Source organism: Dipodomys spectabilis, unplaced genomic scaffold (genome assembly GCF_019054845.1).
Source record: "Dipodomys spectabilis isolate Male_0828 unplaced genomic scaffold, ASM1905484v1 ptg000019l, whole genome shotgun sequence".
Classification (NCBI taxonomy): Eukaryota; Metazoa; Chordata; class Mammalia; order Rodentia; family Heteromyidae; genus Dipodomys; species Dipodomys spectabilis.
In genome coordinates this window covers 19,197,161-19,339,810 of record NW_024870696.1, presented here as the reverse complement: position 1 = coordinate 19,339,810, position 142,650 = coordinate 19,197,161, and the positions used below count along the sequence as shown (strand labels likewise).

At 43.0% G+C, this 142,650-nt stretch overlaps 4 protein-coding genes and 2 non-coding genes across 13 annotated transcripts; 2 read left to right on the top strand and 4 right to left on the bottom strand.

The window, feature by feature from the left end:
* Positions 1 to 3,708: 3,708 nt before the first annotated feature.
* Positions 3,709 to 3,780, bottom strand: Trnae-cuc. Its single transcript has one exon. It is a non-coding gene; the product is annotated as a tRNA-Glu (tRNA).
* A 306-nt stretch (positions 3,781 to 4,086) lies between these two features.
* On the bottom strand, positions 4,087 to 4,192 carry Trnal-caa. Its single transcript has 2 exons — positions 4,155 to 4,192; positions 4,087 to 4,132 (listed from the first exon to the last, which is right to left on the bottom strand). It is a non-coding gene; the product is annotated as a tRNA-Leu (tRNA).
* Positions 4,193 to 32,072: 27,880 nt separating this feature from the next.
* Positions 32,073 to 43,670, top strand: Prdx6 (peroxiredoxin 6). Its single transcript, XM_042674467.1, has 5 exons — positions 32,073 to 32,263; positions 36,759 to 36,915; positions 40,456 to 40,602; positions 41,277 to 41,423; positions 42,732 to 43,670. The coding sequence occupies exons 1-5, from the start codon at positions 32,169 to 32,171 to the stop codon at positions 42,858 to 42,860; spliced, it is 675 nt and encodes a 224-aa protein (XP_042530401.1). The 5' UTR covers positions 32,073 to 32,168; the 3' UTR covers positions 42,861 to 43,670.
* Positions 43,671 to 51,078: 7,408 nt separating this feature from the next.
* On the bottom strand, positions 51,079 to 103,217 carry Slc9c2 (solute carrier family 9 member C2 (putative)). Its single transcript, XM_042674290.1, has 26 exons — positions 103,079 to 103,217; positions 99,934 to 100,034; positions 97,567 to 97,695; positions 93,700 to 93,865; positions 92,021 to 92,137; positions 90,683 to 90,844; positions 87,341 to 87,440; positions 83,805 to 83,948; positions 82,894 to 83,062; positions 80,457 to 80,538; positions 79,259 to 79,422; positions 78,086 to 78,178; positions 74,363 to 74,460; positions 73,348 to 73,467; positions 69,641 to 69,839; positions 68,842 to 69,030; positions 66,874 to 67,023; positions 62,941 to 62,992; positions 61,112 to 61,260; positions 60,570 to 60,695; positions 57,051 to 57,149; positions 54,737 to 54,904; positions 53,324 to 53,455; positions 52,838 to 53,023; positions 51,252 to 51,336; positions 51,079 to 51,092 (listed from the first exon to the last, which is right to left on the bottom strand). The coding sequence occupies exons 1-26, from the start codon at positions 103,215 to 103,217 to the stop codon at positions 51,079 to 51,081; spliced, it is 3,333 nt and encodes a 1,110-aa protein (XP_042530224.1).
* Positions 103,218 to 110,209: 6,992 nt separating this feature from the next.
* Positions 110,210 to 134,994, bottom strand: Ankrd45 (ankyrin repeat domain 45). 8 transcript variants are annotated; one of them, XM_042674426.1, is made up of 7 exons: positions 134,824 to 134,993; positions 133,119 to 133,219; positions 127,586 to 127,928; positions 123,158 to 123,325; positions 115,394 to 115,488; positions 114,224 to 114,362; positions 110,210 to 110,784 (listed from the first exon to the last, which is right to left on the bottom strand). In XM_042674426.1, the coding sequence occupies exons 3-7, from the start codon at positions 127,911 to 127,913 to the stop codon at positions 110,753 to 110,755; spliced, it is 762 nt and encodes a 253-aa protein (XP_042530360.1). In that variant the 5' UTR covers positions 127,914 to 127,928; positions 133,119 to 133,219; positions 134,824 to 134,993; the 3' UTR covers positions 110,210 to 110,752. The 8 variants fall into 8 exon arrangements, with proteins under 8 accessions (XP_042530360.1, XP_042530357.1, XP_042530358.1 ...); XM_042674423.1 differs by lacking the exon at positions 134,824 to 134,993 and adding an exon at positions 134,641 to 134,709; XM_042674424.1 differs by lacking the exon at positions 134,824 to 134,993 and adding an exon at positions 134,575 to 134,665.
* On the top strand, positions 119,497 to 121,162 carry Tex50 (testis expressed 50). Its single transcript, XM_042674557.1, has 2 exons — positions 119,497 to 119,820; positions 120,944 to 121,162. The coding sequence occupies exons 1-2, from the start codon at positions 119,497 to 119,499 to the stop codon at positions 121,160 to 121,162; spliced, it is 543 nt and encodes a 180-aa protein (XP_042530491.1).
* Positions 134,995 to 142,650: the final 7,656 nt, after the last annotated feature.

Below are 142,650 nucleotides of genomic sequence, written 5' to 3'. Positions count from 1 at the left end.
GTAATCCTAGCTACTCAGGAGGCTGAGATCTGAGGATCGAGGTTCAAAGCCAGCCCAGGCAGGAGAGACCATGAGACTCCTATCTCCAATAAACCACCAGAAAACCGGAAGTGGCGCTGTAGCTCAAGTGGTAGGGGGCTCGCCTTGAGCTGAAGAGCTGAGGGACAGCGCCCAGGCCCAGAGTTCAAGCCCCACGACCGACCAAAAAAAAAGAGGCCAGGGGATTATGAAATGTGAGGACAGTTCAACACCAAGGACAAAGACATCAGAACCAGCTGAGATATCCCAGTTCTCCTTAGAGCCCAAGGCTGGGTTGGGACAACATGCTACCCAGTCTGACTCTTTACCCAGTCTGTCTCTTTAACAGACTTCTGGGTTTTATCCTATGCACTATCTAACACATGAGCCTTGGAAGTTTCCTAGATGTTGGCATAAAGCACAATACTGATGGATCAGAGGAAAAGAACTTACTACCCAGGGCACAATCAGAAGCAGGAATATTCCATGCCCTCCAAGCCTGACAGGATCCTGGGGAGGGGTGCAGCCAAGCGCTGTGCTGCCGTGGCTGAGAGCACTGAGTTCAAAGAATGGATTCATTTGAGAGGAAGCAGTGTGCTCTTTGTTTGGGACTCAGGTTGCTCATGAGAAACAGCCTTAGCAAAGAGCACTTGGGAGGCCTTTCCATTCAGAACATTCCAGAAAGGGGGTGAGGTGCTCAGATTACCTGGCAAGTGGTTTCTCCCAGCACAGAGCCACCTGAGGGGGTGTGACTGTGTTCCTACAGAGTGCCTCAAAAAGCACCTGCAGTCCCAGCTCACCAGGTCCCCAGCAGGCCCCTGACACCCCCAAACACAGTCCCTGCTCTGCCTCCTACCGTGCACGATGTCCACATGCACTAAATAACCTTTCCAATGGCAGCTCTGAAATCTTGGGCTGAAACCTAAATCCTTCCCTCAGACAACTTGGAGATAAGCTGAGGAATCATGCTATAGCACTGACTGAGCATGAGAAGAGACAGCGGACAGCGTGTGTCTGCAATGAAACAGGAAGAACATGAAATCCGGGAAGTGGATGTCTTCCTTGGATGATATCTGTAAGCCGTTAATGGCACCTAAGATGCAGGGCAAGGTGACTTACAGAGTAATAATAGCTACGGATTCACTGGAAGTTGCAAAGAGGCCCCATGTACCCCCCATTCCATTTCCCCCAGTTTGTACATTTTGCCTAATTAAAACTGGTACTTAGAAATTGTTATTACTTAAAAACACTGACTTCTACTCAGCAGGATAAAAGCCGGGCATCTCTTTAACTTGTAGCCACCCAGGACTCCAACAACACAGGAGCCTACAGACAGACTACCCCGTGATAATATCCTTGAAGCAGAAGGAATCATTTCAAGGCAACTGGATTCTTTTTTCCTCGGCAATAAGAACTTGTGGGGACAACTTCAGAGCTAGAAGTGAGATAATGTTCAACCTGACCACACTTGGACCAAGACTGCTTAACAAAGCATGCCACTCACCTCCTGCCCCAATTCTTCTATTTAACCCCAAGATAGGCTGAGATGTTGAGTTTCTATCTTTCCAAAATGGCCATTTTGATGAAAATCCTGCCATTACCATTATTTCATTCACTTTTTCTGTGGGTAAATGGATTCCCCTACCTTGTGGGAACACTCAGTTTGACCTCTGGCCTAGGACACAGTTACATACTTATAGGATAAAACTAAACCTGGAAGTTTGACATTAGTACAATGTTTTGGGGTATAATTCTTTGTTATTTTATCACATGCATAGATTCCATTCTTGTTACCCACATTCCAGTCAAGGTACAATTTATCAACCCAACATATCTTTCACACACACATACACACACACACACACACACACACCCTGAGCATTCTCAACCCCTGGCAACCACTACTCTGTTTACCGTTACCATATTTTTGTCATTTCTAGAATGTTCTGTAGGTGGAATTGTAATGACCTTTTCAAATTAGCATTTTTACTCAATATAATGCCCTGAAGTCAATAGTTTTGCTTTCATTTATTACTGAGTAGCATTCTGTGATATGATAGTGTGATGTGACTGTTTGCTTTTACACTGTTGGCTTTTTTTTTTTTTTTTTCAGTTGTGGGGCTTGAACTCTGGGCCTGGGCGCTCTACTGTTTGAGCCACAGTGCCACTTCCGGTTTTCTAGTGGTTTATTGGAGATAAGAGTCTCACAGACTCTCCTGCCCTGGTTGGCTTTGAACCTCGACCCTCAGATCTCAGCCTCCTGAGTAGCTAGGATTACAGTACACTGTTGGCTTTTGAGAGTTCTCCATACATCCTAATAGGAAGGAGTCTTTTGTCAGATACGTGATTTGCAAATATTTTTTCTCTTTGAGATTTATTTTTTTTCATGCTGTTAATAAGATCTTTCACAAAACACATTTAAAATTTTGATGCACTCCAATTTTAAAGTATTTTAATGGATTATGTCTTTTGTGACTTGTCTAAGATCTTTGCTAAGCCTAAGATCCTGAAGGTTTTCTCTAAAGTGTTTATATCTTATATGCTACACTTAAAACTATGATTAATTTTGAATTAATTTTTTTGTATAAGATGGAACCAGTCTTCCTACAACTAGAGCCCCATAACAAGTGGGAACAACTTGGAAAAGAACTGTGCCTTATTTCAACAGTTTTTTGCTAACTTGTAGGCCAACCAAAAGGTGGCGGATGCCTAGCGTTTACTTTACTCTGTCTATTTAAAATCAGTATTTCAGATGGAATCAGGTTTTCAAATACAGTATGTTATTTTTTGCAATAAATTTTATCTACTCATAGAAGAAAATTCAACAAACATGTAAATTACAACGAAGAAAAATATAAAATTTTACCATTCTGCCACTAGGGGAAATCACAGTTATATACATGTGTTTGTCCTTACAGCTTTTTCTTTTAACCATTTCTTCTTACCCATTTGTAGATCCCTTTCCATTCCATTTTGAAATGAAATGAAACTTAAAATCTAGCTAGAATTTCAAATTATTTTTCATCTTAATCCTTAGGCTTACCGATGCTAAAGCTAAGACTTATTAAAAAACAAAACAAAACAAAACAAAACAGCCTGCTTTCATCTAGAGAAACCTTAAGTAGGATTTGAACTCATCTCTCCCTGATCAATAAACTTGTCACTCACGGTGCTGCGCTCCCTGGACTGGTTGTTCTGGGAAGCCTGGCTGTAGCCATCAGAGAGAAGCAATTCTTATGGATCTCAGGGTGGGGGGAAAGGAAGAGAGAATGAGGGATGACAAAATATTAACCAATATTGAATCTCGATCAAGAGAACATTCGATTCGGTGTAGTATTATTTTAATTACTTCTATTGATTTTCAAAACAAGTAAGTTCTGGAATGGGAGCGAGTACCTACCTGACTGTGCCTGGGGTGGCAGGTGCCCTGTTAATTAACATCCTTGGGATGGTTTTAAACTCCGGCGCAAAGTTATTGGAGCAAACCCTGCGGCAATATCTTGCATCATTTTGAGCTGTCAGAATTGTTCTTTCCTCTTTAAGACTCTATATTAGAGGTAAGTGGCAGGCACGCCGTTAGTAGCAGTTAATTATTTCTTCCAAAAGAGAACAACCCTTTTCTTTCTTCGTGTTGCATTTTAGTGAAACAACCGAGTCCTACGCCAGGGCTTTCCAAGCAAAAAGGCCAGCTTCCCTGACCGGGAATCGAACCCGGGCCGCGGCGGTGAGAGCGCCGAATCCTAACCACTAGACCACCAGGGAAGAGATAGTAGAAAACTCTGTAATCTGCTAGACTAATGTTTATTTTGTGATGCCCACAATATCCTGCAAAGGGATTGGCTGGAGCGACTTCGTGGGCGGCCCCTGGCTCGGGCGGCCCCGCCCCTCCGCTCCGGCCCAGTCTGTTAGCCGCCGAGTGACCGTGCCGAGCGGTTCAGAACGGCACCGCTCTGCCGCGGCCGCCCGGTGTCGGGACAGGAGAAAAGGCCGCTCTCCCGCAGCACTGTGCTATGCGGTGGGAGTGTGTTTTGGAGGAGGAAAAAAAATAAACGACGGCAAAAAGCCTTGTGTCAGAAGTGGGATTCGAACCCACGCCTCCATGCGGAGACCAGAACGCCCGCAGGGAAGGAGAGAACCTTGAGTCTGGCGCCTTAGACCACTCGGCCATCCTGACACCCGGCGGCGGCCGCTCCGCGCGGCTCCTTGTGGTGACGGCCCAGGCCTGCGCGGACGACCGCGCAGGCGCCGCGGGGCCCGGGGCGGAGGCCGCCGAGGCGGGGAGGGGGCGCGGGCGGCGCGGGCGGCGGAGGCGGGGGCCGCGGGCCGGGCTGGATGCTGGTCCGCCTCCGTCCGTCCGTCCATGCGTCCCCCTCCCCGTCCCCCCCCCCCCACCCCGGAGAAGGGAGTCCTTGGTGAAAATCAAGGAGGACGGCTGCGGCCCAGGCCGTGCCCGGATCGCTTTTTGCCAGAACCTTGTCCCCGCTCGCTCGGAGCGGGCTGCGGGCCGAGCCCAGCCGCTGGGCCCGAGCCCCGCGCCACTCAGGACGCTGAGATCGAGGCCCGCGGTTCGAAGCCAGCCCGGGCAGGGACCGCTGGGAGACTCTTATCTCCAACGAACCACCAAAAAGCTGGAAGTGGCGCCGTGGCTCCGGCGGCAGAGCGCCCGCCTGGAGCTGAAGAGCTGAGGGACAGCGCCCCGGCCCCACCACCGGCAAAAACAACCCAAAACCCTCTGCAGCGGGGCGCCGGGGCCTCGGGCCTCCAAGCCTAGCTACTTAGAAGGCTGAAATCTGAGAGCCAAGGTTCAAAGTCATCGCCAGCAGAAAAGCCCTGAAGACGCATCTCCAATTAACAAGCAAAAAGCCAGACGAGAGGGCGTGGCTCAAGTGGTTAAGCTCCAGCTGAGAGTAAATAATTAAATTAAAAAAAAAAAAAAGCTGAGCCAGAGATCAAGGCTCTGAGTTCCAGGTCCCAGTACCAACACCCCCAAAACACACAAAACAAGTTTGGTAAAGAATGCGATGTTATTTGTCCAAGCTTTGATTTGTTGTGTTTCTGGGTCTCTATTAAGAAAATTTCGGCCTGTGCCAAGGAGACCTAGGGTTTCTCCTATTCCATCCTGTAATGTTTTCAGGGTCTGCTTTGATCCATTTGGAGTTGATCCTGGTGCAGGGTGATATATAAGTATCGACTTTTAGTTTTCTACAAGTGATTATCCAATTTTGCCAGCACCATTTACTGAAGAGGCTGTCTTTCTTCCATTCTATTTTTTTAGCTCCCTTATGGAAAATTAGATGGCTATAGGCCTGTGGGTTCATTTCTGGGTTTTCCATTGGTCCTGAGGTCCCACAGCCTCCATCAGAAAGAATGACATTGCCCCATTTGTTAGGAAATGTAAAGACTTGGAAAAAATTCTTATAAGTGAAATAAGCCAGGCCCAAAGAAACATAGGTCCCATGGTTTCCCTTATTTGCAGTAACTAGTATATGTCTGAGACAAGCAGAAACGGTCAGATAAGATGGTGTTAGATGAAATGAACCCCAAGATAAGGACTCAAATGGTTTTTCTTTCTTGCTATTGTTTCTAACATATTTATAAAATGATTTTTTTTGTTGTTTGTATGTCCCTCCCGCATGGTATAACCCCTGTTTTCACTGTATTTGATGTTGGTATAATTTGGGGAGGGGAAGGGAAAAAATTGTTTAAATAGGGATACAGGTGGACCCATGGCAATAATGAAAGGTACAAGATGGTATGTCAAAAAACACACTTTACAACTTGGGGAGGGGGAGAGAGGGGAAGGCAGGGATGGTAAGGAAACAAAGGAGGAGGCAACAATGCTTGATAAGAAATGTACTCATTACCTTGCTCATGTAACTGTAACCCCTTTGTATGGCATTTTCACAATAAAAAACTTATTAATAAAAAATGCAATATTAAAATAGTCTTAATGTGCCTCCTACAAAGTAATTATGAAGGGAAAATGATTCTACAATTTAAAAAAATCCTAGAAACATCTCAAAGGCCCCAAGTAAAGCCAGTGGCAGGTCCTCTAGCTCTGGGCTGACCCGTTGACAAGGGCTCCACCCACAGGATACCAGGAGAAAACCACAGCATTGATTTTTTTATGGCTCCTAATTCTTGCCCCACCCTCTCAAAACAAAATTTAAAAACTGTGGTCTCCAGGCCACCATCTGATTATGAGAAACCCTCTGGCAAACACAAAGAACACGCCTCCACAATCGTGGGCAAGGTGAAGGTCATGAAAGTCAAGCACCTCTTTCACTTTGAAAAAGACAAGAAGAGGCCACAGCTCCATTCAAGCAATGTTGAGTCCTGACTTTGGGTCCTAACAAGCACACTCACCTGGATGTTTGGTGAAGCCAAAGAGGAATGCAGATGCATGTCATGAATGTCCACATGCTCCCTCCCCTGTGTTTCTGCTTCTCTACTGCTTTGTCAAAGGATTCAGGGAGAAGCAGGGGACCGGGCCTCATGCCACAGCCCTTCTGAAATGGTTCATGGGGAAAGAAGTTTATTACCCAATTCTTGCCATTTTTATGTTTAAAATTAGTTCAAGAAAAAAATTAAATTGAAAATCTTCAAGTATTATAGGCAAATCCAAAGAGGACAGATTTTGAACCCAAATGATGCTCTGTTCTCTGATGGATGCGTCTCCTCAGTGATTTGAGCCACCTTTCCTTTGTTTCTGGTAGTACAGCTGGAATTCAAGGCCTTAAGTTTGCTCAGCTAGTGCTCGCTCTCCTGTTTGAGCCAGGCCTCTGGCCTATCTTTTTTATTGGTGAATTGGAGTCGTGCAGACTTTTTCTGCTCGGTCTAGTTTTCAATCACAATCCTTCAGATCTCAGACCCCTGAGTAGCTGGAATTACAGGTGTGAACCCCCAGTCCCTCACTGCTTGGGATCTTTTTAAGTGAAGTATTGTTTTCTGACATAAGCAATGTAGCTCCTGCATGTGGAACTCCATGCACAGGGTCAAACTGAGGACTTGGGTTGTGCTGGTGGAGGAGGAGGGAAGCAGTCGTGGCAGGTCGGCCTTGAGCTTCTTGGGTTCGGGCTATATCCGCTTCCAGACCTGGTGTGGGCTGCTAGGGTGAGTCTCCTGTACCCACTCATATGTCCTTGAGCTGGATATTTTTGATCTGTTTTTTTTTTTTCCTTTGTACATGTTATACTCAATAAAGTTTAAACTTAGGATGGAAATAAGGCATGGCATTTGGCCTTTAAAAATCCATCATCTGCCAGGCTCCAGTGGCTCACGCCTGTAATCCTCGCTACTCAGGAGACTGAGATCTGAGGATCACGGTTGAAGCTAGCTCTGGCAGAAAAGTCCGCAAGACTCTTATCTCCAATTAGCTATTTAGAAAAAGCCAGATGTGGTGCTGTGGCTCAAGTGGTAGCGTGCTAGCCTTGAGCACAAAGAGGTTCAGGAATAGTGCCCGGGCCCCTTAGTTCAAGCCCCAGGACACACACACACACACACACACACACACACACACACACAAATCCACAATCTACCATAAACACAGGATGATGGTAATTTTGTCATAGCTTCATATCTAGCATCCACGAATCAACAGCGAGTCATCAACCTAACCTATAATGACACTCTGATAAGTCTGTGGTTCAACAGGAATTCAAGGGAGGGGGGTCAGATCAGTCAAAGGTACCTTTCAATGATGTCCATTAAAAGTGCCAACATTCATAACATGAATGGATGTTCATAGCATACCAAAGATATTTGGGGTTTTTTTTTAACTGTATTTTGTTTGTCTTTTCTTTTTTGGTACTGGGGATCGAACCCAGGACGTTGCACTTGCTAGGCAAGCGCTTTGCCACTGAGCTACACCCCAGCCCTCCAAAGATATTTGTAATAAAGGGTCCTGGTTGACATATATACCTCACCTATAGAAACCCCTGTGTTTAACTCTGAAGGCCTGGTAGCTAAACAATGCTGCTCATCAGTATTCCAAAGGATATGAATTCAAGTAGGGCACCGAACACGTATTCCTGCCTGGTGGAGTAGCAGGTGCACTCTTCCTGTGGAAAGCTTGGGCTAAGTCTCACTCGCATGTTTAGGTGGAGAGATAAACCCAGCTTCGGTCCATTCTTCTCCCATCCCCCTTTTGTGGGGAAGAGCTGACTTGCTAAAACTTTGGACCAAGGAATTCACTGAGACTCTTTACAACTATCTAAGCGCTTTACAATTGTTTGCTTCTCTACAATCATGCAATTCATTTTATTATTTGATGCAATTGGCTGACTTCTTTACAATCCTGCAAGCAATAAGAGCCGGAAGAGACAGTGTCTCCTCTAAGGCCTCCCTCACCTCTGCCTGCTGCCCCCCACCCCCCTCCTCCCCCGGAGGGAGAACCCCACCATCCCACCATTAGACTTTGGCTCCACCATTTTCAAGCTATGTCATTTGGGGCCAAATTAGTTAACTTCTTTATCCCTTTTTTTTTCCATCTGTAGGGTCAAAATAATAAATCTACTTTATTCTGTTTGTATAACATACAGTGTCGCCTGGGCTCAGTTTTATGTAACTGAGCAAAGCTTGAATACAGTGAGGGAATTTTATAGGGCTAGAACAATGGCAAAGGGCAGAGAAAGAGGTGGGCAGTCATCATATATGACAATGAAGATGAGAAGCACTCAATCTTATGATCTACCAAGTGAAGGCCTTTTTTGTTTTGGCTTCACAAGCTGAAGTTTCATGGTTTTCTTCTCACTCTGTGTCCTCCACCATGAAGGAGATATTATACTACTATTCCCAATTTCACAGACAAGAAAATTGGGTTCAAAAGGCTATTGCGTGCTAGAAAAAAATGAATTGTTCAATGGTAAATCAAAGCCAGAACCCTGAACCCTGAGTCTATCAAACCCAGGCTTTATATGTCAAACTGAGTTTCAGGATCACCTGTCAGCAACAGTCACCTAGAAGCTTAAACTCGCTGATTCCAGCCCCACGCAAAAACCTACAAAGCTTTGTCCTGGCATCGGACCATCCATCTAGATTTTGGAATCAAGGCCTTCCTTGGATAAGAGAACCTTTGAAAGGGGTGGGTGGCAAAGGGCCTTGCTCTGAGTAAACCTCCGTGAGCCTGGCGTGGGGCCAGCTCAAGTAGTTGGAGTGGTTTAAGAGTTGGGTAAATAAATCATGATGGTGGCTCATAGCTATAATCCCAGCTTCTCAGGAGGCAGAGATTAAAAGGATCTCAGTTTGCGGCCAGTGCAGAGTACATTTCCCCCACCAAAAGCAAATACCAAGGCCCTATATTAAAAAAAAAAAAAAAAAGTATATGCCCGTAATTGTAGCTGCACAAGAGACAGGTACGAAGATCACAGGCTGAAGCTGTTAAGAACTAAATACCAGATACTACCCGAAAAACATCTGAGGTGCAAAGAACTGGACCCCAGCTAGTACAAAGCCCTGAGTGCAAACCTCAGTATGGAAAAATAAAGGGTTCAAAGACAGAACACAAACCACAGGAAAAACACTGACCATGGTGAATATTAACACATTGTACATGTGGTCACAAACTGCATTATTAAGACAGCCAAACTACAAACTAGGAACTAGGAGAATGTGTTGGCAACTTGCAGATCTCCCAGAGGACTCAAAAAGAACTTCTTCAAGTTATGAAGAAAATGACCTTTTCGGGCTGGGAAGGTTGGCTCAGTGGTAGAGCGCTTGCCTTGCATGCCTGAGGCCCTGGGTTCGATTCCTCAGCACCACATAAGCAAAAAGAAAAAAGCCGGAAGTGGCGCTGTGGCTCAAGTGGTAGAGCGCTAGCCTTGAGCTGAAAAGCTGAGGGACAGCGTCCAGGCCGAGTTCAGGCCAAGTTCAGGCCCCACGACCAGACCCCCCCCCCCAAAAAAGAAAGAAAATGACCTTTTATTTCTTTCTTTCTACCTAAAATGTAGAATCCTTGCTTGACAAAATCAGATGTCCAAATGGCCAATGAGCATATTTAAGGTGTTCGGCACCACTTGTCATCAGAAAAATACAAAATAAAACCACAACTTGACACCATGATACTTGATGAAAATAGCTAAAACCAAAAAGGCTTACAATAACAGATATAAGAAAAGATAGAGAGTAAATATAGGTCTCATAGAAATAATTACAAGTCCCATGATTGTAGGTGTATACATTGGTACCATCAATTAGAAAGACTTCTTAGAAGTACCTACTAAAGTTATATAGGTTTTTTTTTCTCATAGGACCCCCAAAATTCTAGGATGTACCTAAAAAAATGAGTGCTTGTATCCACCAAAATGCATACCACATGATGGTACATAAATGGTACATAAAACACAAAACAGTTGGGCTGGGGAGGTGGCTCAGTGGTAGAGCGCTTGCCTTGCATGCCTGAGGCCCTGGGTTCAATTCCTCAGCACCATATAAGCAAAAAGAAAAAAAACAGAAGTGATGCTGTGGCTCAAGTAATAGAGCGCTAACCTTGAGCTGAAGAGCTGAGGGACAGCGCCCAGGCCCAGAGTTCAGGCCCCATGACTGGATCCAAAAAAAACCAGTAACAGATTATATACTATGCAATTGCACTTACATTAAATTCAAAAAAGTATAAAATTCATGTGTATGTTAATAAAACTCAGACCAGTAACTGCCTTGGGGCGGGGTTTTATAGAGAAGGGTTGTCGGGGGAGTATACAATGATGCTTATGTAGAATGTATTGAATTGTGCACCTCAATTTTATACGATTGCAACATCTAACTTGTACTTCAATAAAAGAAAGAACAAATCACCAAATGTCTGGGGTTCTTGCTCACGCCTGCAACCAAAGGAATACAAGGTACTGATCAGCCTGGGTGGGAACTTTATGGTCCCTCACTAACGAGAGCGGAGAGCCACCCAAACTAAGAATGCCCAGAGCAGAAGCCCTCAGAGGGAATTGAGAGATGTCTCTGGAAGAAGGGCAAATCATTGTTCTAAGGCAGATAAATAACTAACTTCCTTCAAAATTCAAGAAAGAGAAGGCCCTTACTTTAGCAAGCAGAAACCCAGGACAGTGAGAAAAAGAGCAAGACAGACACACAGTGGTACAAGAGACGCAGTTCTAGTCAGTTGCTGGCTTTCTGATTTCTGATTCTCAAGTTCCACTTCCCCTGTCAAAGGTTCCCCTGTATCTGTCCGGGAGTTTGTCCTTCTTGATCACCTAGCAACCTCCTGTCAATCTTTTGGGGAAGTTTCCCCCCCACCCCAAGAATCGTGGTGAGAGGCTGAGTCACCTACCACCCTCGATGCTGAAAGTACCAATACCGGTGTTCTGTTTCCTTGGGGCAGGACGCAGGTGCGTGATGTAGGCCCCTCCAAGAGGCTAAGGATGCTCTAGCTGCAGGGACCTCAGTCAGGCTCATTTGGCGTGGGACACAAATACAGGAAGATACCGTGTAGCAGCATAGCCCGCTAGGACGCACACCCCACCCCCACCATATTGGGCCCTTTTGCCCAGTTTTGAGTCTCCAAGGCTGACTCCTGTGCCTTCTTATTCTGTGTTCCCAACAGTTCTTTTTTTTTTTTTTTTTTTTTTAATTCTAATCTAAATCAGCCAGGGTTCATTTCTACTGCTTGAAACCAGGAGCCCTCATGGATAAATAGCACTGATATTGTCAGGAAAATGAATTTTGTGCAAAGGCTCAGAAGAAAAAAAGCTTATGTCAGCATGGAGCCACGTGGGAGATGGTAAAAAGTTGAAGACCTGGGGACTGAGATGTCCGGGAGTCCAGGAGTGTGCCCGCGAAGGGGACAAGGGGGTCCTCCTCTCCCACTCCCTCTCCCGCTCTTCCCTCCCTCTCCCCTCTCCCCCTCTCCTCTCTCCTCTCTCTCTTCCTCCCTCTTCTTGATCTTTCCTCTTTTCTCCTCTCCCCTTTCCTCTGTCTGCCTCCTCCTCCTCCTCCTCCTCTTCTTCTCTTCTTCCTCCTTCTCCTCCTCTTTCTTCCTCCTCCTCCTCCTCCTCCTCCTCCTCCTCCTCCTCCTCCTCCTCTTCCTCCTCCTCCTCCTCCTCCTCCTCTCCTTCTTCTTCTTCTTCTTCTTCTTCTTCTTCTTCTTCTTCTTCTTCTTCTTCTTCTTCTTCTTCTTCTTCTCCTTCTTCTCCTTCTTCTCCTTCTTCTCCTTCTTCTTCTTCTTCTTCTTCTCCTTCTCCTTCTCCTCCTTCTCCTTCTCCTTCCTCTTCCTCTCCTTCTTTTCCTTCTCCTTCTCCTCCTCCTCCTCCTCCTCCCCCTCCCCCTCCCCCTCCTCCTCCTCCTCTTCCTCCCCCTCCTCCTCCTCCCCTTCCCCCTCCTCCTCTTCCTCCTCCTCCTCCTCCTCCTTCTTCTTTTTCTCCTTCTCCTTCTCCTTCCTCTTCCTCTCCTTCTTTTCTTCCTTCTCCTTCTCCTTCTCCTCCTCCCTCCTCCTCCTCCCCCTCCCCTTCCCTTCCTCCTCCTCCTCCTCTTCCCCCTCCCCCTCCTCCTCCTCCTCCTCCTCCTCCTCCTCCTCCTCCTCCTCCTCCTCCTCCTCCTCCTTCTTCTTCTCCTTCTCCTTCTCCTTCCTCTTCCTTTCCTTCTTTTCCTTCTCCTTCTCCTTCTCCTCCTCCTCCTCCTCCTCCCCCTCCTCCTCCTCACCTTCCCCCTCTCCTCCCCTTCCCCCTCCCCCTCCCCCTCCCCCTCCTCCTCCTCCTCCTCCTTCTTCCCTGGTCTCCATGAGGTCCACAGCTTCCCCCACCATGCTCTCTCCACCCCCGAGTGCTGCCTTGCCAAGGCCTAGAAGCAATGGGTCTTCCCAACCATGGACATAAGCCTGTGGGCAAAATGAACCTTTTAGCTTGCTAAATTGATTGTCTCAAGTGTTTGGTACAGTGACAGAATGCAGACTAACTGAAGCATAGTTCCGCTTTTGTTTTATCCTACTTGGTGAAGAATCTATTGCTTGTAACATGGAGAAATCAAGCCTACCCCAAAGGAATGACTACTGTATGAATTTCCTGCATCATCACAGAGTCACAGGAAGACAGCGGGTGGCAAAAGGCCCCATATCACCTCACAGGAGGACAGGAAAGGAGCTAAGTGGTATGTGTGAATTACTATGAAGTCCTCAACAAATGGTCCCTTCTATATTGTAAGAGTATACTCTTAAAACCTTCCAACGGGTGCCTGAAATGGTAGTTAATACCTGCCCTAGGTATACTATGGGGGTTTTCTCCCCTGTGCGTGCAGGCCAAGGTAAGAGTGAAAATTCGTTCTTACCATAGATCTAAGCAACTTCCTCATGTCATTTTTTTTTCCTTTCCTAGTAAAGATGAGAACTTTCACTTGAAGAAGGTCTTTGACGGCCAGCAAACAGTGGTTCATGCCTGTAATCTTAGCTGCTCAGAAGGTCGAGAGCCAGAGGATCAAGGTTTGAAGCCAGGTTGAGCAGAAAAGTCCTCATGACTCTATCTCCAAATTTAACAAGCAAAAAGCCAGACTGAAAGCATGGCTCAAGTGGTGGAGTATGAGGCCAACCAAGCAAGCTGAGCAAGCCGAACTCACCTAGCTCAGAGTTCAAGCAACAACAACAGCAAAAGCAGCTCTTTATGACTCTTTGTCATATTCAAATTGCCAACATCACTGTTCCTGTGTTTTGGAACATTAAGTAAAATAAGGGTTACTTCAACTCAAACATGGCGTTACAATCAGATAACAACACTGAGCGACAGGGTGGACAGAGAATGTACTGTTCTGGACGGATAGTGCTGGCCTTTGTGAGAGTTCATCACGCTTCTCAGAACAGCACACAAGGTAACACTTAATACTGATTTATTTCTCGAATCTTCTGTTTAATATTTTCAGACTACAGCCCAGAGATAACTGAGACCACAAACATTGAAACCACGAATAAGGAGGGTACTAGTGTAACACTGCATTTAATTCTCATGAAAAACTCATGAGTATTGTATTAGTCAGCTGAGACTGCCATGAAAAAGTACCACACCAGGCAGGTGCTGGTGAATCACACCTGTAATCCTAGCTACTCAGGAGGCTAAGGTCTGAAGATGGCTGCTCAAAGCCAGCCCAAGGAGGAACGTCCATAAAGACTCTTATCTCCACTTAACTACCAGAAAGCCGGAAGTGGTGCTGTGGCTCAAACTGGTAGAGCACTAACCTTGAGCACAGAGGTTCAAGGACAATGCGTAGGCCCTGAGTTCAAGCCCACAACGGACTAAATAAAAAAAAAAAAGTATCATACATTGAAGGGATTAAACAACAGCCATGTGTTTTCTTGTATTTGTAGAGGCAAGGCCAGAGGATTCTATGACTGGAAGAACCACCTTCCTCACTTACAAATGGCTGCCTTTCCCTTGTGTCTTTACATGATGGCTCTGATGTCTTTTCCTCTCACAAGGACACTAGCCCTAGAGGAGTGTGACTTGCCCTTATGACCTCATTTTACATCGAATGCCTTCTGTAGAATCCCTGTCTCCAAATACAGTTAGGACTAGTATACGTACGCATGGTGAGCACAACGCAATCCCTAACAGGTCTGGTCTCAATACTGAACAAGAGAAACTTGAAGTCAAAATCCTTGTTCAAGGTCTAAATGAAGGCTATCCATCACCATGGAAAATCAAACATCCCTAAAAGTTCAAACTTGAAAAATAGTAGAAGAGAAATATTGAATGTCACGATTTATAAGAACGGTATGAACATTTAACGAAGCTAATGGACTGCCCCAAAGCCGGACCTGAGCCGGAGACAGAAACTGCTGCCTGCTCCCTAAACTCTGATTGTGTCTACAGCGTCCCTCAATGCCTCTTTATCACGCTGGGTCTTGTGTTCAAGTCTTGACTCTATTGATTCCATAGTGCTGAGGAAGACTTCATTCTTGACCAGACGAGTCCATCTCCTTTAAAGCCTTTTCTTAATGAAGCCTTGCCCTTGGTCTGCTGAATCCAGCTCAACAATGAAACCTGCTGAAGCAGGTTATTGTAATTCCTCACCCATGACATCGATCAAGGTCCTTTTCTTCCACCTGATAGTGGAGCATGTTCCTCTTAGTAATTTTCCATCTACCTCTCACCCTGACAAGGGGCTATAAATCCTCATCCTTCCTGTTGAGCTCAGTCTCTTTTACCTATCACAATAATCTTGGCCCTACTGAGGTTTTCGACGTTGGAGGGGGAGGTAATTGTTGTTTGTTTTTTGGGTTTTTATTGGTCAGGAGGCTTGAACTCAGGGCTTGGGCACTGTCCCTGAGCTTTTTTTTGCTCAAGGCTACTGCTCTACCACTTTGAGCCACAGTTCCACTTCTCAGCTCTGAGGTAGTTTTGAACAAAATGCTGCTTGCCATTTTTAACGAGAGTCAGAATACCTTTTCTTTCACAGTTTTTAAGGGACAAGGCCACACCTCACGTTTTTATCTTTATGTATTTCTACAACGTTTAACATATGGCTCAATTGGAACTCTGTCAAGAAGCAAGTGGGCCAGGCACTGGTGGCTCACTCCTGTAATCCTAGCTATTCAGGAGTGCAGAGCATATCTAGACTTGCACACACTCAAGTGATGCTTTACCGCTGAGCTACAGCCTCATCCACTCTCCCTGACTCACCTGAGCTCGTTCACACATAAGCAAAAAAGCCGGGATTCAATTTCCATTCTAGCTGACTGTTCTTAGTGCCTTTGTTCTCTATTCCCACTGCCCCGACTTTTGTCTTTTGATACATGGATGTGTTTATTTACTTTTTGTTGTTGTTGTTTGTTTGTTTTTGGTCGGTTGTGGGGTTTGAACTCTGGGTCTGGGTGCTGTCCGTGAGCTCTTCAGCTCAAGGCAAGCACTCTACCACTACTTGAACCACAGCGTCACTTTTGGCTTTCTGGTGGTAAATTGGAGATTAGAGTCTATGGACTTTCTTGACCGGGCTGGCTTTGAACCACAATGCTCAGATCTCAGCCTCCTGAGTAGCTAGGATTACAGGCATGTGCCACTGGTGCCCAGCCTAAAACATGTTTAGTTTTAAAGCATGCACCATGATGCAAATAAGAACTTACCCCTTTTTCTTTTTTTCTTTATCCTTTCAAGTGCACTCTAGATTTTCCCAGTCCATGGCATAAAAGGTAAATAACACCATGGCTTTTCTACCTGCTCTTAGCCATTAAGCAAAGACATCCTTTGAGTTGGTTTTTAACAGACATCCCCCCATAAAGCGTAATACTCTTCCCTCCCTGAACCTCCCCTACTCCAAACTCTCTCCTTCAGAGTTAGAAATCCGTAGTACAGAAGAAGGACATGGACTTCACCATTTCCCCAACTCCACCTCCTTTAGCCAGCTGCAAATGTTCCGGCCTCAAGATTGAAGGAAGAATTGGCAGGAGAGACATCTGCGCTCTTTCCTCTAGAGACCAGCAGAGGCACACTGCAGTTATAGCTCATAGACACTAGGGGGCAGTAAGGCCCTTCCCCTTGCTAGAAGGCACTAACGTCTGGTTTAGAAATTGTTAAATATGTTCTCCTTCAGTTTCAAAACAACACTTGTAACTACAATCAGGTCGATTAAGTAACATAAATTAAATATAATTCAAAGATAATATCCTAGGGAACAAACTCTTAGAGGGAAACGCCCCAAGAAGTGAGATAATTATATAATTAATTTACTAATTAGCATCCTTTCTCAAATTATCCCTGTGTAATTCTCAATCTCATTCCGAGATTTTGATTATAATTCTTCTTCTGTTTAGAATCAAAAACTTCTCCTCCAAGGGATTCTTGTGTGGCAAATTACCAGTGAAAGATCTTTATGACTATTGAGTGGTATAGCTTCCACTGGTTTTAGACGATGCACCAGTGTAACACTTTAGCACTCGTAAGACGAGTTTGGTATTAATGTATCTTCACAATACTTTATGTCTCTGTCTCTGTCTCTTTCTCTGTGTTCTTACACACACACACACACACACACACACACACACACACACACACACACCAAACATCTATGCTAGAACACAGGAGGCAAAATGTTACATTTGGATTTCAGATACACAGTGAATCTGAGTGTTTACCACACAGAATGGATGCTTAGTAAAGATCCATGTAACATTCAGAACATACTCACTGCACGAGACATAAATATTTCAGAGAGCACATTTATGCAGAAAATAATTGTCTGAAGCTTGACTTTAACTGGCATCCTGTCATGTGGTTTCTTGTTTGTTTGGGGTTGGACACGGGGCCTCACACTCTGGCTCAGCTTTTTTGGCTCACAGCTAACACTCCACGACTTGAGCCATACCTCCAGTTCTAACACCTGTATTTTTATTTGCGAGATCTAACAACTTCACTTCCACCTATTTTATGGATCAGGAAAGTAAGAGCCTCCAGGAAAGCACGTAACCTGACCAAAGTCTGCAACAGGAAAACAGGATCCCTGAGCCCTGAGCCACAGAACCTAGGAAAGCCATTCCCTCCACCGTGTCCAGCCGACTCCGACTCCGTACTGCCCAAGCACACGCCCTCAGCGGCTCCCGTCTCAGGTAAAGAAGCACTTGTCACACCTAGAAGAAAAGCTAATCTTCCTGGACCCGGGTTCAATGAAAGGTGGATTCCCATGACTCATTTTCTCCTTGCTGGTCTATCTTATTTTAGAAAAGAAAAACCAGTGAAACTTCCCTCTAAGAATTCTTTTAAGACTTCCTGAAATTTAAATACAAAAGTCCATCCCAACTTGTTTATCTGGCTTAAATTTATCTGAAGCATAGTCACTTAAACCTTGCATAAGGAGAAAACAAAACCAAAGTGTCACTAAACTATAAAGCGATCAAACATTTAATATTCTTTATGTAGCCATTTCTCCACCTTGCATTTCACTGCAGGATTTCTTAAGGCGGGACCGTAACAGAATAGTCTCTCCTGCCCTGCAACAACCCTCCAGCCCCACAGTCAAAGCTTGTCCTAGAAGAAAAACTAGCAACAAAGCAATGTTCAAAGCATTTATATAATAAGTAAAGTGCTTTTCCATTCCCATAAAACAGTTTAAGTGCTCAGGAAATGTGAGTACTGCTGTTATTTTGGGCTCCTGGGATACTGTTGATGGTCAATCAGGTCTGGAGATGTATAATTAACAAGCCATAAATGAATCAGAGCAAAAGAGAAGAAATGGTGGTGACTGGAGAAGAAGAGAAAATAAGAGAATGTTCACTCTTCATTAACAACCTCATAATGAGAGATGCTGTGTGTCAGTCTTGAAGGACTGAGCAGAGCAGAATGGTACAGCGGGATAATCATGCAGTAGGGAAGCAATCCCAAATGCAGACAAGTTGAACCTGTCTACGAGGCCAAAAGGGGCCAGAAAACCTCCTACAGTGAATATCAGTGACTCTTACTGGCCTCAGCAGGCTAAGAAAATGGCCCTTTCTCGACAGAAGAGCCACGGACAAAGATACAGACTTCAACAAAGTTCGTGCAGAGGAGAAGAAACAATTCAGTTCTGCCCTCTCTTAGCAAACCAGCCAATTGCCGAGCAGTCTACAGTTTCTAGAATAATGAACTGAATGTATCTGCAGAAGGAAATCAAACAGATTTGAAATTGAATGGATTTCCCTTCTTCAGTGAGCAACATGGCGGACACCACAAGATGAGAGAATTAGTGATAGGGAGAAGGGAAGTTGGCCAGCTTTGTCTTCTGACCACTGAACATATTGTATGTTGTAACATAATTAACTTTACTAATATCACTGGCCACCAAATGAGTTCTAATTAATACATGGGGTTTTCCCATTGATCTTCATAACCTCTCTATAATAGAGATCTATTTCTGTGTTACATAGACGGAAACTGATTTCCAAGGCAATTGTTCTTCTCAAGACTATGTAAACAGCCAGGTGCCAATGGCTCATGATTGTAATCCTAGCTACACGGGAGGCTGAGATGTGATGATTGTAGTTTGAAATCAGCCTGGACAGAAAAGTTTGTGAGACTTATCTCCAATTATCCTCCCCCACCCTCCCAAAAAAGCCAGAAATGGAACTCAAGTGGTAGAGCACTAGCCTGAGCTAAAAAGCCCAGGGACAGTGCCTAGCCCCTGAGTTCAAGCCCCAGAACCAGCAGCAAAGGGGGGATAAAAAGACTACATAGCCAATAACAAGAAGAGTAGGAATGGATCTTCTTCATTGTCCTATATGATGCGATACCCGCTCTCCACTCTTTTGTTCAAAAGCCTGACTATCACCTGGGCACAGCCTTCTCTGGCCACCCCCACAGCACTCAGCACAGAGCTTTCCATACAGCAGGTGTTCAAAAGCAATTTGATGACAGTGATGATGACAGTAGAGCAGTTGTCAGCCCAGGAGGTTACGACTTGTGACTCTGGGTCAAGAAACAACCACAGGGCTCTGGACTCCCGAAAGAAGTCTTCATGGAAGCTGTAGGCTTTGAGCCAGGGCTTGAAGGAATTGGCAGCTATGAATTGGTGGAAGCAGGTGGGGTGGGGAGGAGAATATCCCAGGGGTGATGGAGAAGAAACAATTTGTAGGAAGGCACAAGAGCAAAGAAAACAAAACTGCATGTGACGTCCACGTCTTCTGTTTGAATAGGGTCATCTGCAACTTAATAACAACACAGGCTCAGAGAGGCTTGTTGCAAAGCAGTTCTGTTGCTGTATAAATGTTATATAATGCATGTGTGAACCTAGATGGTAAGAGTCACTCCATTCGGCTTCTTATGCAATCGAGAGATGTGGTAAACATGAGGTGAATGCAGTCACTGCCACTGTAACGCAGCGTGTTTTACAGTAAACTTTGCTTTGAAACAGAATGGGTGCACACTAAGGTAAGAAAAGCATAATGCACACCTAAAACAGCAATGTGTGTCTATGCGCCAGATCTGAGTCCTCTCCCTGAGCTTTTTGTTCAATGCTAGTACTCTACCACTTCAGCCACAGCTTTACTTTCTGCTTTTTGCTGGTTAATTGGAGGTAAGAGTCTCATAGAAGCTGGGCATGGGTGGCTCATGTCTGTAATCCAAGCTACTCATGAGGCTCTGATCTGAGAATCATGCTTTGAAGCCAGCCCAGGCAGCAAAGTCCATGAGACTCTTATCTCCAATTAGCCACCGAAACGTCAAAAGTAGATCTGTAGTTCTAGCAGTAGAGCACTAGCCTTGAGTGAAAAAGCTAAAGGACAGTGCACAGACCCTGAGTTCAAGCCCTGGGACCAGGAGACACGCACACACGTGCACACATACACACACACACACACACACACACACACACACACACAATGACCTTTGGTAGAGAAGTGGAGTCATAGGTAGGAGATACTTAGGAAGATCATTCCATAATTTAAGTAAAGAGAATAAAGTTCTTTAAAAGAGAATGGCTCTGGGAATAAGGAAGAAATAACAGGGTTTTTAAATATATATAACTTTATCGTTGTTATTAAAGAATTGTACAGAGGCGTTAAATCCCCTGAGTCAGGCAATGAGTACAAGCCTTCTGTGACAATGTCGCCCCTTCTTTTCTTTCCCCCAGTTTTTTTCTCCAGTCTCTGTCCACACGTTGCAGCGTTCATTTTCCACATGGTATACATTGCGTACTCTCACTGCATTTATTCGCCCTTCCTCCCTCCATTCCTGTGCCCTTTCTGCCTGAACCCCCTTAAAAAGACAACAAAAACAGACAACAAAAGGTGTTTCGCATTTAAGTTTAATTCTCTTTCCACGTAAGATTTCTCTCCATTTAGGCTGTGAAACCAAAGACTGGGCTTGGCTCTGCCTGTCGCCTGCGGTTGATACACCTTTCAAACTGCGACCTCATTTCTGGAGCTTATTCTAAGCTCGAACCATTTGAGTCACTTAGCAACTTCAATAATGATGGAACTCCTTGGCACACTCTCTCGGGCAGAGCGAGGAACTGTTCTCATCGTGAAAGGAATGGAAGCAATGGCAGCTGAAGACCTCTTGCTCCTCGCAGTGGTTCCGAGCTGAAATGTCCCTGTGGGGCCGGTGTGTGACTGGCTTGCTCCTCATACCATCTTGCTTTGGGAAGGTGCCAGAACCTTTAAGGAGGAGGGTATAGTAGGAGGCTTTAGGTGGCCAAGCCAGGCCCTTGAAAGGGATTATGGGATGCTTGTCACTTTCACACCTAGTCACAAAGTGAATGGCTTCGCCCTGCCACACAGGCCTGCCTACCTCCACCCAGGCTCAAAGCTAAAGGGCCAACAACAACAACAACAAAAATCAACATTTTTTTCTTTATAAGTGGATTTAGCTCCACTGTTTGTTATAGTAACTGAACATTGAGTCACGCACTGGTATATCTGGCAAAGCACAAAGAATGACAAACGCTTCAGCCAGAGGATGAATCCTTGTGAATCCTCTCACAGGAATGGAAGAGTTCAATGGGTTATTTTACCCAGCCCCATTTGGGGAAAAAAAAAAAAATTGGGATGCTACAATTCACCAGGAAGAATCAAAAGTCCATATCCTACATTCATTCACCATAGCAACATTAGCCTGAGAAACTTCCCACACCCTGTCTTCTATCCAGAATGTTCTGATCTCATACCCTGTTTTCTATCCAGAATGTTCTGATCTTGGCTCTGCATGGCTGGCTTGTTCCCCCCCCCCCCCCCCACCCCGACACACACACACCAGGTTCTTGCTAATCAAGGACTAGCCACCATCTCCCCCTCCCCCTCCCCCATCCTCTGACCCATTTATACTCATGGATTGGTCAATCCACTTGTCTTCTGTCTCCCTCACTAGACTATAAAACTTCTTCTTTTTTTTAATTCATCCATGATTCCCTAACATCTATGTAATTGCTGGAAAAAAATTAAGTAAATGTAAGAAGGAGACACTAGAAATTGAACCATCTCTGCACAGTAGATAGCTAAACAACGATATTAAGAAAAAGAATCTGTACGTGGGCAAACAGTTAAGACTCGACAAGTAACTTGTCTGGGCTGGGGCTGGTCCACTGCCTAGGCCAGCTCACTCGCCCTCCTGCAGAGAGCACGGGCTGTCCTCACTGTGCAGGTGACAAGTACATAAAGACCTAAAGGTTGCATGCGTTACCTTTCTGTGGTGGTTGCATCTCACAGAACGAGTTTTTTCCTCTAAACAGTGAGGTTAGAAAGCAGAGATCCTTTTCTGGGTAGGGAGAAGGAAGTTGAAAGGTCCCATCTCATGTGGTTAATAAGTATAAAGCCTAGTTCCTCATCTCCAAGTTCAAAGCTCTTTGCTCTGTTTCTGTTTAGCATGATTTTTTCCCATGTATCTATTGCACCAATGAGTGGGGATTAAAGGAGATATAAAACATGATCAGATGAGTTAAACAGTTGCACCCGTAGAACAATATAAACCTGTTCCAGCACATATTGATGGGCTGACCAGCTGGAAGTAGAGACGGAGGAGAGAGGAGAAGGCTGGCAGGGAGGAGCAGCTGTGACCTTGTGCGTCTGACCTCTGCAGCTCCCATCCTGAGACACTTCCATGCGGAGGAGCTGACAGAGTTCACCATGTCCGTCTAGGCTCATCTCCAGCACACTGTGACGACATCTTAGAACAAAGAGCCTCTTTTCTAATCACCAGCACCATGTTCTTGCAAATCTGACATTGTTACAGCTGGTAGAACTCACCTCCCCCAAGTGTTCCGTGATCAGTCTTGCATCCTCTTTCTTCTGCTCACTCCGTTCCTATAATGTTCAATTCTGGGCGACACCTCTGCGCCTAGCCCTTCCTCCCTTGCAGGCCCGAAGCTGGGCCTGTGGGCCACAGCCCTGCCACTGCTCATGGAAACCAGGAAGGAAGAAGAGGGTACAGTTGTATTTGATGATTACGGAAAGAGACCTCCAAGGATGGCCTGAGTGCTGGCCAGTGAGTGACAGAAGGGACGCAGGCTGAGCTCACTGGAAAGGCTCTATCAGTTTACCTGTGACTAGAGACGATCACAATCCCATCTTTGCCTCTGCCACTACCACCATGTTAAGATGTCAGTTCTCTCCAAACCAATGGAGTAGAAGCAGCGCAATCTCAGTCAAAATTCCAACGGGCTCTTTTTTTTTTGTAGATTTAGGCAATCTGATTCAAAATGCCGTAGGGAAAGCCAAATGATCCAGAATTTAAAAAAAAAAATAAAACTGGAGCTCTCATACGATCTCATTTTAAGACTGACAGTAGTCAAGATAAAGTGATCTTGGTGAACAGAAATATAGATTCATATAACAGAACCAATAGTCCAACATTATACCCTTCTATTTCAGGTCAATTGGTTTCTGACAACTGTATAAAAAGAATGCATTGGAGAGTCAGTCTGTGGTTATTTTTAATTAATCTATGGATGGATTGATTGAAAAATAGGTTAAGTAGGCAGATAGATAGATAGACAGACAGACAGACAGACAGACACGCAGGCAGAGATATGATAGACACAAGATAACCCTAACTTATACATCATACAAAATTATCTCAAAATTAATCATAGACCTAAATATAAAACCTAAAGCTTAAAAACTTCTAGAGGGGCTGGGAAGGTGGCTCAGTGGTAGAGCGCTTGCCTTGCATGCAGGAGGCCCTGGGTTCAATTCCTCAGCACCACATAAACAAAAAGAAAAAACCTGGAAGTGGCACTGTGGCTCAAGTGGTAGAGCGCTAGCCTTGAGCTGAAGAGCTGAGGGACAGCACCCAGGCCCAGAGTTCAGGCCCCACAACCGGACCCCTACCTTTTGGATCTGAGAAGTCTTGTTCTGCCTTCCCTGAGAAACACTGTAACACCTTACTTGGAGCAAGTGCCTCCTGGAAGAAAGGATGCCCATTCTCCTCAAGCCCACCCCCAACACTCCTGATCACCACTCTGGCCCATCACTACATAGGACCAAGTACTCAGAGGCCTGAAAGTGGCAATAAGTCCCATGAGTATAACTCAGGCGGACTGTAAACAAAAATAATCTAAGACTTAATATCATCACCTCATCCGAAGCAACCTGGGGTGTGTCGAATCGTTCATCTCTGTCCTTGTTTAAGTGGTTTTTTCCATCTTTGACCAACAGTTTAGAGCCCAAGGCTGAAATACAAAAATCCAGCTCAGAAAGCAAAGTGGAAGAGTCAATATTATTTATTTACTCTTGCAGACGATGTCTACCTAACATACCAGCCTGGCTTCTTAGTTTTTATTCATTGCTATCTGTAAGTACCTATTAAGTAAGCATACCAGATTATGTGAGCAAATAAAATAGATCGTGTCCTAGGCAGTAATGAGAAACACAAAGTTCCTAATGCTCAAGAGTTTATTGTAAATTCATAAAAGCCACATGCCATTGTGTTCTCACAGACTTTCCTTACAGGAATGGTTACAAACCACCTTTGGTGAGACATCTCTATGAAATTAAACTTTTCAGATGGAATATGGGCAAGGTAGAATCATCAGACTAAAATGGTCAAGGACAGAAGTAAAGGTGGTACTTATACTGAAAAAGAATAAGGGTAAACTTTGAAAGAACAGATTACTAGACTTTGAATCCAATATAATAGAATTAGCTTCAGTAGGAAACCTAGAACTGCTTGTATGAACCAGCTGTAGTAGGTAATATTAGTGGAAAAAGGAAAGCCCACCTTTTGTATAAGAACTACCGAAACCACAACCTTCCTTATTTGAGTGATCTGAGAGAGAGAGAGAAAGAGAGAGAATATACCAGTACTGAGTCTTGAACTCGGAGCCTTATGATTACATTGGTCTTTTCACGTGCCACATAAGCCTTACCTCCAGTTCTGGATTTTGAGGAGTTAATTGCAGATAAGAGTCTCACAGACTTTTCTGCCCAGGTTAGCTTTAAACCTCACTCTGCAGTTCTTAGTTTCCTGAGTAGCTAGGATTATAGGAAAAACTGAATCTTAACTGACTTGAATATTCAAAGAAAAAGAAAAAAGGATGGGTAAGAAGAAATGTTTGGGGAGAAAGTTAATGACAGAAAGATGTGACAATAGAGAACTGTTAAGGGGAAAAAGCATTATAAGACCACTGAGGCCTTATACCAGTACCTTGCAAACAGGCAGAATGCTTGCTTGCTGAATGAATGGATGAATAAAGGAATGTAGGAAAATAAGATATGCAAATAACTTGACATTTTAATTTTAAATAGAAAATAAATCAGATAGAATTTAAATATTAAATAAATCTATCAGTAAATAAAAAGGCAACGACACTGTAACTTTTCTTTTTCAGCTCCTCCAAACAGAAGTATATACGTTCAGTTGTTGATCTTCCATGACAGGTGCTTCTCTATGAACCAGCCTCCTGTCCAGAGAGGGACGTGATAAAATTAACACGTGCACACTAGGTTTGCACCTTTGGTTTGGTTTTCAGAACCTGTGGTCGGTCTCTCCACTTACATCAATGGCAATGAAGACTGGGTATTTTGACCAGAACTGACTATACACGTAAATAGACACACAAAACTGGGACACAACAGGAAAAGACTAAAATCGGAGGTTCTAATCTACCAGTCCCATTCTTACAAAGGGTTTTGATCACTGTGAAATAAACCTACCTGGCCCACGGGACTCTTGGGAAAGAGTGTCACTGATCAGCTGGCATTTGTAAATACTCTGTCTACACGGCATTCATTGTGTAGCAGTAAATGTAGGAGTTGAGTGTGGAGCCACTCACGCTCAGTAGCTAGGGACTAGAACACCCATAATCCTCACAACAGAACTACTCTTTCAACAGCTTGATCCTAACCATTTGCTCGAGATGACTCGTACTCAGAAAGCTTAGAACAAATCTCAGAGATAAAGAGACTACCCCATTTCTTCCACCCAGGATTTTCAAATTGATCCGCCATCCATCAGAAGGCTGCAGTGTGTTTACTTTGCAACTGACAGGGCAAGGTGACAATGCTGACTAGTCTTGAAGTGAACACTCGTCACCATGGCTATGTTTCTTTAGAGAGAAGTCTCCTACTTAAGAACCTGGGTGGCACCTGTCAAGTTTAGTGTTTAAAACCATGGTGTTGAAAGAGATTGCTTGGGAATCTGGAGCCTGGTGTTTAGGCTGGTTGTCTGAGCCCGCAGTCCTTCTGCAGGACAAGTAGTGACTCACTGAAATGAAGAAACCTGGGAACCTGGGCTCAGCACCAAGCATCTCAGCAACCTGCTGCACAACGGGAACACCCCGAAATTTGACGCTAGTTATAGATATAATGAAGAATTTCCCTCGGATTTAATAAGATGAGCTTCCATACATGGAAAGGAGGAAGAAAGAGATGAACAAAGAAGTGAGGGGTAGCAGGAGGACATGTTGGGACTGGGCAGAGCTTTTAAATACAACAAAATATTAGTGCAGAACAGTTCGAGGTGGTAGCCGCTAGGCACAGGTCCTGTGAGCACTTGAAACGCACAATACTCCCCTCAGGGCTCCCTTCTATCCTTCACACTCTTTTGCCAAAATTAACCAAGCAGTAAACACTCTTCTCCCTCTTTGTTTTTTTGACTCAATGTTATACTTGTGACTTTTGTCACCTCCTGTGGTGTGAAGTTGTAGATGCTTCATTGTACTTAAGGGTCTATTTCCTGTTTAGTGTGAATAGGTGATATGAATAGTTTTTGGTTATTATGATATTGTTCCTATGACTGTTTTGAACAATCTTTCAAGCAAACATACATATACACTTCTACTTATATATAAACACATCAATGTCTATTTACAGATGTATCTCTATATTCTTATCTATATACAGATAGATGGTAGATAGACGATAGTAGATGATAGATAGATAGATAGGCAGACAGAATAGAGTAGAATAGATGTGTTAGCTACTTTTGTGTGCCTATGACCAAAATGCTTAACATAACAGCTTCAGGGAGGAAGGTTCCCCTCTGACTCATGGTTGCAGAGGGCTTACTGTGGGTGTTTGACTCTGCACAGACAGGCAGAACATTGTGGCCATTGGAGCAAGTGGTGAAAGAGGTTCTCATCTTCTGTCAGACAGGAAGCAGACCGTAAGGACCAGACATACCCCCGTGACCTACTTTGTCCAACTAGGCTCTAAGGTCTCCCGGACCTCTCAAAGTAGCACCACCAACGGGGACCAAACACTCAACACAGGGGCTGTGGGAAAAATTTCACATTTTATAGTCAAACCATAGCACGGGCATGCTTGCGTGTGTGTACACACACACACACACACACACACACACACACACACACACACACACACACACCAGACAGACATCACGTTGCTACGTTGTTTTTCCAAATGGCCACTGTAATTCCTCATCTTTTCTTCAATCTGTTTAAAGCAGTTAAAAACAAAAGAAGCTAGGTGTGACTCAAGGCGTGTTGTAGCCCTCCATGAATCCCCGCAAAGCCTTCATTCTAAGGGCTGAAATTCTCTCCAATGCGTTAAGGGATTGTTTTTCTCTGATATTGCTTAAAACCATTTTTCCCTTAATATCTGAGCCTTCGTCCCTCCTTCCCTTTGCCAGCCTCCCCTCTTCTATGTCCCCCTCTTCCTGGAATGCCTGCCTGGCCTCCCCCACCCCTTGGCACCAGTACTTGGGGGAGTGGCTATACATTTCCAACCATGGTACATCTACCTTGGGGATAGGTCCAAGGTCAAACTCACTTCCCCACCTACAAGGAGAGCCAGGCAGTCTTCTCTCAACTTTGTTTACATATTAAATACACGAGAACATTCTTTACTTCTACAAAGAAATAAGCTACAGGAGGTCTGCCTTGAAAGAGAGGGCCCTGGCCTTTGCCTTCCATTGTCAGAATCTTGACAGCGATAGGAATGCAAGAACCATTTCCTGTTCCTCCTAAGCCTCTTCTAACCTCAGTGGGTGACAGGGAACCTTTGTCATATCAGTCATGACAATAAACTTTAAGAAGGCCAGACCATGGGACCAGCCCACTGTTGCTAGAGCTGACCTTTCAGGAGGCAGAAATTCTGATACTTCTGTGAAAAGACATGTTGTTCAAATGTGAACAGTTACTTTAAGAGAATTCAAGCGTTTCAAAACCTAAAGCAAACAGATTTCTTGCCAAGGTGTGGACCCCTGGCATTGTAAAGCTGGGCAGACATTTACCTTCACCTTACTGTATTTGATTAATTTACAACACACAGTTATGTGATTATGTCTTTGCTAGAGATCAATAATTTGTTTCTGTAGCCATTCTCCATATTGATGATGTATCCTGCTTTTGAGACTAGCTCTGTAATACATGGTTAATTGGGCCTTAAAGTCAAACTACTCCTTCAGTTTTCCTTTCTGCTATAGAAAATGTTACAATATAGTGCTTTTAAAATCAAAGCCAGAGTACATTCAGAGGTTAAATTACATTCTATTTAAAGAGTTTTCTATAGCATCACTATTCACGATAGTCTAATCATGGAGTCAGCCTAGGTGCCCAACAACTGATGAATGGATAAAGAAAATATCGTATAGACACACAATGCAGTATTATTCACCCATAAAGAAGAATGAAATTATGTGGTTTGAGGTAAACAGATGGAACTGAAGATTATGGTTTGCATGTTATACCAGACTTAGAAAGATTAATATCGCATGCTTTTTCTCAAATGCAGAATTTATATCTAAAAAAAAGAATATCATGAATATAAAACACGGACTGTTTGGGGGTTGGAAGCGTGCAGTGGGAGAGGGAGAGGAAAGGTGGAGAGGGGTAGGAGAATGAATACGATCAAAGTGCTTTGTAAGCATATCTGAAAATAGAATAAAAATTGTTTAAAATTTTGTTTTAAAAAAAAGGTACCACTAAGCTCTCATCTGTAGTGCTAGCTACGTGTGAGGCTAAGAAAGGTAGAATCACAGTTTGAGGCCAGCCTCAGCATACATGTGAAATCCCAACCAATAACTGAGTGCGGTGACATTCACCCGTCATCCTCAACTATGTGGGAGGTACACATTGAGAGGATTACAGGTCCAGGCCAGTCAGGGCTAAAGCCTCAAGATCTTATCTCAATTGAAGAAGCTGGGTGTGGTGGCGTGTACCTGTCACCTCTGCTACAGCAGGAAGCAAAAAGTCAGGATTGAGAAACCAGAAACAGGACTCTATCTCAAAAGTAAAAGCGGAGCTAGAGATGTAGCTTAGCAACAGAATTCTGATCTAGCCAAGCACAGGCAGTTCAAACCTTAGTACTTGCTCCTCTACAAAAAAAAAAAAAAAGGTTAAAATCATTTAAAGGGAGAGGGAGAAAGTAAAAATATGAAGGGGATGAATGTGCTGGTCAAAATACATTAAATGCATCTATGGAAATGTTACAATGAAACCTTTTGTAAACATATATGTTAAAATTAATGAAGTAGATAAATATTTCCTAGAAATTTTGTCAGTAATATTACTGCCGTGGATAACTGGATAGCATTCCTAGCATGCTCACACGCATGCGCACGCATTCACACACACACACACACACACACACACACACACACACACACACACACAGCAGACCCCATGCTCATTGCTCTAATTACAGTATGTGAATCACTGCTCCCAAGGCTGCCATCTACCTTCTTAAATCTGAAATCTCCTCCAGAGGATTTTCCTTCCTCTGAACTCCATTTGCACTCTCCACCCAAGCATACGCCCTGCATTATATACTGGCATATAATCTGTCCTCTCTGTGAGCACATAAAACGTCTCTCTATTCTATCACCAGCCCCAGCACAGGGTCCAGCACATAGTAGGGGAAAGAAGAGTTATTTAAGAACCATTATCAGCATCCAAATAATAGCTACCATTTCCAGCCACTTATTATGTGCCAAGGAGCGCAGGCTTCCCTCCATCAGACCACACAATCCAAAGCAGATTTAGCAATCATTCTCTAGTACATAACCTAATTGTATTTCTCTGAATTGGGCTTGTGGCTTTCTAACATATTTTTTTTCAATTGTTATCGTAAGGTTGATTTGCAGAGGGGTTACAGTTACATTAGTCAGGGAATGAGCACATTTCTTCATAAACAATGTCACCCCTTCCCTTGCTTTTCCTTCACGACCCCCCCACAGTTGTATAGTTCATTTTCAACACGGTGTCTAGTGTCACTGCTACATTTGTTCACCCTGTGTCCCACCATTTCTATGCCCCCCATTCTCTCCACAACAGATAAACTTACACACAAGATAAAAGGTACAGAAAACAAAAACAGCAACAAAGGAGAAAATAAGAAGAAAAAAACAAAATAACCAAGAAAACCCCTCTTGTTTCCATTTTTGGGAGTTCATTTCAATAAATATCATTTTACATGATCATACACACTTGACTAATGAGTCTCTGAGATCCTAAGAATATTCCCCTTTGGTCTCACTGTGTGAACGCCTAGAGTCCCGTATCATTGATCATGTTCAAGTGTATTTTTTAGTCTTTTACAATCCAGTGTGTTTACTTGTAGATTTATAGGCACATTCTAGATACAACAAATGAAGGAAACTATGCAACCTATGTTTCTTTGAGTCTGACTTACTTCACTTAATATACATTTTTTCCAACTCTTTCCATTTCCTTACGAAGGTACAACATCATTCTTTCTGATGTCAGTGTACAACTGTGTAGAATTTCATATATCATGGAAATATAGATAACGACAGACCATATTTTCTTGAACCATTTGTCCATGGAGGGGCCTCTAGTCTAACATATTCTTGTGTGATCGTGTGCATATTGCCTGCTCCGTTCCCCTAGAATGAAAAGAACTTGCAGAGTACCCATCCTGTCTACCAAGCGCTGGGCACCTAGGAAATACAAGGATCTAAACTTCTCATCTCCTCAGGTAAAGCTGACTTGCATACAGTTGGCCACCAAAAACAATTTTTTTAATGTTTCGGTTTACTAAATTTAAATTTCAAGATAACAGTGCTGATTGTGGGGGGGGGGGCCGGGGGGGGGGCTGTAGAGACTGAACTCTGGGCCTGGGCGCTGTCCCTCAGCTCTTCAGCTCAAGGCCAGCGCTCTACCACTTGAGCCACAGTACCACTTCCGGTTTTCTGGCGGTTTATTGGAGATTAGAGTCTCACGAACTTTCCTGCCCGGGCTGGCTTTGAACCGCGATCCTCAGATCTCAGCCTCCTGAGCAGCTAGGCTGACGGGCGTGAGCCACGGCGCCCGGCTTTGGGCAGAATGTCTCCCAGTTCGTAAGGAACTCGTCCTGACATTGTACTGCCATTGCTACGGGGGCTTTCGCTGCAACAAGAAAACCACTTCCTCTGACGGGCACCGTGGGCCTGGCCACATCCGACCCACGGACTGACGGACGGACGGACTGACGGCTCCCGTTCGGCAAGGTGGAGCCGAAGCCTGAGGGCCCGGGATCCCCGAGCCCCTCCGCAGGGGCCGCGAGCGGGGCGCGGGGAATCGGAGGATCCACGCCACGCCGCGAGCCTCAGGCCTGGGCTCCCCGGCCTCCCACGGCGCTCCGCTTTCTTTGCTTCCTAAATCCCATCAGCCCTGCAGGCCCAAACCTTTGTGCATCCCCGAGCCTCGAGCGGACATTACAGAGCCCCGAGCTACGCCTGGACAGACTGACCTCAGGGCCCAAGGGCCTGGGCGGTCTCCCGCCTCTGGCTTCGGCCCCGCCTCATTCTGCAACCTACCCCGCCCCTTCCCTCGCTTCGCCACGCCCATCACTCCCACGTGGCCCCTCAAGGCTCCGCCCCCTTTTCTCCCGCCACTCCCACGCCGCCATCTCGAGACCACGCCCCTTCCCTCGGCCCGCCACTCCCGCCACTCCCTTGCGGCCACTTCGGGGCTTCCCTTGCCCTGTCCCGCCCATCATTCCCGTAAGGCCACTTGAACGCCCGCCCCTTCCCTCTCTCCCATCCCGCCCCGCCCCTCGATCTCGCCTCGCCACACCCATCACTTCCGCCTGCCCCCCCCCTCGGGGCCACGCCCTCTGCGGACCCGCCCGCGCCACGCCCCCGCCGCGCCACGCCCCCGCCGCGCCACGCCCCCGCCGCGCCACGCCCCCGCCGCGCCACGCCCCCGCCGCGCCACGCCCCCGCCGCGCCACGCCCCTCGCGCAGCTCGGCCCCTTCAAGGCTGCGCTCCCGGACCCGCCCATTCTGCCGCGCGGGTCTCGGAGCCAGCGGGCTGCTTACTGCTGCGGCTGCGCCTCCTCGTCCCCCCGCGTCACCGCTGCCGCCATGCCCGGAGGGCTCCTTCTCGGGGACGTGGCCCCCAACTTCGAGGCCAATACCACCGTCGGCCGCCTCCGTTTCCACGACTTTCTGGGAGACTCGTAAGTGGCCGCCGCGTCGCGGGGCCCCGGCCCCCGGTGCCTTCCCCATTTCTCCTTCCCGTCCTCCGCACCCTTGGCCCGCCGCGCGCCGCCCGCCTCCGCCGCGCACCGGTTTCCCGCACGAGCCTCCCGCGGGCTGGCGCTGCGGTGCACCTCCGGCGTCTGGCGCGGCCCGCGGGTCACCGGGTCCCGCCGGGCCCCGGGGCCGCGCCGGCGTGCGGGCGTGGACTGTCCCGGGGAGTGCGCCGCCCGGGGCGGCCGGGGTCGCACGGCCCTCCTCCCTCACCCTGGTTGTGGAATTTGCACCCCGGGGCAGGGGGCTGCCCGAGGCCGGAGTCGGAGGGCGCAGCTGCGGGCTCTGCTCGCCCCGAGGTGCTTTCAGATCTGGGGACCTGGTGGGGAAACCTAAACACCACCCGCCGCCAAGGACGCGGCCGAAAGATTTCTCTCTTTTTTTTTTTTCTGTCCAGCGACTAGGAAATGATTGGCTGTAACAGTTTCTGGAGGTCCCAAGGCCCCAAGGTCGCTTCTGAGTGTCGGTGTGCCCTTCGTTCCAGAACTTGCAACACTTGCACTAAGCCGCATCCCCAGCCCGGGGGCGGAAAGACTCTATCGGCCTGCGTGACCTACCCCGGGCACCGAGCCACGTGTACTCCTCACTTGAACACTCTTTTGTTTCCTAGGGGTCCCCTCCCCCTTGCCCTTGCTGGGGAGAGCCAGCCGGGATGCCATCATGACTCCCGAGTTGAAACGGCCCTGTTGTGCAGATCATCAGACTGTTAAATTGTTTGGTTTGAATCAGAAGCTATGCTTGAATCCCAGCTATGCTTGGCTAGATTATGACTCTGCAGTTTCCAGTGGCCACTACACAGGTGTTGCTCCCAGGCCGGACGATTCCTCCTGGCTTTGTTGCAGGCCTACCTATTTCGAGACCAGGACGCCTGTGAAATTAACCAGTGATTGAACAGGACCTCCCAGACTCATAGACATCAGGCCTACCCAACTCCTTACATACATCCCTCTTAAATTCATTCTCCAACTACTGATTATGAGAAAAGTAAGCTTTCCCAAAGGAAGCACTAAGCTAAGGGAAGAAAAAGGTGGAGAGGTGACAAAAAGAACTTTCAGGTCTTGCAGGCAGGAAAAGACTTCAGCAGATGGTAGCCACTCTCCAATTAGTATTTCTCTAAAACTCCATAGGGTTTTCAGTGTGTTCTTACCCATTTCTACCCACAGCCCCCATGAAACATGGAAATCTTACCAGAGTTTTTCATTTGAAAATTTGAGATAAATATTAATGTATACCGTGTTTACTGTAGCCATAATTAGAAACACTATCACTTCTTAAGCTAACCACTTTTTTTTTCTTTTGGGTTCAGCTTGAACTCAGGGCCTGGGCACTGTCCCTGAGCTTTTTCCACTCAAGGCTAGTGCTCTATCACTTTGAGACACAGCGCCTCTTCTGTTTTCTGGTGGTTAATTGGAGATAAGAGTCTCATTGCCTTTCCTGCCCATGCTGGCTTCGAACCTGGATTCTCAGATCTCAGCCTCCTGAGTAACTAGGTGCCACCAGCACCTGGTTCCTAACCATACTTTTGGGTATTGTGCTGATCCTATCAAATGGGAACCACCAGTAGGAAGATGAGAAAAATAGATACATCTATATATAAACTATTACAGAAGTCTGACAGGTCAAGTCCTAACTGGAAACCAAGTTTCCACACATTGTTTCATTATAATACCACAGATTTGTGCCTGGTTTTCCCAGAGTCCTTCCTGCATATGACCTCAGTTGAGATTGTTCCAGGTATCTTTGGGAAAGAAAAATTCAATTCAGACATTGCATGTGTCTACACTACTGAAACAATTGAAAGGTTTTAGGTGTGTTAGATGTGAATTTATTGAGAATTATCATTGTTTCTGCTTGTAACAAAGGCTGTGTGTGTGTGTGTGTGTGTGTGTGTGTGTGTGTGGGTACGTGTACGTACGTGCGGGCGCGTGCGCGTGCGTGTGCTGGGGCTTTTTGCTCAAGGCTAGCACTCTACTGCTTGAGCCACAGCCCACTTCTGGATTTTGGTGGTTAATTGGCAATAAAAGTTTCACAAACTTTCCTGCCTGGGCTGGCTTTGAACTTCTTTCCTTAGATCTCAGCTTCCTGAGTAGCTAGGGTTACCGGCGTGAGTCACAGGGTGCCAGGCTCCCAGGCAACTTCTCTGTAGTACTCCTCAAACAAAAGGCCTTTACCAGGGATTTGCAGGGACTTGGTATATAGAAACCATTCCCTTGGAAAGAGGAAACCCTTTGCCTAGAAAATGAAGAAGGAAATGGGATATGTAATTGAATTACTCTCAAGAGCAGTAGTAGCAAATAGGATGGCGCATCAAGCTAAGGTAAGACCTTCTTGGAGAAACTTGTGCCAAGCTGGAGGTTGGCTTCCTAGGAAGGGCCTGTGAAGTGACAGAAAACCAGTTCCCTAGTATGATTCAGCAAAACAGACTGTTGACGCACACTGGAAAGACTTTCCTAATCTATCAGCTCTTTGGCAATACAGGAGGAAAAAATACCAGTTTCCCAAAACTTCTGGAGATTCACTGTATGTGTGAGATACTGGGGTTTGAACCCAGAGCTTCAAGCATACTAGGCAAGTGCTTCACCACATGTACTCTTGTTTGACCAGAGCTGCATCCCTAGGCATCCTTCTTTTATTGTTTTGGTTTTGTATTTGTATTTTGTTTTAAAGATACAGTATAGTTAACTTTGCTGGGACTGGCCTCCATCTTCCTGCCTGCATCTCCTGGTAGAATTGCCAGGAGACCCACACCTGACTCTGAAGACCTTCCTTAAGGCTCATCTAACCCTTTACTAAGTCCTTTTTCATAGAAGCTAAGGCCTAGATTTTACTCGTACCAATTACTTGTTTCAAAAGATACATGTCCTTCTTATTGCCCTCTATTAGAAAATGAAGCATACCTGACTCCTCCACAGCTGTCAAAAATATGATCTATTCTTCTCCTTCCTTTTAGTCAGTGAGGTGGGTAGGAGGTGTCCTTTGTACTTTGTGCTCAGGGAAAGATCAAACTTTTGAGAGATTAGCTTAGCATCTAGTATAGATTGAGAAATCTACTAGCATAAGATCCTTCCCTTTGATGACTTGTGTAGTTCATAGAAGGGTAGAGAAGAGTTGGATTTTGTTGTTGTTTTTTTCCTTATTTTCTTTTTCCTTCCCTCCTTTCTTTTTCTTTAATCAGATGAAAAAAGTAGCTTCTGTTGACAAGGGGAAGGAAATGGTACCCTAAACTTTCTTGGTAACTCAACTAGCTTGAACCGCATTCAAAATCGGTGCGAAGTTTAACCTTGGGCAATGATGATGTCGATATTAGTATTTGCCAAAGAACTGTAGTTGTTGAATGTATATTATGGGCTGTTTTCTCCCTCCTTATTCTGAAGCAAGAAAAGGAAACTGCACATAAAGAAGAGCAGTGAAAAGTGTTGCACTCTGTTGTGTACAGAGTACAAACATAGGTGTATCCTGTTTAGCAGGTATTTAGATAAGTAGCTTTATGAAAGATTTTATATCCACCTATTTCAGTCTTAATGTCAGTCTTAATTTCACTTATAAACAGGACAGAAAGTGATTTGTTTCAGGTTATATAATCTGTTTATTATTGGAGGCAGGCACTGCTTAGATTCAGGGCATGTGAGAACTGAGTGAAGGTCTGTGCTAGGGAAAAAGAAAACGAAAATGAGTAAGAAATAAAAAGTTATTTTATAAGCTATTTGACTTAAGTAGTACTTTTTTTTTTTTTTTTGGGTCTGTCCCGGGGCTTGAACTCAGCCTGGGCACTGTTCCTGAGCTCTTCCGATCTTTAAGCCACAGCGCCACTTCCGGTTTTCTGGTGGTTCATTGGAGAATAATAAGAGTCTCACACATTTTCCTGCCCAGGCTGGCCTTGAACTGCGATCCTCAGATCTCAGTCTCCTGAGTAGGATTACAGCTGTGAGCCACCAATGCCTGGCAAGTAGCATAGATTTTAATGGCCGACAGGAAATCAAGGTGGCAGCACCCTAAAATTAGACTTTTAAAACATTTATTTTTCTTGGGGTCATGTCATTAATTGAAAAGCTTTCAACATTAGAAACTTTTGCAGGTAAGAATGAAAAATATTTCTCAACTGAAAAGTTAAATAAATAAATGTCTTCATAAGCATTTTTTTTTTTTTGTCGGTTGTGGGGCCTGAACTCTGGGCCTGGGAGTTGTCCCTCAGCTTTTCAGCTCAAGGCCAGCGCTCTACCACTTGAGCCACAGAGCCACTCCTGGCTTTTTCTGCTTATATGGTGCTGAGGAATCAAACCCAGGGCCTCATGCATGCAAGGCCAGCACTCTACCACTGATCCACCTTCTGAGCCCTTCATAAGCAGTTCTTAAAGCCTGCTTTATATCCAGCTGTTGTGGCTTTTCATTCTGCACGATGTGACCTTCTTTTCCTTCTTCCAGATGGGGCATTCTGTTCTCTCATCCACGAGACTTTACCCCTGTGTGCACCACAGAGCTTGGCAGAGCTGCACAGCTGGCACCAGAGTTTGCCAAGAGGAATGTTAAATTGATCGCCCTTTCTATAGACAGTGTGGAGGACCATCTTGCCTGGAGCAAGGTATAGTTGTTTGTGATGAGAGCTGCAGCTCTCTCTTTCTCTCTCTCAACAATGGAGCAAGATCTAAATGTTCTTCCTTCAAGTATATGGTGTCAGAATTGAGTTGAATCAGATGATGTCCAGCTGGTGTGTGATGTAGAATTGGTTGGAGATGGGGTGTAGGAAACCCTACTTCTAGGTGAATGGAGGTTGCAGAAGTCTTCTGTGTTGATTATTCAATGAAATATCAGGAAAAAAAACACTTAATTTTTTTCTTATGAGCAGAAATACTAATTTACAAGTGCTTCAGGCCTAAGATATATAGACTAGTTAACTTTAGGGGATAAAGGGACAAGCGCACCTCAGGTTTGAAGTTCACTGGTTCACAGGAGATCTTTGGACTTCATAGTACATCCACCAGTCTCTCTCTCACTTGGCTACCAATACACTGAGCCCAGCTGATCGCTCTCTATCTTCACCCATGTTCTTCTCCTGCTCCTAGGATGCCACAGCCTTGCTGTTACTGCTCAGGTTTACTTTAGTTCTTCACTAGTGCCCAACTCGTAACTTTTGCTAAAGTTGCCTAGAGCTTATTTCTTAACTGAGCTGGTGAATCCCATCATTTGTTCAGCTGCACATACTGGACAGTGCTCAGTACCAGTGCAAAAGGTAGTGCCATTATTAGTAGGATAGCAAATTCAGACTGCCAAGTAAATTACTGTCCAAGTACTCCTTTGTCCAATTGAGCTATCCACTCCCATCCGTAATTAACACCCATATTGCTGTGGTTCTCAAAGTTCCATTTCTAGGCCACACTCTCCTCTCCTCAGGTTAGTGAAACTGTTGCTTATCACCCTCTCCCCTGAGAGACATAGCATGTCTTTCCAAGGTCTTACTCACCTCAGCTCATGACAGCTACATTTTTGTAGTTATGCTGGCCTCAAATCCCTTGGTTTTATATCACGTGTCTAATTTATCCACAACAGTTACAGCTCTTCCTGTAAAATATGTCCAGGTTTATATTTGGAAGACTCTGCTGGTATATCTGTGTGGGATGACTTTAGCTCTTTTGGATCTCAACTTTTGACAACTTAATTAAAGTCTTTCTTTGTTCTCATCTAAAGTAATAACTCGTCCATCCTCCTTCTTTCCTTCTTCTTAGCACTGTACCACCTAAATCTTTGTTGCTTATTTAGTTGGTTTGTTTCTCCCCATTGAAGCACAGGCCTGGCAGCGGCCAACTCTTTTTAGTTTACTGCTACAACAGTGCCCAGCACTCTCTTACTTAGATGTCAGTATTGATTGAATGAGTGAATTGTAGTAATTATCTATTTCCAGCAAAACAATTTCACTTGGACAGTAATTTACTTGGCAGTCTGAATTTGCTATCCTACTAATAATGGCACTACCTTTTGCACTGGTACTGAGCACTGTCCAGTATGTGCAGCGGAATAAATGATGTGGTTCACCAGCTCACACGCTGTGGCCGGGGCCTGCAGGCTGCATCCCATGGGCGTTTCATACCAGTTCATCCTAAAAGCCTGAGATGAGAAGAATCGTGTTGCAGAGCGTGAGGGCACTTGCCTTTCTTCAGGTGGAGTTTTGTTATTCTTTATACATGGAGGGAAATGGTAACTTGCTTATACGACATTCTCACATGCACTTTCTCATTAGATCCTAGCATGGCCCTTTTAAAGTAGATGTATGTTTCCTGCTCTCATTTTGTAACTGAACGTTAGAGTAACTTGCTTGAGAATGCCCAACTTTCCAGTCTAGGTGGCAATGTTATTTGAATTTTGAACCATTGTTCTTATGGTACTACTGGATGGTGAAGAGTAGAGTTAGCCTAATTTGGCGTAGAATAAGACCAAAGTACTGCCTCTCATGTAAGTGGTAGGGTAGAGACTTTATATATATCAAAAATTAAAGCCAAAGCCAAAGGAAGAGTTTATAGACATTACATAATACCTTTTAAAGTAAGAGAGCACACCCATATTCATGTTGGTGATCTTCTGCCTTGAAGTTTTCAAAGTACCCAAACTTTTACATGTACCTAGGAGGAAACCCCAAGGTGGCTGTAGCATGAAACCATATGGTAACTTGGTAGGCAGCCAGTGACAACAAAAGGGAAGTGGATGATAGCCAAATGGACGTGTTAATATCCATCGTTACCCATTTCTCAGGTCATTAATGTCATTTTTACGTCTACTGAGACATGCAGAAATTTTAAATCTGCTATGTCATCACCTTCCATTTTACTTTCAAGATGCTACATGAGTAAATTGATCCTTTTCCAGGCTTAAGTCCATTTTCCCATCACTCCATACAACTTGCCCAGCAGAGTTCCTCACTCCTATGAACTCCTGCATGTTTTTTTGTTTTTTTTTTTTGTCAGTTGTGGGGCTTGAACTCTGGGCCTAGGCACTGTCCCTCAGCTCTTCAGCTCAAGGCGAGCGCTCTACCACTTGAGCTACAGCACCGCTTCCGGTTTTCTGGTGGTTTATTGGAGATAGGAGTCTCACAGTCTCTCCTGCCCGGACTAGCTTTGAACCGCAATCCTCAGATCTCAGTCTCCTGAGTAGCTAGGATTACAGGCATGAGCCACCAGCGCCCGGCTCTCCTGCATGTTTTATCAGTGTTGTTACTCCTGCCTAGCACACATGCCTCCTTTTCCTAGTGAGAAACCTTGCCCAACTTCAAAGACCTTTGAGAAAGGGCTTATGCCTTTCTCAAAGCTTTTCCTAACTCAGCAGTATAATAAATTAGAATGGCAATTTCCTTCAGCATTTGTACCATCTTATATTTGCTGCTACTTCATACAGGAATTAACCAGTTAGGAGTTCCTTTGAAAGCTGAATGGTGTATGGGTGTTTCTCCTGGAATGTTTTATCCACTTGTGTTGTTATCAGTGCTTGACCAGATCATAAAACCAGTCTTTTCTCCTCAAGTTTTCCAGGAAAAGAAAACTAGAAATAAATGATGGTCTAGGGGAGAAAGGAAGTATAGCATTTTCTTTTCATTCAGACTTGAAATGCTTTTTGCCCATTTACCCTTAATTTGTTCTTGAAGTATACATTCAGCCCTCCATTCTTGCGTTTGCATGAAGTTTTGTGGCTGCCCCTTCCTCTCCTCTCCCATATTTCCCAGTGTCTGACTTGTAGCCTAATATGTGAATCAGCGTTTTTAAAGCAGAGAACACATCTGTAGAATTTTCTTTACAGTGGCATTATTTTGTGATGTATAGATGTACTTAATTTTTTTATTTTTTATAATGATATATGCAGTTACTTTGCATGGGTATAATATAGAATTCACTCTGTATTAGTCAATTTCTAAAAGGTGAACTGTTTTCTCAAAGCAGTAAAAGCTTGCTAAACTAGACATGAAAGGTCTTTGATCTCTAAGTGCTATACTCTGTTGTTAATATTTCCTCAATGAATAATTTATGACTGTTTCTCAGAAAATAATTGTCATTAAAGTCCGCTTTCCTCTCTTGTAAAGCAGTGACTTCAGAGAAACGTCAAATTTATAATTCACTTTCCCCTTTCTCCTGCATTTCAGGATATCAATGCTTACAACGGCAATGAGCCCACAGAAAAGTTACCTTTTCCCATCATTGACGATAAGAACCGGGAGCTGGCCATCCTGTTGGGCATGCTGGACCCTGCCGAGAAGGATGAAAAGGGCATGCCTGTGACCGCTCGAGTGGTGAGTGCAGCCATCCACTCGGTCACCAGAACCCACCCGTCTGTGTCCGTGTAAAATGCTTAGCCTAATTTGGCATAGAATAAGACCAAAGTACTAGAGGAAATGGGGAAAATAACTATGGACCAGTGACAATATCCAGTGTATAATGCTGCTGGCAGAGTGGCTAAAATTTTCAGCTAAATTTTTAAACTGCTAAGTTCACAGCTTTTGGCCTAAAAACATCATCCAGAATTAAGAAAGCTTTTGTATTGCTTTTCTGACAGCTCTTATCTTTGAAGTGGTAGTTCAAACCCTCCTCCATAGGACAATTTTTTAAATTCTTTTTCTGTCCTTTACTCATTGGAAAGCAAAGCCAATCTCTCATGTGCTTGAGAAGTCTGAGATCAACTCCTATCTGTGTTAATGTCCCAACCACCACCCTATATGACATAGTACCTTCCTGGGGCCTTCCCTGGTTTGAATTTACATAATCAGCTTTTCGTTTCTGAAGCAGTCAAACCAAATATAAATTCCATTTTTTTTTTTTTTTAAGTCTAGAAAGTTGCCATAAAAAAGAAAATGATCAGTATCCCAGCCATCCCGATAAAGAGTTCAGCATCTCCTTCTTTGTATTGTTGATGACTGTAGAGCTTTCTAGATGGCTTTACTGTTTTAAGCCTCTGTGTGTTTTGCAGGTGTTCATTTTTGGCCCTGATAAGAAACTGAAGCTATCTATCCTGTACCCTGCTACCACCGGCAGAAACTTTGATGAGATCCTCAGAGTAGTAATCTCTCTCCAGCTGACCGCAGAGAAAAGGGTTGCTACCCCCGTGGATTGGAAGGTAAAGATGTTCAAAGGATAGAAGGCCTGAGGGAGGACCAGTCTCTAAATGGCTGCCTTCATAGACTGTCTCCCTCGGGCATCCAAGTGCAGTGGGAGAACTGTTTCTCATGACCGAGGCTAAGATTTCTGCACTTGTATGGGAAATACAAACTGTGCATTGTTTGGGGACAAATTCATTGGGAAAATTATTCCTTTCCATATGTAAGTTGAATATGCCTAATCCAAAAATCCACAATTATAATGTCCCAAAATCTAAAGCTTGAAGGACAAGATGAATTTAAGATTTAAAATTTTCACATGAGGGCTAGTAAAATCTATGCAAATGTCCCAGTATCCTAAGAACTCCAAAATCTACTCACTCAACCTGTACAGATTTGGGGAGTTATTTATTTTTTATTTACTTATTTTTATATTTATAGCAAAATCTTGACTGGCTGTTTTTTCAAGTCATGTCTCTAAAATTGTTGATGTATTTATACTAGGAAAGTATTTCGTTTCTCTGGGTATCAGCCTTTTAAACCTGTATTGATGTCTCTATAATTTCTTCCTAAATTTTTTAATCTTTAAGATCACTCCAAATCTAGGGCAAATAATATCCCAAGAATGTCTGTCTTCATCTTGCTATGATGTTTAAAATATGCTGAGTACCAGATCATATCTGTTGGTGTTGGTTCTCTGCTAGACAAACCATTTACATTCATGAGACACACAGCCCAGGCACTAGCAGTCTGTGTAAAATCCCTGCCTTGTTGTCTACCGAGCAGTGATGACAGGTGCTACCAAAGGGAATCAGGGTGAATAGGAGCGGGGGGGGGGGGGGGGGGGGCAACGAAGACTGGCTTCATATTTGGCATCTAGGACTGCCTTTCTAGGAAAGGACCTTTGTGCTCCTGGCCAACCTGTGCGCGTCTGAAAGGGAAGAATGCAGGCAGAAGAGCACTTTCAGTGAATGGGCTCCACCTTGAAGGGCCCACGGCATGTAGGAAGAGTTGGAGGAAGCCAATGGGCCTGCAAGAGGAGAGGCAGGAGGTAGGGTGAGGAGCTAGAGATGAGGAGGAGCCAGATCCAAGCCCATGGAACCTGGAAGCCACGGGTGTTGAACGTGAAAGTTTAATTGTATGCTATTTCATACTGAGGTGAGACGATACTTTGTCAGAGGTAGTGAAAGCAATTGCTCAGAGGGGAGAGCATGAAGAAAACTTTCACCATCTTCATTAGCATTCACCTACTTTTCTGAAGTCAATTTTTATAGCCCTGTAATGCACCTGTAAGACTGAATTAGACCATTCTCCATATCTTCCAATAGGATGGGGAGAGTGTGATGGTCCTTCCAACCATCCCTGAAGAAGAAGCCAAAACTCTGTTCCCTAAAGGTGTCTTCACCAAAGAGCTCCCGTCTGGCAAGAAATACCTCCGCTATACTCCCCAGCCCTAAGTCTGTCCGGCAGTCGCATAGAAACATCCGGGTGCCATCACCGCCAAGGTCGTCACGCTGCTGTACTACTGGCTTATTAAATGGAAGTGGCCCTAAAACTTTCTTGGGATTCTTTACTCTGCCTTCACCAGCATTTTGTCTGTTCCTCCACCTCAGCACTCTGCTGGCTGGCCCTCTGAACTATATTGTGTATCTGAGACTCAAGTCTTGTATCTTGCAGGGTTTGTAATCAACAAGTCATATACAGTGATGAGTGAGGAAGCTTGCTTCACTCAGTCATGGAGTAATTATCAATTTTTGTAGTGGTACTGATCAAATAAATCTTCTCTTTTGTTGCTCATTTTGGAGAACCCTGGACTGTGAGGTTCCATTTCCTCTGTTAAGTCTAAGTAAATAACTTAGGAACATAAGAGTAACTTGTATTCTTTAATAATCAGTATTTTTCTAATCATGGTTGGGGGAAACTAATTCTGTACTTTTCTAGTAGATAACTGCAACAAGAAGAGCAGAGGGAAGAGTCTTTAAATAATGTGCTATTAAAAAAAAATTGCCATAAATTTCTAAATGGAGAGACTGCGGAAACGGCTTCCCAGCAGGGAAGGCGTTTGTGAAGATGCGAGAAGGACGAGCGCCGGATTCCCCATCGAGTCTTCACTCCTCGCCTCTCCCTCCAATAACAGGCGCATGTGACTGGCGCGCCTTATGAAGAGGTCTCGAGTGTTTATTGTGCGACTGTTCCCACAGTGGGCTGCTATTTTCTGAACTTTGCTCTTGGGAGATCAGCAAATAAAATCCTTTGTTGAAACTGGATTAGAGAAGTGTGTTGTCCCGCTTTGAAGTACTAGTTTAGACTCAGGCCCTGAAGGACAGAGGCTTCCTTCTCACCAGATTGGCATGATTATTTTCCCCCAAAGACAAATGCATGGAGTTTCATATGATGAAAGAACATCAGATCTCCATACATATCTTGCCCTGTGTCACATTATTTTCTTGGATTCTAGAGTCCCACAACTGTAGTGCCACAACCACCTAACCCAATGGCTTGGTAGGATGGCTTGGCTTAAAAATAAGAACTTTGAAGAACTTTCAGTGGTCCATCAGTGCTTTTTGTTACTCTGAACTTAACAGAGTCTCAGACTTTTATTATACTATGCTACTAAGTCTTAGTTTTAAACAGAAGTATCCCATTTATGTGTCTTAGCCTGCTTGGAAAGTTACAGCAAAGATATAGATTAGGTGACTTAAACAGTAAGTATCAGTTCTGTAGGCTGGGCAGTCTAAGATCTAGATAATGGTAGATCCCTTGTCTCCCAAGAGATCAACTGTTTTAAAAGGACATTAATCCCATTCAGGAAGGCTCCACCCTTAGAACCTAATTTCCTCATGAAGCCCCACATCCACACGTAGACCGCATCGTATTGTGGTCTAGTCTGCAGCATACCAATTTTAAGGGGACACACATTCAGTCCATGGCACCAGGTTCTGTCCTTTGCATGAAGCCCTCCATACTTTCATTGAGTAATTCTATAAACCATGAACCATAGTGCCTTGTGTTTGACAAATCAAGCCTTTAGTTTCCTTGATTTCTCTGTAAAATTTGGGTGACACTCTTAGAATGTTGAAAATGGAGACAAAAATCTCAGGTCACACGACATTCTGGGTAGGGAGGCTCTCTTTCCCAATATAATGTGCTCTTAAAGAACTCATCATAGTATGTCCAGTGTGATGGTACACACCTATGATCTCAGCACTGAGGAGGTAGAGGCCGGATGATCATGATTTTGAGGCCAGCCTAGATAGCCTGTCACCAATCAACCGGAACAAAAAAGATTTGGTATATTATTTGTCCTCTGATCTTTCAGTTTATTCCCTGATCCTCTGACATTTTCTTTCTTTAATTCTGAACGCTCATAGAGAGTCTGCCTTTAACTTTTTTTATCAGCAGCTCAAAATCTATAAATTTCTAACTACTCATCCTCCACACTCCAGTCAATGTTTATTGACCAATGGAACATTTGTCACAAAATCAAATCTGGTCATCTTTTCCCACACCTCAATAAATGTCTGGTCCCTCATCACCCACTCAAGCACCCAATCCTTGGTTGGTGCTTTGACTGTATCTGCTTTACATAATGTGGTGATGTCACCAAAGGGAGAAAAAATGCTGAAAACTCAAGGAAAAGGGATGATGTGTTCACACATCTGGTTTTACTAAACAGTTTTGAAACCATAAAACACTACAATATTCCTTTCCAAATATGAATACTTCATAATGAGTACACATCCCAGGGTAGAAGTCATCCTCAGTACATTTGTAAATACGCTGGGCAGTTCCTTTACTGACAGATGTTGCCCTAAGTTTTCACACAGTGATGCACCCAAAGACTGTTCCTTGAAAACGATTAATACACGATCATCATGGCTGAGGAAGATGGTAGTTTGAAGGACGTACTAATTGCTAAAAAAAAAAAAAGGCATTGCCACCCTCGTCACTTACTGGTTCAGAAATGGACACACAGGATTCACATTTTTCCCAAATAGAAGATTGTTGGAGGATGTTAGAAGAATTTTTTAAAGAATGGAAGCTTTCGTTCTTTTTGTTTTCCACTAGATTGGAACAAGAAAATAGGAAGTGCTAATTGCTGCTGGCAGGCACTCTAACATCTGAGGAATGGTTCCCCAGTGGTAGAACAAGATTTGGAATTTGCTTCAGGTATTCATCACAGCAACAAAAAAGGCAAAGCTTCATAAGGAAAAGGCTTTTTATCCTATTCCTGAGAAGCCTGGTGACACCATTTTGTCACCGGGAGGACAAAAAGTCCAGGGAGAAGGAGAGGGAGGAGTCTGGGCCTACCAGCAGCCATACTGGTTCTGTCTGCCTACTTCCACACACACACACACACACACACACACACACACACACACACACACACACACACACACACACACACGCACACAGCCTCCGTGGTTAAGTTAGAACAGTCAGGTCTGTAAAAACTACTACACCTGGTATTAACTGACAGGTATTCTGAAGACAACTCAAATCCTACACTGAGAAGATCCTGAAATACTGGGGGAATTCAACTAATTCCCTTGCATTGCCTTCTTTAGTATGGTTTTCCCCTAAGATATCATTGTATACATGATAGAGAATAACATGTTGTAAAATGAACAGTTGACCATAGCATTCAGCTTTATTTGATTTTTAAAAATAAAATGAAACATGACATCAACCAGTACCTTGTAATGTCAAGGATGTTAACCAAGATGGTAGAACATAGTTCTACTTTCCAATAACAACCACAGTAAATTGGGGAGGGGAGAATACCTATACCCTGGAAACTATCAAGGGAGGTATTCATTCATGGCAATGTCACAAATAAAAATTATAGGCTGTATGCTTTTGACAGCAATGTATTAACGGTGCCATACATTTGCTAAAGCAAGTCTAGTATGACTTGCTCTCAGCTATAAGCAGGATTTCATTGGGCACATCACGTGTTTTAGAGTATCTTTTTTCATCCTGGTGATTTTTGAACATTTTAAGGATAATGCAACGACTTAAAACACAGAGTTTTTCCAGCAGTCTGTGAGTTGTTACTAAAGTAAATGTAGCAGTGAACTGTTCCAGTAGATTCCATGGAGGCTCTTCGCCAGGTTGCTTTCAACGCTGGAGGGCATTCGTTCACTTTTTTAAGTGGCTCCACACATTGTACTTGCATCATTAGTTTGCTTTTCTAAAGTGGTGCCCAGCTTCCAACTATAAAAGAAAATGAAAAGTACAATATTAGATGATAGATATTTAGGAATAACGCTTTACCTTTTAAGTGGAGCCAGAAAACATACAGAATAGCTCTCATGTTGTTACCTAGAACATTCTCCTTTGAAAAGTTTTTCATAGAACGTTGAGTCATCCTCCGTGATTAACCACGCGTGCGCCTTGGGGCTGCAGGAACACGGCAGTCCTTCAGCTCCTCCAGGAAGAAGGGTATTAGGAAAGCTAAACTCCAGTTAACTTTACGATTGCTTGCCAAGGAACTGGAAACTTCTTCCATATTAGAAAAATGACTCAGGAGGCTGAGCTCTGAGGATTGTGGTTCAAAGCCAGCCAGGAAAAGTCTGTGAGACACTCAACTCCAATTAACCACCAGAAAACCAGAAGCAGAGCTGTGGCTCAAAGTGCTAGAGCCCTGCCCTTCAGCAAAAGAGCTCAGGGACAGTGCTCAGGACCTGAGTTCAAGCCCCGGGATTGACAAGAGACAGGGCGGGGGTGGGGGGGGAGTTGCGGGGGGATGAGAATTTTTTGTAATAACAGGACCTGTACACTGGGCACATCAACTCAGCGGACACTCGCTTGCCTAACATGAGTGAGGTTCTGGATTCATTCTCCAGCTCTGGGAATAAAAACCACCACAGGGCCTGAAAACAATGGTCCCACGTGAGAAGCCCAATTATTGACTCTCGATTAGCTTTCCCACTTCTGAAATAGGATCCATTTAGGAATCAGGAGCTGAGTTGCCTCCTTGAAAGAAATGATTGACCGTGACCCTGGTAATGCCATTTCCTTCCTCTGGAGACTGCACTGCCAGCCAACCTGAAGATCACCAATGGCAGTGGCTGCACCACAGCTCCTGTGTGAAGGCTGTTAGGGTGGTGGTTAGGGATGCTTGGGCTGAGGGCCTTTCCCAGCAGCACCGGTATGGCCTGTGTGGCCTGCCCGGGCTTCCCTGGAGGTGACCAGACCCCTCGCAGTTAGAGACTGGAAGAAAGAGGGCGCTGAAGGCACCTGAGCTTCACCACCGCTTCCCCTGTCAGAATTGTTGACTTTGCCACTCTACCCTCACTAGGCCCTGGCCCAAACAAGCCCTGTTAGGACACCAAACAGAGACCCCTGGAGTTCCAAGGGTTCCCTCTTCTCTGACCAGGCACCAGCTGATAAGCTCCTTCCCCTCCCCAACTCTCAAGAATGGCTCCTAGCATTGCCAGATTTCTCTAATTCGGCCTTGTTCACTGCTGTAGAAACGATGGGAGGGGAGGGGAGAAGTCTGCATGAGTCTCCATGTGGTTAGTTCACACCTGTTACCCCAGCACCGGGAGAGGTAGAATCATCAGGCATTCAAGGTGCATGAGACCCTGTCTCTAAACAAATAAATGACAGTACCCAGCCGGGTGTGGTGGTGTAGGTCTGTAATCTCAGCACTTGGCCTAGGCTTGGAACTTGACTTAAAAAAAAAAATGGTTTGAACTCTCTTGTTTTATATTAAAGATACATGTAAAACTGCTACCCTCGTCAAGAGTTTATTCTAATATAAGACATGTAAAATGACCTAGCAGTTGGATCTTGAGTCAAAACGGACACTCCAGGAAGCCCGCAGCGGGGGCTGGCACGCTCGGCATGCTCTCGTGCAGCGCCTTCCACGCCGAGCAATGGGAGCTGCCAACGGAGAAGCGCGGACATGCCACACTAACGCTGCCCCTGAGTGCCGTCTGCGCCCCTCCCCAACTCTCATCCCATACAGCCTTCACTCCTTCAGTAAGTGCTGAGGGAATACGGATGGGAAGCTGGGCAGGGCAGGATCCTATATTTCAAAGGCATTCTAACGGTTTTAAGTCTTTTCAGTAGTACCCAAAGCCTTGAATTTGCTAGGCTTGCAGGCATTCTACCACTGAGTCACACACCCAATCCTTTTTTGCTATTGGGTGGGGGGGAGCATAGGGTCTTATATTTTTGTCTAGGCCAGCCTCAGACCAAAATCTTCCTGACTACACCTTCAGTATAGCTAGGTTATTACAGACGTGACTCCATGCCTGACAATTTTGTTGAGGTGAGGTCTCACCAACGTTTTTGCCTGGACTGGCCTTGAATTATGATCCTCCTCATCTATGCCTCCTGAATAGCTGGGACTACAGGCATATGTCACCATATCTGGCTATAGTTTTCTTCCTGTGTCTCTGTGCCAGTCCTAGGGCTTGAACTCAGAGCCTGCGCACTATTCCTGAGCTATTTTGCCCAAGGCTAGCACTCTACCGCTTGAGTAACAACTCTACTTCTGGGGCTTTATGTGTGTATGTGTGGTTAGAGATAAGAGTCTCACAGACTTTTCATGCCCAGGCTGGCTTTGAACTGCAATGCTCAGATCTCAGTCTCCTGAGTAGCTAGGATTACAGGTGTCTGGCAGTTTTAACTTTTAACTGATGAGCTTTCTCTCCATTTGTCCAAATTAATGAGTTGCAGATAGTCTCTTTTCTCATCAAATGAACTGACCTCAAATTTTATTCTAGCTGTTTAATAGTAATTTCAATACTATTTGCCAAAAAAAAAAAAAAAAGATTCAAGATACCAAATTGTGTTACCTCATCTTTTCTCTTCCAAGTATAGTCTCTCTTGGTTGTTCGAAGACCAGTGTTGTCTGAGGGGAAGCAAACACATGCATTGAGCAGACAAAAACTGAAATTAAGAATTCGATAGTAACAGCAGGAGAATAAAGACCAATTTGCTCCCTCCATGTGAGACTCTGGTTTGCCTTTCTGTTGTTTTTTTGGGTATTTTTTTGTTTGTTTGTTTGTTTTGGGTCTGGTCTTGGGGCTTGAACTCTGGGCCTGGGCGCTGTCCCTCAGCTCTTCAGCTCAAGGCGAGCGCTCTACCACTTGAGCCACAGCGCCACTTCCGGCTTTTTTTCTTTTTGCTTATGTGGTGCTGGGAAATCGAACCCAGGTTTTCATGCATGCGAGGCAAGCGCTCTACCACTGAGCCACAGCGCCACTTCCTCTGGTTTCCCTTTCTACCTTTAAAATGGGCTTCTTGCTTTCTTCCCTCAGAGGTTTATACAAAAATGAAAGGAAATTTGCCACATCACACAAAGTGGCAAGAGGGGCAGTGGCCATGACGGCGGCGAAGCCTTTGCTCCTTCTGCAGACACAGCAGACAGGCTAGCAAAGCCAGGCCACGGCTGGGAACAAGAGTGGAATTCTCCCCCCCCCCCCACTCCCTCCCCCAGCCTCTCTCTTTCTCTCTGGAGCTTGAACTCATGTCCTGGGCACTGTCCCTGACCTTTTTATGCTCAAAGCTAGCACTCTACCACTTCCAGCATTTTCCATGTATGTGGTGCTAAGGAATCAAACCCAGGGCTTCATGCATGCTCTGCAAGCACTCTACCACTAAGATGTTCCCAGCCCATATTCTCATTTTCATAAGAACTTCAAAATCTACCTTTTATAAGTGTAGAATTTCCATTCCATGTGCTTTCTATTTGACAATGAATGTAAATTTTTCAAAAGAAAATATGTGTTTGGGGTCGAACCCAGTGTACTAACTAGACCCAGCTTATGGACATTTGGGACTTTTGTCTCAAATCCACTGAGAGACACAAAGCAATGTGTCTAAAAATAATTACAGAGATAAAAGAAAAAAAATAATGACAGAGATCCTGATGCAGAAGAGCCTCCTCCCAAATGAACAGTTCATCAGCAACTGCCCACTGCCTGCGCAGATCAGGAGAGACACGAAGAATCACAGCTCCAAGCCAACCCAAGAAGACAAATCTGCACAATTCTATCTTCAACTAAACGCAAAAGAAGGGCTAGAGATATGGCTCAAGTGGTAGAGTGCTAGCCAAGCAAGCAAGCCAAGCAAACACAAAGCCCTAGGTTCAAACCCTCATGTTAGCAAAAACAAGAAGGGAGGAAGGAAGGGAGAGAGGGAGGGAGGGAAGGAAGGGAGGGAGGGAGGGAATAGCACATCAAGAGTGGCTGCATCATCCTGTCCCAGCTGGGCAGCTGGGAGAGGTGGCCCCTTGGGCTTGGTAAGGCAGGGGTGCTGAGCTCAGAATCTTGGGGGTGTGCTCTCTGGCCTTTTCTCTGGCCTTCTCTGTACAGCTGTCGCCTGGCAGCGTGACACCTGCGGGCAGGGCTGATACACACCAAGAGACTGAAATCCCTCCGCGCTCTCCAAGTGAGCGGGAAGGAGACAGCCCAGGTGGGTCGGGTTTTGCATTCCCTCCTGTGGCTGGGAGCAGAGTGGTTTCTCCACATCTGGGCCTACCGTGGGGTGTCTGCCCTGTCCCTGGTCCTGTCCTCCACTTCCCCAGCACTGTGTGGCTGCAGCCGGGCCCAGCAGAAACACGGGACATCGTGGAGGCTGCTCTCCCTGCTCACGGTCAGGAGGGAGGCACAGAGCCGAGCAAAGAGCCAGCTGGACCTTTGAGAGTGTGGAAGACTCTCAGAGGTGACAGGCTGGAATTAAGGTGGCAGCCAGCAGTGTGGGCACAAGAATGGGGAGCAGGCCGTGCCCGCATGATGCCCTCCCAGACCACACGCTGGGAATTCAGTGGATTTCACATTTGCTGCAGTCCGTGGCTTTCCCATCCCAGCAAGGCCAAGTGCCTTCCTTACCCAGGGCGTGGGAGGTCGTATCGCTTTTGGCAGGCTCCGATTCTTGCACTATCAGCAGCTTGCTGACATCCGCAACTCCCTGAACCTAAAGCGGAAAAACAAGACTAGAGAGTAAGTTGGCTGCTTGGCAACCTTCTTCAAAAGAATCAAAGTAGCCAGGCACTCAGGGGGACAGCTGGCATCCCAGCCACTCAGCAGACGGAGATTCCAGATCCATCAAGGCAGAAGAATCCATGAAACGCTCAGAATCTCAAACATAAACCAGCAAAGTCTGGCGCTGATAGCTCACACCTGTAATCCCAGCTACTCACCAGGCTAAGCTTTGAGGACTGCGATTCAAAGAGAGCCTGAGCAGAAACATCTGTGAGACTCTTAGCACCACTAAACTACCAAAAACTAAACAAACAAAATAAAACAAAAACAGAAGTGGTGCTGTGGCTCACGTGATAGAGTACTAGCCTTGAGCAAAAGAAGCTCAGGGATAGCGCCCAGGCCCTGAAATCAAGCCTGGGGGGGGGGGGCGGGGGGAGTCGGTGCCAGTGGCTCACAACTGTAATCCTAGCTACTTAGAAGGCTGAGATCTGAGGATCACGGTTCAAAGCCAGCCCGGGCAGGAAACTCTGTAAAACTCTTATCTCCAGTTAACCACCAAAAGAACCAGAAGTAGCACTGTGTCTCAAGTAATAAGAGTGCTCACCTTGAGCTGAAGAGCTCAGGGACAGCATCCAGGCCCAGAGTTGAAGCCCAATGACTGACAAAAAAAAAAAAGGCTAGAGGTGTGGCTCAACTAGTAGAGTGCCAACCTGGCAAATATAGAAGCCCTGAGTTCAAGTCCCAGCATTGTAGGGGGAAAAGGAAGAACAATAATATAAGAAATAAGCCAGAATCTAGAATGGGTCTCCAGCGTAGGTCATTTTGTTTGGCTTGGGTTTGGTTTCATTTTGCTTTGTTTTCACACGGATCTCACTCTGTCACTCATTCTGGCCTCCAACTTGCCACCCTCCTGCCTCGGTCTCCTGAGTCGCTAGGATTATAGATAGGCATCACACTGCCAGACTACACCCCAACATTTTCATTTGAAATCCTCTTTGAAGTCATTTCCAGAAATCCCAAACTAATAACTTATTGGACACCAGTGAAGAACTTTCTAGAGTGATGTGGGTCACTTCTACACTGAGGGTCAAAGGCTGAAGACCAGGCTTCCCAGGATAAGAAGGAACTATCTTCCTTTCTTAGAGCTTTTGCCTCCTGGGATGCAAGCAGCAGAAAATCAATGATTACAACTATTGTATCTCAGTGTCCTACATTGTCTTCTATTATCTCATTTAATCCTCAGAGGGGCCTGACAAGAGGGCTGTACCCATTCTCCCCATCTTATTACTAAAGAACTGGAGGTCATAACAGTTGCAGCTAGTAGGCTCAGGAGCCAAGATTTCAATCCAGGTTTGCCAGACGTTGGACTCTAGACTTTGGACTCTTTATCTACTGATCCAAAAATTACAGTTCATGGTTGACATTTTGAGTTTTGAAGTCCCAATCAGAACAGCATGAAAAGCAAGGTGCTCTTTGGAAATGCTGCATCTTACCTGTTCACAGGTTTGGGGTATAATGTAAGGTGCAGGGTAGAGTTCTTCTGTCTTACTGTTAATGACACTGCCATACACAATAATAACAATTTTCATGGTCTCTTTGTTAATAGTCAGTTCGTTATAGCTTGATAAAGTCTCCACATATGCATTGTTCAACAACACACAGCTCTCAAACTTCAGGTCCTATAAGAAAATGGCATCTTTTTTTGTTTTTATAAATCATATAAACTTGATACATTGTATCAAGAAGAAAATAAATTCACTGATGGGAGAAGGCCCATGGACCCTCCCCCACCCCCGTACCCACACCCAGAATTTATTTAGAGGTCAGGATGATGTAAAACAATCAGAATTCTGGCAGATGACCTCATTTTAGATAATCAGACATGACTTCCCATTCTGTCATTGGAACTATGAAGTACATTTTGTTAAAAAAAAATACACTACCTAAAAATTCATTCACATTTTAATCCCATCGCTTACCTCATCATCAACAATTGATTCAAAATACTGATTTGCAATGCCAAGAGCAAACTTAAGCCATATTTTATATTCCAGGGTTGGCCAGAAAATATCAAAACCTTCGTATAAATCCTCCAAGGAGATGAAGAAGGCCTGCAGTGACAAAACGGTCAGTCACAGCCTGCTGCATTGTGCAACAGAGCTGCGCTCACCACACGAGGAAAAGAATGGCTCAGGGAAGCGGAGCATAGTTGGGATTCTCTGCCATTTAAAAGCATCTATATTATGGAAACATTGTTTGCTATGTATAAAATGATTTTTTTTTTTTTTGGTGGGGCTTGAACTCTGGGCCTGGGCACTGTCCCTCAGCTCAAGGCAAGTGCTCTACCACTTCTGGTGTTCTAGTGGTTAATTGGAGATAAGAGTCTCATGGACTTTCCTGCCTGGGCTGACTTTGAACCTCGATCCTCAGATCTCAGCCTCCTGAGTAGCTAGGATGACAGGCGTGAGCCACCCACGAGCCCGGCTTATAAAATAATAAAAAAAACCAATTGTCTAACTACAACTAACTACCAACTTATTAACATGGCAGGAATATTCCAGTCAGTCTAACTGAAAGACCTAGTTCATGAGCCCTCCTCCCCCCATGTTCTCTTTCTTCCTCTTCTTCTCCTCCCCATCTTGTTCTTTTTGCTACGTAGTTTTAGGCACAGTATTACATACTCATTCATAGTATTTGTTTGCAGAGGCAAACTATTTATCTGAATAAAGATCTTTCAGAATTCAAATTAAACGAACTTTAATGAATTCACTCAGCCTTGTGACTAAATTCATGCATTCTGTCTGCTTCTAGAAATAAAATGGTATACATCGATTTTTTTTTTAATTTCATTTTGCTCCACACCTCAGATGATGGATCTTGCCCTGTGACCCACTAACACCTCCCAAAGTTTCAGAGCTCTTTATGGCAGAAAGTTTGGCTCATTTCTGTTTGAATTGTCCAAACCAAGTGGAATGTCAGGTCATTTATTAGTTGAAGAGAAATGTACTCATCAAGTAAAAAACAGGAAGAAGGAAATTCAAAAGCAAGCCAATTAGCTGAACATGGTGGTTCACATCTGCAATCTTAGCTGCTTAGGAGGCTGTATCCAAGAAGATGGAGAGACTGGCTCCTGGTAAAAGTCTGAAACGCCCCACCTCAATAAATAGCTGCAGGCAGCGTCATACCCTTGTCCCAGGTAGCCAGAAGCAGAGCATAGAAAGGGGCTGCTTGGGAGACCTTCCTCTCCCTTCTGTCAGCTATGCTGCCCAGCCTCCCATTAGCTGGCTGGGGGCTAAGGAGGACATCTGAACCCATCGGCAGAAAAGACACCTCGGTGTCTTATTTACTCAAGGAAGGATTCACTAATAACCACGACGGAATTATTTCCTTACCTGTAAGGAGGTTTCACAGATGGCGGTGTATTCCATTTCCCGCTTCAGCAGACAGCTCAGCTCTCCAAGGACTTGCCCACTAGTGCAGTACTCGGTATAAAGCGTCGGTGAGTTTCTGTCGGGTGCCACTCTGTGCTCTATCCCAAAGGTGGGAGATGAGCTGTGCAGCTGTAAGAGCAGAGAGATGTGCAAGGGAAAATAAAAATGAAAAACCCTCGGGCTTCACCGGAGACCTTCCATGGTTTCTTACAAATTATTCCAGTGGAGCAGAAATTCTTCCTTTGTGAGTCCTGCCAGGCATGAAGAAGGGGCCCAAGTCATGGTTTCTTTCACATTTTAACTTCCCAGGGCAAAGATTTTTCTCATGTGAAAAACACAGTTCTTGTCTCTCCCCCACCGCCACCTGCTTTTTTTTTTGTCAGTCATGGGGCTTGAACTCTGGGCTTGGGTGCTGTCTCTCAGCTCTTCAGCTCAAGGCTAGAGCTCTACCACTTGAGCCACAGCGCCACTTCCGGCTTTTTTCTTTTTGCTTATGTGGTGCTGAGGAATCGAATCCAGGGCCTCTGGCATGCAAGGCAAGCGCTCTACAACTGAGCCACCTTCCCAGCCCCATGAGTACATTTCTTTTGGGACAATGTCACCTCTCCCCCTTATTCTCTCCCAGTAGCTTGCTTGTTTGTTGCTTGCTGTTTTATCTTTGATTGATTTTTTTGTAAGTTGTCTTCTTTTGGTAGCACCAGGGCTGGAACTCAAAGATTAGTGCTCTCACTCAACTTTCTTGCTCACAGCTGGCATTCTTTAACCACTTAAGCCATGCTCCTGTCTGACTTTTGCTAGTGAATTGAAGATCGAATCTTGTGACCTTATTTTGTTCATCTTCTCCTCTCCTACCCTTCTCTAGAAAATAACTTCCAAAAGGGCAGAGATTTCTGTTTTGCAATTCCTGTGCCTACTATGATAGCAGCAAACTATTTGTTGAATGAACAAGTGTGCAAATGAATGAAACCATTTGCACAGTGCCAGATACTGTTACAATGTGTAGCTATCATATTTATCATAGTAGTTTGTTCCTATGGTATTGCTGAAATAGTCAAAATATTAGAGTATTTTAAATATCTAAAAATTATTTGGGGAGGGGCTGGGAAGGTGGCTTAGTGGTAGAGTGCTTGCTTAGCATGCATGAAGCCCCGGGTTCGATTCCTCAGTACCACATAAACAGAAAAAGCCAAAAGTGATGCTGTGGCTCAAGTGGTAGGGTGCTAGCCTTGAGCAAAAGAAGCTTGGGGACAGTGCCCAGGACCTGAGTTCAAGCCCCATGACTGGCAAAAAAAAAAAATTATTTGGGAAATAAGCTGGGATTCCTCTCTATATTCATCTACTTAAGTACTAATATTACTAATATGAAGATACAGGAAATTATTATTCTATTTCTTCTACTGAAATCTTACTCTCACCAATAAGACTTCCCATTGGTCAGATGAAAAAATATTATAAATATATATGCATATATATATATATATATATATATATACATTAAATATAGTGGGGTTTGAACTCAGGGCATCAATCTTACTAAGCTAATGCTCTACCATTTAAGGCATACCTCCAGCCCTGCCTTTAGCTGGTTTGTGTTTGTTTGTTTGTAGGGGTGGAGATAGGATCTCAGAAATCCTTCTGCTTGGGCTAGGCTTGAACTACAATCCTGCTCTCAGCCCTCAAACAGCTAGGATTAAGAGTACGAGCTGCTGGGCTTAGGATTGCATTCAAAGCCAGCTCAGGAGGGAAAGTCTGTGAAATTCTCCAATTAACCACCAAAAAGCCAGAAGTGGAGCTATGGCTCAAGTGGTAGAGCTCTAGCCTTGAGAGAAAAAAAGTTCAGGGATGGCACTCAGGCCCTAGGTTTAAGCGCCAGAATCAGCTCCCCCCTACCCCCCTTTGCAAAAAAGGATGAGCCACTGATGCCCAGCTAAAAGCTGGCATTTGTATCCTACTTGCCCGCCATGAAGATGTGACTTGCAGCCAGCCCATAATTCCTGAATTCTCCCTTCCCTTAGGTGAGGGATTTAAGCTACTCAAAGTATCAGCTTGCTAAGAAACACTGCTTCTCCCAGGACTGTTAAGGAGATAAATAATGACTCAACCACAGTTTGTCAGATCAGAAGCACATTTGGGTTTGAGTGTGAACACTCTGTCTCAGCTGTAGTGCTTACTCTGAAGAGAGACTCAGAGACTCGAAAATTTAAACTTTCTCAGTCCCTAAATATCTTACGTAAGAATTAGACATTTCTTAAGGAGAGAATCAATAGTTCCTTACAGTGGCCATTCCTGAAATAATTAAATAGATTCCCTGTGGCATTTCCCCTTCTCTGAAAATGACATCTCCATAGTCATAATGAGCAAGTCTGGTTCTTTCCTAAACAGAAAAAAAGAAAAGAAAAGAAATCACCACACACACTGTAGTTGACTTTTCCAAATAGAAGTTAAAATTTAAAGATTAAAAACAGTTTTAAACTAGGGCTTGGAATGTGGCTCAGTGGTAGAGGCTTGTCTAGCATGCATGAAGCCCTGGGTTCGATTCCTCAGTACCATATACACAGAAAATGCCGGAAGTGGTGCTGTGGCTCAAGTAGTAGAGTGCTAGCCTTGAGCAAAAGAAACTCAGAGACAGTGCCCAGGCCCTAAGTTCAAGGCCCAGGACTGGGAAAACAAAAAATAAAGAACAGTTTTAAACTAACATTAAAATGCAGATGACATTGTTGGTTTATTAAGAAACCACAGCATGTAGAAAGAACACATCAACAGTTAGAAGAAAAACGTCAGGGAAACAAAGAATAGACTTGGTGATTAGTACCTAGTACCTAGAGTAGCAAGTGATATGAACATTCAGTAAATATTACAGAATGAATTTGGAAATTAATAAAAAGCTTTTTTTGTCAGTCTTGCGGCTTGAACTCAGGGCCTGGGCACTGTTTCTGAGCTTTTTTGCTCAAGTCTAGCGCTCTACCACTTGAGCCACAGTGCCATTTCTGGCTTTTTCCGAGTAGTTTATTAGAGATAAGAGTCTCATGGACTTTACTTCTCAGGTTGACACTGAACCACAATCTTCAGATCTCAGCCTCCTGAGTAGCTAAGATTACAGGCCTGACATGGTATCATGGGAAACTAGGCAAATTTCCTCCATCACAAAGACCTCTCAGTTAGATTGCATAGACATTTATAATGAAGTATAATGGTTACGCCAAAGGACATAGGGGCGGCTTCCTGAGGGAGCACAGAAAGGCCACAGGACCTTGGCTGTTCTGTTATGTTCATTACTTTAATGGAGGAAGAGGCCTATTGAGGAGAGTCAGAATGAAGCCCTAGGAAAAACCAGCTGGAGAGGTGGTCAGCCAGGTCTGGAAGGGTCTCAGGGGCATGCTAAAGAATTTGGCCTTCCCAGTACCTCCCACCTCAGGAGACTGAGAGCTGAAGATCATGGTTCAAAGCCAGCCAAGACAGGAAAAGGCTATGAGACTTTTACCTCTAATTAACCACCAAAAAGCTAGAAGCAGAGCTGTGGCTCAAGTGGTCAAGCACTAGCCTTGAGCACAAGAGCTCAGGGACAGTGCCCAGACCCTGATTTCAAGCCCCAAGACTGGCACAGGCACCAAAAAACATTTTTAAACCCTTGTCAGTAGCCATTTAAGACAAAGACCGAGACACCAACTGGTGGTCTATGGTTACGCCCAGCCCACAGAAACTTTTTAACCTGACCGATATTTTTAAAATTTTTATTTAGTGGTCATTTCTTTTAATTTGGAAATTTCACACAAAGTTTTAGAGTTGTAATGTCTCTTGGGAGCAGAGAAACAGTCTGATCTCAACCGTCTTTAATCTGCTAATTATTTTCACCCTTCATTTTGCTATATCTCAGCCTCACTTCGCATAATCTATCAGTGTTCCCCTTCTTGAAAGAAGATACCGCTCACTTTTAGTATGCCTCTTGCTCCGCAATTCTTTTGGCCAGTGTCTCCTCAACGCTACATCTCTAATTGTTGAATCACTCTGGATTCAACCCTGGGTTATCTTGTCTCTAGCCATCTTTATTCCTTAATCTCATTAAGTTTCAAGATTTTTACAGCTCTAAAATGTCAGCCTCCACCTTGGCCTCCCATCTGGAAGCCAGTTGGAATACCCAACTGGCTGCTTGGCATCTCCACGTGTAACTCATTCAGAAGCAGATGTTTTCCTTATGCCTCCTGAATCTCTTTCCTATCTGGAGAAATGGAAATGTCATTCTATTTCCAAACTAAAATCCTAGAACGTTTCTCTCAGTCTCTGTTTCTCTACATCTATAGATACCTTTCTAGAGATATCTTTCCTTCCCTTCCTCCCTCTCTACTCCATCATCTATCAGCTTCAAAATACGTCAACAATCTGACCACTTCTCAGCACCTTCACGAAGGTCCGGGTGAAAGACACTAACATTCTCTTGCTGCCTTCGTTATGATTGTCTCCTAACTAGGCAGTTACTTGCCCTTGACTTCCTATAGGCTATTTTCAACATGGCAGTGAAGTTGTCATTCTTATATCTAAGATCCTGTCACTTCTCTGCTCAAAACTTCCCAGTCATTTTCCATTCGATTCAGAGTCAATGCCCAAGTTGTCATTCTTATATCTAAGATCCTGTCACTTCTCTGCTCAAAACTTCCCAGTCATTTTCCATTCGATTCAGAGTCAATGCCCAAGTTCTCACAGCAGGCTGCTGATTTCGACACACTCCTGTTCACCGCAGTAGCTCTGACTGCCTCTCCTCCCTCAGCTCCGCCTTGTGGTGCTCCTTTGAACATGCTGGGCATCTCAAGGCCCTGCACTGGCAACTTCCTTTGCCTGGAAGGCTCTTCTTCCAGAGCTCTCTTCCAATGTCATCTCCTTAGAGCAGCCTTCCCTGGTCACTCTGTATAAAACAGCTGCTCCAGCACGTTCCCTCCTCTCACCTTCTTTTACTCCATCACTCTTGTCACCCTCGGACAGCTGTATAATCATGGTTGACTTGCTTATTGTCTATCTCCACCCATGTACTATAACACCCCTGAAAGTAGAGGTGTCATCTGCTGTGTTCACTGCTGTCTCCCAAAGGCTATACACCTGTTTCTGGTACCTAGAGGCATTTGATAGACATTTGTTGAAAGGATCCAAATTCCTAGAGCAAACCTCAGCTAACTTCAGACAGAGAATGAACTCAGTTTAAAGTTAATACACTCCACGTAGCTGGTTTTACTTTTAAGTAATCTGGCTGGCTTGTGTAGTAGTTTAAATTTGAGACCCTTGCTAGAAAAAAAAGTTTCTTTGAGTATGAATGTGGAAGTTCAGACTCTACTACATAAAATAGGGTGGTATTAGTAATAATCAGAAAATCAGGAAACAAGAATAGCTCATCAGCTCATCGTAAGCAAATAAGCCATTGTGGAAAACTGCCTGCCCTTTAGGCTCAAAAGGAAATCTACTCTTCCTCCAAGCTTTATGGAGTTTCCATTTGCTTTTTTCTGAATTGCCAGTATAGGATACATGCTTTGAATGTTTCCAATACAAGGGGAAAATCTTTAAACATAACCCTTAAGCCAGACACAGGATGACCCATTGCAACAATGATACACAAGACACTATGTTGGAAATGAACTTTACAACTTGTAGAGGGAGGTGGGGGAAGGAAGGGATAGTAGGAGAAAAACAAAGGAAGAAACGTACTCATTGCCTGACTCATGTAACTGTAACCTCTCTGCACAGCATCTTTACAATAAAATAAAAAATTAAAAAAAAAACCTTTGAGCCAGACAGAAGATAGAATCTTTACCTTGAAGAAATTAATAAGAATGTCTTTCTTTTCCATCCAGACAATGTTAGGAAGGTAATTGTCGGGGGTTGGGGGTGGGATTGACATTGGAAAGTTATTCAGTGCTTTAATTTTTGAAAGCAGTACCTAAAACAACAATGGAAATAATCAGGTCCTACAACAGAAAATGGGTAGCGGGCAAAAAGTAAATAAACTTCAACCATTAAATAATACATTTATCTTGAGTTTGGACTCACTCATACCTTCTCTCATCCTATGCAAACTATGCTCTAATTATTTTGGTTCCTGATCTCTTCCCCTTACTATTTTTACTGCTCAAACTCAGACTGAACTTTTCATCTTTAGAATTCAGGTCACATTCATCCTACCAACTTTGTCTTAATCCCAAATTTTCTACACTTTCACACTGATTGCCATATAAACGATTGCCAAGTTCTCTTGGTTTTCTTTCTCTTTACATATACGACCCCCTCTGCTAAAGCAACCATGCAGCCTGGGGTGTGAGGTTGAAGAATCAGGCAAAGTGCAAATTGTTTTATTACCTTATTCATCTCAATGCCTTCATGCTTGTCAATAATGCCTCTTGACCACAGGAAAGTAAGATTTTTCAGAGCCTTAGCGATCACATTCTGGATTGTCTGTTTAGTCTTCAGAGCGATGACAACATCACGGCCCTCGTGTTCTATGAGGCCTGGGGAGCATAAAACCTGGTAAGCAACCTGTACACAATGACCACTTACGTTCATGATATAGTTTGTAATTTCCAAAGCACCTACTCAATAGCCTGTGTTCTCACTTTACAGAACTCAGGGGCTGCTAGGATGAATTTTCATCTCATTGCATGGATGAAACAATTGAAAACTAGCATCCTCTACCAGAGAAGCTACATACCTCTATTGTGCACCTCGCCATAGTAGAGTATTCGTATTTTTACTTATCTGTCTCCCCGTCAATTTTGCATTATTTTTGTTGGTTGGATAAATAAAGGACTGAATGAAAAAATGAAGAGACCCCGGACTTTGGCCGGTAGGTCTTTTTGAGATCAAAAGAAAGAGTCTTTCCACATTAGCCCAATAAGAGAAATCATGAACTAGACTGAATAGAGGCTAAAACTTCTTCTTTCATCTTTGTGATCCTAATGTTGAGCACAATGCCTGACACAGGGATGGCTCTCAGATATTTTTGTTTTCCACTGAAATGAGGTCAAAGGATGCAGAGCTCAGCTATCCGGGTCAGGTTAACCAGAGCCAGGATCTGGCTGAGCCTTTCTAGCCACAGGGCCTCAGCGAAGCAAACCTCTCTCAGCCTCGTGAAGATGGTAATAGTTTGCCTGATAATGCTAAGGATTCAGTGAGCTGCTCAGCACAAGGCTTTCCATGCCTATGGGGCACTTTGGCGTCTGATATAATAAGCATCCAATAGTTAACTGCAGTAGACATCTGGAAACAGGCATTCCCCTTTCTGGGACGGAATCAAGAAAATGTTTGTAATTGTTCATACTGATCAAAAATGTAATGCACCAGTTCCTACGCCTCTGGGTCTTTAAAAGCTTAGAGATTAAAATCTACCTGTACACAAATGGTAACAAGGGGCCCAAGGTTTTCTGAAATAGCACCAGAACATTTTGTTCTGCTGTCTCCTAGCTTATACTTCCATTCATTAGTTCAATGTTCTTTCCATTTTGATTTGGAAAGCATGATCTCTAAATCCCTATGACACCTTACAGTGTGGTCATGACCACTAAGTAGTCTTATTTTATTTTTTCTGATCATTTCTATTTATTACATGTTTACCATAGGTCAGGACACCTGCCAGATGCTTTTCTACCCATCGAGAGCCTGGCCATGATCCCATGTGAAAAAATAAAAAATAAACCCAAGACCCTTAGCCTGCAACCCTGGGCTCCTGCTATGTGATCCAAGTAAAACTTAGTGAGTGCCGCCTGTCAAGAAATCCCATCACATACGGCCCTGCATTCTGGATCATACTTGCAAAAACAAAGGAAAATAACTTGTCAGAGATAACCTTCACATCTTTTTTCTTACACTGTATCTGGCCTTGCCACCTTACCACACTTCCCACCCATACTCCCACACTTTGCATCCTTTCTTCCACTGTCCCACAGGAAATAACAGGGGTCCTGCTATTCTCTGCACCTATCTATTGGCATGGTCGGACGGTGCAACCAACCTCACTTTTTAGTCTGAGTCTACCCATCTTTCCTTTCCCATAGTTAATACTTTACTGTGCTCAAGAATCACTGAATCAATCCATCAATCAACAAAGGAATCAATACATGCATTTATCCTCCTGTTAAAATTATGGAATCATAAAGTGTGATTTCAAGACACCAAATTCTCCAGCTACTTGCCTAGTTCTTTGATAGCATCTCGTTTGTTTGTTTCCAAAATTTCATATAATTTCTGTAAGAAATTAAGAAAAACATACATTTTTTCCCTTTTACCAAATGGCTTTACATTCTGATTTAAAAGAAGGAGGGGGAGGAGGAGAAAGAGGAGGAGGGCGGGGGCAGGGGGAACATAGAGGAAACTGCACCTCCTTAGGTTGAAAGGAGCTGTTTGGCTCAATTATTCCTCTGGTCAGTTCTGCTGTTTTTCCTGTGCTGAGACCCAAACCAGGATGATTGTTGTACAGTTGGTATTTTGCAGAGTTATTGTAGCTAATATAGTTGTCAAAAATAAAAAGATTAGAATGTGCCCCACTTTGCACCAGTGGGAATTCTTCCAGGCAGAGTTCAATTTGGAGTGTCAATTAGTTCATGTTTCATATATATATATATATATGACACATCCAAATAACAGGGGTCCTGCTATTCTCTGCACCTATCTATTGGCATGTGTCAATAGTGTCAATTAGTTCATGTTTCATATATATATATATATATATATATATATATATATATATATGACACATCCAAATTGAACTCTGCCTGGAAGAATTCCCACTGGTGCAAAGTGGGGCACATTCTAATCTATAGATACAGATATAGATATATCCTGAAATAACTGAAGGAATAGCTCCACCCAAGGCAAACCAACCTCTGATCAATCAAACACACAAGATATTTGTCCAGTGCTCACAATGTCCCAGGCACTGTTCCTTGCAAAAAGCCCTGTGACTTAGAGTCTTTCTGAAACATGTCCTTGGCCACACCAGCAGCTCTAGGATCATACAACTAACAGTTCTGCACAGTTGCCAGTATGGGTTTCTGAAACTGCATTCAGTAAGGTATGGTACCCTGTCATTTAAAGGAAGCAGAGGGACTGTTATCAAAATCTTAAGCAAAGTGAAATTCTGCTCTAAAGCAGAAATCATGGGTAGTTAATCTCTCATTTTTGAACATACAAATGCGGTATACAGTTTTTATTAAATTGCTTCTTCTTCTCACTTAATAACATTGAACCAGGCCAGGAATAGTGTCTTAAGCCTGTAATCTCAGTTACACCAAATGTATAGATCGGGAGGATCATAGTTTGAGGCCAAACTGGAAAAAGTTCCAGTCTGTTTCAATAAATAACTAGGTATGATAGTGCTTCACATCTCTCATCCCATTCTCTCAGCTCTGAGAGAATGTAAACAGGAGGATTCAAGTTGAAGATCACTACACATAAATGTGCAAAATTTAATTAAAATCTCTTGTACAATTCTTCTAATATCTACCTCCCAAGTAACGAGGATTGCAGACATGAGCCACAACACATGTCCAGCTAAGAAGAATGTTCCGACCTCCTTCAATGTCATGACAAACAGAAAATAAAGAGAATTTAAAGATTTCAAAACGTTAAGTACATATGCATATTATTGAAATTACTACTTAAAGCAGTAGAGGAATTTAACATAGGAAAGGTTCCTAAGGGGTAGCTGTGGACGTGGTAGTGGAGAGAGCAGAAAGGGATGTTTTTCCCCCACAAATAAGACTTTCTGCTGCTTGTATTTAAAGTCTGAGTTTTACGCAGATTGTGCCTCATTGCCAAAAGTTGCTCTATAACAGTAAAACTTGTGGAGTTCTGCATGTTCCAAATTCAAATTTGGGCTTCCTCAACATTTCCACTTCTAATGAGGAAGGACATTGTGAAGAAGACAAAGCGATTGGCAAATTCCTTCTCTCTCTCTCTCTCTCTCTCCTTTCTATCTTTCCTCCTTCCTTCCTTCCTTCCTTCTTTCCTTCCTTCCTTCTTTCCTTCCTTCCTTCATTTCTTCCTCTCTTTCCATCTTTCTTTTTTTGTGCCAGAAGCAGGGCTTGCTCTCCCTAGTGCTATACCATTTGAGCCATGACTGTAATCTAGCATTTGACTGGCTAATTAGAGATGGAGGTTTGCAGACGTTTCTGCCTGGGTTGTCTTAGGACCTCAATCCTCCATGTCTCAGCCTCCTGAGGAGCTAGGATTATAGGTCTGAACCACATTATCAGTTTATCCAACATTTATTATCATCTTCCCAGATGTGGTAGACCTATTGGTATTAAGCATAAAAATTCTTCCATATCTAACTGGCGTGGGGGGGGGAGGTGTTGCTCATCTTGTTTGTTTTTGTAAACCCTACATGGAACAGACAAAGCAAACATACACTAGCAACCGTGTTATCAACATGATTTGTATGATATGAAGGAGCCTGGGTAGGAGGGCCTCACTCTACTACCTCTGAGCCTTCCATGTGGTACTCATGCCCTACTGCCTGGAAACAGAGTCTTGATAAAAAACCAAACAAACTACTACTACTCACCCACTCCACCATATCCGAATTTAATGTTTTCACTGGCAAGTCTCCTTTCCTTTTTTTCTTTCTTTCTCAACAGCTGAGACCCATCTTTAAGTGAAGACGTGTGCAAGTCTCTGTTCTCACATAAAGCCTTTTCCCAGTGAATTCTGTTGCAGCCATGGTAGGGTAGGGCAGGACTAAGGTCTGAATTTAGGGCCTGTGGTGCTCTAACATTTGAGCCACACCTCCATCCTTTGTTTGCTTCGGTTGTTTTACATCAGGGTCTCAAGTTTTTTGCTCAGCCTACTTACTGTTCCCTTGTTGCTAGGATGCCAAGTGTACTCCAGCATGCCCACCTTTTCTTTTTTTGTCAATTTTATTGTAAAGGAGATGTAGAGAAGGGTTACAGTTACGTGATTCAGGTAATGAGTACATTTCTTTGAACAGTCACACCCTCCTTCATTTTCTCCCAGTGTTTTCTTTCCTGGCTTCCTTCACCCTCCAAAGTTGTAGGGTTCATTTCCAACATAGAGCCTAGTGGGTGCCACGACTGAATTGATTCACCCTTTGTCCCTCTGTTTCTGCGCTTCCTCTTCCCCTCCCCATATCAGATAAAACTTAGATACAAGACAAAAGGGTACAGAGATCAAAAAACAGACAGGAATAAACCAAAGAAAAAAAGGAAAGAAGAAGGGGAAGAAAAAGAACTGCAAATAAATATAATTTTTAAAACTCTTACATTTCTTAGAGTTCATTTCAATAAGCATTATTTTACATGATCTTATTACTTGAGCCTTTGCAATCCTTTCCTAAGAATATCCTGTTTTGGTCTCACCGTGTGAATGTCTAAAGTCCTGTATAATTTATTATGTCCAAGTGCATTTTTTGTCTTTACCATCCAGTGTGTTTCCTCGTAGATCTACAGGCACTTCCTAGTTATCACAAGTGAGGGAAACCACGTAGCCCGTTTCCTTGGGTCTGGCGTCCTTCTCTTAGTATACTTTTTTCCAATTCTTTCCATTTCCTTACGAATAGGGCAATGCCATTCTTTCTGATAGAAGCATAGAATTCCACATGTTCTTGATCCATTTGTCCACTGAGGGGCATCTGGGTTGCTTTCATATCTTGGCTATCGTAAACAATAAGCCCAGCTTTTTTGTTGTTGTTGTTGAGGTAGGGGGTCTTGCTAACTTTACACTGCTTCTCCTTGAACGGTGATCATCTCAATCCCAAGTAGCTGGGACTTCTAGTATGAGCCACCACAGTAAGCCCTGCTGAATTCACTTTTAGAGTGTGTGTTACAAAAAGACACACTTTCTTCCCTACCCTGTACAAAGTATCTAAATCATTTATTATCTGCTCTGGAGATAACAAGTGAGCTTGGTGGTTAACTGCAGAAACAGAAGTGTCAGAGACGATTCTCTGCAACAGCCCATGTAACACAATGAACCACTGACTCTCTTACAACTAGAATTTGTGTTTGACCAACTATACATCAAAATGATCTTGAAAGAAATGAGCACATCTAAGTGCCTTCTCTCCCTGCCCCCACCAAAAAAAAAAAAATGCCAGTGCTTTTTCTCACCTGATATATTGATTCACGGCCAGAAATGTGTTTTACTAAAAGCTTGGCATCTTCTTGACTTTTGACATAGCCTTTGGTAATACTATACATCAGGCTGAGACGCTTTTTCATCTGTATTTCTGCAATGTTGATCAAGAACGGCACCACCATCTGGAATCACAGGGAGGAAACAAACAAACAAAGAGACGCGTAAATTTCATAAGGAAAAGCACGTTCCAAGAAGGAGGTTCTCAAGGTGTCATCTCCAAACCAGCCAGGTGGCCCCACCCAGCCCTGCTGAGTCAGACACTCTGGGGTGGGCCCCACAATCCGTACTTTAGTCGCCAAGTCTTCCAGCAGGTTCTATGGGTGTTCAACTTTAAGGTCCACTCCTAAAGACGTGTTAGCATCCCTGTCCTCTTCATTGTAAGCACTCAGATTGCAGGAAACCAAAGTGGTGTTCCTGGAAAGCTGGGTACTAGTTGCGATGTGAATGAATCGTCTCTCCACACCCGGTCCCTTCATTTGCAAGGGAAGGAGACTTAGGATACTGGAGATTCTTCTTAGCTCTAAATGTCTCTGATCGTTGTCAGAGGTAGCTACTGCAGTGATTTCAGAAAATGAGATTTTAAATATAAACCTGCCTAGGTTCAAATGCCACTTCTTCTATTCACCAGCTCTGTGACCGTTGAGCGAGTGAGTGATTTTTGAGGTGACGTTGTCATCTCCTTGTGTGTTAATGAGGATAATAATATCTAAGCACCAGAATCCCAGGGGGAGCTTCTTCCTCAAAAGCAAACATGGTCAGTGGCATAGCGCGGGACTCTCCACAGGGAGTGAAACTATTCCAGAGCACATGAGGAGGTGCTGGGTAGCGAGGGAAAGAAAAGTAGTCAGGAAAATAGTATCAGAGCAAAGGAACTACAAGGGCAGAGAAAGGAGAGCTATTTTGATGACGAACACTGGGCAAAAGAGGGAGATGTTTAGAGACCCTATTTCAAAGCTTTCCTCCCATGATGCACTGGTGCCCACTGGGTTGACCCAAGGGGCATCTGAGGATCTCCTGTATTGTTCCCAGCTTGCCAACGCTCTTCAAAGCTGCATTATATCATATGGCTCTTAGGGCACCTGACTTCATCTAGTGCCAACACCTATCTCCCAAGACTATTCTGATAACATTACTGCATAATGTATGTCAAGTGCTGTACACAGGACCTGGCAAAAAGAAAGTCGATGCTTACCAAAAAAAACAACAACCCCTAATCATTGTAACATTGATTCTAGATATATGCTCCTGCTTGGAGAAGTACTCCTATTGTTATTCCTTCATTCAGCAAGTATTTATTAAGTACTAACAACACATTGGGCACTGTGCAAGAGCCATGTGTTACAGCAATGAGCCAAAAGCAGAGCCTTCTGCACAGAGTGCAGGCATAAATAATAGTAAGCAAAGTATTCTGGAGAGAAACAGAGAAGCGAAGCATGGAGAGGGGGAGCCAGGGAGAGGACCAGGGGTGTGCAGGGCAGGTCTCCTTTCACAGTGGGTGGTTGGCAGAAGGCCTCCATCCAAGCTAGATGTGAGCAATGATGTGAAGTCGAAGAGGGAGTAAACCAAGCACAAAAGTATTGGAAGAGCACTTGGAAGAATGAGCAGCTCCTGTCCGCATATTTTTCAAAGCAATGAGGTTTCTTAAATCATTTGATAAACTGTGTAGAAAAAAATGAATATATTAATTGGGCACCAGTGGCTCATGCCTATAATCCTAGCTACTCAGGAGGCTGAGATCTGAGGATCGTGGTTCAGGCAGGAAGAGTCTATGAGACTCATCTCAATAAACCATCAGAAAAAGAAGTGGCGCTGTGGCTCAAGTGGTAGAGCACTCGCCTTGAGCTAAAGAGCTGAGGGACAGCGCCCAGGCCCAGAGTTCAAACCCCATGACCAATACCCGCCCCCCTCCCAAATCAGTATACTAAAATATGAAGTCTTACCTTAAAGAGAGGTAGAAACCGAATTACTCTTAAGTACCCCATGACCACAGTAAATTGGATGAGAAACAAGTTGCCTGGTCTCAGTTTAACAAAGTATATGCAAAAGATATCAATGATTCCAATAACCATGATAAAAAACTCCAAAACATTCCAGTGTTGACGGAAATACACTCTCTTCAAAATTAGTAACTGTTTAAACAACAATCAGAATGAATGTCATTTTATAACAAGTAAATATTGATGTAGGGGTAAGGATCTTTTAAATTAACAGATAAATGCTTCTGTTACAAATAAGTAACATTCCCAAAGTTACGCTTTAATTTATTCATTTGGAATTCCCCAAAATTCTTTTTAATCTCCAACAACAAAATATTATCCAAAATATGAAGTATAAAAAAGATTTAAAAATAACAATACACAGCTAAGCTGTCTTTGAAGAACTTACCCTAACAAGCATCTCATATTCTGAGAAGGATTTGCAAACCAATTAGCATTTATTCACTTATCTCTGTCTTTCATTGTTACAGAAAATATTTGGGAACACGATCTATGTCTAGATTTTCAATTTTTAATTTACTTTTCCTCAATCCATGAGATTCTTTCTGAAGTTTCCAAGGCTCTGTCTATTTTTACTGATTTCATTATTAAACCCACAAAATTCAGAAAGGCCACTAGTATTCCAGGATTCCATCAACTAAAATAACAAATGGCTTCTAATATCAAGTTGTTTGTATACGACAAATATAGTCAAAACATCTGAATTGTTCTTTTTATAGAATACATTACTATTAAACAGTACCTTTGAGGCTGATTCTAATACATATAAAAACACAAAGTAGTGGTTTATTGATATCAGTGCTGACACGTTTAACTCTCTTGCCATTGGCCATATGTGCATGACCATAGGGAAAATATATATCAGTGTTATGACATGTCTTGTATATTCATATTCTTCTGAACTTATGATATTGTATACAAAAACAATCAGTTTGTTACTCCTGAAAAAAAGATTAGGTAAAATGTCAGATCATTTAAATATAACCATTAAGAGCTGAAGTATAACATTTGGTTGAACATATCACTCAAATAATGCAAAAAGAACATGTGTATATATATAATGTAAAGCAATAAGAAAGAATAGGGCTGGGAATGTGGCTTAGTGGTAGAGTGCTTGCCTAGCATGCATGAGGCCCTGGGTTCAATTTCTCAGTACCACATACACAGAAAAAGCTAGAAGTGGTGCTGTGGCTCAAGTTCCTTGAGCTAAAGCAGCTCAGGGACAGTGCCCAGAGTTCAAGCCCCAGGACTGGCAAAAAAGAATAAAATTCAAATCATATCTACAGAATGGAAAAAGAGTTTTAAAAACATAACTTATTAGTTGGGGACAGGAAGCTTTTCTTTCTTTTCATTTACTTTTTTTTTTGTGCTCAGGTTTTGAATTCAGGATTTCTCACTTGCTAGGGGCACCCTGCAACTTGAGCCCCCACCCCCCCCACCCCCGCCCCCAGTCCAGTCCTTATTGCTGCATTTTTCAAATACAGTCTTAGTTGGTTTGTTTGTTTTTCCCAGGCTGGCCTCAGACCACAGTCCTTCTACTCATGCCTCCACTGAGACAGCACTTATTTGCTGATAGAATATTTCTCTTTGCCTGGGCTGGTATTGAATCACAGTCTCATCTCTGCCTCTTGAGTAGCAGGGATTACAAGCTCTCCCACCATACCTAGCCAAGAGAGCATTTTTTATTCTTTTTATTTTTTGTCTTTCTTTTGTCAATCGTGAGGCTTGAACTCGGCCTGGGCGCTGTCCCTGAACTCTTTAGCTCAAGGCTAGTGCTCTACCACTTGAGCCACAGCTCCACTTCCTATTTTCTAGTGGTTAATTGGAGATAAGATTCTCACAGATGTTCCTTCCCAGGCTGGCTTTGAACCATGATCCTCAGATCTCAGCCTCCTGAGTAACTAGGATTACAGGTGTGAGCCATGGGCACCAGCTCATTTTTTAGTTGTTTATAGTTATTATAAAGGTGATGTACAGAGGGTTTACAGTTACATACGTCAGGAAATGAGTACATTTCTTTTCGAACAATATCATCCCTTCCCTGCTCTCAGTTTTCCCCTCCCATTCCACCCAAAGTTGTATAGTTCATTTTCTACACAGTGTCTAGTGAGGACCACTGTTGCATTTGTTCACCCTTTGTCCCTCCATTTCTGTGCCCCCCTTACCCTCCCAAAGACAAAAAAATGAACAAACAAGACAAAAAGAAAAGAAAAACAGCAATAAAGAAAAAGCCTCTTGAGGGAGGGGGGAGGCTGGGAAGGGAGGTGAAGGGTAAACAAAGGAGGAGGCTGCAATGCTTGGTAAGAAATGTATGCATTATCCTGCCCATGTAATTGTAACCCCTCTGTACAGTATGTTCTCAAATAAAATAAAATAAAATTTAAAAAAAAAAAAAAAGAAAAAGCCTCTTGTTCCATCTCCTAGAGTTCATTTCAATAAATATGATTTTATGTGAGCGATGTACATAGGCATTGAACATTTGTGTTCTTCTCCTAAGAGTGTCTTCCTTTGGTCTCACTGTATGTGAATTACTAGAGTCCTGTATAATTTATCATGTCCCAATATAATTTCAATCTAGCTACTACGCGTGAGAGAAAACTTTCTAGAAAGCATGTTTAAATGAAAATATTCACAAGTTAAAAGCAAGAAATAACCAGGCATGTTGGCACACACCTGTAATCCCAGCACTAGTAGGCTGCAAGTTAAGGTCACCCTGGGCTACATGGTGAGCTCCAGGCTAGCCTAAGCTAATCTGAGCATGTAGGAAGACCCTGTCTCCAAAAGAAAATAAAACAAGAAACAAATAAATGTAGAGGAAAATGAATTGCTTAAAATAAAAACAGTAAGGGATGGTAGGGGAAAAATAAAGGAGAGTATAACAATGCTTGATAGGAAATGGACTCATTACCTTGCTCATGTGACTATAACCCCTCTGTACAGTATCTTTACAATAGAAATATGTATTAAGCAAAAATAAAAAAATTCTATCCAATAGTTGCTATGACATATTTCTTCAAACTTTCCAATCCATCTAAAATGGAGCCTGTGCCAAGAGTTCCGTTTATGCCAAGATCATAGGGTTTAAATTATATCCTTTCTCAATTTATTAAATGAAAAAAGCAAAAATTATCAGATTTATAAAAGTTTTTTTAATCACTTAAAAACAAGCAGCATTTAACATTCATGATATGCTCTTATTTTGGCGTCTACGGGGTTTTTTTTTTGTTTTGTTTTGTTTTTTTTATTTTTTTTTATGATTGTAGGGCTTGAAGTTAGGATCTGGATGCTGTCCTTGAGCTCTTTTGCTCAAGGCTAGTGCTCTACCACTTTGAGCTACAGCTATACTTCCAATTTTTCTTGTGGTTAATTGGAGATAAGAGTCTCACAGACTTTCCTGCCTGGGCTGGCTTGAACCATGATCCTCAGATCTCAGCCTCTTAAGTAGCTAGGATTACATGTGTAAGTCACCAGTGCCCAGCTGGTCTCTACTATTGAAAGAAAAACCTGACTGCCATATCTAAAAATTTGTAAGCTCACCATCTGTATAACAAAGGTGTCTATCCGAGTTGAGTAAAATCATACTTTGTGATATATTAGATAACTGATGCTGCAAAGGTCATTGACATGTCTACCCTCTGGTATGTATGTTTTTCCCAGGTGAATATGCAAGCAGCCTGCACACCACAGAGTCCTAAAACATCAACCCCTCTCTCTTACTGCCCATGTTTTACTAGAGAGTTCAATGACATTGCTAAAACAGAATGGAAGAAGAGAAGCAAACACTGTCCCCATGCCCCCCAATCAATGAGCTTACTATCATATTACTTTCACTCTGTGTGTGTGTGTGTGTGTGTGTGTGTGTGTGTGTGTGTGTGTGTCCTGGGGCTTGAACTCAGGGGGCCAGGGCACTGCCCCTGAGCTTTTGTGCTCAAGGCTAGCACTCTACCACTTGAGCCACAGCTTCACTTCTGGTTTTCTGGAGATTAATTGGAAATAAGAATCTCACAGACTGCCGGGTGCTGGTGGCTCATGCCTGTAATCCTAGCTACTCAGGAGACTGAGATCTGAGAATCGAGGTTCAAAGCCAGCCTGGGCAGGAGAGACCGTGAGACTCCTATCTCCACTAAACCACCAGAAAACCGGAAGTGGTGCTGTAGCTCAAGTGGTAGAGCACTCGCCTTGAGCTGAGGAGCTGAGGGACAGCGCCCAGGCCCAGAGTTCAAGCCCTAGGGCTGACCAAAAAAAAAAAAAAGAATCTCACAGACTTTCTTGCCCAAACTAGCTTTGAACCCCAATTCTCATATCTCAGCCACCTGAGAAGCTAGTCTTATAGATGTGACCCACCAGTGCCTGATTTGTTTCTAAATAAAATTCACGGTGATCTAGTCTGAAAATAGAGAAATAGTCATCTATTCAAGTGTATTATTATTAAAGTTTCACAGTACTTACCCAGATGGAATAAAAGATGTATTTTCTTTACGATATTCCAGGTAAGATAACATGTTTTTAAACTTCATAAGCCAACTTCTAGATCTGACATAAGTTGAAACATCATAAATATTCATAAATCTAAGAAAAAGCATGCATATATGTTATAATAGAAAGCAAATGACTTACTGGGAGTAATACAAAATGGAAGGTTAGGCTAAATATAAATTTAATATGGTCCTACTAAAAATGCTCACCCAATCTCAAGCCTCTGCACACTTATCTCTCTAGCCAGGGTCATGATACAGGAACACTAGTAACATCAGACTTGTGCCCTTGTTCCAAGAACCATTCCTGATCTGAGATCAAAGACAAAGCTTCTCTAGAGTAGTCCTTTGAGGTTCTGGAATCCAGCTTCTTTTTGTCAGCATTGCTTGGTCCTGAAGGCAACTGAGTGAAGGTTCTAGCTTTTCCAGGGACTGATAACAGATCTCCCAAAGAGAGGACCAGGCTGCTGAAGTGATAACTACCACCCAGCTGCTTCTCTTCCCGCTGCCCCTCGGCTTTGCCTTAGATCATCCACTACCTAATGTTTGCCAGGACTATGACCAGATACTGAGGAATCGGTAAGACACTGAGTATTTCCCACCAGATTTCTTTACATCGCCCAATACCAGTGGTAGGGCCAATTCCTCCAGAGCCTGGTCCTCCCCAGAAGCCAGTCTCCAAGAATTTACTGACTGTGATATAATGGCAAAGTAATGTGAATAGTAACTGAAGCTATGCTAGCTCTCATTCATGAGAGCTCTTCACATTGCAGTCACACCTTCCTCCAGAACCCCTAATGTCACCGACGCTATGAAACTGCAGAGGGACAGGCAATGGAGGAAAACAGAAAGGAGATAGACAGATACATGGACATCGCTGAGCTAATAAATTGATCTGTCTGGACACTTCTCACGCTGTTCAGTATTTATCACACACACAGGTTCCATTTTGGGAATATCAAAGAGTTACAGAAGTATCATATACTTACTTTCCTTTGATGGGGCAAAAGCTTTTGGTTGCACCAATTAATATCCGGGCTGCTTCTACTCCAAGGATTCCATTGTTACATTGTTTTTCAAAGCTACTCTAGACATACAATTTTAAATGAAAATTATAAAGGATCAAAACATCAATGTAATACACCCTGCTTCATCCTTCCGTGGTCTGAACTGTTATTACTGAACTGTGTACAATTGTCCCTCTGCACCCATGTGTTCTGTACCCATGAATCCAGTCAATCACAAACAGAAAATGCTCAGAAAAAAATACATCTGCAGTGAACATAGACTTTTCTTTATAATTATTTTCCAAATATTATAATGTAAGAACTATTTACAGAGCATTTGCATTGCATTAGGTATTATAAAGAATCCAAAGATTACAGAAGTATAGAAAAGGGTGTACATTAGTAGGTTATAGGCAAATACTAAGTGAAAAGCATTCACAGGTTTTGGTATTCATGGTGGGAGTAGGGGGAATCCTACAATCCTTTCCCCATTGATATTGGGCATGACTACATGAACGTATACTGTTTAAAAAAAAAAAAAAGTCAACAGCAGGAACTAAATTTCGTTCAATTAAATAGCTACTGAATGCTCTCTTTTTTTAACCAACTACCAAGAAAGATTTCTAGTTTCAAGAAGATTGAAAAAAATTATACAACTCAGAATTTACTTCAATTATAGAAAAAGCATCAACAGCATCCTTCTACAATACAATAGAAAACGGAAAGTATAAATTCAAAGTGTAATCAATCATCTCTGTCCACAAAGGACTATTAAAAGAGAAAGAAGGAGCCGGGCACAGGTGGCTCATGCCTGTAATCCTAGCTCCATAGGAGGCTGAGATCTGAGTAGTTAGATGGTTCAAAGCCAGACAGCCAAGGCAGGAAAGTCTATGAGACTCTTATCTCTAATTAAACACCAAAAATCTTGGAAGTGGCGCTGTGGCTCAAGCGGTAGAGTGCTCATCTTGCGCTGAAGAGCACAGGGACAGCACCCAGGCCCAGAGTTTAAGCCCCACGACCGACTGAAAAAAAACTTAAACACCAAAAATCTGGAAGTGGAGCTATGGCTCAAGTGGTAGAGCCTTGAGCATAAAAGCTCAGAGACAGCATCCAGGCCCTGAGTTCAAGCCCCAGGGCCAGCACAAGAAAGAGAGAGAGAGACAGACAGAGACAGAGACAGACAGAGAGAGGGGAAAGGGGGGACCTGGCATGTAGTAGATAGATGCTTATAACATCACCTACTTGGAAGGCAGAGACAGGATGATCTCAAATTCAAGGCTAACTCTGGAAAAGTTAAGGAGACCCTATATTAGAAACACAAGGCAAAAACAAACTAATAGCCAAAAAAAAAAGCAAAGGGCTGTGGATATGGCTCATTCAGTTTATCTAGCAAACACTTGGCTGCATCATCCAGCATGGTGCAAATACAGAAGGAGGAGGAGGAGGAGGAAGATGGTATTCTTGTGTCAATTCACTAAGTGCCTCTGACACAGGCTAGAGCTATCTCCTGGAACTCCTTACCCGAACAGTCTTCCTTATACATTGTTTATAAATAGTATCTCCAACTTCAAGTACATTTAGCATAAATTCTTAAGATTCACAATGGTAGGAACCTTTTTCACTCTAGAAATCCTGCCACTTAGACTTGAAACATTCTCCATTCATTGAAACATTCATCCACTCACCAGCTCCTTCTCCAGAAGGTATGATAACGTCTACAGCAGTTTGTTAAGGATACAAATGAAACTGCCCCTAAAGGGAACAAGGGCAGCAGGGCACCGGTGGCTCGCTGCTGTCGTCCACGATACTGAGGAAGTTGAAACCCAGAAGATCTAGGTTCAAAGCCAGCCACAACAGAAAAGTCTGAGAGACTCCCTTCTCCAACTAACCAGCAAAATTCTGGACTGTAGGTATGCCTCAAGTTGGACAATGCCAGCCATGAGCAAGAAAGTTGAGCAAGAGTACAAGTCCTTTAGCACGCGCATACACACACACACACACACACACACACACACACTCACGAGGTACAGGGACAAAAGGTAAGCTAGCCTTATTCTGAGGGCCAATGGGGCACATGGTAGATTTCTCCACTTAGTGAGCCATTTGTAATTCCCTGGGAAGATGCCCATTACAAGAAAGGTTCAGCCCTGAGGCATAGATATTATACTTGAAATATTTCTTCTAGCCCTGTCCATCTAGAAGTAGGCCTGGTTCAAGAAAACTGATTTACTAACAGAATGGAATGTTTGCTTAACCATTCATCCCTTAAATAAATATTTATGCATGCCTATTGTGTTTCAAATCTCATGCTAGGACAAAAGAGATATAATCCAAGGTTTTCAGAAGCTCACCATCTAGTGGAGGAGGGAGAAACATTAAATACACACAAATACAAAACAATGTGAGGAATATAAGAAGACAAATTAAGAACTCAGAGCATACCTGAGTTCATGATGGATTTGAGGTACCAGTGAAGAAAACATCTAGTCTTAGTGCAACTAGTGAGTCAAAAAAGCTCAGGTTTAAGTCGGGCACTAGTGAGGCTCACACTTGTCATCCTAGCTACTCAGGAGGCTGAGATCTGAGGATCAGGGCTTGAAGCCAGCCAGGCAGAAAAGCCTGTGAGACTCTTCAATTAACCATCCAAAAAGCCAGAAGTGGAGCTGCAGCTCAAGTGGTAGAGTACTAGCTTTGAGTAAAGAAGTTCAGGGACAGCACCCAGGCCCTGAGTTCAAGCCCCAGGAATGCCCCTCCCCCCCCCCACACACACACAAAATCTCAGGTGCTCAGGTTTTTGAAAAGATGTCAGTGTGGGAAGTCATTCTAGCCATGCCCTGGTGAGCCGGTCCTTCCTGTCCCCAGAAGACTTTTCAGCTGGCACTGCTGCTCCTCCCGGTGAGGTGGAATCTACTTCTCCACTCACTGACCACGGGAAACTGCACAAGGTTGCATGAAAATAAAGACATTTCTAAATGACTTTTTTAATGGCAGCAATCAGACTGAGAAAGTCACTCATCTGCAGGCAGGAGTCATTTCCCACCGAAATGAGAGGAATGGGAAGAGTGGATCATGTGCCCAGTTGGATCCTACAGTTGCCAGGGACCAGTGATGTCTCCGTGTGCGCATCCTTCCTCCTTTTGTTGAGGAGGTCAGTTGGCCACGATTGAGGGCTGGGTGTGTAGGGGGCAGAGAACCTGTCATTTCAATTCAAAGGTCTCTAGATTAAGAGAAGTCATACTTGCGATTAAAACAAAGTCTCTCACTTGGACCAAATGCATATCACGGCAACCTAACAGGCTAAAGCTTGGGGAGTGGTAGGGATGGGGTGTTGGGAAAATGTAAGCATGTAGGAGAACTAGAAAAATAAAGTGGCAAGCGGATAGACTCTAACCAGCCACAAATTCTTCCCATCTCTTCCCATCAAGAGCCTAAGGAAAAAGGGGGTTTGTTTTCTTGTCATTAAGCTTTAATGAATCAAACATTAATTTCACCAACAAAAAATCAGAAGGAAAGAATCTTTTCTTGTCTCTTAACAACCGTAAGGATTGGCATCCATCAAGATGCATTATATTCATAAATTGTTTTATCAAGGCCTTTGTACAAAGATAATGAAAATAATTTTTTAAAGAGCATGCTTTTCTTGTCACCTGAAAACTATAAGGATTGAGGAATGACGAGAATGATGTAAAGCTGAACAATACGAACCATTTGTATTATCGCCACGTGCAGCCTGGCTTCTTCTATTAAGACTTCATCTGTCGGAGACATCTCTTTCTCACCCTGGGACACGTGTGAAAACTGAGCCGTTTCAGACTACATTTTAAAACACGAAGAGATGAAGTAAAAAAAAAAAAATTAAGTAAACGCGATTACAGGTAGCAAGTGCTATACTCGACGATTTCAAGAATTCAAATCGGGGGCTGGGAAGATGGCTCAGTGTTAGAGCGCTTGCCTTGCATGCATGAGGCCCTCGGTTCAATTCCCCAGCATCACATAAGCAAAAAGAAAAAAAGCCGGAAGTGGTGCTGTGGCTCAAGTGGTAGAGCACTAGCCTTGAGCTGAAGAGCTGAGGGACAGCGCCCAGGCCCAGAGTTCAGGCCCCATTACCGGACCCCCCCCCCAAAAAAAAGAATTCAAATCAGAGCTGTTGAGATGACAGTCCACACAAAACTTAAATAATGTTGTTTTCCATGGTGACGAAATAAGTATTGCTTGGAGGAGACTGAGCAGCCAACTTCTCCAAGCCCCTCCATGCGTGGCTGCTCTCTAAATCAGCCCATGTTTTTGAATTTTCACAGTACTGATAAAACAGAGATCTTTCCATATCTCGGCCCCTTGGAAATACCATGTCAGTAGACACTATTGACAGTTACACAATCAGCCAGTCAGTACAAACTTCCAGTCTCCTGGTATTTGACAAATAAGGCTGATCACCATAACCCTCTCTGTCTCTGTCTCTATCTCTCCTTCTCTCCCTCCCTCCCTTTCATTCTCTCTGTCCCTCTCTCTGTGTCTGTCACGGACACTGTCCGTGAGCTTCTTCTGCTCAAGGTTAGTGCTGTACCACCTGAGTTACAGCTCCACTTCCAGCTTTGTTGTTGTTGTTTATTGGAGATAAGAGTCTCACAGACTTTCCTGCTTGGGCTGGCTCAGATCTCCTGAGTAGCTAGGATCGCAGGCGTGAGAAACAGAGACAAGAGTTCAAAGAAATAATTTCATTGAACTAGCAAAGCTAATAAATAAGCCTCTCTGTTTTTATTTAGCAGAACCAGAGTTTTGTGGGTTGTTGTTGTTGTTTTTAATATGAACTCAGGCAAAACAAGAAAGACCAAGGAAGGAAAGAAAGACTACAGATATTTTAACCAAGTATCCACTCACAGGAATGTATTTAATCTTTGCTTTTCTTTCTACCACACTCCAATTCACATTTGTCAAAAGTTTTTCTGTCTTAAATAACGTTATCGTGTTCCGGATGATCTCCTGAATGTGCTGGATGGCGTTTTCCATGGCCATTTGTCTTGGTAGAGTAATAGCACATAGACCTGTGGGAAAGAAAAGCAAGGGTCCGAGCAGAACTCTGGCTCCAGCTTCCCGGCTCTCTCAGGCTCATCTGGGTTTTCCCTACAGAATGTGTCTACTTGTGATTTTATTATAAACAAGTCAACTTTCCTTTTTTTTTTTTTTTTGCGGTTGTGGGGCTTGAACTCTGGGCTTGGGCACTGTCCCTCAGATCTTCAGCTCAAGCAAGCACTCTACCACTTGAGACACAGCGCCACTTCTGGTTTTCTAGTGGTTTATTGGAGATAAAGAGTCTCTCAGTCTCTCCTGCCCAGGCTGGCTTTGAACCTCTATCCTCAGCTCTCAGTCTCCTGAGTAGCTAGGATTATAGGCGTGAGCCATGGGTGCCCGGCTATCCCTTCAGATTTTTAAACTGTTCCCATTCACGATATTATTGTGGTTATAGAGAAATATCAGGCTCAGGTTCCTTTTAGGAATAAGTCATTGTGTCAGAGCCTGGGGATTGACTCCCAATATCCAGTCTTCCCTTCCTTTCAACAGAATCTCAGTGTTCTGGGTGAGCACATAGACAACTGAAGAAATATCGTATGGGCCATATGGGCCCATATAATCAAGTCCCAGACAATGGAATATGTAAGTTCTGAATTGTCCCATTCAAAGGAAGCTGCTTAGGCTCCATCTCCAATTTTCTCTTTTTTAGTTCACTGGATTGTAGACATGGTGGCATTAAGCAGTCTTCTACCTTGCAGACAAGAAAAATAGCTTAGGGAATGGAGGAGCAACAAAAGAGAAAGAATCTGAGCCTTTGGACAGTCTAAGATAACAGAACTGTCCCTCTCTTCCAGACTTTTCAAAGAAGTGAAGTCCTAAGTCTCACTTCATTTCTGCTGAACTAGCTGAACCAATATCCCAATTGGCACAGCATCTATATATAATGAGTGAATAAGAATAAATGATTTCTCAGTTCCTTGAACTCCATAAGAGTTGTGTGAACCCCAACAGCAACCTAGTTATATTTTTCCTCCATAGTTAATTACTGAATGTGTATACACCTTACCTAATGTTCTAGCTGACTCGATCATCATGTATGAGTTTATTCCCATAGTCAGTAATGTTATTACTTGCACATAGAATAAAATCTAAAAACAAAGCATACAAATGGTTAGAATCAAAATAATAAGGAAGCATTGTTCATACCAACAAAATTCTACCTCGACCAACATTGCATATATAACCCCATCTCTGATAAGTTGAAGCAAAAGGCTGTTTTGTGAATACTGACTGAACATATTATCCTGGAACAGAAACTGTCAATCTGAGCAAGGGAAAAAAAAATGATCATGCGATTCTGAGAGGAAGATACTGAGAAAAGAACTTTCCAGATTTTCCAGCAACAGTCATGTGAGGCTAGCAAGGAAGCCAGCCCAGACAGAGCTGTGGAGCCTGTGGAGCCATACGCAGGACAGAACTGTTGCCTGTCACCAGTGTGTATCACGGTTTTACAAAGGGCCCCGATGGAGCAGACAGGATGGGTTTGAGGGATCCGAAGAGGCACCACACACAAGAAAACCACATGAAAACAACATGGCCCCTATTTGCCATATGGTTTCAGGCCAGTTTTCAGTGTCTTCCACTGAAAAATGGAATAAATAGCAATATCTTCTCCAGTGTCCCCACATAGACAAGTTCTTCTGTTGCTCAAGGCTAGTGCTCTACTACTTTCAGCCACAGTGCCTCTTCCAATTTCCTGGTTAATTGGAGATAAGAGTCTCAAGGACTTTCCTCACAAGGCTGGCTTCGAACTGTGATCCTCAGATCTCCGCCTCCTGAGTAGCAAAACCACAGGCTTATTTGAACTTCAAATTAACTCCAACCAGGCCCCACAGACATAAATCTTAATAAAAGATGTAGGAGGTATGTGATATTACATCAAGAAAAGGCAATATTCCTCTTTGGAGAGTTCTTTCCCGATCCTGCTACATGTGAAGCTGTTTCTTTGATTTCTCCACATGCAAGATGAAGAGGTTGATAGTTGTTCCCCAAAAAAGATAATGTATTAAACAAATGCTATCCTCCTTTGGCCTTCCGGGACAGGAGTAAAGTAGTCAAGAAGGGAATATGTTGGACGGTAAATCAGATAGTACCTGGATATCTGGACATCTACATCCAGATTCCCCGGGAAGTGCGAAGGTAAGTGACAGTATATATTATACAGGTAGTTTTCTCCCTCCCACTGGGGCAGGTTTTAGATTCATCTGACTGGGAAGTTGCAAAAAGCTAGTCTGGGGAATTTCTAGCAACTTCTCTAACACACAATACTGTCACAAATGATGGGTAAGTTTCAAAGCCTGGGGTTGTAACTCAGTGGTAAAGTGCTTGCTTAGCAGATGCAAGGCTCTGGGTTTAATCATGTACACTGTGAAAATGGACAAATGATGAGGGGCTCTAACACTGCCAGCGGGTGCACTGGGCTCTGTAGCTCTTGCCTGGAGTGTTAGCACCACACAAGCTTCATGACTAGACAATCCAGAAACCTACCAGCTAGCTCAGGAGGTAGAGGCTTCAAGAAACAAGTTGGAATTTTGTTAGGGGAAGAAAGGTAGGTTTTTTCCATGGGCCACTTAGCCAGAAAATGTTTTTTTTTTGTTTTGTTTTTTGTTTTTTGGTCGGTCGTGGGGCTTGAACTCTGGGCCTGGGCGCTGTCCCTCAGCTCTTCAGCTCAAGGCGAGCGCTCTACCACTTGAGCTACAGCGCCACTTCCGGTTTTCTGGTGGTTTATTGGAGATAGGAGTCTCACGGTCTCTCCTGCCCGGGCTGGCTTTGAACCTCGATCCTCAGATCTCAGCCTCCTGAGTAGCTAGGATTACAGGCGTGAGCCACCAGCGCCCGGCGGCCAGAAAATGTTTTAATGACCCCTGAAATCATAAATATAACAAAATCCTTGTGATAGGATGTAACAACTTACAAAAATTCCTCTTCCGCTGGCACAGTAAACTAGCATTTCCATTTTTGTTCTAACAGCTATACAATTTGGAATGCTCTCCATAAAGATTATTTTTTTCATGCCTCCTGACAGCTATTAAAACCTTGCATCCCTGTGCTCAATAAATAATATTGATTTATTCAACCATGAATATTGAATAAATCAATATATTCAACAATCTTCATTGTTGAATAAATCAATATGTCAGGTATTTTACTAAATGTCATCTTAATCTTCAACAGGAAACTGAGCAGCAGCAAAGGTAAAAATTTTCCCAAGGTGAAGGCAAGGGTAGAAGCCACATCCGTCTTACATCACTGTCCATAACCACTCTATTACCTGGTTCCCTTCACGCTGTCAACACAAATAAACCTTTTTCTGAGTTCCAATCTACTTCAAAGAACGCATTTTTTAAATCGAGGCCAAAAGTGGTTAGCTTTATTATTGGGTGTGGTGACACATGCGGCAAAATGAGCAAAGATGAACCATCATGACACCTTCTTTTCCCTACCATATGTGGCGCCTCTTCTTTGTGTTCACCCAGATTATAAATATCAGGAGCCAAGAGTAAGCTGAAAACTCCTCTGATTCCAGACCAGGTGAGAACGGCTCCCCACCGCCAATTATACTCATAACTTGAGTGTATCAAAATCGGGCTCACTAAGATAATAGTAAGCCACCTGTGGGCAGACAAACATTAAAAATAAATAAACCAAGCCAATGTGTTAATCATTATTGAAACAATGCACTCGGTGCTAAACTTCATATTAAAATTTTCAAGCAAGACAAGGCAATGCATCAGTGTTCATTGATGTCATTCCAACTTTCCAATGAATGAAATCTACTGGCTACATTTTGTGTAAGACCAAAAAATTAATGTTAGAGCTGGATGCTGTTTTCTTGCTAGCTACTCAGGAGGCTGAGATCTGAGGATTACAGTTCTTTTTTTTTTTTTTTTTGGTCGGTCGTGGGGCTTGAACTCTGGGCCTGGGCACTGTCCCTCAGCTCTTCAGCTCAAGGCGAGCACTCTACCACTTGAGCTACAGCGCCACTTCCGGTTTTCTGGTGGTTTATTGGAGATAGGAGTCTCACGATCTCTCCTGCCCGGGCTGGCTTTGAACCGCAATCCTCAGATCTCAGACTCCTGAGTAGCTAGGATTACAGGCGTGAGCCACCAGCTCCCGGCTTGAGGATTACAGTTCTAAGCCAGCCCAAGCAGGAAAGTCAGTTAGACTCTTATTTTCAATTACACACCCCAAAAGCCATAAATGGAGCTCAAGTGGTACAGTACTAGTCTTAAGCACAAAAGCTCAGGGGCAGTGCCCAAGCCTTGAGTTCAAGCCCCAGGACCAGCACAAAAAAACCAACATACAAAAAACATACAAAAAAAGCTGTGTAAAACAAATGTTTAAATATAATTACCTTACAAAAATCACTGTTACAAATAAGATGAAAACGAAAGCTACAGTGTGAAATCTAAAATACTTGATTTCTCCACATCCAATCACAATGCCAAAGAAAGTATATATTAAATGTTCATATACAGATGAAAACATTATTAAGAACCTGAGATGAAGAAAAAGAAATTGACATTTTAAGTAATGTATTTTTAGCTATTTTTTTTCATATAAAAGCTGGCTCACATCTGTAATCCTAACTACTCAGGAGGCTGAGAGCTGAGAATGGCAGTTCAAAGCCAGCTGGGGCTGGGAAACGCGCAAGACTCTTATCTCTAACTAACCACCAGAAAAACTGGAAGTGGAGCTGTGGCCCAAAGTGGTAGAGTGCTAGCCTTGCGCAAAAAGAGCGCAAGAACAGCACCCAACCCCCGAGCTCAAGCCCCATAACCAACAAGTTAAAAATTATTTGTGCTATAGCTATCATTATTGTCTCTTGAAGGCCCCTGCCTTCCGTGAGCTTACGGTTAACAGGAAAATGTATTTTTTGGTTTTCATCTCACAGAACCTACCTCATAATCCTCATGATCCTCATCACATCAAACCCATGGGCTGCCTTTCCTCACAGAATAGCAAGTGCAATAGCAAGAGGTCTTTATTTCGACCTCTTCAAGCTGGTGACTTACCAACTTCTCTGGAATTACCAGGCACCTTATCAACTGTCTAATCTGCCCAGCTAATCCCAAGCTGGGGTGACATCTGATTAATTTTGTGTAATAGATATATGACCACCCAATACCCTGCTATACGTCACGTTGCATAGTCTCTCCAGTCTGCTAGCTCGCTGATAGTATTCCTAAATCTAACTCTAATCTCATCATTCTCCAGGAAGACATCCTAAACAGGCTAACTGGACGGGGTCCTCTGGCATCTGTCTTGCTGTCTGCACCACTCCCATTCGCCCCGCCTCCCCGAGCAGCAGGGGAATGCACTGGAGACTCCTAGATTGGTTTCTAAGAATCTGTATACCCAGCCCAGGAACACAGTGGCCATGATAGGGGCCAAAGTCTGGGCAGGGTGCATGTTCTGTTCTGTCTGGTTCTGGGTGCTAGCCTGTGTGAGTCAACCTGACTTCAAGAAGATCCTAAGTTGTACCTCCTCTCAATTTCCCATCTGTGACTTTCTCCTGCAGCTTCTCTGCCCCATAGACTAGTCTCCCTATGAGTGAGTTCTAAGATCTGCACCTAGAAGCACTAAGAGGCCTCATTTTAGCTACAGATAAGCAGTGTCCTCTGATCCAGCCTTAACCCAAACAAGTACAGCGCGATTCTCCAGGTGTTTCCTATCTCTTGCTGCAACCCACTGTCAACTCTGACAGGGAATGGACCTGAATGGGGGCGGGGGGGGGGAGGGGCGCAATCCAACACTCACTCCTTAACATTCAGATGTCATGGAAAAACCAATGAGTTAAAATACTTTTTAAAAAAAATCTTTCCACAAGACACAAAAAAGCCCTGCATCTTCCCATATTTATCCTTAGTAAGTCATACGTATGTGTATGCCATTTAACAATGAGCATATTCTAAAAAGTGCCTTGTTCCCATACATCCAAAACTAAAAGGCAATATCCAAACCACAGCACACATTAAGAAAGGATTGGTGGAATAAGTGAAGGGATAAACAATGAATAAGATCATTAATACTGATGCGAATCGTGGGAAAATGTCTTGTGCAAATCCAAGCATCTATTTCACAAAATAGTTGTTATTCCCAAACTTGTACATTTTTAAAAATCTGTTGTGGGCTTGAACTCTGGGCCTGGTCACTTTCCTTGAGCTCTCTCACTCAAGGCTAGCACTCTACCACTTTGAGCCACTGCTCCACTTGTGATTTTCTGGTGGTTAATTGGAGATAAGAGCCTCACCCACTTTTTTGCCTGGGCTGACTTTGAACCGTGATTCTCAGATCTCAGTTACCTGAGCAGCTACGATTACAGGTGTGAGCCACCAGCACCTGGCCCACACTTCTAAATTTAAAAACCCAATAAAGCAGTATTCACATACACACTAAGCTATGATAGTTATAGGTATCAATTTTGTTCTATTTTTTAAATTTTACCCATGTAGAACCATCTTCTATCACTGGAATATCACAAAAGAAAGGAATTAGTAATTATCAAAAAAGTCAGAAGGACATAATTTCAGGGCAATATTAGTATTTTATACTAAATAAATTTTCATAAGAAAAGTTAGGATTGTTTTTATCAGTTCAATGTTTGCTTTTATCTGATGTATTTCTACACTAGATTGTGATTTGATGTCCACTGATTCTGAAATTATTCTGAAATTTGTCATGAAAAGCCTAACATTTTTATCTAAGAGACAGGCAATGGTTTTACCCTGTCTGAAGCTTTTCTTTCTTTCTTTTTTTTTTTGTGGGGGAGAGAGGGGTCTGTCGTGGGGCCTGAACTCTGGGCCTGGGCGCTGTCCCTCAGCTCTTCAGCTCAAGGCTAGCGTTCTACCACTTGAGCCACAGTGCCACTTCCGGCTTTTTTCTTTTTGCTTATGTGGTGCTGAGGAATCGAACCCAAGGCCTCATGCATGCAAGGCAAGTTTTCTACCACTGAGCCACCTTCCCAGCCCCAAGCTTTTCTTATATTATGTTAAATGTTGTCCTATATTATGGTACTATTAATTATTTCCATAACTTAGCAACTTAAATAACTTAAATAATTTAGTTAAATTCACAATTCAAAGTATAACTCTAGTCAAAGGTTTTCTAATAACAACAACAAAAACCTGAGTCACTGTAACTTTAGTCATAAAAGCAATAGCAATTAATGTTGTTATTTGTTGGTACCTTAAGTTCTTTACAAATATAACTGAAAGAAAAATTGAAAATGTAAAGGTAAATATAAATGTGAGTTTTGTGGAGGAAAATAAGCCATGCTCAAAAAGCCAAATAGCCTATTCTATGCATGTAAACTAGCTCTGTGATGGTTGATGATGATGATGATGATGATGATGATGATGATGATGATGATGATGATGATGATGGGACATGAGTGCTAAAGGAGGAAGAGCCTGTGAGAAGAGAGTAAGGGGGAAGAGGAAGGAGGGGTTACGAGGAGTAGCGAGGAGGATGAAAGTATGTTACACGCATGTGCGTGTGCTGTTTATGATGACAGAATAATAAATATACATATATACTCAAAAACAGCTTTCAGCCGGGCGCTGGTGGCTCACGCCTGTAATCCTAGCTATCCAGGAGGCTGAGATCTGAGGATCAAGGTTCAAAGCCAGCCTGGGCAGGAGAGACCGTGAGACTCCTATCTCCAATAAACCACCAGAAAACCAGAAGTGGTGCTGTACCTCAAGTGGTAGAGCGCTCGCCTTGAGCTGAAGAGCTGAGGGACAGCGCCCAGGCCCAGAGTTCAAGCCCCACAACCGACAAAAAAAAAAAAAAAAACAGCTTTCAAAAGAACATTTTATTGGTATTCACAAAGGCAGGCCTCTCCGAAGTACTAAATACCAATTATACCATACAGAACAGGAAACTTACTTAGTAATTATGAGCTCCATCTTCGGTTTAAAGCTTAAGGAATCTAAATTCAGTCCCACAGTGACCAAAGCAACGATGCCTGACATTCCCAAAAGTTCCACTGAGGAGGGGGGAGAGAAATGAATAAAATTAAATATATTTCAGCGTGCACCCTATAGTACTTTATTTTGAGTGAAGAATTGGTGCGAAACTGGAGAGTAGTACTTCCTCCTTAGAAAGTTGTTCCAGGAGATTGGCCTGTAACCCAGGGACCAGCACATTTTCCATCAGGGGACAGATGGTGAACAGCCAGTCTTTGGGGCTGGTATGTCACCTGTCACCACCACCTTACTTAATTGTTGTGGTGCAAAACCAGTTATAGATAAAATGTCCAATGAGACTATTCATAGACACTAGAATTTGGAAATCATGTGTCACAAGACATTGTTCTTTTGTTGTGTTTTCTAAGCCATTTTAGAATGAATGTAAAAGCTATTTTTGACTAACAGTCCGTGTTAAAAACTAAGCAGACTTGGCCTAGTTTGCCAAGCCTACATTATCACTGAGGATAACGCTTCGGGAAAAATAACTTTTATAGTCTCTGCTCAGCACTTCAGGGACTTACACTACACATGACCCAAACAGGGCTGACTACAGTCCAGAAACCCCCTTTGCTTTTGCCTGAAACCGTCATTCATTGGGCTGGAAATACACGTGTAAGTGCAGTTCTGAGGCAGGAAAAAATGTCGGAATACAAAGCATATCAAGTCTTCATATAGAGTATTGTCAACAGCAAAAGAGAAAGGAAGAAGAGCATGAAAGGTTAGAAAACAAAGAACTTTGGAACAGATTAGTGGTTGCCTTTGACATGCCACCTGCCCTTCCTCCTCTGTATCCTGTCATCTAAAATAGCTGTAAAAATTAGTTGTCATTGTCACAATTAAGTCAGATACAATGAACACAGTTTGACAAGTTTGTGCAGCAATGGCTAAAATGACCATCATTGTGATGCTATGAGTTCTTTTTATCTGTTCACTTTATTGCATAGCAATACTTCCTCCTAATGCTTAGTACTTATCCATATTGTTTATGAAAGAAGATTTTTATCATTCATTTATCTTGGCACTTACATTCACTTTAGACTTCTTTTTATCTACTTCTTTAAAGTGAATTTCATTTAAATAACCAGTGACAGTAAAATCAGTAGTGCTAGAGCCTGTGTTTATAGGAACAGTAGCTCTCAAAATCTTATTTTTAACTCTTTATAATTTGTAGATCCTGGGTTTTAAATACATTTTTGGTGAACTCTTTATATATTTATTTTTGCTGCACCGTAAAGACAAGAGCTCTACCATTTGAGCCACTGCCCAGTCTTTTGGCAAACATCTGATTTGAACTGAGCTGAACTGATTAAGCTTTTGAGTGGCATAGCCAACTGAACATACAGAATTGTATGTCAGTACCAGGAACCTTCTAATGTGGAAAGATGTGAGCAAAGACCCTAAGGAATCCCATTCTGCCCCCTCTGCCTTCAACTCACACCCATTTGCATCTGCCCATGAGCGTGACAAGAGCCTCCATTTCTAGAAAGAGAAGGGAGAGCAAAAACTGTTGACTGACTGCTCTACGTTGAACCCACTGGTGTGCTAGAAAATGCTTACTATCAACTCTCTGGGGATTGGTGGTATCTTCCTATATCCAGTGTAAAGGTTACCACCATGACCTATTTCTAGCTACCAACATGAGGCCACTTGAATAAAGGTGGAAGGAGATACCTATGATCAAGTGCAAACCCCTAAAAGCTGTTTCCATCGCACCGGCAATAAGCCAGTCACGCCACTCACATGACCTCATTAATGCCTACTAGGCCCTCTATTAATTAGGTACTATAATACCACTGAAGAAACTGAAGCTTAGAGAGATTAAATAATTTTCAAAGGACACCAAACTGATCAAATGTGGAGCTGGGATTTGAACACAAATCTGCCTAACCCCAAAGCCCTTTCAAAGGTGAACGTTAGTTTATTCAACCAACAAGTCCTAAATTGCTATCAGGCACATTGCAAACCGTAAGGAGAGGAGAGAACAAGTAGAATGAGTAAGAGGCAGCCTCCACCTGGAGGAACTGTCTGCTGAGAAGTAGAAAGACTACATGAAAGCTTTCTTGGCCAGGAGTCAAGTAAGTTGCCAGTTGGCAAGACTGATTTTCCATTCAAGCCTGGCATCAGCTCAACAAAATCAGAACCTTAGGAGAAGGGCAGAGGAAATAACATGCTCCATGAGAAGGGCAGTTTTAGACTCCGAGCACCACAGAGAAAAATTGTAAAAAAAAAGAGAGAAATTCTGTGTGTGGGTTGCAGGATTTACTTCTATCAAATTTAAAAGGAATTACAAGTTAACATCAGAAAACAGTAAGAGCCCTTCCTGAAAGCTGGGGGGGGGGGGGGGGGGGAGGAGGCAGACAGGCAGGCAACTAAATTAAAAGTTCTTTGTCAAGATTTAAGGCATCATAAACGCTTCACAAAAGAAAAATAGAAATGCATAAAGTCAAAAGAAATGAAAGATCAGTGAATGCTCTCTATAATTTTGCTGATTCCAGAAGCAACCCGCCCCTAGATAGCAGTTTAGATGTCGAGGGAAAGCAGGGGTTTTCCATAACTGGAGGTGGAAAGAGAAGTTATCCCTTGATACCTGAGATCTTTCATGAGTAAAACTTGCTCCCCTAAGTAAGATGCGATCAAAAGGAGAAACGGATCACTTGAACATAGTTATTATGGCTTTTAGAAGCTGGCTATCTCAGCCTGGCCAGTAAATACTTCAATCCCCAGTGCAACAGGACTAAAGTAGGCGATGATGGTTCATCAGGGCTCTTGCTCCTCTTACACATACAGATCTATAGCTATATCTCCTTTCTCTCTTCCTTTCCTGCCTCCCATGCACAGGAAAAGGCCACCATTTCAGCATCATCCTTGTTCACTGCTCATTGAATTAAAGCTGGTAAGGAAAAGACCTTAGGAGATCTCTCTGAATGTTCTCATTTTACAGATTGGGGGGGGGGGGGGGAGTGTTTACAGTCAGAGCTGAGATGAACTCCATGTTGATTCCTCTTCTAGGGAACTGTCAGTGAGTACCGATGAGATCAAAGAAAAGAGTAATCACAGAGATGAGTGCAGAGTAGAAGAGACGGGGAGCTACCATAAAGAAACGAAGGGGTGCCAGGAAAGACTGAGAGGCGACAGCAGCGTATTGCTCCAGAAGGGCAAAGCTGTTGGGAAGAAGTGAATGTAGTCAGTAGAAGGACATACTCCAGATGTGTACAAATATGCTTGGAGAGCAGCATTGTTGTCTTTGTCCCTGTCTTACCAATGTAGAAAGTCATGTACACCATGGAAAAGCAGAGGATGACATTGGTGAGTGTGTTGCTGAAAAGGTCTGTCAATATACACTGGATGACCCTGGCACAGCAGTAGCCACAGATGATGCTCCCGACGATGTCCAAGGTGAGTCCCATGACGATATGTAACTCTAAAAAAGAAAGAGGAAAAAGAAAGTAGAAAACAAGGAATGGAGCTATAACTTTCTTTTTCTTTCTTTCTTTGGAGAGGTAGTACCAGGACTTGAACTCAGAACCTCGTGTTCTTGCTTAGTTTTGCATTTGAAGCTGACACTCATCACTTGAGGCACATCTTTACTTGGCTTTTTGCTAGTTACCTGAAGATCAGAGACTCTCGGATCTCTCTGCCTCGCCTGGCTTTCAACCATGATCCTCAGATCTTAGCCTCCTGAGTAGCTAGGATTACAGGTAAGTGAGCCACCAGCACCTGGCTGGGCTCTTTTATCGATGGCATTTTGTGTGGCTTACCAGATGACAGTGTTCCCAGAAAGCTGGGTACGAGGACTCTCTTGGGATAACTTTTCTCTTTGGTCTGCAACTTGAGGTATACTTGGCCAGGGAGGGAAGATTCAAATGTTTTCAGGAGGCAGACAAAGAGCATATATGTGAAAGCAAATGTGAAAGGCAGGTGACAGATTGAAGAGAGAATATCCAAGCAAAAAAGCACCCACGGTTGGCTTGATCGCTCAGTGGTAGAGCTTGTAGCTAGCATGGTTGAGGCCCTGATTTGATCCCTAGCATAAAATTTAAAAAGACAATCAAATTCAATTTTTTTTTCAAGAAATCAGTTTGTGGCCTTTCTCCCCAGCCCAGGGGGCTTTTGAGAAATAGATTGTAAAACATCATCAGTCACAGTAACTGGAAGCTACATAAGCATCGGGATAGTCCAATGTGAGTGCTGAGCCACCGGTGCCCAGCTATATCTTCTTTATCTTCTAATACTATGTCTGGAAATCTAACAAAGCAACACATTCAACTGGCTCAAATCTAAGACCACATCAATTCTTAAAATCCACTCACTGAGATCCAGATTGATTCAGGAAAGAGGAAAATCTAAGCCAGATGATGCAATTGTGCATGCACATACACACGCATATATGCATACTGAAGGACATGAAATCATTTTTTTAACCTCATTTGCCTTTTAGTATCCAAGTAAACATGTAAGTTGTATTTGCTCTCTTATTACCTGATATTCTAATTAGTCCAAGGGTAGAGTATAGGAAAGGCAGTAAGGACATCGTCAATGCAGCTTAATTTCAATAACAATGATTTTAGAAAACATATCAACCAAAGTATGTTCTTACCTCTAAACATGGAAGTATGCAATGAGTAGCCCCGAAAAATTCCAAAAAAAATGGCTGTGACACTACAGATGATCAACGATTCTCCTCTGATGATATCAATATACATTTTAGAAATACCTGGAAAAGGAAATACAAAATGTAATTAAAGGTGGTACATGAAAATGATATATTTGGACATGAAGCTGAGAGGAAGGGGAAGGGCACGGTGGAGAAGGGAAGGAAGGAGAGAAAAGAGAAGAGGAAGGGAGAGGAGGGAGGGTAAGAAGAAGACAGTCATGACAGGGATAGGTTTGTAAGACGATCATAATCACCATGGCTGGCTTTTTCATTTCTACATTGTACTTTCTGAAAATTCAGAGGCAAAGGGATAAAACAATAGCACTTCAAGTACCCATGGCCTCAGTCCCTGAGTGATCCAATCAAGATGAGCTAATAGAAATGGGGTTAGGGAACAGAACATCACCACCAAAAGTGTCCAAGGCTGCCCATGTTTTTCCAGCTATAGGTAAAATGGGTATAAATACAAGCGTGAGTTTGGATCTTTCCTACTCATTCGTAGGGCAATATATTTCCTCTAAATAAAACCCGTACCTTACAGTTGGTTAGAAAAAATGTTTCGGAGTCAAAAAAACCCAGAAACCATAGCATGCAGCCACTTCGTGAATTTATTGCAGTGTGGAATGAAATGCAGCGATAGAAGAATATCTCAGGTAAACTCACCCCTCCCTCCACCCTAACCAAAAGATGAGAAACGGACAAAACCACAAACTCTGTTGGGAATAATCTTTTCTCGAATACGTATAATTTGAGAATAAGACTATTTTCTTACCTTTCTTTTCTTTGGAGTAAAAAAAAAAACAACAACAACAACCCTACAACTTACCCAACCTTGGCTCCTCAAATAATGGTAGCAGTTCCAAGGAGCATTTTCAAGAAAAGGCTCATTGAAGGGATTTTGATTTTCTCTCTGTGTGGGTAAATGGACTCCCTAACTTTACTTTGTAGCTTTAGCTTTACTTTGTAAAGTCTTTACTTTGTAGCTCAGCATATAGTGACACAGACTATGAATACAAGTTTCTGTCACCTTCTGGAAGAGTTACAGTGCTCCTCTTGGAAACTGTGTGTGTGTGTGTGTGTGTGTGCGTGTGTGTGTGTGTGTGTGCGCGTGTGTGTGTGTGTGCGCGTGCGTGTGTGTGTGCGTGTGTGTGTGTGTGTGCGCGCGTGCACATGACAGTGAGAGAGAGCACACATGCACCAGATCTTGTGCTCTCATTTGACTTTTTCTCTTTTATCTGGTACACTACCACGTAAGCCACATCTCCAGCTTTTGGCTTCATAATTGCAGCTAAGAGTCTCTCAAATTTGTCTGCCAGGACTGATTCTGACCCACAGCTCCCAGATTTCAGCCTCCTATGTGTTTAGGATTATAAGCATGAGCCACCAGCACCCTACTTGAAAACATCCTTTAAGGTTATAATTGACTCTATCTCACATCCTCATCTGCTCTGCCTTCTACAAATCATTAAGTCCTTTATCCTCAAGGGAAAAAAAGCACAGGTTTCTACTCTGCCACATGTAAAACTTCTGTGAGAAAAGTATCACCCAAACCATGTCTTCCCCCACAAAACATAATAATGTACCCCCTTATCTCCAAGGTAAGAAAAATAAATCAGACATACCAATAGTTTTCATTGTGTTCACAGAATGAATAGGATCTGTAATGCCCAGGGTGATGCTAAAGAATAAGCAACACTGTATATCCCATGATTCCTTATTGAATTTCAAAACCACATATCCAATTACGATGAATGCTGTGCAAAAGCTGATCAACCCAGTTAACAGGACCTAGGAGCCAAGTCAAAACACAGCATTAGATTCGACAGCATGACTGCATTTACTTACATCCTGAGAATCACATATTTTTGTATCTATTTCTACTTTCTTGGGTTTTTTGGTTGTTGTTGTTGTTTGGTTTGGTTTGGTTTTTTTGTCAGTTGTGGGGCTTGGACTCTGGTCTGGGTGTTGTCCCTGTGGTCTTCAGCTCAAGGCTAGCGCTCTATCACTTGAGCCACAGTGCTACTTCCAGTTTTCTTCTGGTTAATTGCTGATAAGAGTCTCCTGGGGACTTTCCTGCACCTTCTGGCTTTGAAAGGCGATCCTCAGATCTCAGCCTTCTGAATAGCTAGGATTTACAGACCTGAGCCACTGGCACCCAGCTACTTTCTTGGTTTTCATTGACATATAACAGTTGTACATATTCATGGAGTACAAAGTATACAGTATGTGGTCATCAAATTCAGGGCAATTAGCTGTCACTTAAAACGCATGGTTTCTTTCTGTGAAGAACATACAAAATCCTCTGTTCTCTTCTGAAATACATGATATTGAATTCCTTTTTCTTTTTGGTTATTACTGGAACATAGGATAGCTCTATTTTTTTTTTTTTTGTCAGTCGTGGGGCCTGAACTCTGGGCCTGGGCGCTGTCCCTCAGCTCTTCAGCTCAAGGCAAGCACTCTACCACTTGAGCTACAGCGCCACTTCCGGTTTTCTGGTGGTTTATTGGAGATAGGAGTCTCATGGTCTCTCCTGCCCGGGCTGGCTTTGAACCTCGATCCTCAGATCACAGCCTCCTGAGTAGCTAGGATTACAGGTGTGAGCCACCAGCACCCGGCAGGATAGCTCTATTTTTAAGTTCTCTGAAACCTTCTTACTGTTTTCCCTAATAGTTGTAATTATTTGCATTCCTACCAACCATGTGTTAAAAACCTTCCTTTTTCTACACCCTCATGAGCAATTATTTTTATCTTTTAGAAAATGTTTTAATATAGTATTTTAATACTATTATAACACTACACTCAAATATAATGTGCTAACATGGATTAATATTCTAATTTAACATTAAAGCACAAATCTAACCCTCAGTCCAATCTAATATTCTAAGGCTACAAACCCTTCAACACATCACCTTCTATAGCATACTAATATGCTACAAAAGACACTGCTACAACATTCCAATCTAGGCTACTCACATAATAAAACATTTCTCTATTATTTGTATGCAAGTCTAACACAACACCATAAAATAATTGTCTAAGTAATTACTTTAGTATCAGGGGTTTTTAATCTTTTTATATTAATATTCTAAAGGAAATAAGATGTTATTTCATTGTGGTTTTGACTCCTATTTCCTTGATGTTAGTGTTGTTTTGATTTGGGGTCTTTTTTGTTTGTTTTTTGGCCATCTGCGTATCTCCTTGCATGAAATGTCTATTCAGGTACTTTGGCTCATTGTTAATAGGACTGATATTGGGGGAAGGGGCTGCTTGAATTTGTAGTAGAAGTCTGCTAGACTGAACTGCAAAGCAATATTAGTGAAGAGTTAGAAGAAGATATCATAATTAACAAAACAATCTACTGAACAAATTTAAATTCCCTGTACTCAAAACTTTGAGAACACACATTTCTTGCAAGAGAAAAAACAGGGAACTTTAAAAAAAACTAACTGATCGTGGAGAAGACCGGATAGCAAATCTCCACAAATCACAGGACTGGCTATACAAACTACAGTGTCTGATTACAATCTGATAGGAGGCGCAATAATAATGAGCCAGGTATGTGTGTGTGTGTGTGTGTGTGTGTGTGTGTGCGCGCGCCCGTGTGCGCGTGGGCACACACACAACAAGACTGAGGCTTGAACTCAGGGCCTCAGTCTTGTGTAGCTTTTTTTGCCCATTATTGGCACTCGACCACTTGAGCCACACTTCTGGCTTTTTGCTACTTAATTATAGATTAGATTCTCTTGTGCTTTTCTGCTTGAGCTGGCTTTGAACCAGGATCCTCAGATCTCAGCCTCTAGAGTGGCTAGGGTTACAGGTATGAGCCATTGGCCTGAAATGCTTTAAATTCCTAATGTATAAAATTGAAAAAAAAATAGTAATAAATTTACAATTGATTACAACTGCTGGGTTTCACCCCTTCAATATCTACTCTGGAGGTGGAGATTGGGAGGACTGAGGTTCAAAGCCAGCCCAGGCATAAACATAAAACCCCATCTTGATACAATGGCATGCACCTCTCACCCTAGGTTGAAATCAGAGAGATAGCAGTTCAAGGCTAGCCCAGACATATCTCAATCAATAGCTGGACCCAGTGGCACACCTATGTCATTTAATACATGGAGATATAAACAGGCAGATCATAACCCAGGCCAGCTTAGGCAAACACTGAAGACACTATTCAAAATGTACTGAGGGGGCTGGGAACCTGGCTTAGTGACAGAGTGCTTGCCTAGCGTGCATGAAGCCCTGTGTCCAATTCCTCAGTACCACATACACAGAGAAAGCCAGAAGTGGCGCTGTGGCTCAAGTGGTAGAGTGCTAGCCCAGACCCTGAGCTCAAGCCTCAGGACTGGCAAAAAAATAATAATAATAAATGAAGGCCAAAAGGGCTGGGGCATAGCTTCAATGGTGGAGAGCCTGCTGACCAGAGCAAGGACCTAGCTCCACACTCCAGCACAATCACAATCAGAACCAAAATCCAAACAGGTGAGATGTAGCTAAGAGGAAATGTTTAAGCCTTAAATACAGAAAATACAAAAAAAGATAGCCGGGCACCATGCTCACGTCTGTAATCCCAGCTACTCAGGAGGCTGAGATCCGAGGATCACGGTTCAAAGCCAGCATGGGCAGGAAAGTCCATGAGACTCTTATCTTCAATAAACCACTAGAAAAGCGGAAGTGGCGCTGTGGCTCAAGCGGTAGAGCACTCACCTTGAACTGAAGAGCTGAGGGACAGCGCCCAAGCCCAGAGTTCAAGCCCCACAACTGACAAAAAAAAAAAAAAAGGCAAAAAAGCAATAAACTAATATTAGTTCAAGATGTTAAAATGAACAAAATGAAGACAATGCAAATAACATGTTCTCAGAAAGCACAAAATAAAGCAAAAAGCATAACTAAGCTGGTACCAGTGTCTCAGACCTCTAAGCCCAGCTACTCAGGAGACTGAGATCTGAGGATCTCAGTTGGAAGCAAGCCCAGGCAGAAAAGTCCATGACACTCTTTATCTCCAATTAACCACCAAAAAGCTGGAAGTGAAGCTGTGGTTCAAGTGGTAGAGTACTAACCTTGAGTGAAATAGCTAAGAGACAGTGTGTAGGTCCTGAGTTCAAATCCCAGAAAACACACACACATACACCATATCAAGAAAAAGAAGGCACACACAAAACAACACTATAACAAGAAAAAAAGAAGGCATAAATAAAATCAGGAACAAGTTTACAGGTACAGTTGAGCTGAACTCAAGGGTAGGATCAGAACTCAGGTTCTGTCATTTATCAATGCTGTTTTGTGACTTCTCAACTTTAGTTTGTTCACATGTAAAACAGAGACAGCTACTCAATACTAGGCAGAAGCCACTGGACTCTCTGTAACTGTAGTTCTGCAGAAACAAGAGGGTAAAACTCGCTCATTTTTTTATCTTCTATATAGATAGTCCTATTCTCATGAATAAGCAAAAGTTGACAGTACTTTTTTCAATATGCTCTTACCTGCCAAAATACATTTTTGAGTATATAGAAGTCTACATCCAAAGCAGACATAAATATAATTAAAGGTAAAAAATAACAGTAAAGTGCAAAACTTGGTGTTCTTAGAAGAGGGTAGACAATTTGGTGCACCTAAACAAAAGCAAACAAACAATTAGCTTGCTGCTGCTACGATTTGCAAATTAAGTGCGGCTTCCCAAAAGGCTCCTGGGTTAAAGGCTTAGTCTCCACCTGGTGGTGAGCTTCCCCGTTTTATCAAGGTATAGGCTGGCTGGCAGAAGTAGGGGGGGGGGGGGTACAGGGGGGTGGGGAGGGGGGAGGTCTTTAAAGAGAAGATTTTGCCGATGGCCCCTCCCCTCTGGCTAGCCATCCTCACCGTAGCCCGCGTGCTCCGTTATTCATTTCCTTCTCTGCCCAAGATGCACACTGCCACCCACACACCGCAGCAAGGGAGCTGAGTAACTTGAACACCCTGAACCCAAAATAAAGTTTCCTCCTCCTTTTAAATAGGATGTTTCAAGCTATTTAGTGCCGGTGGCTCACTCTTGGAGAAATGTGGTTTATGAGCAGCTATGAGAAAAGTTAGCCTGATATCCTATCTAAAACAACAACAACCAAACCTAAAGAAATAAAAGCAAGCTGGGTGTGGTGGCTCCCACCTGTAATCCTAGCTACTCAGGAGGCTGAGATCTGAAGAAGATCACAGCTCAAAGCCAGCTCGAGCAGGAAAGTCCTTGAGACTCTCATCTCCAATAAACCACTCAGAAAACTGGAAGTGGTGCTGTGGCTCAAGAGGTAGAGCACTTGCCTTGAGCTGAAGAGCTGAGGGACAGCGCCCAGGCCCAGAGTTCAAGCCCCACCACCGACCAACCAAAAGAAAGAAAGGAAAAGAAAAAGAAATAAAAAGCTAAAAGGACTTTGAGAGTGGCTCAAGTGGTAAAGTCCATGTATAACAAGCTCAGGGCCATGAGTTTAATCCCCAGTACCACAAAAAAAAAAATCCTCAACTGTGCCTCAGTTTCCTCAACTATGAGATGGTAATGCAGTACTATTTCCATTTAACAGCTGCAAAAGTGAATAAATTCACAGTATGCCAGTGGTTCACACTTGCAGTCCCAGCTACTCAGGAGGCTAAGATCTAAGGATTTTATTTGAAACCAGCCCAAGCAGAAAACTCTGTGCGATTCTTATCCTCAGGCAGCACAAAGCCAGAAGTGACACAGTAGCTCAAGCTTTGAGCAAAATTTAAAAAAAAAAAAGAGCTTAGAGACAGTACCCAGACCCCGAGTTGAAGCTCCAGTACTGGCACACACACACACACACACACACACACACACACACACACACACAAATAAATAAATATAAGTGAAGGAAGTCAGGAGTTAATGAGCTAATAAATTAACAAGTATAAAGCACTTAGTAAACATTCACAGACACTCAAGAGAGGTAGTATTTCTGAAACCAGAAAGTCTTCACAACCCTAGATACGTTCAAGAATTACCACTTTTTTTGGGGGGGGGAGCATTGGTCGTGGGGCTTGAACTCTGGGCCTGGGCGCTGTCCCTCAGCTCTTCAGCTCAAGGCGAGCACTCTGCTGCTTGAGTCACAGTGCCACTTCTGGTTTTCTAGTGGTTTATTGGAGATAAGAGTCTCATAGACTTTCCTGCCCAGGCTGGCTTTGAACCGTGATCCTCAGATCTCAGCCTCCTGAGTAGCTAGGATTACAGGCATGAGCCACCAGCGCCAGGCTAAGAATGATCACATTTCAAAAAGTAAAAATCAAACAATGAGTGGAAGCAATTGTTAATGACCCTATTACTATCCAGTTGAAATGGGAAATGGGTACAGAGATACATTAATGAAGGTTTACATGAATGAAACTGCGTCTCTGCTATATGATGGGTATTTTACAGTTCCTCTGATCAGAAAGGGTGGACGTGTCTCATCAATGAAACCTCTGCTGCCAGGCACCATGGGTCTCCCCAGGTGCTAAGGACAGTGGTGAGGAAGGACTTGGGGATCCTATGGGGACGAGAGACCAAAAATCCAAAAAACCCAATGGTGCAAATGAATTCACCTCACTGTCAAATCACTGCATTTCCCTAAGCTTTCTTGATTTTACATCTCCTTTATTATGGACTTTCCTATGCAAAAGTTTGAATGCCAGATGAAATCATGCAAGCACATGTTTAAGAAAAACTATCCCACAGAAGGGGATGGGTAGGCGAATGCATGCCTGGCACGCTAAGCCGTAGGCTTGATCTCAGTAACCCATACAACAATAGAATATTCTGCACATCCCGGAAGACATGGAGTGGATTTGGTAGTTTGGGTCCTCAGATGTATTCTCTAGCGTCAAGCATACGATACCTCAACGAAATGGTAGGCCAGCTGTCCTAGCACAAATCCTGTCATGGAAAGAATTGCCAAGACCAAGACGTCAGAATTCCTTAAAACCATCTTTACAAATCCTTAAAGAAAAAAAAAGTCACTGAAGCACAATTCATAGCTTAAAATATGTGTGGAAATGTAACAATGAAATCCCCTTTCCATATAACAAATGTAAGCTAATAAAATGCTAATTACCCCCCAATTGATCACTACACAGTACTTGATTTGAATAGTAGGTACAAATGTTATATCTCAACTTTAACATAAACCTTATAAGCCAGGTGCTAGTGGTGCACACCTGTAATCCTAGCCAATCAAGAGGCTGAGATCTGAGAATTTCAGTTGGAAACCAGCCTGGGCAGAAAAATCCTAGAGACTCTTATCTCTAATTAACCAGGAAAAAAAAAAGCCAGAAATGAAGGCATGGCTCAAGCGGTAGAGAGCTATTTTGAGTGAAAAAGCTAAGCAAGAAAGAACACAAGGCTTTGAGTTCACACCTCAATATTGGTTCAAAATAAAATAAAAAATGAACCATATAGAGATTTTTAAGTTTATAGCTTCAACACAATTTAACATTCACTCTCTAAGTTTAAACTTTTGAGTTAGGTTATCATAGCAGCTGGCAGTTACTATAAATACTGTTAAAAGTCACGATGATTATGAAATGCTACTCACTCTGTACAAGATAGCTCGTAATATCTGGTCACATGTTATTAATAATCAATAATAAAAATAATTTTTATTTGTTATAATAATTTTAATAATAAACTAACAATGTTATTAAAATTAACAATAATAAACTAATAATAATGTCAGTGAAATTATTTTTTTAAGAGTTACATGAGGCATCTGTCCCAGATGAGCTTGGAAAATACGAGATTTCCACCGAGGCCTCCTGTCTGACCATGCACAGACACATTAGGATCACTGAGTGGGTATCTTACCAATGGATCTGATGGTGTGAAATAAATCAAACTTAATATCTACTTAGTTTATCTTACGTGAGTAATTACTCCCATGCGATAAGACAGCATGAGGATGTAAAAGGCAGAAATGCTTCTTTTATTTTTGAGACAGGGTCTCACATTGTAGCTCAGGCCTTCATTTGCAATCCCCCTTCTTCAGCTTCTCAAGGGCTGGGTTTAAGGGGTGTGGCCAATGCACCCAGCCAAAAATACTTCTAACTAACTCTAACCATAAGCAAAACTGTCTTAGCAGATAAGCAACAAACAGCATCTGATATTCCCTATCTGCATTTTCTGGCCTTGCAGGCCTGCTCTGTCCAAGATTATTTATATGTAGACTATACTGTAGTCTAATCTGCTCATGCATGGGAGAAGATTGCTATTGCTCTAACAGATTCTGTACATCCTGCTTTGCAGCTACTGGTCAAGCCAAGTTAGCAGGCATTTATTGAATACTTCTTGTATGTATAAAGCCAGATAAAGAAATGTTATTCATGCTATGTCTGCTATACTTTTTTTACTGCTGGTCCATTTTGTCCTTACCAAAATGGACTGAAGTCATTACAGAGTATTTTGAAGACTTCCAGAGAAAGTAATTTCAGCCTGATACAAGATATAAAATTGAAGATGTTCTTTATTCATATCAACTTCCTTATTTTGTTCCTTCACATCTTAATTGCAGAAAGGAGATTGTTCATATATATATGTATATATATGCGATGTATTTTAGTATTATTTACCCTCCACCATTCTTTCTCTTCTCCCATTTCCCTCTAATTGCATAGTTACAATCAAGTTCTATGTATACATAACTATGGATATAATATACAAATATATTATGCACATAATACTGTATGCATATAATGCATATACAGTGTGTACATGTGTGTATATGTACATATAGTCATATACATGTATATGTATATATATGTTCATATAGGGATCTGTATATATGTATATCTTTTTTGTATGTGCCAGTCCTAGGGCTTAAACCCAGGGCTTGGGTACTAAGCCTGTGTTCTTATGTGCAAAGCGAGAGTTCTGCCATGTGAGCCACAGCTTCACTTCTGGCTTTTTGGTGGTTAGGAGATAACCGTCCCACAGGCTTTCTTGCCCAATTGGCTTTGAACCTTGATCCTCAGATCTCAGCCTTCTCAGTAGCTAGGCTTACAGTGAGCCACTGGTTCCTAGGCTAACTTTAGCTTTTTGAAGCGCCTCCTCCACATCCCACAAAGGATTTCCGAGCAGCTGATATTGCTTCTTCCTTACAAATTCTCCTTGGCAGAAGTCTACACGTTTCCCTAATCACTAGGGCTGAATCGTAGAATTCAGTGCCGGTGTCACTGCCTGTTACTTTATCCGTGCAAATACCATTTTCTACACCTGTTGAGTTCTTAATCAAAGGTTGAGTGGCCCTTATTTGTGAAGTCTTTCCAAATTTCCTTCTGGAGAGAGGCAGTGAAGGTGGGCTGTCATCTTCTCTAGAGAAATAATCACACCCAAAACCACAACAAATGGTAAAAGCTAAGGACGCAGACTGTGCAGGCTGTAAATTTTATATCTTGGCTGCCTTTGTGTGGTTGCTACAATCACCTCTCAAGTTCTCAGATATTTTTATCAGGATGGGCCTTATTACCAGAGAATCACAGCATTACCTCCATGTGTATACTTGGCGCAATGCACCAGAGTTACTTGTTTGCCTGTCCCCCTCAGGAGAGGGTGCCATGAGGTCAAGGCCTGTCTCACCTTCCTTAAGTACCAACCACACCACTGTACCAGTGAATGGATCTCATGGTGAGAAATGAATCAAACTTACTGTCTATACAGATTGTCTTACATTAATAATTACTCACCTAAGGTAATTTACTCATGTTACCTAATGAAGGAACACATTTAGGTGCTACTTAAAGTCGTTCTAAGAAGGTTGGGCCATGGCTAGGTGGTAGAGGACCTGCCTAGCAAGTATAAGACTCTGAGTTCAAACCACAGTACTAGCAAAAAATAGTTTGAAATTGAATGAAGCAAAACTGACCGAATTTATTCACATCTTGAAGTCCCATTTTCTTTGGATGTAGTTAGAATCACTTTACCATAATCCGATTAAAAAAAAAAAAGCTCAAAGGGTAGAGAAGAGATGAGTTTTAGGGATCATTACCTACCTCCCAGGACAACAGTGGCACATACAAGCATTGCAAAATGCTCCTCTATCACATAGTAATCAGCTGACCTTCCGCAGAGTAAATCGGGTTTGCTGTCTTCCATTAACCAGAAGGAAGAATTGATCTTGATCTTTGTCATTATTTCTCCAAGCCTCGGTGGATGAACTCACATGTGCTGATACTTTCTCTACCACAGACTAACCTGTTATAATATACAAAGAGGAACCTGAGGCCCTTCAGGGCCCTGTTCACCCACATGGTCTCCACCTGAGAGGGCATCACACTCAGACTGCCCAAAGCACACACTTACACTGATTGATCTAACTCGTGTTCAAGGATATTATAGAGGGACCCTAAGAGCATTGTTAGCATTTCTTCTCAAGGCTGCTGCATACGTAAAAGGTTATTACAGATTATTGCACTTACTACTGTCATGACGTGAAAATGTTTGCTTCCCCAGCCCCCCCCCCCCCCCAAGTAAACAAGAAGTTTCTCAAAGGCCATAGCTAAAAACAGACCTTCAATAAGGCTGTGCACATCATATGTGACACAAGATAGGCTGTTCATAATGCTTGATGAACCCAATCTTGGTGAGGAAGGAGCAAGGGTAAATGGAGGGGCACAGATCGTGCTAGAAGTCCATTTCCCTACTCTAATACCAGTACTCCTTCTTCCTCTCCTTAAAACTGAAAATGGCACATGGCAAACCAGGCCAAAGTTGGACATGAAGATGGGGTTGGATAATCTAAAAACAAAATAAAATACCGAGGTTGAGTTCTCATCGTATGAGGACTTGGATTAAATTCGAGCCTCCTTTTCAGAGCAAGTTTCAGGCATCTCAGTAACAGGGTGGGCCTTGCCCCTCAGCCATGACCTCAGCTGTGTTCTAGTCTGGGACATAGCTGCAGAAGTGTGTGTACAGGTCCTGAAAGAGACTCCTGCTGGTTGATTTTTTCATCCAGCCCTTCTATCTTAGTAACTCCTAGAAGGTCCTAGAGAAAAAGTAATTTAACCAATTCTAAATATTTTAAAATAATATTTATATTTTATCTTTGTGTAGCTACTGGTCAGAATAATTATGCTATAACTCAGGGGGTGGGCCGGAAATGGACTCAAAGCACCACATCTTCAAATCACTTCACCTGACCCTCGAATAGCCGTTGGAGTCCTTTGTCAAACCATTCTGTCCTCACATTAATGACCTTTAAATCAAGTTTTTCTTCAAACTGCCAAAAACCAGAGACATGACCATCCCAGACTAAGCTGGTTCAGAGTTGAAGTCAAGACGACGGCTTTGAAAATCTCTAGGAACAAGATCAGCCCCAGTCTGTTTGCCAGGGATGGTACTGCCAACTGATATCACCAGGCAAAATCCATTCCCACTCCTTCTTCCCATTGGTTTCTTCCCAACCTGCTATATTCTGATTGGCTACACACACTATCCTCACCACCAATCCTGAAGAGGCTATTTTCTACTTCCAAGGAAGCTTGCATTTCTTTAGTGCTCAAGCTGTTGACCATAAGCAAAACAGTTGTAACTGATTCCTCTTGACTGGCATAATCAGAGGAAGTGGTCGGTGCTATTCGCCATTTAGATAGCTCATCTTTTTATGTATTTTTATGTATTTTTTGAACATGTATACTCTTTTCCTTTTGCCAACCCAATTCAGTTCAGTCATAACCTTCTTCAATGTAGCTCTGTCTCTTTTCTGCTTCATTTTCCTTCAACTTTTTTCCGGTTTCTTTGTCTTCCCTTCTAATGTTTCTCATTCCTATTTTGCTCCTCTCTCCAATCATTGGCTCTTGGTCCTTAATTTAAAGAGACAATGTCACTCCTTCTCACAGAAGGAAAAGATGCAGCCTTAAATTCTGTAATGCCTAGCAAATATTTTTTTGCTTCAGATCTAATTACTAGAAACAAATACAGTACATTAATTCTTTGCATGAATATTACTTGTTTCGTAGGTAACTTTTAAGGAGGGGTTGTCTTGTGATGAAGAAGTTCCCTCGCATCCCTGTGTTTCACTAATCAAGGTTGCTGTTTATCCTACCAAGTGAACCATCTCAGCAGGAATAGTGCCAGATATATTATCCGTCATCTACATCACTTATGAATTAAAGAAATGTTGACTATTTGCTGAGTTCCCTCTGCCTTCTCCTCTTTTCGCCTTATCCGTCTATACTGTTTGTCACTTTGCTTTCTCTCAGCACCTTTCGCTCTCTTCAGCCGCACTGCCTCAGGTAATTTTAACCAACGTCCTTCCAGCTTCTACCTAGTTCCTGTCCCATGTTGTCTCCTTGGGCTTACTTGGTCCATCTAAATCCTAGAGTAAGGGTCTATATTTTCCTGTTTGTTTTTGTGTGCAATCCTGGGGCTGGGCACTTGTCCCTGAGATTATTTTTTCTGCTCAAGACTAGTGATTTAATACTTGAGCACAGCTCTATGTCTAGCTTTTTGGTGTTTAACTGGAGACAAGAGTCTCACGGACTTTCCTGCCCAGGCTGGAGCCTCCTGAGTAGCAGAAATTATAGACACAAGCCACCAGCACCCAGCAGGAGACTCCTCTGTATTCAAGTTCCAAATCCTCATATTTCAGGAAAACTCAGATTAAACTTTAGTCAGCTCTGACTTACATAAAGTTCTGAAAACCTCAGGTAACAAACACATAGAAAAACACAGATATGATCAAATTTCCCTTCATTATCACCTTTCTAAAAGGCCCTAATAAATTTATTGTTTCACCATTTATTTAAAGCCAGCAAAAATGAACTTTAAACGTTTAGGGAAGCTAAGGCTGGGAGGCTGCCCGGTGCCTTTCCCCACATGCCATATGATGTGACTGAGATAGGCCATAACATAGGCAGGTTACTCACGGTTTTCATCCACCTGACACTATGAGAGGCTCAAGGGTTATAATGGGATTCAGGCAGGGCCGATCAGATGGTTCCTAGCACTGAGATACCACCAATACTCAGAGAAAGAACTGTTCTGTTTCCACGTGAGTTAATCTGTGATGCTGACTGCATGATACACCTAGAGAGTACCTACCTGGCTTTCTCCTAAGATGTGAGATGGTCTCTGAGGTACCAGCTTAGATATTTCTAAAATTTTAGCAGTTAACCACATAATGCCAGCCTGCATTTTATCTTTTCCCAGAAGTAATTTCTTAGTTTCAAAATGCATTGCCATCTAGAAAGACTGGAAATGAGAAGGTGTGTGTGTGTGTGTGTGTGTGTGTGTGTGTGTGTGTGTGTGTGTGTGTGTGTGTGTGTGTGTTAATATGAGGGCTTGAACTGAGAGCCTTGAACTTTTCTTGGCTTTTTGTCACTCATGGCTGATGCTCTACAATTTGAGTCATGCCTCCAGTCTGGCATTTTGCTGGTTAGAGATAAGAGTCTTTCCCATGTGTCTTCCAGGCTGGCTTTGAACTGTTATCCTCAGATCTCAGTTCCCTGAGTAGCAAGAGTTACAGACCTGAGCCACTGCATCTGTTGCAATTTCATTTTGCAAAACCAGTAAGTCTAGGCTCCTTTATTATTATATTTAGGTAGCTGTACAAAAGAGTTGCCATTTAACAAGCAGTTCATGAATACAATGCACTTTGATCCATGTCACCCTCCTTTATATGACTTTCAAAAGTTTATTTGAAAGCCGATCTTTGGCTTTTTCAGCTCATCTCTCTGCTCATCTCAAAGTTTGGGAAAAGCCAGGTGGTGCTGGAATACAATCTGGAGATGTTCTTGAGACAGGGTTATTGAGCTCATTACTTAGAATAATGGTGTGGCCCCTCTTTAACCAGGTCCCTTTCTCTCCAATAACAATAGACTCCCACTAGTAGCCTCCTGGGGCCCTGAAGGCTTCTACTACTTGATGCCTCTAGCCCTCGCACGCACTTCTCTCTAGACCTTCCCAACTTCTACCCACCATCGGTCCCCAGGCCAATGTCACACGGATTGTAGCTTCTGTTTACGTCAATTTCTCAGGTTCGGGCCGCAAAACAAATGTTATATTTTGTTATGCAACGAACAAAAACAAAACTGAGTAGCTTAAAACAGTAACATTCATTTATTTAGCTCACAAATCTGTAATTTTGGCAGTGCCCAGCTGAGAGTTGGTATCTATTCCATGAAGTATGGGTGGCTTGACGGCAGAATCCACTTCCCGAGTGACTTAGTCATGTGTCTGGTAGGTGGAGTGGATGGCCGGCTGGAGCTCAGCCAGCCCTGTGGCTTGAGGCCTCGGGTCTTTTCCCTGCAGGTTTCTCCACAGACAGGTTTCAAAGAGAAAGCATCCTAGGAGAATTGGGAAGAAACCACATCTTCCTCTGTGATCTAGTCTTGGAGATCACAGAGGCTTACTGCCACGGGAATCAGAGGCTGGTGCAGACCATGTCACTAGGCAGGAAACTTCACCACATTATCAAAGAAGCCTGGGAGATGGAGATGGGGTCATCTTGGAAAATTCAGCGTACCGCAAGTTAGAATGAATGCTGGAGTAACTCCTTTACAATTTAGGGCCACTGTGTAAACATGGAGTCTGCCTCCTTTGCTTTGCCTAGAGCAGTAGCTTTCAAAGGCTGGGGCAGACAATGGTTCTGAATTGTGATAAAAGTTCAACTATACATAGTCAAATGAGAAAAACAAATGAAACATGAAATTCTATAATAAAGTTTAATTTATTCAATTTTAAGGATCAAACCTTATGCTGAGATTATATCTTCCCTGCTTTTCTAGTGTTAAAAGGGGGCTGGGCAGGTGGCTCAGTGGTAAGAGTTCTTGCCTTGCATGCATGAGGTCCTGGGTTCGATTCCTCAGTACTACAGAAGCAGAAAAAGCTGGAAGTGGGGCTGCGGTGCAAGTGGTAGCATGCTAGCCTACAGCTGAAGAGCTGAGGGACAGCGCCCAGGCCCACAGTTCAGGCCCCACAACCGGTCGAAAAAAGAAAAAAAGGTAGTGACAGTACATAGTAGTTGTTTTCCTAATGAGGTCATAAGAATATCCTCCCTTTAATTTTTTACTGTTTTTTTCCCCCACACAAAAACCTAAGGAATCAGTTTGTAAGTTATCATACCTTAACACTGAACTTAGCCCTTGATTAAACACCTCTCACTTACGTGGAGGTTTTCCTGATACTAATATGTGCTTTCAAAAACAATCACTCTGCAAAAAGTTCAAGAAAAGCATGCAGCAGAGCAACACTTGAGCTTCAAACATGAGGTGTTGTAGCTCTCCATGCATCTACCTATAATTCAGTGCAACAAGAGGTACTGTATCTCTCTAAACAGACCAAAGTTATAGCTCCCTTCATAGATTTAAATACATGTTTGGATCCTCACGTCAGAAGAAACTTTGAAATCAGATCCAGGAATCCTTCAGTAATCACTAGGTTTACACACCCTAAAAAATAGAATGACAAGATGAAGGCTTGGGAAATAGAGGATCAAGGAGACTTCAGAGCGTCGGATGTGCCTGGGCCTTGTCTGCAGGAGAAGTGGGTACAGAAACGGGGCACTGGAATAAGCAAGGTAAGGAGGTAGGTTTGGAGTCACTTTTAAAAGGATCAACAAGCTCTATAAATGAATGAAGAGTAATGGAGAGGGGTCTATGAATAAAGTAGTAATAAGTCCTATGACTAAGGTAGTACTAAGTGAATTCATTCAAATACTAAGTTGCTATCCTATAAACTCTACATAAATGACAAGTAAGATAAAGTCCCTTCCCTCAAAAAAAACCACACCATTCACATTACTCAGAATGAAGCTACGGGCCCTCTGCATGCCCCAAAGGAGGAAAGATTCATCCTTTGTAATAGGGGTGCAGAATTACAAACTGCTTCACCAAGCATCAGAACTGAATCCTCAGAGGTCCCCACAGTGGGGGCAAGAGGAAGAAGAGGAGCGGGTGGAGGAGTTAGAAAGGCAGATTGGGAGACAGGAGAGGGCTCTTGATTGGCAGAAAGGTGCCGATACACTAAGTCTTACAAATAAGGTATCTGCAAATGTATCAAAAGCTAGAAAAGATCTGAGGATAAAGACTGGAGACAGGTGAATGGAGAGGTTTCTTTTATTCTAGGGGATCTCCAGAAAAGGGGTCTTAGGAATTGGCAAGTGAAGCCCAGGAATCTCCCCTACTCACACCTGGAAAAGTCGTGTTTTATTCATGATCAAGGCTTCAAAGGAGCAAAGCGAGGGCAGAGACAACCAAGTGGACTGCTGGAAAATACCCTGAGCTCAGAGGCCAGGACAATGCAGACTACCTCCATATTGCTCCACAGCTCGTCAACACCCACTGCAGCCGCCAGACAAGCCGTGAGAGTTATTGCCTACACTTCTATGTAAAGGGAATTGAAACTGATTTGCTCATGCAGTATTTTAAAAAAAACTCAAAACTTTATAAAGTGTGGGAGACATTTAAAACAGGATTATCTCAAAACTGAGGGAAAATGTCAAGGATAAAGTATTGCTGAATTGCATATTCATTTTCCCTCTCCTCAAAAATGAAAGGCTAGCTTGCAGAGCAAGACAAAGAGGAGGAAGTTGTAAGAACAAGAAAATAAGCTGTTGTTTTAAACATTTCCTTTTCTATAAATCTTTTCAAGGAAGTCACAAAGTAACAGAACATTCAGGGGCTAGAAAACACATTTAAAAATTATCAATAGGAAGCTGGGCGCATGTGGCTCACGCCTGTAATCCTAGCTTCTCAGGAGGCTGAGATTTGAGGATCGTGGTTCAAAGCCAGCCTGGGCAGGAAAGTCCATGAGACTCTTATCTCCAATAAACCACTAGAAAACTGGAAGTGACGCTGTGGCTCAAGCATTCACTTTGAGCTGAAGAGCACAGGGACAGTGCCCAAGCCCAGAGTTCAAGCCCCATGACCAACCGAAACAAATTATCAATAGGAAATTTAAACAAAAATAAATAATAAAAAAAAATAGGGATACATGTGGACCCATTGCAACAATGAGATGTACAAGTCGTTATGTCGAAAACGAACTTTACAACTTTGGTGGGGGGGAAGGATTGGGTGGGGGGGGCAGGGGGAGGATGGGAAAGGATGGGAAGGGGAAACAAAGGAGGAGGCTACAATGCTTGATAAGAAATGTACTCTCTATCTTGCCCATGAATTGTAACCCCTCTGTACAGTATTTTCACAATTAAAAAAAAAAGATCAATATGTGACTAATTATGGTGGCTGAGTCAAAGAAAGAAAGAAAGAAATTGAAAATAGGACAGGAGAAGAAATGGCATGGGTTCTGGTACAGTGTTAATTAACACTGCCAAACCTAGAGCATGGAACAGCTTCTACATATACAACTACTCAGAATGTACTTTTGTTAATTTAAAGATAAATAGAAGTTAAAGATAAACAAGACTTTTACCTAGAAACTATACCCCTCCTCCACCTTAGAAGTGAATTTTAATTTGGACCAAAAAGATAATAGTTAATAACCAGAAGACAATTCTTAATATTTTCTTGTTCCAGATTAGACCAGAGGCTGAACAGGTAAAACAAAGTAAGGGTGCTGAAGTTAGTACTTGAAATATTTTTATAAAACATCTATTTTTCTTGACTCCAATTGGCATGAATAGATTTGACTTTCCTGCTACTAGAAGAAAATGCAGACTTTTACAAAGGGTGTGCTCAGTATAATTTTGACTTCTCTTCTGATCACTGTTAGGTTGCAGATTTGGCACTTTTCACCGGACCTGAAAGGAAACAGATTTTAAAATTATATTTAGTGGGTGATACGGAACATAGGCCAGTTTTTCAAAACAACAAGCATACAACAAAGTCATTATGTCCCAACTTGAGCCAACCATTAATTAAACACCATGATTGCTGGTTTACTGATTCAAATATTCTTTTTTCTAAATGTGTACAGCTGTGAGGTTATATCTCCCATGAGCTCAGTATTATTGTGGCTAGTTCAGTCATTGATGAGAAACTTTGCATCAATTGCTGAACCGCTCATCTATTTCTTCAAGGTAAAATGGAGAACAGTTCCAACAGGTTGCACGAAGACCCAACATAGCATCCTGTGATAGGAAGGTATGCTATATGGCTTCAGGGAGAAAGGCACCTCTTCTGTAGAGCTGAGAAAGGGGGGGGGGGGGGGAGGCTCGCCCGACCGTCATGGTGGGAGAGGGACTGTCTCATCAGTAATTCCAGCCTGAGTCATCTCACTGCCAGACTATTCCAGTCTTGTTTTCTCTGCTCTCTTCTTTCTCCAATGTGTCATACCAAGAAGCCTAAATTGTTGTTGTTTTTAATTTTTAATACTAAGGATTGAACCCAAGGATTCTCACATACTAGGCAAATGCTCTACTACATAAGCCATGCTTCCAGATCTTTTTGTGTCTTATTTTGTTTCTGAGATAAGATCTCACTAATTTTGCCCAGCCTGACTTTAAACTCAAGATCCTCCTGCCTCAGCTTCCCAAGTGCTGAGACACTGGTGTGCAGCCCACTAGGCGGGGCCTGACCACTGCTCATGCCCAGGCCTGAGGAAGCACTGAGCCTCCGTTCTACCGTTTCCTCCACACTCCTTCCTGGCGTCAGGACAGCAGTCCTCTGCCGTCATGGTGCTTGGTCCCTGTCACACTACCTAAACTGTCTCTTAATCTCTTAAAATCTATGACCCCTTTTATAAGCATTAAGACTCTACATACTACGTTTCCACATGCAAAAGAATAAAGTTGGATTCTCATCTCACACCATGCACAAAAAATAATGTAAAATGTATCACAAATGTATTACTTGAAACGTAAGAACTAAAACTACTTTTAAAAATCTTAGAGGACATGTCAAATTAAATATTAATAATACTGAAATGGAAAATGGTTCTGAGGTACAATACTAACAACCAAAAGGAAAGAACACTCATCAAAAGTAAAGTCTATTGTATTACAGACATAAGAAAGAAAAAGAATGGGACATATTACAGAATTGTATGTTTGATAAAGGATTAACACCCAGAATACATAAAGAACCCTTCCAATTGAACAATAAGATTGAACCTAGAGCCTCACGCATGCTTTCAAGGAAGATGCTCTACCACTGAGCTACATCAACAATCCAACAAGTAACTTAAAAATACACTGAATTAGGGCTGGGATGTAGCTCAGCAGCAAAGTACCCACCTAGCAAGCAGAAGACCCTGCATACAGACACACATACACACACACACACACACACACACACACACACACACACACACACACACACACATACACACACACACACACAATTAGAATTAAAACAGATATAACACCAGAGAATATATACACTTGGCCAACAAACATATGAAAAGATGCTTTAAATAATTAGTACTCATGGAAATGCAAGTAATAGCTACAGTAAGACACAATTTCACACTCACTATAATGCCGAAGAAAATTTTAGGCAACAACAAATGTCAACAAAGAGGTGGAGAAACTGGAATCTTCACGCGCTGCTGGTGGGAATGGGAAGTGGAAAACAGCTTAGCAGCTCTTCCAAAGGCTCAGTTGCTATCTGACCCAGAAATGCCTCTTGTTTATATGCCAAAGAAAAGTGAAAACATGGGGCCATACAAAAATGAGACCACAGAGGCTGCATTAGTTGTAAAAGCCAAGAGTAGAAAGCCACATGTACATTGACCAATAGATGGATCAAATTTGTATCTAGCTGAAGTAATATTATTCAGCCATGAAGAGCAATGAAGCTTTATACATTTTACACCATGACAGAACCTTTGAAACATTATGCTTAGTGTCAGAGGCCAACTACAAAATGCAAGAAAATTTTTTATGATTCTATTTATTAAAAGTTCAGAACATTCAAATCCACTGTGATAGAAAGTAAATTAATGATTGCCAGGATTTGGAGAAAGGAATGGGAAGGGTTTTCTAATAAGAATAGGGTTTCTTTGGGGGAAGTGCTAAAAATAGACAATGGTGAGAATGACAAAGGTTTGTGGATATACTGAAAACCACTATTGGACCCTTTGAAAAAGTGGATTTTATGAGAATCATCTCTCAGTAAAACTAGGGAGTTTTATTGTCAATATTACGCTTTGAACTCAGGACTTTGTGTTTAATAGGCAAGTACTCTATCATTTTAATCATATGCCCAGCCCTTTTAGCTTTGGTTATTGTTTAGATAGGGTCTTGCATTTTTGCCAGAACTGGTCTCAGACCAGAATCCTACTACCTATGATTCTTGCGTAGCTGGCATTCAAAACTATAATACCCAGCTTTGTTACTGAGATGGTCTCACTAACTTTTGGCCTACCCTGGCTTCAAATTACAATCTTCCTGTCTCTGCCTAAGTAGCTGAGATTACAGGCACCTAGCAAAGCTGTTATTTAAAAAAGAAAAGAAGAATCCTAAATATGCTTGCCTCCAAGATTCTGGTCCGTGCACCTGCTCCATTCTCAAGCTGGCATTCCCACAACAGGCTTTGTCCCAGTATATTATATATGCTCAAAGTTCTTTTTCAGATTCCATCACAGTAACTCCCAAGAAGACATGCTTTCTGAGTTGAGAATCATTGGTTAAAACCAAAGACATAAACTAGCTACATGCGGTGCACCAGTAGTCCCAACACTCAGGAGGCTGAGGCAGGATCATGAGTTCCAAGCTAATCTGGCCTACACAGCAAAATCCTGATTTAGGAAATACCAAATCAAAAGCATGGTAATCACAATGATTGAGGATGCTATCAAGTTGAGGCATTTATATTAGTTCTTATTGTTACTGATTATTAGTTCTTACTAATGGACGCTAGGGAAGCTGGACCCCAAGCTCTTATGGATTAGGGCTTAGACAAAGTTAATGGCTACTTAATGGAGACTGTGAAAAATCACACTACACCAGAAGTGACATCATTAAACTGAATTCTCCTCTTCTATGACACTCAAATCTTTTTTTTTTTTTTTGGGTCCGGTTGTGGGGCCTGAACTCTGGGCCTGGGCGCTGTCCCTCAGCTCTTCAGCTCAAGGCTAGCGCTCTACCACTTGAGCCACAGTGCCACTTCCGGCTTTTTTTCTTTTTGCTTATGTGGTGCTGAGGAATCGAACCCAGGGCCTCATGCATGCAAGGCAAGCGCTCTACCACTGAGCCACCTTCCCAGCCCCACACTCAAACCTTTTTATTCAAGACTTACGTGGGGTAGACAGCTTTATAATAATGGGAGTCACAATATCTTCCATCTGCTGTCTCTGCTCAGAAAGCTCACTAACGGAAGCTTCTGGATGGGTTTCCAGCCACTCATTCTTTACCCGGCATACATTGATGATGGTGTTCTAGAGACACAAATAGTGTGCTTACTTTCCACTTACTTATTGAAAAATAACATCCTGCAGTGTCTCCAAACCAGCGTGGCCCAGCAGCACCCTCTGTGGGGGTGAGATGCAGCACAGACAGCAGCGACGGCTTGCTACTGACAACTGTCCTGCTCAGTAGGACTACGGAACTGGATTTTCAGTCATATTTAATTTTAGAGCCACATGAGGCTCACCAGCTTTTTGGTGGTTAACTGAAGGAACAAGTCTCAAAGACTTTCCTGCCCAGGCTGGCATCAAACTGTGATCCTCAGATCTCAGCCTCCTGAGAAGCTAGATTACAGGCGTGAGCCACCAGTGCCCAGTCCTGGAATATATTTTCATTCACATCCACAGGCACTACCTGGATATAGTAATATGGCAAACTGGCTTAACAATTTGCTGTGTTTATATCTGTTTCTCTCTATCCACATTTTGGAAATTATGAAGCATTAAAATATGTGATATATGTATATATACCCATATGCTAAAATGTCTATTTACTATGTTTTGAAGCAAAATAATGAAATGAGTATTAACCTAACTCCAGCCTCCATCCCACCTCTACTGCGTAATCTACATATAGCCCGTGGCTTTGCTCTTTAATAGTCTGAGCCCCACATGTAGGTGTCCCTAAATAGTATCATTTGAGCTCTTTTTGAACTTTTTTTGAGCTTTAGACAAATCTATGATAGATACTGTCCTATGGTTCTCTTCACTCAATACTCAATATTTCTAACATCTGTCCACATGGCCAAATGTAATGGTGGGCATACCTCCATGCCACTCTAAATACTTCTTCATTTATTTTGATCAGACTTTTCCTTACTGGTAGTTTGTGATGGAAGGAAGGGATGGAGGGAGAGAAAAGGTGAAAAGGAGAAGTAGGGGACAAAAGGGGAAAGAGGAACAGTAAGACCACTCCCTGCCTCTCGGGTATTCCCATTAGAATCGAGACAAAAGACAAAATTCTCAAATGATTTTCAGAACAAACAATAATCATAATACAGTACCTTGTCTTCCTTCAGGAGCTTCCCTGGCCACTTTTCTGTGTCTGTAAGTAGTAGAGATGCCTTTGTAATATATCTTCTCAGAGCCAGTCTTGCATCTGAAAGAAGAGGACAATAAAAACATATGGGAGGGGCTGGGAAGGTGGCTCAGTGGTAGAGCTCTTGCCTTGCATGCATGAGGCCCTGGGTTCGATTCCTCAGCACCACATAAGCAGAAAAAAGCTGGAAGTGGCACTGTGGCTCAAGTGGTAGAGCGCTAGCCTTGAGCTGAAGAGCTGAGGGACAGCGCCCAGGCCGGGAGTTCAGGCCCCACGACCGACAAAAAACAAACAAACAAACAAAAGTATATGGGATGACAAGGGACAAAGATGCTGCTCACCTCTCTGGGTGAGAATGTTGAAAGGGGTGATATGGATCAAGATACACTGTATTCATAAACTGCTTCGTTAAATGGCAACTTTTGTACAACTATTTAAAGATAATAACAAAAAGAAAAAAAGATGCTCAACTGTTTGTAAAGTTATCACACGCTCGGAACTCTGTAGGAGTGTGTGTGTGTGCAGGGGATTGCTGCTCCCAGTGTTTTTACGCAACTGCAGAAGGGTAACCTGCCATGAGGGCGTCTCTGTGGAACGCTCAGTGTGGTCCCGAAATGTAGTAACATCTCTTTTTTATTGCAAAGGTGATGTACAGGGGGGTTACACTTACATAAGTAAGGTAATGAATACATTTCTTTTTGAACAATGTCACCCCCTCCCTCATTTTCTCCCACTCCCTCCCCCATTCTCCTCCCTTCCCAATTGTAAAGTTCATCTCCAACATAGTGTCTAGGGAATATCACTGCTGCATTGGTTCACCCTCTGTCCCACTGTTTCTGTGATTCCCCTTCCCTCCCTTAAATCAGATAACCTTATATACAAGACAAAGGGTACAGAGATCAAAAACAGTGCCAACAAGGAATAAACCAAAGGGGAAGGAAGGAAGGAAGGAAGGGAGGAAGTGAGGGAGGGAGGGAGGGAGGGAGGGAGAGAGGGAGGAAGGAAATAGTGCACTAGAAAAACCTCGTTTCCATTTCTTGGAGTTCATTTCGCTAAACATCGTTTTATATGGTCATATGCACATAGCTATTGAACTGCTGTGATCCTCTGCTATGAATATGATAGATATAGTCTAGTTATTACAAATGAGGGAGACCATGCAGCCTATGTTTCTTTTGGGCCTGCCTTACTTCACTTAATATAATTTTTTCCCAGGTCTTTCCATTTTCTTATGGACAGAGAAATGTCATTCTTTCTGACGGAAGCATAGAATTCCATTGTGTATATATACCACATTTTCTTGATCCATTCATCTACTAAGAGGCATCTGGGAAACTTGAAAAAGGAAATTAAAATAGACTTAAGGAGGTAGAAAATCTCCCATGATCCTGGATTGGGAGGATTAACTTTGTGGAAATGGCAGTGCTGCCAAAAATTCAGTGTGATACCCTTCAAAATCCCAACAACATTCTTCAATAATATAGAAAGGCAATCCAAACCACATATGAAATCAGGCGCCAGTGGCTCATGCCTGTAATCCTAGCTATTCAGGAGGCTGCAATCTGAGGATTGTGGTTCAAAGCCAGTCTGGGCAGAAAAGTCCCCGAGAGACTCTTATCTCCAATAAACCACTTAAAAACTGGAAGTGGAACTGTGGCTCCAGTGGTAAAGTTCCAGCCTTAAGCAAAAGAAGCTCAGGGACAGTGCCCAGGCCCTGAGTTCAAGCCCTACAGCCAAACTCATATGGAATAACCAAAGACCCCCAAATAGCAAAAACAATCCTTAGCAGGAAGAAGAGTATTGGAAGAATATCAATACCAAACTTCAAACTCTGTTATAAAGCCGTAATTATAAAAAAAAACACAACAAACAGCTTGGTATTGGCACATGAACAGGCCTCAGGACACATGGAATAGAACTGAAGACCCACAAAATGAACCCACAGACCTATGCCCACCTAATCTTTGATAAGGGAACCAAAAACAGGATGGAAGAAAGACAGCCTCTTCAACAAATGGTGCTGGGCAGAATTGGCTAAACACGTGGAAAACTTTAGTTAGTTCCTGAATATATCACCCTGCACCAGAATCAATTCCAAATGGATCAAAGACCTCAATGTAAAACCACATACCCTGAAATTACTACAGGAAGTTATGGATAAGGGAAACAACAGGATTCCTTGGCACAGGATGAAACTTCCTAAGACCCAGAAACACAACAAATCAAAAAAAAAAAAAAAAAAAGGCTGTATAACTGGATTGCATTAAACTGCAGAGTTTCTGCATGGCAAAGGACATAGCTAGCAAGACAAATAGAAATGCCACAGAATGGGAGAAGATCTTTACTAGCTAGTTATACATCCAACAAGGGCCTCATACCTAGAATATACTTAGAGTTCACTAACATCTTTGAAGAACAAAAGAAATGTAAAACATTACACTTGATGCTAATGATACCTTATCTATTAAACTATCTACCTTAGAGTCAACAAAAAGTATTTCCAACAAACTTTTACTTGTTCTACTATTCTTTATCCTTCACAAAAAAAATTAAAGCTAATTTTCTCTTTTAAAAAAAAAACCTAGCTAGGTGCCAGTGGCTCACACCTATAACCTAACTACTCAGGAGGCTGAGATCTGAGGATCACAATTTGAAACCAGCCCAGGGAGGAAAAGTCTGAGAGACACTTATTAACCACAAAAAAAAAACTAAAAGTGGAGCTGTGGCTCAAGTGGTAGAGTGCTAGCCTTAAGCAAAAGAGCTCAAGAATGATGTGCAGGCCCTGAGTTCAAGCCCCAATATCAGCACACACACGGATATGTACACGTATACAAAACACTTTGCTAGGAACAGGTGGCTCACACCTATAGTCCTAGCTACTCAGAAGAATGAGATCTGAGGATCGCAGTTCAGAGCCAGCCTTAACAGATATGTCCACGAAACTCTCTAGTTAACCAATAAAAAGCCAGAAGTGGAGCTGTGGCTCAAGGGGTAGAATGTCAGCCATGAGCAAAAGAGCTAAGAAAAAGCACCCGGGCCCTGAATTCAAGCCCCTGTACCAGAGAGAGAGAGAGTGCACACATGCATGCACGCGCACACACACACACACACACACACACACACACACACACACACACACACACACACATACACGGCCTAGATCCCATCTTTTTGTCATGTACAATGCTACCTCACCATCTTCTTCTCCCGTGTACCAGGCCACCTTTTTCACCCCTCACACACCACCTTCAGGGCACCACAGTGCTACCAAGGTGATATGAATACAATTTCTGAGACTTTGTTAGTATCATCATTAAACTTATTACTAGTAAAATCTTAACAATTTCTAAGAAAATTGAAGAAACCAAGCCTGGTGTCCATGATTCACCCCCAAACCCCTGCTATCTGGGATGCTGAGATCAGACTGCAGTTGAGGCCGGCCAAATTAGGTGGATTATAGTTCTGGACACATGGGAACAGGAAGTGAGCAAAAAAAGGGTTAGAGGCATGGCTCCACAGTAGAGTCCCTGCCTAGCATATCCAAGGCCCTAAGTTTAAGTTTAAATCCCAGTACTAGCAAAAAGAAAAAGAAAAAAAAGGGAGGAGAAAGAAAGAGAGAGAAGGAAGGAAGGAAGGAAGGAGTAAAGGTAGGAAGGGATGGAGGAAGGAAGAAGGAAGGAAAGAAAAGGAAGAAAGGAAGGGAGGGAGGGAGAAGGAAAGAAGGAAGGAAGAAGGAAGGAAGGAAGGATGGAAAGAAAGGAGGGAGGGAGTAAGAGAGGGAGTAAGGGGGGTGGAGAATGAAGAAAACCTAAGCTAACAGGTTGGTGATGCCTTTGAATTCCAGCATAGTTCTTTATGATGTCATCGGCCTTCTCCCCGAGTCACTATAACCTATGATGTTACAATGATTCTCATTGTATAGTTTTCTGGGTATATCTGGCTGATCAGCAAGACTATCTGAAATGCCTTGACTGAAGTACCATATGAACAATACATGGGGCATTTTCTGCTCTGTTCTGATCAATTTTTTAATTAACTCCAGATTTTCTTCCCAATTGTGAAAGAAAGATGTCTAATCAAGGCCTGGCCCTGATTTTCCCTCTGTTGTTTATCTGCTTTTTCAAGGAGAGCTTCTGCATTTGTGATGGAACAATCTGGACAAAGGTTGGATGGGAGATTTTTCCAGAAGAAGTGCACTATCTGAAAGTTAAGGCTTCTCCATCCCACTGTCTGCCTTTCCCTCTGGACAAGCTATTCTGTAGCTTTGCTAACATGGATATAGTTCAGAGTTGTTTGCACCTTAGTTATATTTTAGTACAAGCTCTCTTTTTAATCCTATCTGTTTTATCTGTCCATTACCTGTGGATGAAATGGAAGAAACACCAAAAAAAGGTGAATTTCTGATGTAAACATAGAACTTCAAAGAGTTTAGAACGTAAGATCATCGGCTTCTCTGAACAAAGGTTATTCCCCTCGGCAACCTCCTCCCTTCTCAGTGTCTAGCACAGTATCTTGCATGTATTAGCTACTCAACAAATGTACACTGAATCAGAATTTCCTTAAAATCATCTAGACTACTCCTATTTCAAGTACAAGTAGTGAGCTACAGTGTGTATGATGTGTAGAAAATGAAGTCACCTGTCTCAACCCTTAGGTAAGTCATTTGCTCTTTCTCAGCTCTCTTGTTCCAGATCATAGAATGATCAGACAATGAGCTGGAACACGAGATCTCTTAAAGATTTTCTAGGCCTGTCTACAAAAGCTAAGTACAAATGTTGCTATGAACTTTTTAAGTGGACTGTAAACTGATTTCTAATTGGATAATTTTCTGAGAACTAGAACTTTTAAACTAATTTCCCACTTTGCCGATAGATGGCACCACAGTTGGAGGCAATTCTAAAAGCCCACTGGAATATATACATATGTATATATATATACACACATACATTTACATATATACACATACATGTGTGTATTTATTTATTTATTGTGCTTTCTTTTTTATTTTTATTTTAAAGGTGATATACAGAGAGGTTACAGGTAATGAGTACATTCCTTTTTGAACAATGTGATTCCTCCCCTTGCTCTCTCCCAGTTTTTCATCTCCCATTTCCACCCACAAATTGTACAGTTCATTTTCAACATAGAGTATAGTGAGTACTACTGCTCCATTTGTTCACCCTGTGTGCTTTCTTCTTTTATAAAGGCCTGTTGTTATGGTTTTCAGGTTGATATTGTTTAGCAAAGGAAGTCAAGGTGCTAATATTCAAATCATCTCTCCCAGCAGAGTAAACATAGAAAAGCACTAGAGTTCCTTGATGACAGCAGTGATCAAGCTACCCTTGTTTTGCATAATATAGAAGAACATTTCTTCTCAGACTTTCTTTGATAACTTTTCTCTTGTATAAATAACTGCTGTATGCATTTAATAGAATTTAAGTTTATATATGCAGAATGCAGGTTTAAATTTGAACTCAGATAAAAGTCTCTCTATCATTTGTTTTGCTCCTTTTAGCTGAGAAGACAAGCCTCCTTAGATAAGCCTGATAAAGACCTAGAAAGTCCATCCATCTATGACATTGATCAAATACTCTGCAGACTGCTGGCCACGACATCAATGATGACCAAGTACCTGAAAAAGGTGTCCCAACATTCTTTCCCTAAGAAAGTAAAACAACACAAAGAGCAAGAAGAGTGGAGGTGGAGGAAAGGAATCAGAGTACATGAAACATGAGCACATGCAAACATAGTTCAGTCAAACATGGAAATTACAAGAGAGGTCCTTAAGAGGACTTATCTAAGGGTAAAAGTGGTCCTTTGAGAGTCTTTGTAATTTTTTTGCCACAATCTTTACTGAAATTTTCTCAAAAAAAGTCTGGATTTCCATTCTATGAATCCATACTTACGAAAGTGGCTCCTAAGAGAAAACAAAAACACCTTGGTCTGGCATTTCAGGGCACGATTTGACTGTGAGAGCTGCAGCACTTGTCAAGTATTGATCACATGACAGGTATTTTGCTAAGTGCTTTTCAGCTTCTCATTTAATTCTCACATCTCTTAGGAGGAAAGCGCTATTAACGGTCCCCTTTGCTCAGAAAAGAAACATCAGATGCAGAGAATTTAAGTACTTTGTTGAAGGTCTTATAGGTTTCAAATGGAGACAGACAACTGTATTGAAATCCTTTTATTATTCCATCTATGCTACAGCCTATCCCTGGAAACTCTGACTTGCTTACTCTTCAGTCGGGCAATCTTGTCACTGTCCTCCAACAGGCCACGTGCACATCCAGCTCTAAGATTCCACTCAGGCCCTTTTCCCTTCTATGCCTGTCCAATAGTATCATTCAGTAAATGCTTAAAAGCACAAATGCAGTTAACCATATAAAATGAATGTTGTGTTAAATGTGTTCATATTCACTAGCTTGTGTATGTTCATACAACGTTAGATGTTACTACAAAATATCAGCAAAACTTTAAGTAGCACATAGGCTTTTTAAAAAATTTCTGTATAATAAGCGTACAGAAAAGTGGAGAAATTAAAAGTGTACAGCTCAATGAAAATGTGCCTATGTAATCAGTAAACAAGTTAAGAAAAAGATGACATACCCTAGAAATTTTCTCAAACCGTAAGGGTAATTATCATTGTAATTATAAGCATAATAGATTAACGGCTTAAATAAGTATTTTTTATCAGTATTAACATTTTAAACATAAATTTATTATTATTAAGGTGTGGTACAGAGGAGTGAGTTATCACTTCATAAATCAGGTAATGAGTACATTTCTCTTTTTTAGACAATGCCATCCTTTCAAAGTATTACCATTTTTTCTATCTGGGGAATTAAATATATTACTGAAATATTTTTTATTTCTTTTTTTTTGCCAGTCCTGGAGCTTGAATTCAGAGCTTAGGCACTGTCCTTGAGCCGCTCTGTGCTCCAGGCTAGCGCTCTACCACTTGAGCTGCAGTGCCACTTCTGACTTTTTCTCTTTATGTGGTACTGAGGAATTGAACCCAGGGCTTCATGCATGCTAGGCAAGCACTCTACCACTAAGCCACATTCTCAGCCCTTGATTTGTTTAACATTGAAAGAATAATCTATTTTGCCTGGCTGTCTCAAAAAAACAGTCCTAAACATATATTGTATGTATAGAAAATGACTGGTTATCCTGTTACAAGTAGGTATATTAATAAGCTCCCAAGATACACAATTCCTATTAGGTGCAATGTTATAGACAAACAGCAAATTAGAGAGGCTAAAGAGAAAAAAGGCAGATTTCATATATTATTGAAAAAAGCAAATGAAACATCCAAGGCCTATAGTTGCAGCTTAAATGGTAGCGTGCTTCCCTTGCAAGCACAACGTCATGAGTTCAAAACTCAGTGCTACTTTAAAAAAAATTATCAGGACTGGGAAGGTGGCTCAGTGGTAGAGCACTTGCCTTGCATGCATGAGGCCCTGGGTTCGATTTCTCAGCACCACATAAACAGAAAAAGCCAGAAGTGGCCCAGTGGCTCAAGTGGTAGAGCTCTAGCCTTGAGCTGAAGAGCTGAGGGACAGCGCCCAGGCCCAGAGTTCAGGCCCCATGACCGACAAAAAAAAAAAAAAAAAAAAAATATATATATATATATATATATACATATATATATATATATATATATATATATTTCACAGGGGAAAATGTTAATCATGTTTTTCCATTACTAAGAGTATATGAGCTTCCTTACCTGCCCGGTCCAGAAACTCAACACACTCAGTCTGATTGTATCGAGCAGCAACATCTCGAGCCTTTTCTTCCCGGAAGTTCAAAGCTTCTATGTCAACATCTAGGTCTACAAGGGCTTTCAAAGTTTCCAAACGACCCCAGGCTGCAGCACAGTGTAAGAGTGTATACCCTAGTGAGCAGAATGAAGGAGGTCAGGTCCAACAGACTAGGAACAATCTCCAACTTAGGACAGTCTGACATGATTTTTGTTTTTGCTTTACAGTGGTACTATATATACATAGAGAGAGAAGGAGAGAGAGAGAAAAAGAGAGAGAGAGAGAGAGACTATGCAGAATCTTGACATTCAAATTGTCTAAGTCAGACACTGGTAGCTAATGCCTATAATCCCAGCTACTCAGGAGGCTAAGATCTGAGGATCTAGGCTTGAAGCCAGCCCTGACAGGGAAATCCATGAGACTCTTATCTCCAATAAACTACTCAGAAAAAGCTGGCAGTGGTGCTGTGGCTCAAGTGGTAGAGTTCTAGCCTTGAGCACAGAGAGGCTCAGGGACAGAGCCCAGGCCCCGAGTTCAAGCCCTAAGACCAGAAAAAAAAAAAAAAAAAAGGTCTGATACTCTCCTGAGATGCTGAAAAGCAAAAGTGAACACAGTTCCCAGGAAGCCCCACTATCACAAAGGCAGATGAGATGGTGGATAATCTCCAGTGAGTAGGCTGGATATAGTAAGTACATTTTCCACTTACACTACTTTGCTAATAGAACTGGGTCATGACCCACTGTAAGTCAAAGGTTCATCTGTACATTATGTTAGACTATGTGAGACAGTAGATTATAACTGAGTACTGAATGAGACCCTAAGTGCTTTACATAAACTCAGTTAACTTTTTTTTTTTGGTCCGGTCATGGGGCCTGAACTCTGGGCCTGGGCGCTGTCCCTCAGCTCTTCAGCTCAAGGCCAGAGCTCTACCACTTGAGCCACAGTGCCACTTCCGCCTTTTTTCTTTTTGCTTGTGTGGTGCTGAGGAATCCAACCCAGGGCCTCATGCATGCCAGGCAAGCGCTCTACCACTGAGCCACCTTCCCAGCCCCAAACTCAGTTAACTTTATAAGCTCTAGAGCGTCAGAATTATTGTGATTCTCATCTTACAGATAAGAAAACTGAAGTCCAGAGATGTTAAGAAATTTGCCCAAGGAATACAGCCAAAGAATGATGAACACAAAATACCCAACCCAGGCAGTCTGAAGTCTGAGCAACTCAACATGAGCTAAGGAAGATGTCAATCTGTTTTGGATCAACCTGATGCTAGGGTTTCAAGGAATTTTCCATGGAACCCTAATTACTCTGGCACTACTGTTAGCACTATCATAGTATGCTTTGTATGCTTTGGTTTGGAGATTAACCTTTTGAATTAAAGCTGAAATTATGAACTACCAAATTAGAAAGTATCTAAGACTTTCTGAGGCAATTGAATGAGATAGTATCCTTGTCAGGGTGATAAATATGGCATGTGCTTCTACATGTTTTTCAGGCTGCTTTAAAAACTAAAAAAGACCAAAAAATCATCATTTTAACTTAAATGGGGGATCTAGCACCAAGAAAGCAAGTAGCAATCCTAGCAAGGCAAGCAAGATGTGGTTGCTCTCTTTGTACCTCTCACTGACACTTGTGTTCCCTTGCTGTCCCTCACGGAAGAGTTATTTATACTGAGAGGTGACTGGTAGTTCTTGTCTACCTTCTGCCTGCCTAGTATCATCTGTGCTAGAAACCCAACCTTGGGCATTTCCCAGCATCCCAAGGAGAACACAGCCCTGGTTCTCTGGATGGAAGGTGCAAATTCAATCCAATCTCATATGGAAACCAGTTCCAAGACGCTTACTTAGAAAACAATGAAACAGCTGGACGCAAGTGGCTCACACCTATAATTCTTCCGATTCAGGAGGCTGAGACCTGGAGGATCACATTTCAAAGCCAGCCTGGGTAGAAAAACTCTTCAAGACTCTTAGCTCCAATTAACAGACAAATTGCTGAACTGGAGGCATGGTTCAAATGGTAGAGCACCAGGCATGAGCAAAAGAGCATGGTGCTGAATTCAAATCCTAGTACCAGCACAAAAAATAAAAATATAAAAAGCAGCAGTAGTAAATGGAGGGTACGACTGACTGGGCAGGAGAGATTTCTTTGGCCAGCAGGCTGAGCCATCTCATGTGGTATAGTTCTTGTATCAATGGTGTCTAAATCCTGCTACTGGCATAAGAAGGTAAATAGATTCAAAACACATTCCGAGTCAATACAGAACTATGAAAATTCACTATACTCACAGAGGCAGGTATTATACTAAAGAAGAGTTAAGCAAAGAGAATAAACAAAAGTGGTATCTATTGAGCACTGGGCATTTTAGTGTGCTTCATTAAATCCAATAGCCCTGTGAGGAGGGCACTAATGGCTCCACTAAAATACGCGATGGAAGATGAAGGCCAGAGCATCTCTACCTTTACCAAGGCTACACTGGGTGCAAGTAAACAAAGTGAGATTAAGATGTAGGGTCTGTTGCCACATGGTTTGGTTTCTGTTGTTGTTCTGTTGTTTTATTTTGGGCAGTCCTGGGGTTCGAACTCAGAGCCTTGCACTTGCTAGGCAGGCACTCTACCACTTGAGCCACTCCATCAGCCATTTTTGTGTGGGTTGTCTTTTGAGATAGGGTCTTGCTATATGTCCTGGCCAGCCTGGACTGTGATCCTATTTATGCTTTCCCCCGTTGCTCAGATGACAGGTGCACACCCCTGCATCTGGCCATTGGTCGAGATGGAGGTCCCTAAACTTTTGTGTCTGAACTATCCTCACACTGCAATCTCCCCATCTCCACCTCCCACAGTTATTGGCATAAACTGCCATGCCCACCTTCCAAAGCGCTTTTTAATAATGGCTTTAATCCATGCTTAAGGGCTCTATCTAAACACTTCCCACAAGGAACCATGCCCCCTGGTGCATTGGACATTAAGTGTTGAACATGTGAATGTTGGGGGCACAAAGAACTTAGTAACTATAAAATGAGGAGCTAAGAAGCACCCAGGCACCACCTTCATGTTCCCGCCTTCTGAAGATGGCAGTTGAGCTGCCAAGGGAGAAACACGATGCACTGAAAGCCTGAGTAGGCGGCCATTCCAAATAGTAAGCATTCTGGATCGCAGACACACACAAGTACCAGAGCTGGCATTGAGGGCCTCCTGCGCCCGCTTGGCTGGCTTGCTCATGGCTGCCACTCAACCACTCAAGTCAAGCCTCCTGTCTAGATTTTTGCTGGCTGGTTGGGAGACAGAGTCTCATGGACTTTTCTGCTGGGGCTTGAGTTGAGCCATAGTCCAGATCTCAGCCTCCTGAGAGGCTATGATTATAGGCATAAGCCACTGGTGTCGGCTCACTGATCTTTTTGTTGCTATTTTCTCATTTTATTTTATTGTGGTCAGAAACCCAGGAATGTGACAGATTGACATTTGAGACTTTCTTATGGCTCAATATATCATCATTTGGCATAGTCCTTATTTACTGGAGATGACTTTTCTGCCCTGACCATGCTGTCTTCAAAAAACAAATTAGTGAATTGAAAGAGCTAGCGATAATGACTGCTAAAAAGCCATACCATTTCTTTTTTTTTGGGGTGGGGGGAACCGGTTGTAGGGCCCAAACTCTAGGCCTGGGCACTGTCCCTCAGCTCTTCAGCTCAAGGCGAGCGCTCTACCACTTGAGCCACATTGCCACTTCCGGCTTTTTTCTTTTTTCCTATGTGGTGCTGAGGAATCAAACCCAGGGACTCATGCATGCAAGCAAGCACTCTACCACTGAGCCACCTTCCCAGCCCAAGTCATACCATTTCAAAGGAAAGAAATCAACAGTGACATTAAGAATTTACCATGTGAAAATGTACTATGTACCATTCCTTATATTTACCTCGTTAATCCTCATAACACCCTATAAGAGGGGCTAGGAAGGTGGTTCAGTGGTAGAACGCTTGCCTTGCATGCCTGAGGCCCTGAGTTCGATTCCTCAACACCACATAAGCAAAAAAAAAAAGCCAGAAGTGGCGCTGTGGTTCCAGTGGTAGAGCGCTAGCCTGAGCTGAAGAGCTGAGGGACAGCGCCCAGGCCCAGAGTTCAAGTCCCACGACCAGACCCAAAAAAACAAAAACAAAAACAAAAAAACACCCTATAAGAAAATATATTCATTCTGCAGATGAAGAAACAGAACAAAAGCACTTAGGTACCTTGCCAAATCAGATAGCTAATACTAAAATCTGCGTATCAACACTGATATGCTTCCCTGTGTGCCCCATATATGTGTTCATGCATATATAACAGGCACATCTAATTTATCCAGCCTTAAAGACAGTCCATAGTATCTTTATGTAGTCCGAAGAGAGATGAAAGATGAAATACCTCTGGTGGTTTGCTCATTCAGATTCACGCCATATTTTGCCAAAGCTCTAATGACATCACTTTGCCCGGCCATGCAAGCTGCATACAACAAATTTCTCCCAACAATGTCTTCTTCCAAGAGAAACTGCATGGCATTTTCATGATGTGGATTTTCAGGATCCTCAAAAATCTTCTGCAAACCTTCTACATCCCCTGTGAGAGCAGGCTGTAGGAGGGGGTTCTCCATGCCGAGTTCCTCTGGCTCTTGGGATTCATCATCATATAGTTGCTGTGAGGAAGACAGTGATTTTTCTGTACTGTCTGAATCAAGGCTTTCTTCTGGATCCATTAACTCCCAAAATACCTATGACCAAAATAGAAATATTTACAAACTAGTATTTGATCATTCAACTGACATGATGGTAGAAAAATACGTTAAGAAAATGATGCTAAAATAAGATACTTTTTTATTAATAAGTTTTTTTAATTGTGAAAATACCGTACAGAGGGGTTACAATTACATGAGCAAGGTAATGAGTACATTTCTTATCAAGCATTGTTGCTTCCTCCTTTGTTTCCCCTTACTATCCCTGCCTTCCCATCTGCCCGCCCCCCCCCAATAAGATACTTTTGTCAAAGTTTTCTGTGAATCTATTATGAGTAAATATATTGCCTAAGTATATACCAAATACTAAATGTGTGATATAAACTTTCACAAGAGGGAGAAAGCTGGGTGCTGGTGGCTCATATCTGTAATCCTAGCTACTCAGGAGGCTAAATCTGAGGATCATGGTTCAAATCCAGCCCAGGCAGGAAAGTCTGTGAGACTCTTACCTTCAATTAACCACCAGAAAACCTGAAGTGGCATTGTGGTTTAAGGGGTAGAGCACTCGCCTTGAGTTTGAGAACTCAGGGACAGCACCCAGGCCTAGAGTTCAAGCCCCACAACCAACAAAAAAAAAAAAGAGAGATTGAAGTGAGCTACTTTAGAAAATAATTAAAAGAGAACATTAAAGAGAGCTGCCTGCCTAAAATGCTGAATGTGTGATATAAACATTTTTTAAAAATAGCAAGAGATGGGCTGGGAATGTGGCTTAGTGGCAGAATGCTTGCCTAGTATGCATGAAGCCCTGGGTTCAATTCCTCAGTACTACATACACCGAAGAAGCCGAAGAGTCACTGTGGCTTAAGTGGTAGAGTGCTAGCCTTGAGCAAAAGAAGTTCAAACAGTGCCCAGGCCCTGAGTACAAGCCCCCCCCCCTCAAAAAATAGCAAGAGAAGAAAGATTAAAGTGAGATGAATTCATAAGAAAATGATTAAAAGAGAAAGAGAGACCTGCCAAGCTGGGCGCCGGTGGCTCATGCCTGTAATCCTAGCTACTCAGAAGGCTGAGATCTGAGGATCACAGTTCAAAGCCAGCCCAGGCCAGAAAGTCCATGAGACTCGTATCTCCAATAAACCACTACAAAACCGGAAGTGGCACTGTGGCTCAAGCGGTGGAGTACTTGCCTTGAGCTGAAGAGCTGAGGGATAGCACCCAAGTCCAAAGTTCAAGCCCCATGACTGACGAGAGAGAGAGAGAGAGAGAGAGAGAGAGAGAGAGAGAGAGAGAGAGAGAGAGAGAGAGAGAGAGAGAGAGAGAGACCTACCCACCTAAAACAGATTCTCCCTGGGGAAGGCTCATGTACCTGTAATCCTAAACTCAGAGGGCTAAGATCTGAGGATCACAGCTCAAAGCCAGCCCAGACAGACAAATCTGAGGGAAATATCTCCAATAAACCAGCAAAAAGCTGGAAGTGGAGGGTGGTCAAGTAGTAGTGCACCAGCTAAGCAGACTGTAAGGTCCAGAGTTAAAATACCGATGCCAGCATATATGAGAGAAAGAGGGAGAGAGAGAAGGGAGAGAGAGAAATAATTGGATTATTGGAGCCACATTATGACGACTTTAAAACATAGGCAGTGACATTTAGATAGAATCCAGTCAGTAAGACTTAGTGAAAGCTTGCTAATATAGTAGTATGTAGATACTATGTAGATTATAAATCAAATTTATCTCCTGTCCTCAACAACTTAAAATTTAAGGGAGAAAATATGGTATACATAAAAGATGACAAGGTAACAAGTACCTTGAGGGGAAAACTAAAGAGCAGAGACTGGGATATAGTCCCACAAAGCAGTCCACAGCTGTTGAGCGGAATAAGTTATAGTGGTATGCCCCGTGGCAGGCAGCTTCTGCCAGGGCTCCCAGTGCCCTTCCCACCCCTCACGATTCACACCCGCCTGTAATGCACTCACACTGTGTGGGGGCTGCACACAGCAACCTCCTTGCAGTGAAGTGTCCTGCTGGGATGGGTTCATATGCCACAGAACAGCACGAGGCATCCACCTTGAATCCATCTCTCCTTGCTGCGTCTCACATGATAGGAAGACTGAGAGTAAAGTCTGGCCACAGCCAGTAAGATCCCCTCTCAGTTCAATAGCCTATACAAAAACACCATGGAAAGAAAAGGGGGTGGGTATGATAGAATGTGCCTGTACTTCAGGCTGGGCAGGAAGATCGTGAGTTTGAGATAAACCAGGGCTATAAAGCAAAACCCTGTCTTGAAATGACTATTTAAAAAAGAGGAAACACTAGTGTGAACACAAGGTTCAGAATGTTTCCCAGGAGTAAAGGACAGGTAAAGGAAAAGGACAGGAAATAAAGGAAATCATATAGTTGGTAAAGAATCTGGCTTTTAAACTAGCTCACCCAGAACAGGCAAGACACTGACACTAGGTTTTCAGAAGGAAGAAAATTCAGGAAGAAGAATCTAAAAGTACCAAATTAAAAATGCAAGGCATTTTAGGGGCTGAAGAAGTGGCTACCTTACACAACATAAACCATTCAAAATAAGCATGACATAGACTCATAAGAAGAGGCAAGAACTTAGTTTTTGTAGGTAACCAGAGAGGGGTTGCTTAAGGTTTTAGTGATGGAAATGAAATATAGTCGCATACTTGATCTCACAAGCCAAGGTACACAAACTGAACAGACAAGAGATGCAAGTTGACAGTTACCATGAAGAGAACAAGGGCTTTTTAATTCAGAGCTCATGCTGTCTCGGCTTTTTTTGCTCAAAACTGCTGCACTCTACCACTGGAGGCATGTCTCTATTTCTGGCTTTTTTTTTTTGGTCAGTCATGGGGCTTGAACTCTGGGCCTGGGCACTGTCTCTCAGTTCTTCAGCTCAAGGCAAGGCAAATGCTCTACCACTTGAGCCACAGCTCCACTTCTGGTTTTCTGGTGGATAATTGGAGATAAAAGTCTCATAGACTTTCTTGCCCTTTCCTGGCTTTGAACCATGATCCTCAGATCTCAGCCTTCTGAATAGCTAGGATTACAGGCATGAGCCACTGGTGCACAGCTTATTTCTTCTTTTTTTGTGGTTAACTGGAGATAAGAATATCTTGGATTTGTCTTTCTGGCTGGCTTTAAACATCAATCTTAAGACCTCAGCCCCCTGAGCAGTTAAGATTACAGGCATGAGCTATACATGCCTAGCTGTATTACTTTCTACATAAGAAAAAAAAATTCTGTGGTCAGGACTGGTGGCTCAAACCTGAAATCCTACTCAAGAGGCTGAGATCTGAGGATCATGGTTTGAAGCCAGCCCAGTGCTAGTCTTGAGCAAAAAGCTCCAAGGACAAGTGTCCAGGCTCTGAGTTCAAGCACCAGGACCAGAAGTCAGACAACAGACAGACAGACAGACAGACAGACACACACACACACACACACACACACACACACATACACACACACTCCCTGTGATCATGTAGCTTACATTCTATGAACAAAGAAAACAAATAACTTCAGACTGTTATGTTAAGTGTTTCACAAGAAAATGAACAGGATGAAATGTTAGGAAGTTATCAACAGTGAAGAGAAAAATATCAGCTGGGCACCGGTGGTCACGCCTGTAACCCTAGCTATTCAGGAGGCTGAGATCTGAGGATCATGGTTCAAAGCCAGCCTGGGCAGGAAAGTCCGTGAGACTCTTATCTCCAATAAAAACCCACTTGAAAACCGGAAGTGGCGCTGTGGCTCAAGCAGTAGAGCACTCGCCTTGAGCTGAAGAGCACAGGGACAGCGCCCAAGCCCAGAGTTCAAGCCCCACAACCGACCAAAAAAAAGAGAAAAAATATGAAATGGGAAGGTGATCAGCTGATATTGATGAAAGCCTCCGGAGAATGGAGCTTGTCAATTAGGGGTAAAGGGCCAGGTAACAGATACTTTAGGCTGCTGGGCCCTCCTGTATCACTACTCAGCTCTGCTGGTGGAACATAAGAATAGTGACAGACATAACGGAAATGAATGGGATGTGTTTGTGTTTAAAGAAAACATCATTTGCAAAACAGGTAGCAGCCTATAGGGCATAGTTTTCTGGTCGTATTTTTAAGGAGCAACAGTCCAAAGAGTACTAAAAACAAAACTGTCCTTTGATTCTATGGTGAGATAAAGGAAAGAAAAAAGCATAAGAGTGGAATGAAAGATAATCACAGTATGCACTGTCTTCTGCTAGAATCTAGGGGCTGAGAGTCTAGCTTACCCAGCACACTTGGTGCCCAAGATTCAACCCTGGCACTGCGCTCAACCAACCAACAAATAAATAATTGGTAGAATCTTAGAATTTCTCTAAGCCGGGCGCTGGTGGCTCACGCCTGTAATCCTAGCTACTCAGGAGGCTGAGATCTGAGGATCGCGGTTCAAAGCCAGCCCGGGCAGGAGAGACCGTGAGACTCCTATCTCCAATAAACCACCAGAAAACCGGAAGTGGCGCTGTAGCTCAAGTGGTAGAGCGCTCGCCTTGAGCTGAAGAGCTGAGGGACAGCGCCCAGGCCCAGAGTTCAAGCCCCACGACTGACCAAAAAAAAAAAAAAAGAATTTCTCTAGCTACTGTGGTCCTATGTTATTCTCTTCCTTCTACAAATGTTTATGCGTTTACAAACTGTTGTAGTCACTGTGATTATAAATAGTGGAAAAGCTAAATAAGACTGACTTGTAGATTACTTTTTCACATATTTTGTAAACACAGGAAGTTTAATGATGGAGATGGTATAGCAGCTCAAGAATAGAGAGAGTTCTAACATTTTAAGCTATGATACTTTGTATGCCAGACAAGAATGATGCATCAGGGGCTGGGAATGTGGCTCCGTGGTAGAGTGCTTGCCTAGCATGCATGAAGCCCTGGGTTGGATTCCTCAGTATCACATAAACAGAAAAAGCCAAAAGTGGCACTGTGGCTTAAGTGGTAGAGTGCTAGCCTTAAAAGAGAAGTTCAGGGACAGTGCCCGTGCCCTGTATTCAAGCCCCAAGACTGGCCAAAAAAAAAAAAAAAAAGACGTATCTAATTCTAACCAAAGGCTAGCACCTGGAAGAGACCATGAAGCTGAAGATGCTCGCATCTGAGGAAGATGGCCCTCTCAATCCATCTCCCAGAGGGAACAAATAAAGGGAAAGTTCTATAGCTTCATTGGCAGAATCCTCACCTTCATTTGGAGACAAATGGCAACTTACCAGTTCATCCGAACTGTTTAATGTTTGTTCATCAATCAGCAGAATAGTCCAGTACGAGTGTTTATGAGAGTAAGTATGGAGTCATTAGCAAGGATCACATCCTGCAGCAAAGGTCAGAGAAAGGTCAGAAGTCACAGAACATGTTGGTGACAATTCAGCCAACCAAGGAAGCTTACGCTTGTAATCCCAGCAATGAAGGACACTCTGTGACAAATACCTGAAGCAAGAAGAACTAGAGACATGGCGGAAGTAGTGGAGCACTTGTCTAGCAAGCTCACGGCCCTGAGCTCATATCCCACTACTATAAGTTTTGAAAAAAAGATACGTTATTTGGGGTAATAACAAATCAGAGGTTAGTCAGGGTAGAAATGGTCATGGTCCCGAATTCATTCGATTTCTCAGCCTAAATCAACAATGCCAGGGTTGAATTGAAGGATCCAAGGGTGGTGTGCAAAGGAGGCCTTAATGGGGCGGGGGGGGGGGGGGGGGGGGGGGGAGAGGCTGAGCATCCACACTGGGCTGAGGATGGGAGGATCCAGGCTTTCCCAGGAGACGTGAGGCGTCAAGGAGAGGGTGGCAGGAGTCTCCGGGAGGAAGACGACAAACCACCGGCCGGAGGCAATCGGGAGATGGGGAAAGACCTTTTAAGCCCATTGAATATTCCCTCCCCTCCCCTCCCCTCCCCTCCCCTCCCCTCCTCTCTCCTCCCCTCCCCTCCCCTCCCCTCCTCTCTCCTCCTCTCCCCTCCCCTCCCCTCCTCTCTCCTCTCTTTCTCTCTCTCTCCTACGGAATTCTCGCTGTCTGTCTGTCTGTCTGTCTGTCTGTCTGTCTGTCTGTCTGATAAATACGCTCTGCAGGATTTTCAGTCCCAGCTCCAGGACATCCTGGCGCTCCTCCACCTCCCGGCCCCCACACCAGGCTCTCCCGGCCTGGCAAGACGCAACCAAGGCCAGGCCTGGGGGCGAGGGAGGGGCACGGCGCCGAGAACCCCGAGGCCGGAGACCCCCGGGGTCAGCCCGGGCCTGCGTGGATGGCGGGGGGGGGGGAGGCTTCCACGGGGAAGGAGGGCTGCCGGGATCTGGTCCGAGGGGACGGGCGAGGCGCCGAGGGCGGCGGGCCCCGCCGCGGAAGCCCACCTTCCCGCAGCCCCCGGCGGGAGCGGGCTGGCGGGAAGAGGCCGGCCGGTCGGGCCTCGGCCCGCCGGGGGCACCCGCCCGCTCCCGCGCCCCGGCGCGCAGGGACCCCGACTCACCGCTAGCCGGGCCCGGGCCTGCGCGGTTACCATGGCGACGGCGCGCCGGGCGCTGCGCGCGCCCCCCCCCCCCCCCCGCGCCCTCCGCGGCTCGGGTGCGCGCCGAGGTCCCGCGGGCGAGGTGCGGGGCTCCCGGGGCGGAGGCGACCCCCGGGGACCACGCGCCCCAGGGCGCCTTTATTTTGTAAAAGGAAAGTGAGAAACCTGCACCGCGCCTGACTTTTGCAATCTTAGTAAAACAGCATTGACTACGAGGACGGCCGTGCTGACCCCGGAGGCTCGGGAACGCGGGAGGCGCCGCGTGCCTGCTCGCTGGACGTGGAAGAGGCATCTGAAAACTAGGAGTGTAGCTAGACCATCTTGCTTCTCCCCTGCCCCCCCCCTTGCACACGCGCGCACGCGCACACGCGCGCCCTGGGGTGGGCATCCGGGCCGGGGACCAGGCTCACCTACCTATCACGCATCTTCTGTGCGTAGGGGTCAAGGCGCATTTACTGACGCCAAGGCCCAGCTAGGTAGGAGCTGGAAGGCTTGACGACATCCCTGTCCACCAAGAACTGCACCCTGGGCCGGACCCTCGGGCCTGGGGTTTCCCCGGCTTGGCTTCTTGGCTTCCCAACTCTCAGCATTTAAGACCTTGTCTCTCCGCACTTGCACTTTTGTCGGTGTGTCTCACGAATAACTGCATTACAAAAAGACGCGAAAGCAGTGGGAAGCACAATCACCGGACAGAGGTGATCCTATTAATATTTGGTATACAACACACTAGGGTTTTGTATGCACATGTATAGCTGTTAATTTTTTTTTAATCAAGGAAATCATCCTGTAATACTTAGAATCAGCTTGTTTCATGGATTTTTCCCTCCCACACCTGCTGTTAAATTCACTATAATCTTGTATTTTAAAAAACGACAACAAAGCAAAAAAAAAACTCTCGATCTGTGAACTTAAGATCCAAGACACACCTTTTTGTGGGAGGTGGGGAAAGAAAGACTAGAGATAAACAACCAAGCTCCGCAGGCTCACTCAGTAAGTTACATAAATGTTCACATGAATCACAGAGGGCACACCAGGAAGTTTTTGTGTCCAAGGTGAGTGTAAAGTATTTGTTTTCTATGTCTACAAAGAAATCTTCAAGAAGGAGGTAAGAGTTTCGAGAGGCTGTAAATATTTAAGCTGAAGGCTTAATACCTTACTTATAAAAAATAAGCACTTGGCTCAAGGTCCATGTAAAAAAATCTAATCTTTTGAAAACTAAGACTATATCTGAATTTCTTCTGGTCCTAAGTGAGGGAGTGGCTTTAAAATTATCTAATTAATTACTCTAAGAAAGTACTCAGAAATTACTTTTAAGAAAGAATAATATCTTCTTATTGAAGAAAATTATTTGAGATAATATTATTGCTTGGAGTAGACATCTTCTAATATTTAACATCTGTCCAGGAGCAATCCTGTGGTGTTTCAAACCAGACTGAGCTGGGTTCAAATCCTGGTTCAGTTCTTTTGAGAGGGGGGAGGGTCTGGTTGTGGGGCCTGAATTCTGGGCCTGTGCGCTGTCCCTCAGCTCTTCAGCTCAAGGCTAGTGCTCTACCACTTGAGCCACAGCGCCACTTCCAGCTTTTTTCTTTTTTTGCTTATGTGGTGCTGAGGAATGGAACCCAGGGCCTCTGGCATGCAAGGCAAGTGCTCTACCACTGAGCCACCTTCCCAGCCCTTGGTTCAGTTCTTTTCTAGTCATGTGGGCCTAGGTAAATGATTCAGCTTTCTTGTCCAGTTTAAGAATAATGCTACCTTCACAGCATGGTTAGGAAGATTAAAGAAAATTTTTGAGTACTCGGTACACAATAGGCCTGCAAATGAGACCTAATTATTAACAAATTGGAGCACATAACGCTAGCTTAGAGTAACCCACTTCACCCCAACTAGTGTAACCACCTCTGGCCCTCCTTGGCCGCATCCTGGATGTACCACTTTCATCGGATAATGAATTGCCCCAGGGTCCATGACTCTAGGACTTGGTAGGTCTGATAAAACAAACCCAGCTCATGATGGGAAATTCTACTACATAGCTACTTGATGTTCTATACCAAACTAAGTCCACCTGTACCAGATACAGTGGGATGCCAGTTTGGGCTTTGGTTTTAATTGTCTCCAGTTCTCTGCAGCAGATGGCAGTCACCCTTACTCTCGAAGCCTAGGGGTCTAGAATGGAACTCCCATTGGGACTTGTCAAAATTTCCCCATAACATCTTTTTTCCCCTCACCATTGGATACTTATCTGTTGTCATATGGCACCTGCCCCCTAGACAGACTGAAAAGTCCTTTTTGCTTTGTGTGCTACTAAAAAACCAACAGTCTTTTAATTCATCTAGTCTATGAGTTGGAGCTGCTGCCTAGCTGCAGACTTGTTTGCAGTTAGAATCTAAGAAGAAATACCAGGCATTGTGGGAGGTACACAATGCAGCAATTGGTCCCATGTGGTCACAACATGCCTCAGACGGGGAGACCCTCTACAAGATTCACTGATAGAAAGGGCTCCAGGATAGGCACTGTCTCAGCCTTCCACCCTCTCAAGCACATGAGTCCTCTAAGTACCTCCAACATAGTATGCACATCTTAGCTTGGGGGTCTGGTTAGGACTGTGTTATTGACAATGTGATGTTTTATGGAATTTCTATCTGGTTTCGATCTATGCAGTTATATTGTAACTGGAGGGACAATACTCAAAGTGTCCATCCCAAGTGAATACTGCTAGGCTTTGACTACTTTCTTGAACCACTCTTGGTGCTAACTCTTGATGCTCCCTAGGAAGCATCTTGTGAGATGGAGTTTACTACACAAGGAACTTACCAGAGGGATTCTTGGGACCAACACCTGTGGAATGAAGGAGGCGAAAACAGGGTGGAAGGAGATGCTGGGGTACTGTGTAGTCTTAACAAGGGTCTCTGCAGCCCCACTGAGAAGCTCTAACGCTGGGATAGCATTTTTAAAGTGGCCCCAAGTTGGAGCAAGAGAACCATGCCTTTATATGCCTGTATCACCAGTGATGGATACTGGCTACTCCAAGCTGGGAGTTGAGACCTTGGACAGGCAGCTCTTTTCAGCCAAGGTTCTTTCCAGGAAGGGCTGATCAGTGACATTTCTCTGCTGGCAACTCTTCTAGAGTTTTTTTGGTCCCTTGTTCCTGGAAAATGTCTGGGGAACACATCAGCATTAAAGTCTATATTATCTATTTGATACACGGTTAGAGTCTTTTGCTTTCCAATATTCAGAAATTATTCCTTTCCTTTTTCTCTTTGGACTACATTTTGCTTTAAAATTGTTAAATGTTCATATAAAATAAGTACATAAAACCCCTACTCTCAATGAAACCTGACCTTGTTTTCTTTCCCTCTCTCTTTCTCTCTGTATCTATCACCTTTCTACTCTGATTTTTCCTTTCCTCAATCTATAAGGTTATCCATTATCATTGTTCATTATTAATTCTCCTTTATCTTTTTATTTTTAAATATGCAAGTAAAATTAGGCATGTATATACCTTTACACATTATATTTTTGCATACACCACCTCTTTTTGTACCAATTTTAAGGCCTTAAACTCAGGACCTGGGCCTGGTCTCTAAGCTTTTTTGCTCAAAGCTAGCACTCTACCACTTGAGCCACAGCTCCACTTCCAACCTAATTGGAAATAAGTCTTATGAACTTTCCCTACCTGGGTTGGCTTCTGTGATCCTCAGATCTCAGCCTCCTGAGTTGCTAAAATTACAGACACGAGCTACCAACACCAGGCCTTTTTTTTTTCTTTTTCCTTTACATGCTGGGAATCAAATCCAGAGTCTTGTGCATGCTAGGCAAGTTCTTCAGTCCTCAAATCCTTTCTTAAAGCAAAGTTAGTCTGCTGAAAATGCTTCTCTTGGCACTATAGTTGGATATTGCCCAGAAGTCCTTGTGTGAAAGGCTGTGTCCTCAGGGTGAGTTTGGAAGGTGGGACATTGGGGAGGTCCTTAGATCTTTAGGGTCAGACCCCACCTGTCCAAACTTTTTCTTTACACCCAGACATGAGTTGCTGGGCATACCAACATATGTTCCTGCCATGATGTGCGGCCTCCCCACAGGCTCAGACAGATATGGAGCCATTGACCATTGATCTTGGACTTCTAATCTGTGAGCCAAAGTGAAACTTGCCTTTTTTCATAAATTAATTATATCAAGTTTTTCACTATAGTGATTTAAAAAAAAGCTGGCAAAGACACTTTAGGTTTCTATCACTGCCAACATGCTTGAAGAGTATGATACATGTTTTAATAGGTCTTTCTTGTTTCTTTATTATTTTTTTAAATCGCCGAGGTTCTGAGTGCTCTATATAGTTTTTTGTGTTTTTTTTGTCGGTCGTGGGGCTTGAACTCTGGGCCTGGGCGTTGTCCCTCAGCTCTTCAACTCAAGGCGAGCGCTCTACCACTTGAGCTACAACGCCACTTCTTGTTTCTTTATATAGTTGCATAGTACTTATTTTATAGATATCCCATAGCTTATATAATAGTCTCCTATTAAGAGGCTTTTAGATTATCTGTATTTTTGTGCTGTTACAAAGAATCTTGCAGCAAATAAACTTGTGCATGCCTTATTTTAATTCTTCTTTTTCTATTTACCTTTTTTCTTTTCCCAAATTTCCTTCATAAAACAGATTGTTACAAAAATTGGTAACTCAAAGAGTGAATGCCAATGTAGTGACCTAGATCTTGACAAATCCTCCTTCATAGAAGTTCTATCATTGTGCACACACACACACACACACACACACACACACACACACACACACAGCAACAGCAAAGTCAGGTCAATAAAGCAGGTTGTCCAGTCTGGAATAGTCTTTCATGATTCACAGGTGATACAGAGGTCCCAATATAGCTATAATTGCCATCTGTCTTGTTGTAAGCAAAAGTGAACATTTTTTTAAGTGATGAATGGTAGAAGTGAGGTAGGGATGTAACTCATAGGTAGAGTACTTGCCCAGAATGTTAGGCCCTAGGTTCAGTCCCCAGAACTGCAGAAGAAAAAGGAGAGAGCATTTTCAGTCTGTGTTTTGAAACAGGATTCTTCTATGTAGTACAGACTGGCCTTGAACTTGAAAATTCCCCTGCCTTAATTTCTTAAGTTCTGGAATTATAGGCATGTATCACCACGTTTGGCATTGCATCTTCTATCCTGACTTACCCAGCTTAACTCCAAACATGCAATGCTTTTCACATAATTTTAGAAGTCTAGTTTCTTTCAAGAATGCTTTACAGTTTTCCTCATAGAGTTCCTATAACTAATAACTTGTTCACAGGTTATAACAACTCAAGTTTCATAAGTATGAGGACCCAGAATGACCAATGATTGCTTGAGATTGCAGGGTGCCTTCTGGCACCTCTATGAGCGTTCCCCTATATACTCTATACTATATAGTATATACTTCTTGTCTTTGTCCATTTTGTGTTATTATAACAAAATTCCTGAGGCTGGACACTTTATAAAGCAAAGAGTTCGTTGTGGTCACAATTCTGGTAGCTGAAAGGTCAAGAGTCTGGCATCTTGCATTAGAATATAACAAAGAAACAGAAAGGGAAATGGCAGTGTGCAAAACTGACCAAACATAGAGGAGTCAGAAAGCAACAGAGACGTCTTCAAGGCTGCCCATTTCCCCATCACTATCACTCTGCATAGCGCTTTCAGTTATATCTAGCTGTGATTAAGCAACTGTGTCATTTGTGTCTCCTCAAGAATGGTGACCCACAAAACAAGGGCTCTGTGGGTCTTGTTTCTCATGAACTGTGGGTCCCAGAACAGTATTGAATACACGATGAAGACATGGTTTCTGATGGACATGCTATGAGCCAAGTTCTGCAGCTCCTGAAGACTTGCTTGGCTGTTGTCACAGCCTCACACACAATCCAGATCAAATCTGTCTTAGGTTTATTTTCAACTAGAGATTCAGGTTCCTCCAAAGGCCTCATCTTACTGGGATGACAACAGTCCTGAAATCTAGCAAATACCAGCTTTATCATCTGCCTATTTCTGAATGGCGTTCCCTAGGCCTTGAAATAAATAGAAAGAGTTGAATTGTTCCACTTCATAAAGAAATAGAGTAACAGAAGTCCAATCCAGATTGTAGTGGGCTAGAGAGTGAATCAGATTTTCAAAAACAGGAAAGACTGTTCTTATTCTGGCCAAGAGTTTAAAAAGCAGCCTTTGTGGGAGTTGGGGTAGGATTCAAATGGTAGTTCTCTAGTTTAGAAAGCATGTGGATCTGAGTTCAACATTCAGTATCCAAATAAGTAAATAGTGTGATCTATGTAAAATGAATTACCAGTCTTTGATTACTAGTATTCCTTAATGTTTATATCTTCCTAATTAATGTAATTTGCAAATATAAGTAATTTCAATTGTTCACATTTTTGAAGAAGCTAAGAGTCACTTTAAAGACATCTTTGACTATAGGCAATTCACGCCAGAGAAATCTTAATACCATAACTGCACATATGTGTACATATGTACATATAAACATGTTTCTCTAATAACCAGAAAAATGTACATCTAAGTCATTTTATGCCTATCTGATTGGTTAAAAAAATGTAAAGTTGCCCAACAATTATAAACTACTAAAAACTTCATTTCATACAATTAAAAATACAATCAAAATGCTGATAATAGATTCTTCCTCAAGATAACTAGTACTATTACATTAGCTTATCAGCTAATATATCATGGTACATCAAGTATTTGTATTAAAACAGAACTTTAGTGAGTAATTTGATTAGTTCTAGTAAAGATGAACCTGTGCAAAGCACACTCAATGATTTTACTTTTAGGTGCATACCCTAGAGAGACTCTTAAGGTATACAAGGCATACACAAGATTTTACATTGTATCATTGTTTGTAATGGAGAAAAGTGGAAACAGTTAAAATATCCAATCTTTGGGTGAATTGGAAAAATAAAAGCCTGGGGTATGAGACTTAGCCACCAAAGATGAAAATGCTGTGAGACCAAACAAAAATCCAGGATTTCACCAAGGACAATTTGCTAAGGCCTACGGTCAAAGATGTAGTGATGTGGAAGCAGAACAGGAAGATCCCTCCGCTCCAAGGCTGGAAGGAGTTTATAGCTGAGTTGGACAAAGGTGATCCATGGCAACCAGGATGCACTTGACTTTTCTTAAAAAACTATTAACATGTTACATGTCATTTAAGAAAGAGTCTGGACATCAGTGGTCTGTACAACACACCAAGCTGCCTATTCTAATAATAGCAAACTATTATTATTAGAATATTATCAATTTTATCAGCAAAATGAGAATGTCATTCTAATGATATTAGATTAGTACTAGCTATTAATAATAGCTGACTGTTCTAATAATATTCTTGTCCTTTAGGGCTTGGGATGCCTGCTAGAGTCCCATGAGAAAGATGGTGGTTACAATCAAGGTGACTGAGGTTATGTCAAGCTGATTCCCCATAGTACAATAAGGATTTTTAAATAGCAGTGAAAATACATTTATGTTGTGGTTCTCAAACTTTAATGTGCATTATGATCACCTGAAATATATCTTAGATGACCAGAATCTGCCTTTGGATTTTCTGTTTAGTATGCCTGTGATGGGGCCAACAACCTGATTTCCCAAAATGATGTTGACACAACTAGCCCAGGGCCAGTCTGTCGGTTGGTGGTACAGGATGCCTAGTGCTCCATGAGCTTATTGCCCACGGCTGGCCACTTTAATAATCACTAAATGGGTTGTTCATTGGTCAACAGGGACAAATATTAAAAACGGGATATTAAGTGGAAACCGGAAGTTGCAGAAAAATGTAAGCATTTCCTATCATTTATGTAGCTTTAAAAATGGGAATGATGGTATGACTACATAAACTATTTACTATATAGCACATATGCTTGTAAGTATTTGGCCAGGATTACAAGTAGCCAGCCAGTCAGACTGGAACCTGAGGACGTCTAGACTTCCAGGCTCCACATTTCCCACCACAAGCAGAAAGGGCAATCTGGAACTCCAAGGTGGAGTCTTCAACGCTGTGCTGCAGGAAATCTGGAAAGTCGGGTCTGGTTCTACCTTTTCAGAACTTATGGGATAAGCCGGATAGATACAAGTCAGTAATTCAACCCACAACAGGGACAGCACGGGGCCCAAATGGAGACCCACCAGCCACAACAAAATCCCGCGCTTTCCGTGACCATTCCCACCTTCCCATCGCTTTTCCGGGGGGCGGGAAGTGGGGGGGTGGGC

Excerpts from the sequence above, each read along its gene's own strand:
- Prdx6 (XM_042674467.1), top strand. The coding sequence starts at position 32,169 with ATGCCCGGAGGGCTCCTTCTCGGGGACGTGGCCCCCAACTTCGAGGCC. Across the intron at positions 32,264-36,758 it reads CACGACTTTCTGGGAGACTC|ATGGGGCATTCTGTTCTCTC; the intron begins GTAAGTGGCCGC and ends TCCTTCTTCCAG. Across the intron at positions 36,916-40,455 it reads ACCATCTTGCCTGGAGCAAG|GATATCAATGCTTACAACGG; the intron begins GTATAGTTGTTT and ends CCTGCATTTCAG.
- Slc9c2 (XM_042674290.1), bottom strand. The coding sequence starts at position 103,217 with ATGACAAAGATCAAGATCAATTCTTCCTTCTGGTTAATGGAAGACAGC. Across the intron at positions 90,845-92,020 it reads GCATACTTCCATGTTTAGAG|AGTTACATATCGTCATGGGA; the intron begins GTAAGAACATAC and ends TTTCTTTTTTAG. Across the intron at positions 53,024-53,323 it reads AATCAATTGTTGATGATGAG|GACCTGAAGTTTGAGAGCTG; the intron begins GTAAGCGATGGG and ends ATTTTCTTATAG.
- Tex50 (XM_042674557.1), top strand. The coding sequence starts at position 119,497 with ATGTCTAATCAAGGCCTGGCCCTGATTTTCCCTCTGTTGTTTATCTGC. Across the intron at positions 119,821-120,943 it reads GGAAGAAACACCAAAAAAAG|CTGAGAAGACAAGCCTCCTT; the intron begins GTGAATTTCTGA and ends TGCTCCTTTTAG.
- Ankrd45 (XM_042674419.1), bottom strand. The coding sequence starts at position 134,403 with ATGGTAACCGCGCAGGCCCGGGCCCGGCTAGCG. Across the intron at positions 115,489-123,157 it reads TGAGTTTCTGGACCGGGCAG|ATGCAAGACTGGCTCTGAGA; the intron begins GTAAGGAAGCTC and ends CTCTTCTTTCAG. Across the intron at positions 114,363-115,393 it reads AGCTCCTGAAGGAAGACAAG|AACACCATCATCAATGTATG; the intron begins GTACTGTATTAT and ends TTGTGTCTCTAG.